General features: G+C 40.2%; 7 protein-coding genes and 1 long non-coding RNA gene across 10 annotated transcripts; 2 read left to right on the forward strand and 6 right to left on the reverse strand.

Annotated features, from left to right (window-relative positions):
- Positions 1–22,489: 22,489 nt before the first annotated feature.
- prox2 (prospero homeobox 2) lies at positions 22,490–35,682 on the reverse strand. Its single transcript, XM_077556879.1, has 5 exons — positions 35,550–35,682; positions 32,835–34,385; positions 29,608–29,715; positions 26,503–26,697; positions 22,490–23,321 (listed from the first exon to the last, which is right to left on the reverse strand). The coding sequence occupies exons 2-5, from the start codon at positions 34,344–34,346 to the stop codon at positions 23,154–23,156; spliced, it is 1,983 nt and encodes a 660-aa protein (XP_077413005.1). The 5' UTR covers positions 34,347–34,385; positions 35,550–35,682; the 3' UTR covers positions 22,490–23,153.
- A 1,464-nt stretch (positions 35,683–37,146) lies between these two features.
- dlst (dihydrolipoamide S-succinyltransferase) lies at positions 37,147–45,715 on the forward strand. Its single transcript, XM_077556865.1, has 15 exons — positions 37,147–37,351; positions 38,604–38,637; positions 38,721–38,760; positions 39,751–39,812; positions 40,302–40,376; positions 40,471–40,526; positions 40,758–40,866; positions 40,962–41,123; positions 41,222–41,295; positions 41,379–41,476; positions 43,841–43,971; positions 44,310–44,383; positions 44,461–44,544; positions 44,625–44,792; positions 45,120–45,715. Exons 1-15 carry the CDS (start codon positions 37,289–37,291, stop codon positions 45,252–45,254), a joined length of 1,365 nt encoding a protein of 454 aa, XP_077412991.1. The 5' UTR covers positions 37,147–37,288; the 3' UTR covers positions 45,255–45,715.
- rps6kl1 (ribosomal protein S6 kinase-like 1) lies at positions 45,653–54,068 on the reverse strand. 3 transcript variants are annotated; one of them, XM_077556833.1, is made up of 12 exons: positions 53,921–54,068; positions 52,805–52,921; positions 51,926–52,100; positions 51,519–51,643; positions 50,777–50,869; positions 50,656–50,703; positions 49,721–49,853; positions 47,907–49,226; positions 47,529–47,618; positions 46,789–46,871; positions 46,611–46,706; positions 45,653–46,528 (listed from the first exon to the last, which is right to left on the reverse strand). In XM_077556833.1, the coding sequence occupies exons 3-12, from the start codon at positions 52,059–52,061 to the stop codon at positions 46,418–46,420; spliced, it is 2,235 nt and encodes a 744-aa protein (XP_077412959.1). In that variant the 5' UTR covers positions 52,062–52,100; positions 52,805–52,921; positions 53,921–54,068; the 3' UTR covers positions 45,653–46,417. The 3 variants fall into 3 exon arrangements, with proteins under 3 accessions (XP_077412959.1, XP_077412969.1, XP_077412977.1); XM_077556843.1 differs by lacking the exon at positions 53,921–54,068 and adding an exon at positions 53,752–53,867; XM_077556851.1 differs by lacking the exon at positions 45,653–46,528 and having other exon boundaries at positions 46,605–46,706; positions 46,789–46,869.
- Positions 54,069–57,106: 3,038 nt separating this feature from the next.
- LOC144043348 (actin, alpha cardiac muscle) lies at positions 57,107–62,398 on the reverse strand. The gene is made up of 9 exons (XM_077556890.1): positions 62,288–62,398; positions 60,522–60,672; positions 60,303–60,431; positions 60,023–60,133; positions 58,970–59,054; positions 58,524–58,685; positions 58,255–58,446; positions 57,440–57,621; positions 57,107–57,341 (listed from the first exon to the last, which is right to left on the reverse strand). Exons 2-9 carry the CDS (start codon positions 60,648–60,650, stop codon positions 57,198–57,200), a joined length of 1,134 nt encoding a protein of 377 aa, XP_077413016.1. The 5' UTR covers positions 60,651–60,672; positions 62,288–62,398; the 3' UTR covers positions 57,107–57,197.
- Positions 62,399–63,362: 964 nt separating this feature from the next.
- On the reverse strand, positions 63,363–80,266 carry tonsl (tonsoku-like, DNA repair protein). The gene is made up of 28 exons (XM_077579003.1): positions 79,991–80,266; positions 79,781–79,876; positions 79,248–79,390; positions 78,974–79,154; positions 78,752–78,881; positions 78,298–78,469; positions 78,085–78,199; positions 76,375–76,526; positions 76,124–76,276; positions 75,924–76,049; positions 73,891–74,089; positions 73,753–73,808; positions 73,586–73,675; positions 72,671–72,743; positions 72,419–72,582; positions 71,256–71,379; positions 70,954–71,174; positions 70,434–70,890; positions 70,162–70,364; positions 69,705–69,811; positions 68,375–68,531; positions 68,231–68,309; positions 67,797–68,104; positions 65,973–66,144; positions 65,724–65,899; positions 65,490–65,563; positions 63,820–63,953; positions 63,363–63,727 (listed from the first exon to the last, which is right to left on the reverse strand). Exons 1-28 carry the CDS (start codon positions 80,013–80,015, stop codon positions 63,528–63,530), a joined length of 4,287 nt encoding a protein of 1,428 aa, XP_077435129.1. The 5' UTR covers positions 80,016–80,266; the 3' UTR covers positions 63,363–63,527.
- A 3,347-nt stretch (positions 80,267–83,613) lies between these two features.
- Positions 83,614–112,447, forward strand: LOC144043356 (gamma-aminobutyric acid receptor subunit rho-1-like). The gene is made up of 10 exons (XM_077556903.1): positions 83,614–84,163; positions 89,241–89,291; positions 89,689–89,795; positions 90,785–90,852; positions 92,071–92,294; positions 93,457–93,539; positions 94,139–94,279; positions 94,733–94,885; positions 105,512–105,708; positions 108,683–112,447. The coding sequence occupies exons 1-10, from the start codon at positions 84,060–84,062 to the stop codon at positions 108,983–108,985; spliced, it is 1,431 nt and encodes a 476-aa protein (XP_077413029.1). The 5' UTR covers positions 83,614–84,059; the 3' UTR covers positions 108,986–112,447.
- On the reverse strand, positions 95,622–103,889 carry LOC144043360 (uncharacterized). Its single transcript, XR_013291097.1, has 2 exons — positions 99,304–103,889; positions 95,622–98,635 (listed from the first exon to the last, which is right to left on the reverse strand). It is a non-coding gene; the product is annotated as an uncharacterized LOC144043360 (long non-coding RNA).
- Positions 112,448–113,755: 1,308 nt separating the features above from the next.
- LOC144034126 (peptidase M20 domain-containing protein 2-like) lies at positions 113,756–121,568 on the reverse strand. The gene is made up of 7 exons (XM_077542681.1): positions 121,170–121,568; positions 117,150–117,298; positions 116,572–116,714; positions 116,115–116,269; positions 115,788–115,914; positions 114,308–114,415; positions 113,756–114,209 (listed from the first exon to the last, which is right to left on the reverse strand). Exons 1-7 carry the CDS (start codon positions 121,566–121,568, stop codon positions 114,055–114,057), a joined length of 1,236 nt encoding a protein of 411 aa, XP_077398807.1. The 3' UTR covers positions 113,756–114,054.
- Between the last annotated feature and the right edge of the window lie 15,736 nt (positions 121,569–137,304).

Consider the following 137,304-nt stretch of genomic DNA (forward strand, 5'->3'; position numbering starts at 1 on the left):
CGTCAACTTTGGAACATTTCGCTACTTTGCCCATTTCGTCTTCGTTGACTGAATTGAACTTTTGTCGCCACCGCGTCAGCGACAGCCAATCGATCACCAAATACGTCACACAGCAGACAAAACACAGGAAGCAGTTGTGTGCAGAACGTGTAGCATAGCAATGGAGGATAGCTTGATCGTTGCGGTTTGTAGACACCCGGAGCTGTACGACACGGCGAGCTATGTGTACCGGGGCAAAAAGGAAATTGCTTCGAGGAAGAAGCGTTGAGGTTGGCTTATCTAGTGAGTTTGTTTGTTTATATGTCGAAGTGTGAAGCAAGCTAGTAATGCTACAATAAAGTTAGCACCATGTACCGAAGCGGAAATCCCTCCGCTTCCTTTGTTGCGACACAAATTCTATTGAAAACCCCGCAAACAAACACGCACAAGACCAGCGTAGCGTCACGCTATTGACGGTTCGGTCTGAATATAGCATTAGCTTAGCTGATAACTAAATTGCAGTTGCTAACATCATTGTTATTGTTGTAAATGGCCAAGGGGACACGTTATACAAACACATCCGGTCACAACGTAAGGATCAGGTCGTAAAGATTTGCTATCATAAGTAAAGAACAATGTTTAACATTTACGATTGTCTGCACGGACGTTTTTTTTTTTTTTTGCACATCCCACACCACAGGATAATTTTTTTTTGTCAAATTTGACACCGGTTTGGTATTATGTAAATCTTTGCGCATGACTAGCAAAGAATGAATTCCACCACACCATGAGATGATGCACTATGACAAGTATATTTGTTGGTCCTGGTCCAAAAGTGCCATCTCAGGTCCTCAAGGATGCGAGGGGTCCCAGGCATGTGAACCCGCATCTGTTGCGGACGGGACTGCGGCACAGCGGCCGCCCTGTCCTCACGGTTGGCCCGACACCATCCTTGCACTCTCCAGTCTGTCACATTGCAGCTCCCTGCAAAGTTAATTGTGAACTGGAGTGGCGCTCCGGGGCCCTCTCGCTAAGCAGCCCCTAATGACAGGCGGAGAGACAGCTACACATGTTCGCCGGCTCTCCCACCGGAGGAAGGCTACAGATAGCGCTCGTGCACAGACACTGACCTGTCACAAAGCTGTCAGCAGCCAGCCTGTCAGCTTGCACAGCCCAGCACGCAGCCCTCCTATCCCAGGTGCTCGGCTGACAATCTCTGCGCTGGCTTTTGTCGGCTGCTCCGCCAAGCCTGCTGCCGCCGTGATTCATTAAGGCTTTATTTAAAGCAGGCCTCGGTCACTTCGTTAAAAAGATGTCGGACACAAGTAAACAGCACTTTGCTGCTTTTAATTGCAGTCCAAAGTTGTTCTGACTTGTCTTGTGCTCGTAAATAAAGAGAGAATTCACTCTCATGCTTGCTCATCTCAAAGGTCAATGTTCATTGGTGAGGTGTGACAAGTACATTTCATTAAAATGAGTGCTTGAACTCCAAATTTTAACACAGTTTGGCCATGGTGGCTAGGCTAATGCGTGCTAGCTAACTTCGCTTGAGTCTTTTAAGTCTTTTACTCAAGTAATATTCTGCAAGGTAACTTCTACCAAAATTATTTTCTGATTCTGTTTCTACTTTTGCTCAAGTATCGCTTTCAGGTATTTCAGGACCCACCCCACCCACAATTTAGGTGAAAATGTAGACATCTAGAGAAGATAGAGATACGATATATACAGTATGTAACTTTTTAACTGTATATACTGTACATGTACCTGCTCACACACTTTAAACACGTGAATTTGTTAAAATGCACATATAGTTATTAAAACACACTTTTAAAAAGAATTCCTTGGCGACTATTCTCACACTCTCACTCGCACAGTTTTCCAAATAAGAAACAAATCCCGATTGCTTCAAGCTGTTTATTTGTCAGACCCAGTCGGAGGTTTATTGTAAAACTGACACATGACGCCATAGAGAATTAAATACAGTATACATAACTAGGGCCCAATGTTAGCTATTTTAAAATTGGTCAAAAATTGGCAGATTTTTTGTAGATTTTTTTAAACACATTAAGATAAAAAATATTTATATTTATTTATAAAAATATTTATTTTAATTCCTTAAAAGGCCTTAATGATAGGTATGAGGAGAAATGCAAAGTTGTTGTTTTTTATTAACCTGGATATAAAAGTATTTACACTTAGGGCTGACATCACTTCTGTTGGTATCTCATTCCATTTGTGTGCAGCATAACAGCTAAATGCTGCTTCACCATGTTTGCTTTGAGTGTTTATGCTTCTTCCCACACCTTTTCAAACATGTATGTATTGTTTTTTGTTCAAATTTTCCCTTCACAATTGTTATTTTTATGCACGTTCGGAATAAACCTCAAATACTCAACCTTGGGCTCCATTAATTCACCCCATCTTACGGACCTCAGACTCATACTGGGTTTATATCCATTAGCATTTCCTTATTGTATTCAGGACCTAAACCATTCAGTGATTTATAGCAAAACTTCCAAATCTATTCTACAGTGGGCCACAGTGCTGCCCGGCATGTTGCAGAACAACAAGATAAGACACTCAAGCTGTACAAATCACTTAAAAATCATCTAACAATGAGCTGCATTATAGCAGGAACATTATATATAGCATACTTGGATAACTTTGCTTTGTACTTATGACAAATAGTGTTTTTGAGTGAAATTAATTGGAAAGCCTCTGAACAGCCTCTTGTAAGAGATTGAGATGACAATTTCCAAGAGGCCAGTGTATTCACTAGTGCGTTCTGTTCACATGACTCCTGAGTTGTTGTTTTTTGTGTTCATGAAGGATTCTTCCGTTGACTTAATGGAGCTCAACACAGACGTAAGGAACACATGTGCTAATATCTCCTCATAGGAGCCCAAATGAGCCATTACAGCAGCTAATCTGACAGGCACACAGCATTCAGTCCCCCATCTGCCAGCCTGGGTGCCGAGAGTCACTGTGTGTTCCTTCTGAGTGGCGAGCGGGGATGGACGGGCCAGATGGACGCCCACTTTCGAATCGAGCCATTGGCCATGGGGGTGTAAAGTGATGCAGGAAAGCAGAGGGCGACTTTAAGCTTGGTCACACAGCCGGAAAGCGTGAGAGAGTTTCTACCTGAGCACTCAAAATAGTTTTAGCCCATGGAGATCTAGGAGCGAAAATGCGGAGGGAACAAAGGGCCAATCTCGGCTGTCGTCTACCACTCTGGGAAGAAGACATATAACATTAATGGTATCCGTTAACATCTCCTTAACCCTGATCCCCCCCCTTGGTCGCTGAGCACCTCCCATCCCCGTCTTCTCCCCCCACTCATGAGCCCACCACGGGTCCCTCTGCCTCAGCCCCCTCTGGCTCTGCTCCCCGGGGGCCTGTTTGTTTCCCTGCCAGGGGCACAGGCGGCGGAACACTGATGAGGTGCTCAGGCCACCGTGAAATGCGCCATAACCTGCCAGCGCAGCGGCCTGGTGAGATTGCTGTATTTACTTTTTAATCTGGCCGCCTTAATACATGCGATAAAAACTTTGTCACATTAGATGGTGACAGATGGGCCCGGAGATGTTATTACTGGTTAGGGGAGGCACGGGGGAGAAGGTGTAGGGAGGAGCGGGACCAGGCTCGGGGACCACGGGGCGGCGAGGGGGAGAGGAGCGATGCCCCCAATCACGATAATTTTTCATCACCCCAATTACATTGTTGAGTGCGTCGCGGCGGCAGCATGTGCACAAGCAGTCCTGCTGCTGGTAAAAAGAGCGAGGCAGAGAGACATAAATAAAGATAAAATGAGGTGCCCTAGGTCCTCTATCCTGCTGACTATTCTGCTGCCATCTCTCCCAACTGATGGAGGCCCCCTTTAAATGAAGGCTAAATCTTATTTAGATAAGAGAACTGAAGTGCTGCCTGGGATGAGAGCATCATTGTTTGTTACTGATGGCCGCAGAGGTGGGGGCGAGGCGTGTTTGTATGTATTTGTGCATTGTGCATCTTATCCTCTGCGAGGCCTATTAAAAGGGCTCTAACCCCAAATTATTCTTTTGAATAATATGCTGTATGCAAGTTTTTATTATTATTATTAACTTTTCTGAGAAAAACCCAAGACAACCATTGACTACTTTACTTGTGTTTGACAACAGCACAAGCTCGAGCAAGCTTCCTGTTTGGCTGTTTTTCTGTTTCACGTCACAATCAGGGAGTCCGTGGGCCAGCACAATTTGGTTTTAATCACACACAAAAGGATTCACAAGTGTAAATATTAAAACGAGTTTGTGCTATAGCTGTTTTCTGACCAGATTGGTGAGGAAAAATCACTCTTACCTCACCCACATAATAATAATCCTTTCCAGCCATCTGATAATCGGGCCTTTGCTAAAGCTCAAATTGTTGATATGTGTGTATTCCATGCGTGTTGTTGTTTGATAGCGCGTCTTGGGGAAATCTGCCATAAATCGAGACGAGTCATTTTACAGGGGTAGTTTTCAAACTGGGGTCCTCTGACCCTTGGGGGTCTGCAAAATAATTTACAATAAATTATGATGTATCATTTTAAAAAGTGTATGGGACCGGCACACCAATAAAGCAAACACACTAAACTCCCTACAATAGCTCCTCCCAACGTACCGTCACATTAATCTGACATCCATACAGGCACACAGCTAGCAATAATGAATAAATGTTTAATTTGATTTAATCTAATATGGTTAAGTTTGTTTCTATTGAACATGTCATGAATATTTAGGTAGAAAATTCCTACACTGAAATTTCATTTGACGTAAATTGGCTGCACATAGTTAAAGTGTGTCTACTAAGATTGTCAGATGATTCAAATTTTTTATTGTAATTAATCGCATGACTTCTATAGTTAACACAATTAATCGCAAATTTTATATCTGTTCTAGATGTGTAACAAAATGTACAATAAAATATTATTTTTATACTCTTGTTAACATAAAAGTAGAAACATGTGAAACTAATAGAAATATGGCTGCATCTTTTAGCCATTGATACAGTAATTTCATAATCATTCATAAAATTGAGTTAAAATTAAAAAGATGTACTGTACTGTAAAAAACGAGGGTGATATTGATTTGTGTTGAGGTCATAATTCTGCCACTAGATGGCAGAATTGCATTTGTAAGACATTGGTGACAGCTCAGTGCATTTCTATTTTCATATTGAAGCTATCTAATCTTTAACATTAAGTAGCTTGTGAAATTCTGCACATTTTTAAAATTGTAAAATACAACTTGACCCCAGTCTCCACAAATATATGCATTATTATTACATTTATTACTGCTCAATTTTGACGTGGACGTGTCTGCTGCGTTGCGATTCCCCCAGTACATGCTTTCTAAGTAAGGGGCGGTCATTAATCACACGTAAAAAATAAAAAAAAAATTGTGGCGTTAAAGGAACTTTAAATTAACCCAAAATTAACACACAAATTTTGACACCCCCCGTCTCTACAATGGGAAAGTTGCACAACCTGCTAAGAAATACAATTTGCCTACTGTGCAGTAGTTTACATAATATTTAAAAACTCCACAAAATTAAGGCACAACAATTGCATCTCTGTGTTTTATTGAAAAAAAATTACACTTTTGATAATAACTTGTTTTCGTCAGAGTACCTGCACATGAGCATAGCACCTGGTTGCCTCAAGGAGCATGAGTTTAGCAACTGTTTTCTTTTTTAATTGTTGTGTAAATTGAATAAGAGTGTTTGTGACTCAAATATTGCAGGTAATGAGAGTGCGCGAGCAGCTGTGAGGCTGCGGGCCTGCACTGCGCATCATTAGGAGCTCAGAGGCTGCCAGGCTCCACGCTAGCGTAAGCCGCTAATGAAAAGAATGTATTCACAGATCTCATTTTTCAGGCAATTCTTGTGTAAACTGGAGATTTTCCAGTGTATGCACAGTGGAACAGGGGCCCCCACATAAATCACACAGCCCGGCTGAAGGCATTGCAGGAAAGAGGGGGTTTCCAGCTCACCCTAGGCACGCAGACATATGCTGCAAGAACCTGCAAAGGCACAACAAGAGGGAGGGGGTTGGGGGACACCACACCTGTCCTCCCCCCTCCATGTTTTCTAGTTCTCTATCCGTCTCAGCGTACAGACCAAACCGCCCTCCCACGCTCCTACCCGCAGGCATGCAAGCCATCGAAATGGGTCATTTTTTAATTAAATACAATATTAATTACTGCGAGCATCATTACCGATATGTGAGATTTGACTAATTAGTGTAATAGTTTTGGAGTCACGCTCATTAAATATGAAAATTACAGCAGTAGAAAGGATTGGTTCTGTGATCAATCTTGTATGGACAGAGAGGAAATGATTTAGAGAATAGCTTTTATTGTACAATTAACTTCATTACAACATGCCAGAGAAGAGGAAAGAGACAAAAAAGAGAGAGCAGAGAATTGAGAGTTTGCGGCATACGTTTTCAAAAGTAGCAAGATTAGACACTTGCCAAAGCACACAAAACCCTCCAGAGGAGTCTTAGGCTTATCACAAATTTCTCTCAATTTGGACAGCTGCTAAATGGAAGACTTGTTGGGCTCCTTTGACACCGTCATTGTGCTCAAGTTTGGCAGGGAGGCACTCAAATTGTAAAACAAGTCATTGTCGCTCTGTACTTTTACTTGCCGTAATATAGAGTGACCAAATATTATATTATAAATATAAAACCCAGCTTGACGGCGCTTCAATCAATTTTTATTTAATTTATTTCTTACATCTTCAAGGATTCTGCTTTTGTATTCTTAGGTTTATTTACGTTTTGACAATTTCAGTCCATACATTTTGTTATTTAAATTACATATGTACGGATTAAAAAAAAAAAAAAAACTTTATTGAACAATTGTAAATGGATAATCTCCAGCCAATCGTGTAGTGTGACGCCATTGGTAGGCGACCCCGATACAATCTGGCAGCCTGATCACGTATGCTACCGACACCGGTATAACGAAAACTTGCCTGCTCGGAGTTAGATGAGGACAAGAATGAGAACGCAAACGTCAATATGAAAGTAAATAGGAATACTGTTAAATTCATTTTTAGTCGGTTTATCGCCTCAATCGCAATGACAGCTGTGTGACACATAGCATAATGCGTGACGCCGGAAGGGGACATGCGTAAAATTGGTACAAAACAACGGGGCTGGTGCAATTCACCAGGACTCGGGGTACTCAAACCCGGGACTGTCGCGTATCTGTTGTCAGTAAGTCTTATTAAGTACAGAAAGCTTCATCTGTAAAGTTTCTAATGAAAGTTTTTGAAAGGAAAAAGCTGGTTCTTTTGCTACAAATAGAGTATGGATTGTCTCCAAAAACTGCTCCACTGTTGTGTATATGCAGCGTGGTCTCCCTCTCCAATGTTTCGGTAAACACAATGCATAGGACCACAGCCAGTGCACAAGAGCCCAATGGAGCTGCTCGACGTCCTCAGCATGTGAAAGGCTAAACATCGAGCAGTCCAAATTGGCCCCCTTTTTAACGCTGGAGAGGCTTTTGTATGTTTAGTATATCAAAGCTGTGAAAATAACCATGTTTGTTTTGCCTCTTCTCTTTCCAGGTGATCTGTCATATCTAGGTCTTCAGAGCGAGTGGCACGCACACTGTGTGTTGGTCACTGTGGCATTTGGGCAGTGGGAACAGCCCAGCTTGGCACTGCCTCCAGTTTACTTTCAGTCGCATGCCGTGCGGGCAGCCACGGCAAAGCAAACAAGACCCGAACGTGACCATATAGCGATAGAGGAATGCCATCAGGTATTGTACAGCAAACATGTCCTTGCCCTTCAATCATTTAGAGAATGGTGTCCAAAATACGGCCCGGGGACCATTTGCGTCCTGCTGACTGGCCTGCTGGTTTTTAGTGGGACGGAGCATATACAAAAATGAAATGTCCCAATGCTATTGCGTAGGAATGTTTCGTTGCCACTTTTTTTCAGACCGATACCAGTGAGTGCTCTCTTACTTTTTGCTGGTGATACAATTCAAGTTTGTTTGTAATTTGTCTAACTCATTCACTGCAATTGACGGCTATAGACGTCAAAAATTAATTTGAACTATTTCTATTAGTTTAACATTTTTTTGTCCATTTTTGTTAACAGGAATATGAAAACCTAGAATTTTTTTTCTACATTTAGAACAGATCAAATTTGGGATTAATTGTGAGTTAACTAGTGATGTCATGCGATTCATTACGATTAAAAATTGTCTGGCGCCCCTAATTTTTAATAATATTTTCTTTAAAAAAAAAAAGGAAAGAAAAGATTATTAAAAATTAAACAAAAAATGTGTTGTTGTTGTTTTTTTTACGAAAAGGTTATTAATAATTAGGGGCATCAGGCGATTAAAATTTGTAATCGTAATTAATTGCATGACTTCACTAGTCAACTCACAATTAATCACAAATTGTATCTGTTCTAATTGTACAAAAAAAAATCTAGGTTTTGATAATCTTAACAAAAATGAAAAAAAAATGTTCAACTAATAGAAATAGTTCAAAAAAATTTTTTTAAAGTCTATAACTGTCAATGGCAGTGAATGAGTAATACGCACCCTCAATTTTAGCTTATTTTTTTGATGAGAAAAAAATGTGGTATGATCATTTTGATATGATCCTCATGTAAAAATTGATTTAAAGATTGTCATCTTAATACAGATTTCTCTTGCTTTGGTCCTCAATATGGAGATTTGCACAGGGCATGGGGCGAATTTATTCTAGTGGGATACAGGGCTTCTCCAAAATCATGACAAAGCCAAAACTATTTTTACCTCATCACTCATCATTAGTTTTAGCATATTTAATAAAGTTAAACGATGTCATAGTGGCTTTTACATAATCCAATTTTCTGTATGCGGTCCTTGTAGGAAAAAAAAAGTTTGGACATCCCTGATTAAGAGATGTGCAATTAATTATAGTGAGAGAGCAGTGGCAAACTTTATTGTTTATTTTAAATTTTCTTTTACAATGCAAATCTAAATCAAAATGACAACATAGTGATGCACAAAAATGTGGGTTTTTTTTTAACTCCTGTATAGTTATTAAAAGTAAAAAAAAAAATTGTCTCTCAAATTTCTTACAAAAATGAAAACAATGGAATAATTGAGTTTTGGTACTGTGAACAGAGCTGGAACATCAGCAAAACTCTTCTCTGCTTATGACCTTGTACCTTGACTGCCTTTGTGAATCTGCTTGTATGCAACATAAATATATGAATATATGCAATAATGCTATCTCCAGCCACATGAATACTGGCCCTCAATAATATTGTAATACTAACCTCCAGACTGCATGCCTGATAGCCAATACTTTATCACAGCTCTGCCTTTTTATGGGGTCTGGTGTCTCTTTAAAATGATTGCCCCTGTTTTGATCTGATTAATTTTGTGTGAGCACAAACAATTACTTTTCATCTTTATCTGCGCAGGGAATCACCCCCTTTTATGGGTATCATTTATTACAAGTGGACAGCTACTTGTTTATTGGAATTTCAAGCAGTCTATCGCAGCCCAGATCTCCCACGGTCTATATTTACATTTCAACTTCAGCTAAACAGGCATGACAAACACACATAGCAAAGGGCCAGCCGCAGCCGCAACTCATTTACATACACTTTCCTCTCTTACAGGCCAGACTGAGCCCGGTCTTCATGCAAAAGTTCTTGACATGTGGGCAGAAGGCGCAGCGCAGGCGGGCAGGGAGAGAAAGTGAATGAGCGAGACACCAAGAGAGAAAGAGGAGACTGTGGCGGGATGCTGAGAGTGACTCCGCTGAGGATGCGTTTCAGCTTTCAGGTGAGTGTCCATCATTCAGGGAAAGAGGATGGGTTCATGGCCTCGGAAATCCATCCATGGCAATAGGGTCTTTGCAGTGAATATAAATATATATCCGCGTGTGTGTGTGTGTGTGTGTGTGTGTGCGCCATGGCCAGGGCCACTCTTGACAAGCCAACAGCTGTTAATTATGAATTGGCCCGCAGAGTGGGAGACAGGCTGGTGAATATGCAGAGCTAAAGGGGCACGCAGAGCCAATACAACACGAGTGTCAGACCCCTACTGCACCTGGAGTGGCAGAGCTTGACCTGGGTGTCAATCATTGGGAAACATTATGAGGATTGCTTGGATTTGACCCAAAAACTGCACTTTGACTACAGTTTGAAATGTCAACGCAAAAATGTAAATTGTTATTGGTTATTTCAAAGGAAAAGGTAAAGGGCACAAACAAAATGTCAGTGGCACTTTGACGCACCTACGCATGACACAAAAAACAAAAAAAGCGGAAGTCTACCCCCCAAAAAAATTCTTGACAACAATATGTTCGATGCAGCCTCACAAGTCTTAACTCTTTTACTGCCAAAGACGTTAAATGACGTTCTGCAAAAACCTACGGAGGAGCGCCAAAGACGTTAAAAGACGTCCACCCATTTTATTTTTATTTTTTTTGAAACGGGTAGAGGGAACCCTTCCGCATCTGTGGTGAAAGTTTCCATCAAGTCTGTTGTGCCTAATGACTATTTTTGGCCCCTAGAGGGCAGCGATGACTCTCTTTTGACAAGATTGGGTGGGTGTCAGTAGAAGACGTGAGGCGGGGCTAGAGTGTTGAAGGGACATTGGCTGAAGAAGCCATAATGGCGGCCGCTTGCAAGCAGCTCACGGTCGAGCCGTTTTTTTCAAAGACATCGACCAACGATAAAGAGCACATTGATGACGACGATGATCATCATCGATGATGATGATGGTGACTCCGAGGTTGACGCCGAAGTTGGAAGCGCTGACGCGGCGGCTATGACGACGTTATAAAGGTTCACGGGCAAGCGATGCTGACACCGGAAAACACAGAGCACAACGCTCAGGCGGACGTTCAATCGGACGACGAAGAGTGCCCCGAGTCCAATGCATATTCATCGGAGGAGTGGGTACAGTCTGCTACTTGCTATTCCCCAGAAAAAAAGGCCGTCAAGAAAGTGTAACGTCTGCACGCGAAACGGACAAAGCGAAAGTGAAACTGATCTGTTGTGCGAATCGTGGTCCCTCTCCTTGCACGCAGGAGAGCGTTATAAAAAGAAAAACTGTATTTGAAACATCCACATAATTGTAAGTAGTACCACAGTTGCACACATTTGTAAATAGTTTGCGAAATTGTTTAGTCAAATTGTTACACTGTTGAATGGAAATAAACGTATTTTGCAAACTAAAAACACTTTTTCATTGTTGGTGAAAGCGTTTTACAGAAGTAAAGCACTATTTAGGTGTTTGTGGCATCATTCATGGACAAAAAGAAGTGTAGAATTCACTAGAGTGCATGAAATAACATCGTTTCACAAAAAGCTAATTTTCTCCGCTTTTTGTTTCAAAACAGCATTTCGGTGAAAGTAACCATTTTCTATTGTTGATTACTGAAGAACGGAATAAGGTAGAAACAAACTTTTTTTCTGATGAAAGATGAGAGTCCAATCTTTCATCTGGTAGTATGTGTGTTTCCATAGTCCAAACACAACATTTTCTGTGGACCTTGAAAGATCAGTCAAAATGCTTAAATCGGCTGGCACTGGCGACAACCCATTTCTGAAAACGTCTGGCAGTCAAAGAGTTAATAAGGTATTCTGGTTAATTTTGCGTGGAATATGAGTTAAGCAGCAAAATCCAGCAGTTTTTATCAATCTCAGAAGGGGGCCATTTTTATTTATTTATTTATTTTTGCATTCACACAAACATGGTCTCCCAGGCGGGGAAGCAAACCCACGCCAACCTGCATCGTAGGCAAGTGACGGTACCACTCCGCCACCTGGAGCCCAAGGAGGCCATTTTGCCGCTTGCTTTCGAGTGAAAATGACATCACAGCTGCTCAGGTAACAACCAATAACAGCTCAGCTTCAGAAAACAGGTGAGCTGTGATTGGTCGTTGGCTAAACCCTGAGCAACTATGATGTCATCTTCAGTCAACAGCAAGTGGCAAAATGGGAGCCGCCTGAGATCTCTAAAAACGTCTGGAATTTGTTGCATAACTTTATATTCCACAAATGTAATATTATTCAGAATGTCATGTTTAGATTAGTGAGGTCACACATAACATAGTATTGTCAAGACATGCTTAACATTGACTTCTCCTTTAATTCCTCACAATTCTAAACACTGCTTATAATTTAGGTATTTTCTTGCTTGTATTCTATGTGACAGTCAAGTTTTTTTTTTGTTCAGAAATCTTTTATAGATTAATTACTGTGCTTCAGTTTTGGCTTGAAAAATCTGTTATGGTCAGACTAAATAACGTTTCAGATCTTTTAGGAGAACAATGCGGACTATGATGTCATTTTCGAGCGCTCCAGTGCTTTCTGCCCGCAGTCCTTAATCACATCATACAATATCCATTTCGACAAATGAACTACTAAAGCTCCATAGAACACACTGGCATGAGGTGCCCTTATATGAACAGTGCAACATAGGTACACCTGGTATGTATATTTCATATTTAAATAGAAAGATGAATGGGTGGTCAAGCTTTCTATGATGTACATTTTTTCTGGATGAATAGGAACCGATCTCACACCAGTTATGAAAAAGTCCACTATGTGAACCACTACACTAACATTAGCAACCTGTCCACATGTAACATGAACCACATGCATATTGTTTTACAATGGCAATGAGGATGAAGACAGAAGCTACATTGATTGTAAAAGTTAGCGTAAAGAGGCTGGGCAAATATAAAATGGTCCCCTTAATAAGGCGGTTGCCTCGGGGGTTGTTAACAATTATTTACCATCCTTTAAAAGCCCACCCTCCACCTCAGAGGGCTCTTGTGTGTACACAGAGTCGGACCAGGGTTAACAGGGCCTGTGCCTCTTGCGCCAGGAACATCAGAAGGAATTTTAATTAATTTCCCACTCTTAGAAGCCAAACCTGCGTTCATTTTCCCCTCAAGGACTTTTATAAATTTCATCATTAATAAAATCAGACATTCAATTAGAACCAAATTCCACATGTTTCATAACAGTCCTGGTCTGATTGTCCCTTTTTTACCAGGCTAAGTGAAAAAAACTAATTTCATTAATCTAATTGTCATAACTTCAAACATCTCTTAATTAGTTGAAATGAATATGATTAATCACAATCATGACAAAAACGCATTCAATTACAAGTTTTCAATGGCAAGTGGATGTGTTGGGGGTGATAGGGGCATAAAGGATGAGGGCGGGAAGCAGAGCCGGCTCCCACAAACGGGATTGGCCACGATTATGCCCATGACTGGCAGGTTATCAATCATAGCACACTTTTAATAAAGACTGCTTGAACTCCAGGGGGGTTGTGGGGGTCTTTCTTGTTTTATTTCTTCCAAATGCTTTGGAACTCCCCTTATTCTAGGATGAAATATGATCCTCCTGTGAATGACTTCAAGTGCACATTATAATGAAGAGAGCTGCGTGCATAAAAACAAAAATGGCCTCATCCATATGTAAATAAAACGATGGCTCATCTCCACTGTCCTATTATTGGTGAAAATTGCATATGTTTATGTGCTCAAATAATATCACTTTATTTTCATTTGTCTGACTGTCTGAGCGTTCCAAAACACCCTCCGCCCCATCTTCATTCCTTTTTTTTTTTTCACCCCAACTCTCAGATTGTTTGCTGTTGTCCTTCAATCGGGCCTTTTGATCAAACAAAGCAAGGCAGCAGGGGCATGTCGCCATTTGTCACACACCACTGTGGCACAAGTTGAGCAGCAGGTCCACCCTCGGGTGTCCTGTGGCAGGAGGGGAGTGCTACAGCTGCCAGTCTCAGACTGGTTTCATCTTGTCCCATGCGCTCCCTTAGGACAGGCCACCCAAATGTCCCCATGTAGTCACTTGGGATTTGGGTCTGGGATTTGATCCATCCATCTGGATCGAGGGCTGCGTTTAGAAGCCTGCTGAGCTTCTATCACCCTGAGGAGGGAGGACAGTTGGAATGTAGTACAAATACTTTATTACTTCATTGTCTGCGCTTTACTTGAGTACTTTTGAATTTCGGACACCTTTTACTTACACTCCCTATATTTGAAAACAGATATTTGTACTTCTTAATTAGTCAAAAATAGGCAGCTTGCAATGACACAATGGGGGGAGGGGGGGGGGGGGGGTTGCGACTGGCGGGTTCTCAGTGTAATCTGGAAAAAAAAAAAATCATAGTTGAAGGTGTATTTTGTCAGTTGTCATTATTAGCTAATTGAGCAGATACAAAGCTGTTTAAATGTAATTCATGTGCTCATGTAAGACCTGTCGTCAGTTTAGTGCTGATTATCCTGTCGGAATGTAGCTTGCAGCAAAGCTGTTTCAATGATATATATTTTTATTATGCCATGTAACCGCACATGGATTGTGCATAATGACAGTAAAATCAATTTTCACTTCCTAATTGTGTACTTGAGGACATTTCAAAATTGAGACTTTTATGCTTTTTACTAAATTGAAGTAGTTGAATTAGTACTTCAACTTTTAAAAGAGTTTTTTTCCCATGTATTTATTTAATTTCTTAAAAGAAATGAAAGTGGGCAAAAAAAACATTAAGTCTGCCGCATAATAAAATGGATGACAGCTACAGCAAAGGCACGCTTCCAAATATAACAATTTTACAAAATTAATTCAATATAATTTCTTGCTATGTAGCAATATCATATATGTTTTTGTTGTTGTTTTTGTTTTTTTTGTAATTTTACACGTATGGACTGAGACATCTTAATTTTACAGTCAAGATTGTCCACAGACTGACATCTTGGATTGAAATGCATCTTTCCTTTTGTTTTGTATATGTTCTGGTTTAGAAAAACAATTAGTTCCTCTTCATTTAAATTGTATACTTCCCCTATTTCTAAATCGGTTTTGCAAGTTGTTTGGTTGAAAAATATATATTGATGAGCTTTATAATAATTTGAAGGTTATATTCCCACCGATTCATTAAATGTTAAAGTTTTTAATAAGTATGGTCCCTGTATCCACATTCATGACTCAAATAGCACATTTCTGTAAAAGGAAGATCGGTTTAGTGTAGGTCTTCACAAGCCACACCCACACTTCAATGCAATAGGTCAGATATGGAACAATCAACCAGTTATTTGACAAAAGCAAAGCACTCGCATCAAGGGATTTTTTGACCTTTTGTATTACATGTTCTATATGACTTTTCTATAGATGTTAAATGTTCAATTAAAATAACACCTAGATAATTAATTTCATTAGTCCTTTCGATCTCTGTTCCCTGCACAGCCAGTGTTGCCTTAACATGTACATTCTTACAACTATGAATCGTAGATTCGGTTTGCTAATATTTAAAAACAGTCTTGAAGTACCCCACAAGCTACATTGCAGTATTTGGAATTGGATAGTTTGTTGTTGATTTCAACAAATTGCCTTCTGTCTCTTAAATAACTCGTGACCAATTCATGTGCAACACCTCTTACACCATATTTAAATAATATAATATTTCATGATCTAGGTTATCAAACGCTTCTTTCTTATCCATGGTCATGGATTGTTTATTTGTTTATTTTTACACTAGCATGTGTGTACTGTAACTGTACTTTTTGCCTCCTTTCACCTAAAAGTCACAAACGTGAATCAACTCCTGTCCCACCATTCAACCCAAGTAGAGTCAACCATAGCATAGCATAGCATAGCATAGCATAGCATAGCGACATAGCCTATGTTACGTCTATGTGACAATGCTTATCATGCAGCTCAAGGACTCCTATCATTTCCCCCCTTTGCTTATATCTCACACTGCATTGGATCCATGTCCGATGCATATCTCGGCTGACAGCGTAGTTGAAAGCCCACAGCACAGCATGACAAACATGTCAAAGTATACATCGTACACCCAAGTGAGCTACGAAGCGTACACTGAGACTTTTCGGTGGCGTTGGCTCTGCAGTGGCATGTTTACAGTTGTTGGCAGACCGCTGTGATTAGAGGTGATTGGACGCCAGGCCGCACCAGACAGCCACTGCTGCCACACTTTTTATTTGGGTTGTTGCGACCACATGGGGCAGCATATGGAGCCATTTCCTCCTCTCTCTCTCTCTCCCCAGGACTTTTTAGACATGTCAGTTAGGCCTTAATCATGCATTTTTCTGCATGAGGGGAGAAGCGGAGAGTCTGTACCAAGCTGGCTTCTTTTGCCCCAAGGTGCTCCACCAAAACAGACAATCAATAGTGCCTGTCATCCACACACATGCAACATACACAGTTGATCAAGGGCACATTTTTTCAGGCCTTTTCTGATTTAATCCGGCACGCACGGGACAATTTCCTTATTGTCCATTTAATTAGAGAGGAGTGGAAGCTGTCGGGGTGGACAACCAAACCTCAGGAAACTCGGGGACAAAAGAGACATTTTTCAAGGTCTAAGCCCACCCTCCCCTCATATTGGCAGCCATCTCCGAGTCCCCAGCCACCCTTGAGCGGGAAGCACAGCCTTCCATGTGCATAAAGTTGAAATAAACTGCAGTCTGTATTTTCATTGGGGAAAGTGAACCCAATTTACACGCTGCTCCATTGGAGATGAGCACTCTAGCGTGCACCTGCAGGTAATCTCGCCCAGATTCCCCCTTTGTGTCCCGCATTATTGTTGAAATAAATAACCTTTCACAGCAATCAGCGTGGGGATCTTCACTTAAATTATCGCCGCGCAGATAGCTCACTCATGATCTGCTTCTATATCCATTAACTATCTGGGAAAGTGATTTATTGGTGAAGGGTAAGAGGGGGAAAGGTATGAGGAAGAAAGTGAGGGAGGCCGTTTGGTAAGACAATAGTGCCCTCTACTGGCTCTAAATTGTCCTGATTCCACATGATCATATATTCAGCCCTGATGCTCTGATCAAGTTTGGGGAATTGGTTCTGTGTCTTATGCGACCTCAGGACCATTTATCTCTGTCTAGCTATCGTCTTTAATTACATAGCTAAAGCAAATGGGAATCAACCTTTTTTTTTTCAAGACGGAGAAACAAAAACAAATGTAGAATTTTTAGAACAAGCAGAGATTCAAATTTGATCACAACTAAAGTTGACTTCTGTTATACACATTGACATGGGCATTGTGCCTTCTATGTGCCAAGGTTCCTGTAGCTGCCCTCCCCGCCCCCTTCCACCTCTCATCACTCCACCCCTCCCTCCTGTGCCATCCCTCCTTCCCCACACTCCTGTGATGTGTCGTTACACGCTCGGCTGGCTCCTCTTCCATGACAGACTGTTACTTCCTGGAGCGGAAACGCATTTGATTGTTAACATCTGGGCCATTACAATTGCAAACTAGGGCTCTGTACATCAATCAGGAAGTGATTTCAAAACAAAGAGACCATCCTCCAATCAATCTATTGGGAAGTAGGGGCATTACATGCTCCTGTAATCCCGGCTAATTAGCGGGATAATGGGAATGAGATTTATGAATGTGCTGAGGAGAGTGGAGGTGCGAGGGCACGCTCAAATTAGCAGGGACGCATGCCAGGCCGGGCTGCAATAGGAGGAAGTGCTCGCTCTCGTTGTTTCTGCGCAACATGGCCACCTTTGGACATGGCGGAACTATGTGAGACGAGCGCCTCCTGAGCTGAACATTATCAGCCCTTCTGTCGTTTAATCAACACCGTTGGACTGTTGATCATTTTAGGATTGGGAAACATTGTGAACACTTAGGTTAGGGTCCCAATGCATTTGAACAATTACGTTTTCATGGTTTTGTCATACGTGAAAATGTAAACACTGGCAGACATTCATTAATATGATTAGTGTTTTTATTGAATGTGTATCATGTTCTTTTAACCCTGGAGAACCCACGGGGTCAAATTTGGCCCCTATAAATTCTGCTACTCAAATAACAAAGACCTTTTTTTTTTTACAAATTTAACTTCAAAAGTCCAGAGTGCCACTTCTGACCCCTGCATGGAGCCATCTAGTGGATGAATATTGCCCTTACATGAGTCAGAGTGGTGGTGACAAGATGGCTGGCAACATGCTGTTTTGTTGAGCTGGAAATCAATCCAAACAAAACCATCTTCTCAGCAAACCATCAGATGGTAAAATTGTGTTTTTTTTTTGTTAATCTATTTCATATCATGTTGCAGAATGCCTAGGAGTATATTTTATATATATATTTTGATAAATTAGCAACTCTGAGCTAGTTCAAAAAACAAGGGTTAAAATTGAAAAAACATATATTTTGGTGTTCAGTGAACTTATAGCAGTCATTTAATGTATAATTCATAATTTTCCAAAGAAGAAAAGGGTTCTTGGGTTCTCCAGAGTTAAAATAACATAAAACAATAACATTATGAAAAATTATTTGAGCAAATTGGTTGTTAGAAGTGCGTTTGCAATGTAAAACTGGCCATCTTTAGCATGAATTAGTTCCCAAAAAGTAGCTTTTCGTTTTCTCTTTGTTTTTCTACCAGCATTCCAAAAACACGCATGTTAGGCTTCGTGAATAAAGTAAATCATTAGGTGCCAGTTCAGATTGTATCCTGCCTCGAGAGATAGGGGCCTACGAGGGAGGTGGGGGCTTCTCAGATGACTTTGGAGAGTCTCGGAAGTCAGCTGGGGTATGATTGCAGCACACCTGTGACTTTGGTGAGAATAAGTGGATGTATGGATATTCGTTAACTGTAAAATCAACAATGTGCCAAATTCATGAACAGAAAAAAAACAAATAACAATTTGCTAGAAAACATATTTTAAAAAGCCTCCAGTGTTCTGGCATCAGATTCTTTTGACAAATTAAACCCAAGTCAACGTCATCATCCAACGCATTCTAGATTTTGTCTGAAGTAAAAGAGCTTGCTAGTCTTTAGTGATGTCTTTGATGAGATCTCGATGCAAGATACATTTTTGAAGTGTCTAGTTCAATATTCTTTTCCCACATATACAAATGTTACAAAACGGATCCATGCAAGCATGACCCTAAACATACTGCAAAAACAACTCTTTTTTGGGGGGAGGGGGGGGGGCAAATTAATTGAATATTTTTTCAGTTGGTCAACCCTGAAATCAACAAGACTCACAAACAAGCAGCAACTGAATTTTGCAGTTGTGAAGGACAAAGGCAGGAATAAAGTTGGAATTTTTCATGTCTATTTACTGCAGTTTTTATACATGTACATTTAGAATTATGTAAATAATTTGTATCGTGTCAAATTGGAGATACTTTGGTTGTAGCCTAATTCCTAAAGAATACTACATATTTGAGAAACCTCTTGAATTAAGATGTGCGCTTTAATCATATTTGATATACTTTAACAAAATAGTATCAACTCTGTCACTGTCCAAATACTTCTGGATCAACTACACAATAATATCCGACTGTAAGGGTGAAATTGATTAAATATCTGCTTTTAGGAATGTCTGGCTGCACTAAATTACCCAACATCCGTTTTAAAACAATTAGTATAATATATGATAGGCTATGTTTTGTACAAATTTTGACCTGAGCGTTTTACCCTTGTCTTAGCCTATTCCTACTTTGAGGTCTCCTCGTAATAGAGCATGACGAACTACATTTGACTAAATGGCATACAGTACATCAACGAGTGCGCGTTTGTGCGCGCGCGCGGCATCCCAGAGTGCGGTGCCACCCTGCAGCATCTTCCTCCCCAGCGGCCCATGGGCCTGACCTTGCCTATACTGACTGGGGACATCTTCTATTAAAGCAGCGCACTGTGATAAGGCCATTTCTTTTCCTTTAGCATCCCTTTAATGTCATCCCTGAAATATGAAGTCATTAAGCGATATTAAAACAGTGCTGACAAACTAATTAACAGAAGACATTATACGGGATGGGCTCGATTAATCCGCTTTAATTGCTCTTTTAAATGGAGGCTCCAATTAAAATTAATAAAGATTTACTGGTGATCGCACCAAACTACACCAAGAAGTGGTTGTCTGAAGGGCAGCTTAAAGTCAGCCTCCCCCATTGTCAAGTTGCTCTCCCGTCACCGGCGATGCCCAAAAAAATCTTGTAAAAGAGCATGAGCGTGGAGATTAAACCGGCAGAATTCACTGATTCCACTCGTCTGCCGCCTCCTGAGCCGCTTGATCCTGTCTTCATCCTCCCCGTTTAAGAGGATCCACACGCTCGTCAGTTGCATTTTAGAGACAGCACAGCAAACGCAATACAATGACAATCATTTCTGTAACTCATGTTGAACTTTTGAAAGGTCTAATGTCGAGGCAGCAATGTGTGCAATACCTTAGATGTTCACTAGATGGTGGTAGTGTTCAGCCGAGCAGCTTTGACGAATGATTCATTCGGCTCATATTTCTCAGAAATGCATTTTGAGTAAATGACTCTGTGATTTTCTATTTCAGTTTCATCTAGCACTGCGCCATTTTTCATCTTCATTACTAACACACTTTGCTTCATCAAATACTTTTTTTTTTATCAGGCCATTTAAGTGGAAGCCTTGTCAGCCAGGGGCAGTTAGGAACAACTGAAAGTATTTTTTCTTTGTTTTCTTTCATTATATCAGAAATTACTAAGACTTGTTCTGAAAATGTCACCCGACAAATTAATTGGAGCAAAGCTCTTTGCTGCAACCGGAGGCATTTTAATTGTATTGAGGATGTAAATCAATTTGCTGAAGAAGGCAACTCTAATTGAAAAGACATGTCTATTAAAAGATTAGTGTCGTTTATTGTTTCCTGTCTTTCTCATCAACAAATCCGACTAATGTTTTAATTTCCTTAATGTTATCATTTCTGATGTAATTGGTGCTTGGCTGTCTAACAGCTTTTCCAATTAAATGTTTGTTATTGTTAGCAACGCACCGACAAAAAAAAAAGTGGCACTTGTGCTCAGTTTTCTCAGTTCACATAACATGCCAGAAACACAACACAAAATCATGAGCAGGTTTATTGGCCTGCTCTGGTCAAAACTAAACAAGATATTTCAACTTTCAACTGTGAGTACAACTAGTGGTATGAGTTTGTATTTGAGAACATTTTGACGCCAATACTTTCCTTTTTTTTTGTGAAAGTGAATATTGCCTCCAAATATAGGTTAGCGCCCACCTTGCCTACTAATTTTCAGTATTGGTATCAGCCAAACACACACACACACACACACACAAACACACACACACACACACACACACATCGGTCTATCTCTACCTTGAGTGTAAAAAAAAAATAAATCCTCAAAATTCTCCAAAAGATCACTGAAAATGCCTTTGGCTACTTTCTTATAAATAAATCACTTTAACTGTATTTTGACAAGGTATGGGTTGGGTTTGGTCTCAACGTTGAGAGAGAGGAATATGTATACAGAATATTAAAAGAAAAAAAATTTGCCATGCCCTAAACACATCGTCGTACTAATTCACTTTGATCCAATGTCATTTTCTGTTTGTTGATATGATGAAGCTAGGGCTGTGGAATTAATCAAATACAGTTTCAATGATTACACTCCACAATTACAAAATCAGCATAATCATAGAAAAAGATGAATTAATATTAATTTGGAGTTGAGTTGTTTAAAAAAATTAATATATTATAAATAAATTTTATTTGTCTTATTTTTTTTCTTCGTTGAAACATTTTCTTGTTTTGTACCAAAAAATAAATAATCGTCCTAATCGTGATTTTAATTATTTCCAAAATAATCGTGATTAATATTTTCTTCATAATCGAGCAGCCCTAGATGAAGCCCTAAATCGGGGGTCATCAGTTTGGTGCTTGGGGGCAGCAAGGACGACAGGAGTTGCCCACGGGCCTGTTCTAATAATAGCTAATCAGTGATGGGATATTGTGATTTCCTAGGAATGTTGTAGAAGTAATCACCTGCATGACACTTGCAGAAATTTATAGAAAGTGTTGTATATTGATAGAAACCAATTCCTACCTTTTTAAATCATTGTTGATAATTGTTATTTCAAAACTGTGTAAGTATCTCTCAGTTATTAAAAGGTTGTTGACCTCTGCCCTAAAGGCACATTTGTGCCGTCATCCGACTTGCGTGCATGCCTTTGCGATCAGTGTGCTTTGAGCGTCCGGCTGCCTGGAAGAAAGAACCAGTGGGTTTGTGGAATTCTGCCTCGGTGGCACAACTGTGTCATGAGGTCACCTCGGGCGTTAGTCATGAGGAGGGAATGCATTGTGGCCGTTTTTTAAGAAAATGGCAGTTGTCGGCATCCGCAGCGGCCGCACAATGAATGCAGGCCTTAGAAAGTTGACTTGAATTGACTGCGGTGAACAATGTGAACAGAATAGTCGGGGTCAACGTGGATTAGAGGCACCTTCAGGGCTCGGGGCCGGGACGCAGTATTTTTTCATATTTCGACATGTACAGCTGAAAGCAAAGCTGTGATTACTGTGAAATAAAACAATCAAGTGGTGTTATGTAATAATTTAGAGCTACTTTAATTCCAGTGTCATCCATTACAATGTATATTACTGACGTATCTGATGATGATTGTACTTTATTTTGTTCACAATTAATCATTTGCATTGTTTTCACATGCGCTTTATGGTAAGCAGCTAGTGTACAGCAAAAATCACAGAACATTATGACACAGACAGCATAAGTGCTTTTTCCCCCCACAGCACACAGCAACGGGAAAAAAAACATACAAGTCTCAATACAACCATCTAAGTTAGGATCAGGCTCAACTAAGAGAAGAATTTTGCCTAAGGGATATGGCACAACCCCTGCAGGCAGCATTATTCAGCTCAATTTAAAAAAAAAAAAAAACATCCTAAAATGAGTCCAGAACAATCAGAGACGAGCTTTTCCCATCCCATTAAAAAAAAAGAAAAGAGGATATTATTAAATAACAATTAATTAACTTCTCCCATAGTTGATCATGAAAATACAGTCTGGTCCACACCGATTTGATGGAACTGAAAAAGATTTTTTGTACACAAATGGCACGACAAACTCAAAAATGCTCTAATTGTACTGAGGCAGATTATAGAAGTAAACACAAGCTGTATAATACACAGAAAGCATTAAAATGACACTTTATCTGATGCAACAAAAATATTAACAACCTAGCTAATCACCCAACAGCTACATTTCACTTCACTAGTAAAAAGCACTACAAGAAATGATCAAAAATACTCAAGTGACTAACTTTCCTCCTTCACAAGTTCCTATAATCGCCATCACACGTTTTTCCACTTTGACCTACAAATAGGAGGACGTCTTGAACTCGTCTGGGACGTCACTGTCCAGTTTACAGATGACCTTGTAGATGGCCTTTTTCCAAGAGGGGTCGGAGTCTTTGGCCACAGAAATAGCTTTGTAAAACTCGTGCAAAGTAATCTCAGCAACCTCGAGGAATTTGTCTGGAACCTGGAAAAGAAGGAGGTGGAGATAATGAGAACAAGGTTCAAATAGAAACGTTGTCATAAAATGTTTCTGCTTCTTTGCTAGCATAGGTACACAAATATATATTCGTAATCAATTTATGATATTTCTGGGACAAATTAAGTGGAAAATGAATAATTTCCTGCAGCACTCTTGACGATCTTTGGCGCCTTGGTTGGGAATCGTTATCGTCACACAATTATGCACTTCACAACAAAAGCTGCTTTAATTAGCGTGACTTGATCTGACGAGAAGGCGAAATATTCATTCAGCTGTTCTTCAGTTGTTCACTTAAGGAGAGTGTGGGTATAGTAATGGATTCATTGATTAAGAATTCTGAGAAATCTGTGAAAGTGATTGATTAATCCTTACTTAAAGGGGAAGTCAACCCAAAAATATTATTTATTATTTTATGTAGCCCCAAGAGTATAAAAAACATATTCCTTTTAATATTATGTTTGTGTAATATGAACGTCACATGACCAAACTCAGAAAACAGACAAGATTTAATTGGTCAACAGCTATGATGTCATTTACAGTTGACAGCAAGTGGCAAAATGGCCGCCCCCTGAGATGGATAAAAACGGGTGAATTTGCTGCTTAATTTATAATTCACAAACACAATATTAATAAAAATTCTCTGTTTAGAGTTGTGGGGGCGCATACAAAATGTTTTTTTTTATTTTTTAAGGGTTGACTTCCCTTTTAAATCAGTTGAAGCATCCTTTTCTACTGTAAAGAAGAACAACATGACCTCTGCTGTAAAGGTTGGTTTTATTCGTGGTTAGTGTTTATTGTCCAATAATTCAACTTTTTTTTTTAAAGTGAATAAACTGAACATGTTTTAGACTCATGCACTCTATGCTCAATTAATTAAATTTACTTATTGTACTTACTGTTAAATTTTTGAAACAATGATACTACTACTAATAATAATAATAATAATAAATAGTAAAATCAATAATTAGAACAAAATGATGACAAACTTTTCTTTTCAAGATTATGAAATACATATTCATGATGCCCTTAGTATTTTCCACATTCTAAAACAATTTTGCAAATTTTTCCCTCACTCGATCAGGGAAGCTTCAAATTTTATTCAAATGCTCATCTCAATTAATTGCTAGGCAGACATTTATTTTTTATTCTTATTTATTTTCTTTTACTTAGAAACACAGTAATCAAAACTGAAACACGATAATTGAAATGCTGATGTGACAACCCGTTGCGATTGTGAATTATTGCTCATTTACTCCCAATTAATTCAGTCAAATTGTTGATGAGGTTAATACAAGATGTATATATTGAAGGTCAAGAGTTCATAAATCTAAGCACGGTGTTTCTGAATGAACAATAACTATCAGCACTCGCCTTGTTTCCCATCAACTGGCCAGGCGGTCAGCACTAGTTGTTGGCATTAGTTATTTTTCTTTCCCCTCATCTCCCGACACAAAGCGTCCCTGGGAAAGGAATGTCTTAGTCCCAAGGTAAAGAAAACGGTCCCATCCCTTTCCCACTGAGTGGCCTTCTGCCTCGCAGTCCACAGCGTCTTTCTCAGCATTCCGCATCAGTAGCAATCTCGGCCTCGCTCAGGCGGACGGGTCCTCTAATCCCGAGTTGTTTTAGCGGGATTTTGCGGCTTCCTCTTCCCACAGTGTGATAAAGCATCGCTGGAGTTTGGATAATGGCGGTGAAGGCTGGCAAGCCACAGGTGCAGTGTGACACACCCGGCCGGGTCAGTAGGAGGACGAAGGTGAGGAGTGAGTCGCATGCAGGAGCTCGGATATGTCTCTGCAAGGTAGCAACTAAGATGCCGATGTGGATATTTTTTATCTAATTGAGAGGATAGCTATCCTTTTTCTATACGTACTTCAATATCTATCTGGATTATTTTGAAAAATAATGTACGGTAACTAGTAACTACGATTCCCCCCCCCCCCCCCCCTAATATTTCAAACATGATTTTAATAAATTATTTTTTTTTTCAGGGTTTTATCAAACACGAGCAAAACATGAATCTGTATTACACTAAAAAACATCACATCAATTCGTGATCGTGTACATCCTGGTTGTCAGCCAATCACAAGGCCCGTCCGTATAAACAATTACCCTGTTTGGCAAAACTACTAGAATGTTTGATAAGTGATCAAATTTGCTCCTTCTCAGAACATGACATCCTATACATTTGCTAGTCTGCTTTTAAACCTGGGCTTAGTTCTGTGTCAGCAAGGGTAAAAGGTCATGAAAGGAAGTGTGAAAGTTACAAACACAATTTCAAATCTGGTCTGATGATATGACAAACCCCTGTCAATGAAATCAGAGCATCCATGGCTGTATCATGATTTGTGTGTGTGTGTGTGTGTTGTAAAATTTGTTTATAGTTCGATTTTAGTTGTCGTGCTTTCCAGTCTCGTTAGGTTTTATTGTGTTCACCTGTGCTCATCAACATGGCCACTCGTGTCATCCAATCAGCTACCTCAGCCACTTGTGTTTTTTTCCAGGTGTCTCTCATCTTGTTAATTTGTCCGTAAATACGTTGCATTGACCAAAGTGGGAAGTTGTACTTGATACAAGGAAGTATGCACTGGAACGTCACTTTGAACTCAGAAATCCGAGTTGCGAAGTTGGTAAACAAAAAAGGCCCCTGACTTCACCACCTGGTTTAAATCTGATGTCGCTTGACAATGTAGAGACAAAGACAGTGAATGGCAAAATACAATTTACACGATTATTAACATATTTATTCATTAACATTAATTTAGCTATTCGAAAAAGTAACTTAACGTAACCCAACGTTATTTCGACTGACTTTGTTAACCAAAACAACAAACAATTTATCGGACTCAGGCAGTCATCTTTGTTGTTTACATTCGCTTTGAACACATTGAGGTCAGAACTTCCAACCTCCCTCGAATGCAGCATTAGTTCCGTGCTTTCTTTCAATCCAAAATTGCTGTTAAACTTTGTTGATTTTGTGTTTATGAGATAACTCAAGTAGCTTGTTTGCCTTTTTGTTCTTGTTTAATTCATTTTATAAGTACACACCTGATCGCCGCCTTATTTCCAAGCATTTGGGTTCTCAACCCTCACGGAAACCTGACAATAGGATGAGGTAACAATATAGCATGCGATATAAAAGACAAATTGACCACCAGGCAGTACTTACATGGAAGTCATTGGCCTTGTTGTAGTGCATGTTGAGTGCACGGAACAGCTCCGAGTCTCTGCTGATGGTGATGTCTTTGACGTCACTGATGCCGTCGACGATAGCTTGGCGGGCAAACTTCTCCATTTGGATGTAGTAGAACTCCCTGAAGTTACTGAACCACTTGATCAGCTGAGAAGTGATGCAGCGATTGAACTGGAGACAGAAAAAAAAAAAATGTTTCAATGTGGCCTATTTCTATTTGAGGCTTCGTTTTAATTAAAATTATGAAGCTGTGTGCTTTTAAATCAAATCAATTTGACGTGTGCTACTGAAGGCTCTCGCAATAATTGACTGCACTAACTTGCGTTCAATACATGTGGGGCCGAATTCCAGCTAACAGTCTGTCAGCTTATTTATACCAGACACAAATTAGGCTGATCTTTTCCCACCAATGTCCCGAGTAAAAGAAAACACCTGCCAGGCCTGTGTATTTCTAAACGCTGTCTTGACATTAGTCGTGTTGTTCTATCTCGTCATCCAGAAAGATGAGCGAAAGAGGGGGGGGGGGGGGGAGCCTAAGGGCTGGGCAGGCATCAAAGACGTTTCTTCCCACTGGTGTGATGGGTGTGAACGTGATGCGGTAAGGACACAAGGAAGCTTCCCTCTCGCTGACTCGGGTTGATAGGATGGAATCAGACACCGGGATTAGTCGCTCTTTTGTTCGGTGCCACTTCCCACCGCCGGATTGTAAGCAAGGAGGAGACGTTCGCAGGCCGTCGCCACAGCATCCCCCCCCCCCCCCCTCAGACCCGGGGGGTCAACGTAGATAGCGAGGCAGGGGCCCAGACTGAGGGAGGATGAGGGGCCAGAAGAAGCATGACGGAGAAATTTGTAATGCAGCGCGGATGCTGTGAAAAGAAACCACGCAAAAACAAAAAGAACGGATGCCGGCAGCAAAGAACAACTAGAGACACAAGACCGAGGCCAACAGGATGTTGTGTTTAGGGCCAGCAAGTCTCTAATACCAACTCTGTTGACACTCAATAGCAATGCCTTGCCTACAGAGTCCTTTGTCACTCCATTTGCTGACTGGAGTGGCTTTTTTTAAACAGAGAATAGCTCTGTATCTCCCTTTGCCCCCAGGACACACTAGCAGCTCAGCGGCTTTGTTTTTTAAACCCTCTGCGTTTTTGTCTCTCTCCTCCGACACACTGCCGCTCTTTTCTGTCCCAGCCACACACTGACAAGTTGATACTGGAAGTTTGACGCAGGAGAAATTGTTCTAGACGTTGTTAATTGTTAGATACCAACGATGCGTGCGTACCAATACCTTGGGCCCATACCAGGGCTTATTTCAAGGTATCGGTACTAGTCATAGACCGATTTAGGACGGATACTGATTATTAATAGTCATGGGGGCCGATAACCGATATTTGGAAAAACATGTGAATTTGGTTGTGCTTGCTCTGTCTTGGCCGGGGTCGACGGCTCCCCTCTTTGGTGGAGGTTTTCATGCATGCCAGATCCACCACACCAGCATCTACCGAAATTCAAACACAATCTGCTTCTTCCTCTGGTCCTTGAATCGGTGGTGGCTGATTTCTGTGGATCTCACTCTGCTTCATCTATCCTTCCTTCCTTTCCTCAGTCTTTCCTTTGGTCTCTTGAGGTCTCCCGAATATGTTGGAATTTAGATGTTTCTGAGGTTGGTGAAAGATTCTGGTTGGTAACCCGGTGGGTAGTAGGTGATGTCTGGTCGGGGCTGGATTTCACTTTCCTTTCTTTTCTTTGATCCTTCCTCGGGTCTCCCGACAACCTCACGACTCTAGCTAGATTCTGAAGTATTCGGTTTAGGTGAACGGTATGGGATTTTTAATAGGTTTTAGGTGAATCAATGAGTACACACTCACACGCACGCACACATGCACATACTCACGCACATATAAAAAAAAAGGAGAAAACAGAAAGAAAAAAGTAAGATTACCGAATGAACAATAAATACTGAGCTCTCTCTAGAAAAAAAAGAGGGGGAAAAAGAACAAAACAAACATGTAAATAGCGCACTAAAGTTTTTTTTACAGTAAATAAAGTTTCCAAAATTTCAACACAACTGAAATGTTCAACTCACTTATTTCATATTTTTTCTTCAAAATAGTGCAGTATCAGCAGCATATCTTATAAAGTTAAGTGAAAATTTAAATAAATGAATACATTAAAGGTTTTGTAACGTTAAAACAGTTATAAATTGATCTCTTGAGTTGGCATCTCACTGAGCGGCAAATGCTTGCGAACGTAGCAAATTTTGGGTTTTCGGCAGGGTTCGTAAAGGGTTGCAAAGACGTTTGTGGAAAGTGAAAGTGAAGTCTGAACATGTTCAGAATTTCTTTGCGACAAGCAAAACTGTTAGCGACAACTTCAAACTGTCCGTGAACATCTTTGCAGTCTTTTATGAACCATGATGAAAACCCCAAATTTGTTACGTTCGCAAGCTTCACCAAATGCAAATATTTGGCATTTTGACAAATATCGGCACTGATAATCAGCCCCGCCGATAATCGATCAATACTCGCGACGGCGGTTGAGTACAAATAGCAGGTAAACAGGAAAGTTTTTATTCAACACCTACAGAGTTAAATTCAACACTTCAAAAGTGTCTATATTGGTCCACACTAAATTAAATACTGTAAATTAAAAAATAAACACTTTTGAAAAATAACACTCTTATGACACCATTTAATACTTTAGGAGTTAAAATCAATTGCCAAAAATGTAATCCTGAAATTTTAACAATTCAATTTTTGCTTTGTATCGGTATCGGGCTGATACCCGGCCTATTATTATTTCATGTTTTGCTCAAGTTATTTCAAGGTCAACTTGGCCGAGAAGAATAGAAAGTTGCCAGTAATTTCTTCCAATTTTAAGGAAAACTGTTACATTAAGATGTACAGGTGTTACTTTAAAAATATCTGTCATTGTTTTTTTTGTGGAGGGAAATTAAGCTCCAGCGTTATCAGTACTTGGTATTGGTATCACTACTCAGGAGTTGAGTACTCATACTTTTATAAAAATAAAAAATAAAATTAAAAAAAAGTTGCACCGAACATCCCTAGTAGAGTATATTACCTTGACATCAGGGAAGAATGTCTTGAGGACATTGGAGCTGGGGTAGCGAGTGTAGAAGAACATCAGCTTGGCCTTCTTCAAGTGACTCGGGGTGAGACCCTCCTGGATGTTCATCATCACGTTAAGGCAGACGCACGGACAAATGGTAACAGTGGCAGTGCAAGGTGATAGTGGAGCAGAGTGTTGTGTTGCATCAATCTTCAGCTAAATTGAATTTGGCTGAAGACTAGCTCGAGTCAATAATGACCCTAACATGTGCTTATTGGCAAAACAGAATTACGAATTAGATTAGGGATTTTTAATTAGCGAACAAAGCACTTCATGGCTGGCTGTTAAAACCAAAGAGGAGCTCATTTAAAGACAGCATATGTCGCACTCTCGTTTTCTTTTAAAAAAAAAAATAAAAAAAATTAAAAAAGGTTTGAGGTGGTTAAGTTTGTTCTTTTCTAAGTTTTAGATTTAAAAAATATATATATTTAGAGGGCTCTACACAACAATTTAATGAGTGCTATTTCTATTGGAGTTTTCCCCCTGTGGCATTGAAGATGTTATGGAGCATTTCCTCTGTAGTCCACCAACATGCCTCGGGTCACAAAATTTCTTCATCAGGCCACAACATGATACATTTATCAGAAAAGTCTACCTTTGAAACAGGGATGTGGGGATGAAAGATTAATGTGCTATTGTTCAAAGAGAAGCACTCAAAAGCTCAAATAAATCACCATCAAAAATTTCGCCCGTATAAGGTAAACAAGATATCTGGACTAAATCATGAGGTCTAATAAATATAATCAAACGAAATCAAAGTCACATGATCTAAGCATCTTGTCTCGCCCTGATTTTCTTTCAGTGTTCACACAAGTCAAAGCTGCTGCTGTCATCTTGTGCAATTTTGCGCATTCTGACAAAGGTACACAATAACACATACTCAAGACAAGAGCTCAAGTGTTATGGTTGGGAGGCACTTGTGGTTTCCACCAGCACTCAGATGTGACCTTTTCTATGCACCCCCATTGCTATGATGATGGAGAAATAGATCCTGCACCTTTTCAAGTATGAAAAAAAAAAAGATGCTTCCTGAAACAGAACACGATGCTTTCTCTGCCTTTGAAAAATCGGCTTTTGTTCCTGGCAATTCTTATCAAAGCCTTGTATTCTTTTTTTATTTGTCTTTTTGCGGACTTAAAGTCATTACTCTGCTCAGATTAAAGAAGAGGCAGTAATTTTCGATGGTGGGGGGGTAGCGAGATCAAAGAAATGAATTCTCCTTGAAGTTACTGGCGCTGCCCATTCTAAAACTGACCAGCGAGTCAAAGCTCAATTATAGTGAGGGGGGCAAAAAAACATAAGACACCACCAAACATTGTGTCAATATAACGCTACTGTAGAATAAGGTTCACTTAACTCATTCACTGCCATTGACGGCTATAAACGTCAAAAATTAATTTAACTATTTCTATTAGTTAAACATTTTGTTAACATTAGTATGAAAACCTAGAATTTTTTAAATTGTACATTTAGAACAGTTTACAATTAAAAAATGTAACCGCCTCTTGCCCCTAATTTTTAATAATCTTTTTTTTTTAAAAAAAATGAATGTATGGCAGTAAATTAGTTAATTGACCTGCCTCTTTTTTTTTTAACAACAATTTTTTTTCAAGCGCCATTGCAATATGTGAATACTGAGATATGCATACAAATTGTATTCATTTTTATCATATTTAGTACGACCTCAGAGCTCAGAATCTCTGCGCTTCGATCAAATCCACCAAACCAAAATCACGGAGCGCACGTGTGCCTCTCTACAAAAAAAAAGGGGCCCTCATTGTTGGATTAGGAATGGATTAAATAATGAGTCAAATCTGAGCCATAAAGAAATCCCAAGTGTTAGAAATGTGCTGAAAACGAATGACGCATGATTCAAAACTGATCCTGCAACAAAATGTAAGGTTTGTTGAGGACAGGTTATCTTTGACTTTTGAGTTTATTGGGAATATAAAGCATGACAGCTAGAACTGTATTATTTCTAGCTATTTCATCTAAATTCTCAACCAAAGCCATTTTCTACCTTTTTTAAGTGATTTTTTGTTGATTTTGGCATTTATTTACTTTAAACAAATGAGAAATGAGTTTCTGTTGTCTCAAAAATGATTTCCTTTGAAAAGAGAGGCGTAATCGTTTGACACCTATGGTTTAGGTCAAACAACATATGTTTTTTCATAGCCTATTTTATAGTTCACTAACTAGCCACGATGATAATCTTAGATTAGCGGGTCTCCAGGTGCCATTTGTGGCTTGTAGGATATAGTTTGCAGCCACGTTCTTGACATAAATGTTTAATCACTTATGGGCTACCAGCGCAGGCTCATGACAGCATTTGAATTGTAATTCTGAAGTGACACCAAGTAACCAAGAGATTTTCAAAGCAACGAGAACAACCAATTACAAGAAAAATAGAATAATGTTTTGTTTTGCCACCCGGGGCCCCTTTTTTTTTTTTTATACAGAAAAACAAATCTTGTCCATGTTGTGAAGAATGTTAATGGTCTGAACTGTCATTAATAAAGGTGGAGAAGATTGGATTAGATTGTTTGTGTGTGTGTGCATGTGGCGATTAATTGATGCAGGCCTAGACACACCCTGACTACCTCCAGCGGCCCTAACATAAAGACCCCTGTTGGTAGCTAGCCAAATAGCTAGTTAGCTAGCCAGATAGATAGATAGATAGATAGATAGATAGATAGATAGATAGATAGATAGATAGATAGATAGATTTTCAACATTGTCAAGCTAAGCTATGGTGCTAGCGCATGTCAGACTTTGTTCTCTACGGCTTTAGTCTCAACTAGTTTGCGGTCTAAAAGAACAACAACAGCTAAGAGAGGCTGATCTACATCCATTCAAAACTCAACAATGCCATAATTCTTTCCGGCAGCATTATTCTATTCACTCCAATCAAAACAGGATTCCAGAATATTTACAGATAATAATTTTTTACCCATAAATATCCATCCATCTATCCATTCTCTGAACCACTTAATAAAATTTTAATTAATGGATTGTTTTTTAAAAATGTTCTCAAGTTGATCAAGGATTCTTAATCAAATGTCTGTCTGTTAAATATTAGTATTTCTGAACTACTTTTTTCATTTTCTTTATTTTAACCACTTCTCCTACCATGTGTAAGCAGGGATTCTATCTCAATGGCTACTTTGGTGAAAGGATATGTTGAGAGACATGTAGGGGTTTCTCTCGGCCATACTTTGCAGCTCGCCACACTCTAGTTTGACGTGAGGGAGGCAGAGAGCGTCGACCGTCACGGGCCCCAGGGCAGAGGTACGAGGGTGGTGGCCGAGGTGACTCGGTGTCACTTTGGATCGCAATGCGATGGTGTCCCAAGGTAGGTCAACTGGGTCTGGAGAGGTCCTGTCCATTGAATGGGGCATGCAGTGGAAAGCCCCAAAGTTGGAATGTGGCCCGTACTTGAGAAGGTGCTCCAGGATCTGACTGTCATGCAGAGGGGCGCTGTAGTTGAACTGGAATGGCGTCTGGTGCACGGGGTAGGGCCGCTTCACTGTGGAGCTGACTGAACTCAAAGGTGTCGTCACTGGTTTGCGAACCACCAGTGAGAGCGCTTCGGTCTGGTCCTGGTGCGCCTCAGAGTTGTCGTAATATTCCAAAGAGTGGGTCTTGGTGGGGCTCTCTTCAGCCTGCAGGTGCTCCTGCATCGAACCATCTTGTTGGTTCTTTCTGCCAGCGCTCAAGCTGATCTTCCCCTCTGGAGATTGGCACATTCGCTGTTGAGAGGACACATCAAGTCCTGATGAGGACGTCTTGGTCAACACACGGTCCACACAGTCATTCAAAGCTCTGGAGAGCTCCTGCTTCAAGATTTCCCGCAGGTTTTGATTCTCTCTTTGGTGACCGACTACTTTTATTCTGTCGTCACATTCTGAAATCAGCCTGCTCTTCCGCTGGAGACCGTCTTCAGTGCCCGCATAGATGCTTTCCGCTGGCGTGTGACAATCAGCGGCTGCCTTGTCATCATGATCTGCGCCTTCCTGCTTATAAACATGAAGGAATTTTTCCTGGAGTTGACGTAGAAGCTTTTGCATGCTATGAAGCTGCTCTTTCAGTTTGTGACACTCCTCATCCTTGTTGTTAACGTCATCATGATCAGCTCGAGCTTTTCGATTGGCCGGCCCTGCAATGCTGTGCTCCTGATGTTGAGGTAACCGTTGTTTGCGCTTGTTCTCCCGGTATGCCTCTCGAGACTCTCTGGCGTCTCGGGAATCAACGTCGGGCCGCTCACCGTCCCCGTGCGACCTGTTGTTGGGAGAGCCTGCCATCACCCTGATGATGTTCTCCACCCGGGCTCGCTTAGCTTGGAGGTGGTCCGGCGTGGGCGGCTCTCCCTCCGCGTTGCAGCGTGTAGAAACGTGGCAACCGGGGGAGGACGCCTCCGTCGCGCTGTCCTTCGACGACACGCTGCTGCGGTCCTCCTGTCCGGAGTCAGTGGCAGTAGAGTTGGAGATGTAGAAATGGCTTTCATCAAGTGCCCTTTTGCTGTGCATGGTCTTCCGGAGAAGTTGCGATATGATGGAGCCGTTGGCGTATGAGGAAAGTGGCTCATCGTAGACGTTTCTGCGTAAGCAAGGCAGCAGGACGCCGTGTTTGTCATCCTCCAGGCAGCCTTCGTTGGAGTTATGCACATTCTGGTCTGAAGGGCTGAGGTTCATGTTCGCTAAGCTCGACACTCTTTCTTTTCAAATCACAATCTGAAAAGATGTGGAACAGTGAACACAATTAAGTAATTTCTAAGTCATAAATGCATCACAAGTTGCAAAAACAATCCTTACACATTCAAGAATATCTTGTCATTTTTCTGTGAACAGAAATGCAAAATTCCTGAATGATTGCTCTTTGTTATGTTATCTCATCTTTTTTTTTAATAGGTTTAATTAAGAATCTTGAACAATCTTCACCCTTAATCTGATATTTTTTATACACAAAATTGTAGCTACAATTAGTTTGAATCCTGCTTGAACATGCAAAAATCAGCAAAGGCTGTCATATTTGCAAAATAGTAAGGAAGCAAAACCTTGTATAAATGATTTACAAGGGAAATGATCATGAATACTCAACAATAACAAACATGCATTCACGCTCCCTTTTTCCTTTTCATTGACTCCTCTCGCTGGCTTTCATTTCATTTCAAGTGCTGTATATTTCACCAAATTAATCATGGACCATAAGTGCATTCTAAAACAAAATAATCATAAGGCAACTGGAATAGATGGTATTTTAAAATTGCAGTTTCAATTTGTTATTGTACATTGCATGTGATAATGTTTAAATAAAATGTACAACTTCCAGTGTGCTTTATTTTTTTATTTTTAGTTCAGCTTCTTTTAATATCATTTTATTTGGATGTGTAGACAAATAAAGCCTTTAAAATACTGGCATTGTCATTTTCTTAAATTCATCAAAAAAGTTACAGTGAAGCACAATTTTTGGAAAGCAAAAATGCTGGACTTCTTTATAGGATAGTTTCTAAAATTCAGTAATTCAAATTAAAATTAAAATGTTAAATGAGAGTTGATGATTTTGATTATTTTATCTTAATTCTCTATGCAGCGATTGCATGAGAGGAAAAATAAGTATACATGAAAGTATTTGAAGTTTAAAAGGCACAAAACTCCAAAACAAGTGTCTTAAATCTTCACCAGTCGTATTTTAAGAAATAACTTATTGGGGGGAAACTGTTTAAACCTATTTTTACAAAGCAGAAATGCGTACTGTGATAGAATTTTATAACTTTGCACTATCATGTGACCATTAACTTCTGAAATAGAACAACAAAACATTGGAATGCACGGTTTGGACACCACCTGGTTGTTCAAGAGCAAAAATTAGTGAGTGAAGTGACAGAGCCCCCTTACCTGTTGCCGGGCTGGTGGCCTCACGCTCTCTGTGATGTGAGCAGTGCAAGAGAACAGATGCATTGTAGTGCCCGAGGAGGCGTGACCATGAACGCATCACTCACGAGGAACGTTGAGTGACAGCCCGCGCTCGCGCAGGCTCCTCGAACCTGCCAACAAGCATCAATGCACGCGATGCTAGAGGAAACGGGTGGATACCCAAATGTTCAATACTGTAAAGTTATTTATTTACAAGTGGTAAAAATAAATAGACCAAAGACTGGAGCCTAGAAGTAGGAAAACTGCTGTGCATAAGGACCACGTTGGATTTGTCAACATAAATAAATAAATAATCACGTTGGACCAGATCAGAAAAAAACGGTTGAAATGTCTTTGTAACATAAACTATGTAAATTAGTTTTAATAGTAAAATGATAATTCATGCTCATTTTTGTACAGTACTGTATTTTGACTATAATTTATTTAATTAACGATTCAAATTCATTACTTGTACTGTATTTTGGGATTTTATGTAAAATGGTAGCGTAAAATAAATAATTCCTGCACCATTTTTAATGTTATTATTTAAAAATTATTTTATACATATTGTGCATAATTAATTAACAAATTACTTAATGAATAAAAAAATTACAATAACATTGTTTATTTATTATTTACAATTGATCAATTAACAAACTATTACTTTGTATTAATGACTGTTTGTTGGCTGGAATAGAGTATATAGTGGGCTTTATATGACCCGGTTGCCATGCTTTGCCCCTCCATAGAAGCCTTTCACCTTGGGAATTAAAAAAACACTCACAGAATAAACTGAAATTTTGTTATTTGACAGATAGGCATCAGGCAAAAAAAGAAAAAAACTCCCCTCCTTTTCTCATCCACTGGCCACTTAAAAGGGGATTTAAATTATGGCCCAGGAGGCACATGACATACGGCATGCTGTCCTTTAACTGGCCCACTGAGAAATTATGTTATCAAGTATCCTGTAATATATGTTGAATTATTTTAGACACTGTATCTAAAATGTGTGGGGTTTATTAATTAATGTATTAGGTTGAATAAACAATATTAGTAAAATAGTAAATCTGCATTGTTTTAATTAAATAATTGATGTATTATAATTATATTGTTTATACTTTTTTTTTTTTAACAGCCTACAACAAGTACGATAATATGTCTATTTTAAAAATCAAACGTGAGTTCCCTTTCCGTGTTATTATGAAACTCACTGATGTTCTAGGCAGGACACGCCACAGTGTACATTGATTGACTGCTGCAAGCCACGTGGGCAGGCTCCGCAGGTGAAATGAGACAACCAATGTATCACATTTGTCTAAAATTACAAACAGCCAATTTGTTTGGGTTATGGTTTTGTTTGGGTTAGGGTTACAGGGTAGGCTGTGGTTAGTAAGATTCATATTAACGCCGCCCCTCTGGAATCAGATAGTGCCGTTCTCGCAGTAGGGCGCGTTGTACGTAGATGTAGCATCCAATTATATTGCAGCAACCCTGTGGCTATAGCCAATCATGTTGCATCGAGGCGTTTCCCGTTTAGAACATCAGTGGGATTTATAATGACGCTCGCTGCCCAGATGGTGACAGTGGAAGAGACCATTCGGCAACTCACAGTACACCCCTCTTATTTTAGTTCACTTGGTTTACCCCGCAGCGCTTCCTCCATTCCAGTCGACAGCTTGACCCGCTCCCCTCCGCTGACAGGCAGCTGTCACACGACCAACATGTTGTCCCGTTCCCGGTGTCTCTCCAGGAATATTGGTCGCTCCCTGTCTGCGATCCGCCAGGTAGGCCAAAAAGAATAAGTTCGACAGGAGGAGGCTTCTCTCGGTTGGAATCGCTATGGGCGGGCGTTGGATTCGCCTCTGTCATCTCTAGCATTAGCATTAGCATTAGCTCCGCAACTGTAGGCCACGGAACAGGCCGTAACATTGTAAGCCAAGGACAGTATGACACCTTGCCTTTTAACTATGTTGTGCTGTCCGTCATACACTTGTAAACATTTTTATGCACGAATGTTGTATGTATCGCCCTAAATGGTTTGCATTCTTGAAACTTCGCGTTATTATTGAAGTTAAACTTTGCATTAGTCGCTAGCTAAACAGTTGCATGCTATTGTCAGCTCACCTAACTTAAGTGTTATTTTGTTAGTGAAGTTAAACCTGCTTACTAACTTGATATGCGTGTTATATAATATTTCATTAGCACCCTCAATGTTCTGAAAGTAGAAGTGAATGTAATCAAAAAAGCCGGGTAGAACCGTATTGAGTACGTGTAATGAATTTAATTTTTTTTTAGCTGCTTAATTCTTATTTAGAAGTTTGCAGATCACACGGGTAAACCATATAGTGCTTCATTTTAGCATGCAAGGTTGATTGTGTCAGCGGGGGCATCGTGTAACGTTTAACCTTTGACCCAGGATGCTATTCCTGACGTTTGCTCCCATTGCCTTGCATGTAGTCTTCCAACTGTCAACACCAATCATTGCTGGAGCTTGTCACTTTCAATGATATAACAATATTGCATTTTTTACTTTGTCTTAATCCCTGTGCTCATCTTTGCATTTTCAGTAGGGGTGCACCGATCACAATTTTCCGGCCGATCCCCGACTTTTTAAAAAGTGACCTGCTGATCACGAGTAATTTTATAACAAGCAGCATACACCTTCAGTATTCCAATCTTGTTTTATTGTAATTAACACTGATCATATCTGTGAAATAATACTAACTGGTTGTCGTAACTGCACATGAAGTAGTTTTATCAAATCAAAAATAAAAAGCCTATTGGTCAGCTCAGCAGAAAAGGACAGTGGTTGACTTTTTCAGACCCCTGAGGAGGGAGATGAGATCTGTGGAAAAGGGATCGGCCGATCACCCAAAATTAAAACAATTCTGGGCCGATAAATTGGCTGGCCGATCTATCGGTGCACCCCTAATTTACAGTAAAGTTTAACGTAAAAAATTGCAACTTATTGACATACTGGCGAAAGGACTTGTGTTCACTATATGCTGTTGTTTTACCGTGTTTTTCTTTGCACAGGGAAATAATGTGCTGACTCGCAGAGGTGCTGCAGGTATGTGTCAAATTCACATTTTTGCTTCTTGGTAGTATTGCCCCTGTCAAGTTTTTAATGTGTTGCTGTTGTTTTCTCTGCAGCTATATCAACTAGCTACCCGTTCACTGCCAAGAACACTGTGTAAGAGCACACACACTGACTTTGAAAACCACACTGTTTAGAAAGGTGAAATGTGTCCTTAAAGCCCCTCTAATGAACTTTTCAGCCTTCAATTCATATCTTCACAATTCTGATGATGAAACGTTGATTTACAGCTAGAATAATGAAACCTTTGGATGGCGTGAAATCTGCCGCACACACAAAAAAAAAACTACAAACGTGCAGACTGCTTTACGGCATATATCCTTTCCTCAATCGTTCCAGACGGAAGTTGAGTCAAACATCTACGCGCGATTACTGTTATCATGCAGAAGCTACAAAACACCCAAAGAAATGAAGATTTTTGTCTGAGCTGACAATAATAATGATAAAAAGCCTACCTAAATGGGGATAGCACAGTATAGAATTTCACTCGCTGCCGTGAGGTGAAAGACAAGGGGGATTTCCAACCGACGCTGCCTTTGTGGGTAGCTTTCCATGCTCAAATCAAAAATAATTATGCTAATGTTAGCAATCGGAAAATTGCGTGGTAGCAATAAATAGCCATCAGCTTAATAGTTCGCCCTTCCACACTGACCCGACCAGCCACGCAACACTCAAAACATTGTGTGCTTTCTTGTTTACGAATGCTTGTGAATCCATCGTGGCAACAATACCGCTTTTGTCCAAAGGTGTCGCCATAATCAACAAAACAAATGCTCATTTGTGTTACTTTATAGCGTAGGTGTCGAACTCCGGTCCTCAAGGGCCGCGGTCCTGCAGGTTTTGGAGGTTTCCCTCTTCCAACACAATTTGATTCCAATCAGCAGAATCGTTATCAGGCTTATGCAGAGCTTGCTGATGAGCTGATCATATATTCCAAAACCTGCATGAGTTTGACACCTACGCTTTAAAGCATTTGAGCAAATGTTTGTATCCTGGTATTAGAATTGTAGTCATTTTATGCATGAATAACATGTGAATTTATAACTATTTAAAACATGTTTTAATATATATTTTTTCCTTCTAAAGAAAATCTGATCCACGCTCCAATGTCTTCCAAATCCAATACTTCAGGACCTCTGTTGCTTACAGTATGTCTCATTATATTATATTGTCACTGTGTATACATGTTGTGAGCGCATTTCTGTAGTCAATTGAAAAAGTGAAAAGCGTATAGATTAAATACATCTGGTGAAATAGATTCTAATTTTAGTTTTTTATAATTTAGATGATTGTATTTTACAAACGGATTTGCAGTTGGCACATATGACTCACAGTTCTGAGGTTATGGGTTCGAATTTAGGCTTCAGCCTTCCTGTGTAGAGTTTGTATGTTTCCCCTGTTGTTGAAAAGGGATGGAGGGATCGTACAAATCAGGGAAGTATTTTGTCTCTATTGAGTTGAAGTACTTTTTAATTGAACTACTGAAATTTTTAGTAGAAATTTTAAATGTAACAAAATTTTTAAAAAGTTGACTTTTTTTTTTTTTTTTTTTAGATGCACCTGCATACTCGTGTGTGTGTGTATATATACATACATACACATACATGACTGTAGTTTTAATCTTGTCTTTGGCTCAGGAGAGGAAGTCATCACCATTAAGACCCCCGCCTTTGCGGAGTCTGTTTCAGAGGGGGACGTGAGGTGGGAAAAAGGTAACTCCTTTTGTTCTTAGCCTCATTAGGTGCGTTTAATGTGGGCCGTGTAATGTCACCATTTTGATCGCGAAACCAACTTTTCTTCCTACAGCTGTGGGGGACACCGTTTCAGAGGATGAGGTGGTGTGTGAAATTGAGACTGATAAGGTAAAGACAGCTGGAAGCAAAGAAAATCATCCCCACAAATCCAGACCGTTGATTATCTTTATGACTGCTTAGTCAAACTTGCATCTTTGTCATCTTTTCTTGTAAATTGGCTTAAAATTGTGTTGATGACTTGGTAGTATGGGAATAGTTGCATGTTTTATAAATAAAGGTTTGAAACTACCTTCAAATTTGTTTGTTTTTCTTTTCCCCGTCCGCTTTTTTTCCCACTAGACATCCGTGCAGGTTCCTTCTCCTTCTTCCGGGGTGATCTTGGAGCTTTTGGTTCCTGATGGGGGCAAAGTCGAGGGAGGAACGCCTCTGTTCAAGCTTCAAAAAGGCCGTGTGTATTTCATACTTACAATACAATAGCGTTAATGTCATTTCTTAGGTGTTCGGCTTGATCGTTTTTTTTCCATGGCCTCTCGCACCTTTTAGCTGGAGCTCCAAAAGCCGAAGCCCCAAAAGCCGAGGCCCCGGCTGCAGCGGCCCCTTCACCGCCATCTGATCCTGCACCTCCCCCCTCAGCTGTTGGCCCCATCCCCACCACGATGCCCCCCGTGCCACCTGTGCCAGCACACGCTATGGACGCCAAACCAGGTTAGCCGGCCGAGTTCTGTGACAACCGCCTCACAACACCTCACGTCATCGATGAATCATTTTTGGGCTCTGTGGCCAATTTTTGTGTCTTTCCGTAGTGTCGGCCATCAAGCCCACCGTAACGGCAGCCCCCGTGGATGGAGGAGCGAAAGCAGCCCGCACAGAAAGCAGGGTAAACCGCTAAATGAAACGGACAGGGTGAGAATTTTGATGGTTATTGTTTGCAAAAACATCAAATTCTGTCTCTGGATTTAGGTTAAGATAAATCGCATGAGACTGCGAATTGCCCAAAGGCTGAAGGAAGCCCAAAACACCTGCGCAATGTTGACTACCTTTAATGAGATTGACATGAGGTAAGAAGCTTCAATTGTTCAAGTCACATTTATCCTTTACGTCAGGATGGAGGGGGGGGGGTGTTTGCAATAATTTTACTCTTCTCGTTCCCCCAAAACTGATTAAGATATTATCAGTATTATCATTATTATTATTAATAATATTGTTTAAGAAAATGTATGAATGAATAAAAAGGTTAAATAAAAGAAGATGAACTATTTTAGATATTTTACGTTCTGCAAATTTTTACGGCAGTGTGTTTTTACTTCAATGTCTGACCTGGCCCGTCTGACAGTTTTCATTGTGGATGGGCGAGTACCAAAACCAGGTATCGATTGGTTATCGGCCTTATTTCAAGGTATTCGGGCTGCCATCTTGTGGCTATTTTACAATCAGGAACTAGAAATGAGAAGAATAGAAAATTGCCATTGTTTTAATACAATATTCAAGAAAAATTCTTCTTTTTTTCCTGGAGAAAAATTCTATATTCAGAATCGTATGTCTTTTTTTTTAAATTATCCTACTGTTTTTTAATTGGGAATTTCATGTATCAAAAGTACTTGTGGTATCAGTAATTGGTATCGGTGACAAGTCAAGAGTTAAGTACTTGTACTGGTATCGGTTTAAAAAAAAAAACAAAAAAAATGAATGTGGCCCTTCATTATTATTCATCAGCACTTCAACTAGCAAGTTTCATCCGTCTTTCTAGGTGTTGGACTCCTGTGCGTTTGCAAGTGCAATTGATACTAACACAAATGGTTATAGATTGGAATCTGCCCAATAGAAAAAGCTTTTTGAAACCGGATCTCCGTCTGAAACACCGGAATGTAAATATTTGGCCATAAATCCATCCAAAACAAAGATAAGAAATGTTAAAACGGGCTTTATTAATTTAAAAGGAAATGTTATTGTCTGCACTCGCCCCCGTGCTCAAGAGGACACTTTGAGGATTTCTTTCCTCGGCAAATGCGCGGTGTCAGCTTTCGGCCGTTGGAGCTTTTCCGTGTCTCCTAATTGGATTGACATTGACGGTCTGGAGGAAGACTTCCCAGGCTCGGCCTCATCTGGAGCCGAAGGAGGCGGTCGGGGGCGCGTGGCGGCAGCGTCTACGGGGGCCCGCAGAGACCCGCGCCCTGAGTGCAAGGGCAGCCTCCACTGATAGGGGCTTTTATGTCAGCCCAATAAGATTTACACACTCTGGAAAGTGAAGATTTTTATCGCTTCTTCTCTCCTTTCTCACAGAGTCAGTGTCTTGGGAGGGGCTAATTGTGTTAGCAGAGAAACCCTAGAGCTTCGTAGACAGGAAAACAAACAATTAAAAAGAAAGATAAAAGTGGAAAATGAGCAAAGGTAAAATGATTAGCAGGTCAGTCGCAATAGCGTTCCGAAGGGCCATTATCTTGTTTTAAAGCTGATAAAAAAAATATATATATATATATATATAAATGTTTTTAACTTTTTGCACCTTGTAACAAATGGTAACTGGCAATAAATAGTCCGTCATTTCCAAATCTATTCAACATTAGGTGTCTCTACAGTCACTTGTCTGTGCTTTATAAGATATATGAAATGACACATAACATTGACAAATGACATATCATTTGAAGGAAAGACCTATACATCCCAATATACATAAAAATTATTGGCGATTTTTCTATTCTTGTTTCTAGTTTTGGTCAATTCCGTCACGAGTACCAATACCTTAAAATAAAGCCTGGTATCGGTCCTCTGCAAGATGGGTAACACAACTCGTTCACTAATATACTTTGAAATGAAATGTCATTGGTATACAGGTGCATCTCAGTATATTTGAATTACTTGCAAAGTTTTTTAAATTTATTTATTAATTTCAATGGTTCATTTTATAAAGTCAAATTCATATTAAGCAGATTCATAAAAAAAAAAAATAATTTTCACAAGATGAGTTTGTACATTTGTAAATTAAACATAATATTTAGGTTTTTTTTTTTTCTTGTGAAGCTCAATTATAATTTCTTGAAATTATATCGTGAATTTTGGATTGTTTTCGTTAACTAAGCAATAATCATCCCCCCAAAATTTTTAATGTATATAATCCAGTGTGCTGTGAATCTGAGTTTCACTTTGAATTGAACACGTATTGCTGCTGTGAAACCTCATATGTCAGAATTTGGTGAATTTGGTGAATTTGGGGGGGGGGGGGGTGGGTTGTCTCAAATCTTCTTTTGGCCAATCCACATATGTGGATGTAATTTTTACAAATTATTGACCAATCTAAAGTGTTGAAAATGACTGAAAATAAAAGCACTCAGGTGCTTGAACGTGTCCCAGTGAAAGATGTATGAACCGTGTAAATACGACAGTTTTGCTTCATTCGCGACTTTTCCTTGCATTCCCCCTCGTAGCAACATCTCTGAGATGAGAAAGACGTACAAAGACGCCTTCCTGAAGAAGCACAACATCAAGCTGGGCTTCATGTCCGCGTTTGTGAAGGCGTCCGCCTACGCGCTGACTGACCAACCCGCTGTCAATGCAGGTATCGGCTTCACCACACAAGATGCCTGGCATCACGCTTGGGTTTGATTTGACTCCGTGCAAGCTGCACGGTGGCCTCAAGTTAGTTTTTCAGCGTCGACCTCAAAAACCACCACTGACTTCCAGCAAATGCATTTGCTGCACTTTTCCATTTGCTGACCTACTTAGAGCGACCACAGTTGGAACAGTGGTGGTCTGCATTGGGGTTTAAAAAAAAAAAAATATATATATATATATATAAAATTGTAATAATCTAAGACAGTCTTGTCCTTTATGCATACATGTAAAATTGCACTGTGCCTGACCATATTTTTTTCCATGTTCCATTTGTTTTCTCAGTCATTGATGACACAACCAAAGAGATCGTGTACAGGGATTACGTAGACATCAGCGTGGCTGTGGCCACCCCAAAGGTAAGCCGAGTGCGTCTTTCATACTTATTGGAAAGTGTTCAACTTGACCAAAATGTTGCTTGTGACTTTGCCGTCAGGGTCTGGTTGTCCCCGTAATCAGGAATGTTGAGGGAATGAATTTCACCGACATTGAGAAAACCATCAATATGTTGGGCGAAAAGGTTTGTGTTGTTCTAAAAATGTCTTACCTGACAGACAAGAATGTGCGGCTCATTTGAAGTGACGGAATATTTGTCTATAGGCCCGCAATAACGAGCTGGCCGTGGAAGACATGGACGGAGGAACCTTCACCATCAGCAACGGCGGCGTGTTCGGCTCTTTGTTCGGCACGCCCATCATCAACCCGCCTCAGTCTGCCATCTTGGGCATGCATGGCATATTTGACAGGCCTGTGGCAGTGGCTGGCAAGGTTTGTGTTTTTCATTTGGGATTTCAGCATCTCGTTGTACAAAAAAAGAATGTTTGTCTTCATTCGCGCTGTCTAATTAAACAAAGGGACTTTTATTTTGAATAGTGAGTTCTGCAGTACCATAAAGCACCACAGGGTGGCGCCCTATTCCACCTTAATATGAAATTTCACACTCATTGCTTTTGTATTTATAAAAGGGTTAACAAACAAATAGACTTAGGGTTGAGTGGATTTTTTTTTTAAATTGAATCAGTTCAACACACAATCTGCAAATGAACCTGGTCATGCATATTTAATGTATTCTTTTTGACTGCTGTGACTGCACAGGTGGAGATCCGTCCCATGATGTACGTGGCCCTGACGTACGATCATCGCCTCGTCGACGGAAGAGAGGCCGTCACCTTCCTGCGCAAGATCAAGTCTGTGGTGGAGGACCCCAGGGTGCTGCTCCTCGACATGTGAGCCCCCCCCCCCTCCCACCGTTATCTCCAGGCCCGACCGACTGAACCGCCCCACGCGACCAGTGGCTATACCCACCCTATGGACATTACCCACAATACGGATTTATTTTGTAAACAGTTGGGTTGTGCAATATAAGGCTGGCAAGTGATATAAGGGTTTGGTACCGTCTGAGGATTTCCCGGGTTCTGGTCTTTAGATCAAATAGTATATTCAATCTTGTATGTCCGCCATATGTCGTTTTCTACATGAAATTATGCTCAAGTAATTATGGGATGGCAAAGTTAGCTTGCACGTGCTGGGTGGGAGAATAATAGTGCATTCAGACCAAGGAACACAATGTTATGTCCAAAGTAATGAACTCTAATTGAAAAATTGATGCCATTTCACAATAATGTGGAACATTCTGATGCTCTGATAGAATATTTAAGAAAAATGTTTTAATAAAAATCGACAGTACAGGATTTGGTGTTTGTTTGTTTTTTTACTCGTCTCAAGTGGGCAATAGTGAGGGGGAGAAAAACATTCAATGGAAAGTTGTTTAATTCATGACAAAAGTAAATGAATCTGTTGGATATTGATGCGGTGAACATTTCGGAATATTTAGTGCTGCATTGCGGTCTGCTTTGATATGTTCAGCTTTGGTATCAGGACAAATATATGAAGTGTTAAATTGATAACTCTACCAAAAGTTTATTTCATACAGTTTTTTCGATTTCAGAAGACCTTAGATTGTGAGTTGTTAGATTCTCAATATCAGGAATCCTTTAGGTATTTGGTTTATGTAACTTTTCTGTCTGCTGAGAAATCCAGAGACTCCCATAACGTGTGACAGAATTCTGTTGAATATCAAATGCCTTTTCATTTTCTCCACAGCATAAGTAAGTATATGACAGTTGGTCTAAAAGATTGTCAGACGTTAACCAATTTCATGCATGATAATAGTTAAAAAAAAGGTAATGATATAAAGTCTAATGTTCTAGTGCTGTATGTTGAAGTGAAATTATAAGTACACGCTTTGATGGGACTTTATATGGTCATCACTTCTCTTATCAGTCACGTTTTCTTTGGGAAGCACACAACGCCGGATAGCACACGGTTTCGGGCGCTCTTTCGTCACTTCCAGTGCATCACAGAGGCCAATTAGCATTTGTATTTGCACCCAACTAGCAGCTCAGCGCCTTCCAGGAGACGCTACTGAAGAAGGGGTGACACTTGATGTCGCTCACACCTCCACCGCCGCAACCCAGACGATAGCCAGCGTCAAACTGAAGTAACTGCGGAAGCAGAAAAAAAATACGTCGATTCGTCCAGTAATTCACAAAGTAGTGTGACAAGGGAAATACTGGAAGTACATACCTCAGTGAGCAGAGATGCAGCTGCGGTGCTCAGGTGGTCGGGGATGAGCAGTTGAGTGTGCGAGTTGATTCCTGTCGGGTGGAGCTGCCATAGCGGCTGGAGGCACAGAGAGCAATAATATGCATATTACCAAAGATGATGACTCATCAAATCTTTTTTTGTATTGTATGTCACTTACCATTCCTGTGAGAAGTTCAAATAGAAGAGCCCCCAAACTCCACCAATCACAAGCTTCCGTGACTCTGGACACGCCACCAATCTCTGGTGACAAAAAATAATGAGTACATCTATTTTACACACGTGGGCAAAATTGTTCAAACCCCTCTGTTCATGAAAGGAAAATAAATAAATAAATAAATACAAAAAAAAATAATAAAATATAAAAACAAAAATAAACAGATGAAAATCAGACATTGCTTTTGAATAGTGGTTCAAAATAATTATTTTTAAAAAACGAACTCATGACCTGGACAAAAATGAAGGTAATCTTGGCCCATGAAGTCCACTTTGAGCTTAAACGGCGACGGATGGTGCGATCTAACGCTGATGCACCTTGACCTTGATGGAGGTCATTCTGGGCTCTTCTGTTACCATTTTTGTTATCCGGGTCTTCAATTTAGTGACTACTTCATCTTTTAAATTTGGGTGACTGATTACAAGTTTGAAGACACCTGTGATGCTGATTAGAGGACACGCCTCGCTTGAACATGTCAATATGGTCAAACTATTTTCAGTCTTTACCATCACTTTTGTCCATGCGGGTCTGTTTGAATAGTTTATTTTAAAACAATAATAATAATTCTGTTGACCCACAACTCAAAAGCAACCTGTCTTATTAATTTTGTTAAATTTATTTTTTATTGTTAGTACAAATTATTTTGTCCACATTTGTCTATAAGACCAGAGGTTGAGCGCTACCTGGTGCACAGTACATCTGTTCCATGGCATCACAATTAATTTCCGACTGAACCTCACTCCATTGTCCAAAAAATGTCAAGCACACCTTTCCTGTAACAAAATACAATAAATAAGCAATATATTTTTAATCAAATGCAATATATTATTTTAATCAAATGATATGTCCTGCATGCATTCCTTGAATTGCTTCGTTAAGCTGCATTAGATAAGCAAAGTGAGACGAATGAAGAAGATCTGTCGGCAAAGGTGGGCAAGTTACAAAATTTGTCAGAAAACCTTCATTAGTGATGGACTAACAAACTGACGATTACAGTTTGGAAAAATAACGGCTCAATGACAACATTTTGCAAAATGTCCCCCTCTGCTGATGACACTCACCATTGCTGGTTAGCAGAACATTCCTGGGGTTGAGGTCACGACATAAGATGCCCTGCTGATGAAGACTCTCCAGGGCCAGCAGGATCTGGGCCCCCCACACACGCGCCTCCGTTTCAGGGAGCCCCCAGCAGGTCTGACGGCTTGACCTCTCTGAGGATTTTGGCGGTAAACGAGGTATGTGGCACCATCCGTCCACCTCAATGATCTGGTCATCTCCGTGGCCCTCCATCTTCGCCGGTGAGCCCTCAGTCCTCTTTTGGGGTCCGAGCAGGCGAGGGGAGTACCAGCTGGCAAAGGATCCTTCCGTGGGCGAGGCGGCATTTCCTGGACTGAGCAACTCACAGGCTTCTTCCACGCCGTCTCTCACATCCACTGAACTTGTTTCCCTGGCAGAGAAAGGCCAGGTGCTCCCCGGGGTGGTCCGCGCATCCCTGTGGTCCGAGAACACGGCTCGGTCCGTGCTCCTGAGGACCACCACTCCGTTTCGTTCCTCCGAGCTGCCGGCCTGCTTCACGTCCAAGTTTGCAATCTCGTCACTTAAAATGGATCCCTGGTGAAAGCCGGGCCCGTCCCAAGACGCTCTTCCGTGGATTTGCGTTTGGCAATGGAGAGGAAGATGTAAAATGGCCGGAGAGGAACTTAAAATATGACTTTGAGTGTTTGGAGAATCCGCTTTTAGACACAAGTTCTGCTTTGAATGAGGCGTCAAGTTCAAGTCGGTGTCAGTGACTGCATAGGGGTTTCTTTGGTCTCCTCTCAGTGCTGGATCTGCAGCCTTCCAAGCTACTTCAAAGTCAGAACTGCACTCTATGAGTCCAGTTCCAGCTTTGCTGTCACTGAGTTCCGACATGACGTCCAGAGCTTGACTGACACGAGCGCAAGACAGAGGAAGGGCGGGCTTGTCCTGAGTTTGAGAGGAGTGCAAGCACAAAGTGGCAGCTGGCGGATGGATGCGAGCGCTGACCTTCGACCTGGCCGCTCCGGAAAGCAAAGTCGCACGGTCCAGTTTGCTGTAGAACGATGCGGCCGAACGGGAGTTCTGCAGGCAACCCGTCTCCTCGATGTAGGAGTGGGTCCCGCAGCTGTCCAGGCGCCGCTGGGTCTCGTCCCAAGACCTGGGCTCGTCGCCATCCGGGCTCTCGTCACTCAGCTTGTGAGGACCGCTTTCCATGCTGACGCTGTGCTGGTAGTCTGTGCTGATTGTGGGTGAGGTGTAGCTGCTCTTCATCTTGATGTTGTGCTGGCCAGGTGTGATGCATTCTGGGTGTTCCTTGGCTCTCTCTTTCCTCAGCTTGTTAAGTTTGGAGAAGAGCCTCCCACCTTGGGGGAAAAAAAGACACAGGACTTGAAGTTTCTTTGTTAATCAATTTCATCTATTCACAGATTTAAAAAATAATAATTCTAACCAAACACTGTGTCCTAAAAAACTTGGTAACAATAAGTAAACTTACAAGTACGTTGCCATTGTTGTTTATGTAGCAATGCATTCTGGGTAGTGACATAACATAGTTGCATGCTGTTATTTTTAGCCCCCACAAAAAAAAAAGCAGTCGCAGGCTCGCATAATTTTTTTCTCCCACATGTGATGATTGCTTTGCTCGCCAGGGGGCGGCAAACATCTCACGTCATCATCCTACAATGCATTGCGCAAGTGAAAACATGGCGGCCCCCGAGTATGAAATTATGTTGTAAACTAAACAAGATTTTTTTATTATTATTACAAGAAAATAAACATATTTCTAACTAATTACAAGAAAATATATATTTCTAATTATGTGTTTTAATTGTACACATCAGTGGTTCTATTTACTCACCTTTGACGTGTTCAAGATGGAGGTAAACTGTGTCCTCGCTGACGTAATACCTCAGCAGCTTCACCATGTACGGAACTCCTTGAGGGATGATGGTCGGCTGCTCCCTGCTTTCCCAGCTGGACTTCATCAGACTCTGCAAAAAGCAAATGCAAGATGTCAGCTTCTCTGGACTTACTGTTGTTGGCTTAAAAAACAGTGTTGGGAAGTCCTTGGTTAACTGCCATTGACTTTAAAAAAATTCATTTGAACTATATCTATTAATTAACATTTTTTCCCCCCATTTTTGTTAACAAGAGTATGAAAACCTAGAATTGTTTTTGTACATTTAGAACAGATATAAAATTTGTGATTAATCGTGAGTTAACTCATGTGATTAATTACGATTACAATTTTTTATTTTAATAATCTTTTCTTTTGAACCAAAATTTTTTTTTTTTAAAAATTAGGGGCGCCAGGTGATTACAATTTTGAATCGTAATTAATCGCATGACTTCACTATGACTCACAAATTTTATATCTGTTCTAATACAGTAAAAAAAAAAAACTAGGTTTTCATACACTTGTTAACAAAAGTAGGAAAAAATGTTAAACTAATAGAAATAGTTCAAATTAATTTTTGACGTCTATAGCCGTCAATGGCAGTGAATGAGTTAATATCCTTGAGTATTTATTTTTCTGGAGAAAAAAAAATATTTTACTGCCAGTTTTACTTCCTGTTGCCTCCATTCAACTTTTACAGATTACAATGACTTGAATGAATAAAGAATCGACATCTCAAGAATGGAAATAAGGAAAGGTTTAAACATCCCTGGTAACCGAAGAAGTAAAGGAACTGCTAATGATCTAAAGCATACCGCATTATGTGACAAACATGAGCCCCACAAATAAGCAGCAAATGCGAGTGGATGCAACCTGGCTCAGAAATAAACACCCACCTTAACAACGAACGTCTCTTTATTAACCATGCTTTGGACAACTAGAACCTGCGCAAAGAAACAAACACGTATAAATAGCAATAATAGAGGAATTTAAAAGTTAAGCGTCCTTTTCATTTACCTTATCACTAACTCCCACCACCTTACACATCTCCAGATCCTCCACAGGAGAACTCAAGTGTCTTACCGGACGAAATCTCAGACTGCTGTAGCCCTGGTGGTACAAAGAAATACTGCAGTTAACCTCTGCCCATCACAGGGCTGTGTCAATACTGACATTATTTGCCACATTTAAGATCAATAATGCTAAATTATAAACTATTATCATTCATAAGACTTAAGCTGAGTATGGAGGAGACACTACTACTCTACTTTTGAAACAACCATCTTATTGCCATGGTTATTTTTTAGATTAGGCCTCTTTTGCACATAATTAAATCGGTTAGTATCCTATCAAGTGATGTGTACCAAAGAGGCCGAATCCAATATGACCATGACAGTATGCTTTCAAAGTAGTTTCCCTTTACTCGCTGACTTCTCGAGCTCATAGGTGTGACCTTCTCTCTTGCTCTAGTTTTCCTTATCTATCGCTATCTACCGGTAGTTGAATCCGGTTAATATTGTGAAGTCACACATCGTTACATGAGCTAGGCTAAGTCGACCACACTATGTGGATGTGGCTATGATAGTATAAAAACAGGAATCATTCTGGATAGAGTAGACCTTCTTCCGCATGTGGCAGAAAAGGCTCCACTCAATCTTTTTGCCATCCATTGAAGAGTTCAAATGACAATATCCAATCTTTTGCTAGTCATAACGATAAACAGGCCAGTGGAAGTTACCTCCGAATTTTTCAGTCATACCCCTAAATGAGAGTTCCCTTTGGTGAGGTTGTCTTGCAGGTGCGTGATGAAGATTTCCTCGGCTCTCTTCAAATACTGGGTTGTCTTCCTCTTCACAGCCTCCCGACGCTCCTTGTTCGGGTCCACTGAAAGACAAACTTTCTCAGACTTAAATCTATCATAGGTGAATGGAAGAAAACAACAAGGCGTGTCCTAAATGTGGGTGGTTGCGCAGTGGAAATTTGGATTTCTAACTTCCTGTTTTTATTCTGGTCTATATGTTCCTGTCACATTTTCCTCTGCGCAAATACCAATTTTTAGGTATCACCATATTTTTGTATGCCTTTGATCTCCCAACCAATTAGCTGATAAAATATGAACATGATCATGGAATATTAACACTGCAGAATATTACATGATAAACTTACATTGGACCCCATTCAGTAGTAAGTCCACCCCATTCTTATAATAACTGAAAGCTGCCTCATAGTCCTCGTTAACCTCGCTGTCCAAAGCCATTCGAATCTGCTTAGCTGCCTCCACCAAGTAATCACGCTTTGCCATCCTGGTCTTGTTTTGGTGCCTGTCAAGGTCCAGTCGGGCCTGAACACAGTTTAAGAAGTATTTGAGTTATTTTAGTGCCATAAATATAGAACAGGAAGTAAATGTTGAGTCTTTTAACTCATTCACTGCCATTGACGGCTATAGACGTCAAAAAATAAATAAATCCCCTTTTGTCAACAAGAGTATGAAAACCTAGGGTTTTTTTTATTATTGCACATTTACAACAGATATAAAATTTGTGATTAATCATGAGTTAACTATTGAAATCATGCAGTTAATTACCAACAAAAACTTAAAGAAAAGAAAAAAGAAACGATTATTAAAAATTAGGGACGTCAGGCGATTACATTTTTTAATCGTAATTAATCACATGACTTTACTAGTTAACTCACTATTAATCACAAATTTTATCCATCCATCCATCCATTTTCTTAACCGCTTGTCCTCACAAGGGTCGCGGGGGGTGCTGGAGCCTATCCCAGCTGGCTTCGGGCAGTAGGCGGGGTACACCCTGAACTGGTTGCCAGCCAATCGCAGCACAGATTTTATATCTGTTCTAAATGTACAATAAAAAGAATTCTAGGTTTTCATGCTCTTGTTAACAAAAGTGGAAAAAATGTTAAACTAGTAGAAATAGTCCTAATAAATGTTTGACGTCTGTAGCCGTCAATGGCAGTGAATGAGTTAAAAGTGAGCATAATCATATTTCAAACTGAAATGTTATTGTTTTCGTGGAGGCCCACCTTTGCTTCCTGGTCTCATGAAAAGCAGGACACATCTCTGCTAGGTGTCACTGGGCTCGGTGTGATTCTCCCCCCAGTGATCTCCAGGTTTTGGCCTCTGTGACAGAGCATGATGGGCTGCAAAAGTGGAAAGAAAGAGTTAACCGCCATTTGTGGCAGACAGGAAGTGAATCAAAAAAGTTGGGCCTGCTATTTTATACATATACATATATATATGTACAGTATATATAGAGAGAGAGAGAGAACCACAATGTCAGTATTTTGCACTTTACAGCATATTGATACATTCAACCCTGCTTTTTATCTTAACTCATTCACTGCCATTGACAGCTATAGACGTCAAAAATTAATTTGAACTATTTCTATTAGTTAATTTTTTCCATTTTTGTTAACAAGAGTACGAAAACCTAGATTTTTTTGGTACATTTAGAACAGATATAAAATTTGTGATTAATCGTGAGTTAACTCGTGAAGTCATGCGAATAATTACGATTACAAATTGTAATCGCCTGATTTCTTTGTTCTTTCTTTTTTTTTAATAATCTTTTCTTTTTTTTTTAAAGAAAAGATTATTAAAAATTAGGGGCGTCAGGCGAGTACTATTTTTAATCGTAATTAATCGCATGACTTCACGAGTTAACTCCTGATTAATCACTAATTTGTATATCTGTTCTAATACAATATAAAAAAACTGTAGGTTTTCATACTCTTGTTAACAAAAGTGGGAACAAATGTTAAATTAATAGTAATAGTTAAAATATTTTTGGGACGTCTATAGCCGTCAATGGCAGTGAATGAGTTAAGAAAAACAAATAGTTCCTATAAAATCATAAATATATAAATAAAATCATGAATATATTAGCGCAATATCAAAACTGGCAATCAACTGCATAATCGTGCTAACATACAATCATTTTTCTCTTAAATCTGCCAAGCACAAGCCTCACATCCTCATAGCAGGAAGCGACATCATCATCATCATCATCAAGAGGAGATTTCTCATCCATCAGCACTCAACGTTCGTAGCCAGCATTCCTTAACATTCCACCCTGACAATAAATACAACAAACATCACATAAAAAAAGCCATGCGAATGCACAGATAAACACAGCGTACCTTAAGTGATGAGGCCGACCGTGTGCCTTAGCAGCATCAGCATCAGCCAGCACACAACACACTCTTCCGAGCAGCAGCGGAGGAGGAGAAACCGCAAGCCTGGCCTCCGATTGGCTGAACGTGATGTCACGTTTGGTACCATTTCCCACACGTCGCTCTCTTCCCCCACTCGCATCACGCCAGATGCAGTCTGATTTAAAGAGACAGTGTCGTTTCCTTGCGTGCATTAAATGAGGGCTTTGCTATTTTGCACTTCCAATCTAAATTGCATAATCCAGAGTGTGAATCGCAAAACGGTTAATCTCCTTTATATATGCACCACTCACGATGAATGGAAGGCTCGTATTCGGATTCCATAGTGACGGGTGCTTAGTACCAGATGGAACTAGACTGCCCAGGGGAGGGCAGGATTACAGAGGGGCAGGCATAACCTTGTACGACTCACACAGAGGCGAGGAGGGGAACACAAGGAGGATGCAGCAGCCTGTTCCCAAAAGAAAAAAGGAGGGGTCGGCTCTGTGGACCTAAAAGCTCAGTATTGATTCGATTTCGATGACCTCATCATTTTTCAAGTATTGTTTTTGTCTATGTGGGCATCGTAGTGGCTTGCAGATTGGGAGTTTGAATCTGGGCTTTCCTGTGGATAGTTTGCATTTTTCCTCCAACATTCCAACATGCATGCGTTGTTAAAAAAAAAAAAAAAGATCTTCACAATAATATGTTCAATCCACCTCCACTAGACTAAACACTGCATTCTGATTAATATTGCATATGTGGAATATGAATTAAGCAGCAAAATGCACCTGTTTTTATCCATCTCGTGTGTGTGTGTGTGGGGGGGGGGGGGGGGGCATTTTGCCACTTGCTGTCGACTGAAAATGACATCACACGTCAGCTCTGCTTGTGATCGTCACATGACCAATGGCAAATGGAAAGATGAGGTTACAGTACATTTGTCGTAAACAAATACGTTTCAGAATGGTGTGCTACGGCACCCTGGTTGAGAAAGTATTGGTTACTAATAGAACAAAAAAACACTCACTTTTTTCATACCAGTTTTTTAATTATTTTATTTTACTACCCAGGAGTTTCCATGTTTAAGGAGTTTGTTCAAATTCTGATAACAGATATTGTCTAGGTATGAATATAATACTACTGTAGTTTTCATTTATTTTCTGTCATATTGTGACCTTTTTGTGATCATATAATGTGAATATATCAAATGAATTTTACGTGTTGTCAACATAACATTCTTTATTGATAATTCATTTGTATCATGTTTTGTGTATTGAAATGGTCTTAAATGTAAATGAGTTGGTACAATAAAAGTACAACAAAAGAAACAAAATTAAGTGAGATTGAGATCCGTTTGCTATTAATGTTAGTGATACATGAACATGATGTTTTTGATAATTATTTGAAATCAATTAAGTATTTTTTTTTTTTTACAATGATGAGAAATATTATCTGGTATAAAGAAATTCATAGAAAAACAATAATTTTAATTAATGTTGTGGCCATTGAGTGCAGACAAAGGTGAAATTTCAACAATGATGTTAACATTGTAAAAATGTTATGCAAACAACAATCCCAACTACCTTAGCGCTATGATGACAATTTAGCAAGTGGCTAACTTGAAATGCAGTCACGTGGCTAATGTTAGCTGGTATTTATAGAAAAAAACAACAACAACAACAGTAATACAAAATATTTTCCGGTTCCACGTAAATAAAAGTCACACTCACACGTCGCAGGTAACATAAAATTGTGTCGATTATTATAAATTTGCTTACTAACAGAGTCCGTATTTGTAAAGTTTAGTCAACTTGGTTCCACTCCTTGAGCTCTTTGACTAGTGATTGATTGGGTCACCTTTCAATAAGAAGCATAAGCAATGTGGTATAAAAAAAAATCTGAACTGCCAGATGATGACATCAAGTGGGAATTCTCTAGGATAAAACAAAGTACAGCTGAAGCAGGATACGTGAGGTTACAGTTGTTTTATTACTCCCGTGGCTGCAGTAAATACAAAGCACCACTAGAGGTCAATACATCCCTTTGTACACAGTTTGTATACCGTAAGGGTATTTGACGTAGATTTTGCATTTAATTCATTTATTTAGTCTTCGGATGTAGTTTTAATGTAGTTTTAATGTGTCTTAATGTACAGTTGCTGCTTAACTCATATTCCACATACGCAATATTAATCGGAATACTTTGTTTAGACTAATATGTGGCTGCACAAAACATATTAATGTCAAGAAAATTGTTTGGGTTGGCTCCCCCTAGAATTCTCCACTTTTCTAAATGTTGCTTTTTACTTATATTTATTCCCCAGCTCTGGAATACTCTCCCCGCTGACCTCCGTAACATAGACTCATGAACATATATCAAATTCCTTCTCAAGACTCATCTGTTTAGACAAGTCTACTCACACTGCATTGTCTTTTCTTATTTTCATATTTTATTTTATTTTTTGTTGTTCTTAACATTGTATTTGTATGTTTTTAACTTTGAGTGTCCAGAAAGGTGCCTATAAATAAAATGTATAATAAAAATAATAATAATAATAATAATACATTTAAATAAAAATAATAATAATAAAAATAAATTAATAATAATAATAATTATAATACTTATTTATTTATTTGTTTATTTATTTATTTTCTTGGAGGGCTAGGTATTGTTCGTTCGGTAATTTTACCGATTTGACATGTCATCATCATTGCTCACTTATAAGTTAACTTATCAATAATAAAAATAATAATAATAATAATAATAAATAAATAAAAAATAATAATTATTATAATACTTATTATTATCCCTGGATTGGCTGACAGACTCATAAGCAAAATCACAAGCAGAAATAATAATAATTATTATTATTATTATTATTATTTCTGCTTGAATTATGAGTCTGTTGGCCAAGGTTGGAAAATGTGTGAATTTTATATCATGAAACCTCTGACTGTGGATCGTATGATAAACAATGACTTCTTGGATAATACGCTGTAGCTCCGCCCATGGGTTATGACATGTTTTAAAATGCTGATCCTTAATTATTTGAGCTTAGTCTGAGGAGGTTCATTGATTGATTGACTTGGCAATACCTTTTTATAACTCATTCATTTTCACCGCAATCAACCTTTCCCAAGTTAGTGAAAGCAAGACGCCAAACAGGGAAGCTACTCTCACAAGGGCTTCGTTTTATTACAACAGAACATATATATACAGGAGACAACGGACAAATCCAAGAAGAATGAGGTTGGTTGTGTATTTAGAAACATTTCCTGTGGACAATGGAGGGGCCTGCCTCATCATATTCCTGCTTGCTGATCCACATCTGCTGGAAGGTGGACAGGGAAGCCAGGATGGAGCCACCGATCCAGACGGAGTATTTCCTCTCAGGTGGGGCGATGATCTATGATAGGGAAAAACATGACGTTTAGTGTTAGCGTTGCAGAATAAAGTGAAAATAAAGCCATTATATTACATAACTTTTTTTTCTTTTTTTTTTACCTTAATCTTCATGGTGCTTGGGGCCAGAGCTGTAATCTCCTTCTGCATACGGTCAGCAATACCAGGGTACATGGTGGTACCACCGGACAGCACATTGTTGGCATACAGGTCCTTACGGATGTCAATGTCACATTTCATGATGCTGTTGTAGGCGGTCTCATGGATACCAGCGGACTCCATACCTGAGAGATGACAAGCACAACATATTAGTTACTCTATTAACTCATTCACTGCCATTGACGGTTATAGGCGTCAAATATTCATTTTAACTATTTCTATGAGTTTAATTTTTTTTCTATTTTTTTGTTAACAAGAGTATGAAAACCTAGATTTTTTTTATTGTACATTTAGAACCGATATAAAATTTGTGTTTAATCGTGAGTTAACTCGTGAAGTCATGCAATTAATTACGATCACGAGCATCAGGCGATTACGGAAATCCCCCATAGGAATGAATGGGTCGAAATCCCCCCATAGGAATGAATGGCGGGCGACCAGGGGTCAAAATTCCCCATAGGAATGAATGGCGGGCAACCAGGGGCCTGACACTCTTAATTTTTAATAATATTTTCTTTTCTTTTTTTTAATCGCATTAGGCGATTAAAATTTCTTATTGTAATTAATCGTATGACTTCAATAGTTAACTCACGATTAATCATACATTTTATATCTGTTCTAAATTTACAAAAAAAAAATTCTTCTAGGTTTTCATACTCTTGTTAACAAAACTGGAAAAAAAATGTTAAATTAATAGAAATAGTTCAAATAAGAACGGACAAAAAAAGAGAATAAAAAACAAAATGACAGGAACTCACCAATGAAAGAGGGCTGGAACAGGGTCTCGGGGCAACGGAAACGCTCGTTACCGATGGTGATGACTTGACCGTCGGGCAGCTCGTAGCTCTTTTCCAAGGAGGAGGACGAGGCGGCGGTGGCCATCTCATTCTCAAAGTCGAGAGCCACGTAGCACAACTTCTCCTTGATGTCACGCACGATCTCACGCTCAGCTACGCCACGCAGTGTTCAAGTTAGGGAACTGCACCTATGCGTCGTTAAACCAATCAACGCGCGATTTGTGACTTACCAGTTGTGACGAAGGAGTAACCGCGCTCAGTCAGGATCTTCATCAGGTAGTCAGTGAGGTCACGACCGGCCAGATCCAAACGCATGATAGCATGCGGCAGAGCATATCCCTCGTAGATGGGGACGTTGTGGGTCACGCCATCGCCGGAGTCCAGCACAATACCTTTGACAAGCAAAAAAAAGATGTCACATTTGATTAACTGCCAAATAAAAGTCTGCTTTGCATCAGAAATGATTTAATAGTGCTGATATCAAGACGCACACAGCTTGTTGGAGTCGGACTAACACCTCTTATTTACAGTCAAGGAGGAATGCCGACACACATTTGACACCCGAAGTGTTTACGTTTCTGGCGTGTGGCACCATTTTTAGTACTGGACTTGTCTCATTTGACTGCACCGAATAAAAGGATAACGTAAAGTACTGGAACTTTCTCATTGTACTAACCGGTGGTACGGCCGGAGGCGTACAGGGACAGAACCGCCTGGATGGCCACATACATGGCGGGGACATTGAAGGTCTCAAACATGATCTGCAAAACAAAGGCGGCAGAATTTTAAAGGGTCCCTCACTACTTCGCGGTTTACTTATTGCGGATCCACTCTTAACGCAAATTTTTATTTGGGTCTATTTATGCTGCTCTTTCTTGCATTCAACAATGTATTACATTTTTAAACAAAATATAGAATATTTGGTTTATTAAGAAACGTGAATGGTACACGTTTAAGTCATTCACTGCCATTGACAGCTATAAACGTCAAAAATTCATTTGAGCTATTTCTGTTAGTTTAACATTTTCCCCCCACTTTTGTTAACAAGAGTATGAAAACCTAGAATCTTTTTTATTGTACATTTAGAACAGATATAAAATTTGTGATTAATTGTGACTTAACTAGTGAAGTAATGCGATAAATTGCAACAAAAAAATTATAATCACCTGACACACCTAATTTTTAATAATCTTTTCTTTAAAAAAAAAAAAGATTTACAAAATAAAAGATTATCTTTTAAGATAATCTTTTATTTATTTATTTTTTAAATATATTTTTACTGTACATTTAGAACAGATATAAAATTTGTCAGTCATGCGATTAATTACAATTTGAATTTTTAATCTTGTGACGAGATGATTATTAAAAATTAGGGGCGTCAGGCGATCACATTTTTTTAATCGTAATTAATTGCATGACTTCACTAGTTAACTCACAATTAATCACATTTTTTAAAATCTGTTCTAAATATACAATAAAAAAAATCTAGATTTTCATACCCTTGTTAACAAAGGTAGAAAAAAATATGTTAAACTAATAGAAATAGTTCAAATGATTTTTTGACGTTTATTGCCGTCAATGGCAGTGAATGAGTTAAAAAAATTGTGATATTTTTCTTCTTATAATTCTTAGCAAATCAGTGTCCAATCACTGGTAAGTTTTTTTTTTTTTTAAATAAACCGCCAATGCATGTGTCTGGTGAGTTTCAATCACCGAATGGCTTTACTACCTGTGTCATCTTTTCCCTGTTGGCCTTGGGGTTCAGAGGGGCCTCAGTGAGCAGGGTGGGGTGCTCCTCAGGGGCCACACGCAGCTCATTGTAGAAGGTGTGGTGCCAGATCTGATTGACAAAAAGACAACAGCTGCTCTCAGGACTGAAACAACAACAACCTTGTCCTCCGAGTTTTGTTAAAAATAGCTTTGCAAATTGTGGTCAGCTGTGAACTGTCCGGAATCTGGAAGGTCAGCTGCCATGAATGCTGTTAATGAGCATCAATGTCAATACACACCTTCTCCATATCATCCCAGTTGGTGATGATGCCGTGCTCGATGGGGTACTTGAGGGTAAGGATACCTCTCTTGCTCTGAGCCTCATCACCTACGTAGCTGTCCTTCTGACCCATACCCACCATCACACCCTGCGGACGAAAACAATGTCCATCTTATTTTGATACACAATTAAAAAAAAAAAAAAAAAAGGGTAGTCAAGCTGGTAACGTCAAGCAAACCTGGTGGCGGGGCCTTCCAACAATGGAAGGGAAGACAGCACGGGGAGCGTCATCTCCGGCAAATCCAGCCTTGACCAAGCCAGAGCCGTTGTCGCACACAAGGGCGGTAGTCTCGTCGTCGTCACACATGATTAGGCTTCACTGGGGTGGTCTGACGTGTTTGGAGAAGAAACAGACACTCAATGGACGTATGGCATGAAAGGACTTTATAATAGCCTCCCAGCGATATCCAAAACTTTGAGTGTGACTGACACTCTTTTTTATATTTAGGGTACTAATTAGACATGTCCTTGTATTTTCCAGTCTTTTGATCTGGACCTTGTTGTAAAGCAGGTGTGGGTAAAGTATGACCCTCTCCGTTCTTCGGTCTAACCTGCCAAGAGTCCTGTAATAATATTGCATAATGCATTTATTTAGCTAATTTTTCCTTTATCTGGTTGACTTATGAACCCTTCAGTTTTGTTGTGGCTCATTAAAAAAAAAATACAGTTTTTTCTTTTCTACTTCCACGATAGGTGTTTTGTATATTAAATATGTTGGCATACATTACAAAAGCATACCATTTTATTTTTTTTGCCTGTTCTGATTTTCTTGGGATTTTAAAGAAAGTCAACTGTCAAACTTGTTTTAATTCAGGGGCCTTTATCACCCAAATTTGATCTCAAGTGGGCCGGACCAGTATGTCCATGGCCTAAAAAGTAAAAACAGGTCAAATTATTATTATTATTATTATTATTATTAATGTATTTTATTTTGCAAATAATTACATGTACATTCTGAAAATATTCACATTTATTATTATTTAATTGTAAAGTAATCTAAAATTTCTCAACAAAAATTAGTGATTTTTTGGGGGGTGGGGGGCATCAAACAGCCTACTGAAAAACAGCCATATTTCCAAATGTTATTTAAATGGTTGTAAGTGTGCCCTCCAGTGGACTAAATTAGCAACAACAGTTAATTTTATTGAAAAAAAAAATACAGTTTGTGTTCTGTCCTCAAGGGTCACATTGGACCTCCTGACAGGCCAGTTGTGGCCCACGGGCCATATGTTTGACACCACTGATATAGACTTAATCAAGACAGCAACTTAAGAATGGTTAATTAAAGTTTAAATACAAATACAATAAAAATGACAATTAAATGTTTTTACTACTAAACATTTTCTAGTATCAGTACAATTCTTCAATCTCATGCCTGCATGGCCTCGCCCTTCATCTTGTCAGTTTTGAATTCCAAATGTGACCCATGAGCCCACCACTGTTGCAGAATGACTGATACCATATCTCCACAATTGTTCCTAGAAGCTGCTGAGGTAGCACCAAAATGGGTCATAATAGAGAGAGCGAGAGCGAGAGAGAGAGAGAGAGAACGTGTGGTCTATTTTAGGCCCGCCCCCCCTCACAGTAGCTAACAGGGAAACACAAGTGACACTTATCCTCTCTTGCTATTTCAGATCTGCCGCCATCCAGCTGTTGCCATAACTTTGACACTTTTGTTTTCATGCATCACCCCAGCTGCCAATTAACACTGTTTATAGGTTGGCAAACTCTTTAACAGGGCACCTTGTAATTAAGACATACAAAATATGATCTCAACTCCAGAGTGCATCATGAGGAAATTTTTGTTAATTTTACTATAGCAATCAATTGTTTTTCCGATATCTAAAAACCAAGCATTCTCTTTAGTGATAAAAATGTTCAATGAGTGAACTTCAACACAATAGCCAGACTTCTGTATTGAAAATCTCGATGAGGCATACTCACCAAAGGTGTACTTGTAAACGCCGGATGCTTCCACTGGGACAAGGACCGGTGCAGGGACGAGCCCCTTAAATAAGACGCCGGCTCACTCTGGGGCCGGGAGGGGGGGCGTGTCTAAAAGTTCACACAAGTCCAAATAAGTGCCGCTAGAAAAGAAATCTACAAGCCAGACTGAAGAGAGTGTTTGGCAAATAGGGATATGACTGCTTCACAACAAAATGAAGATCACGGATAGAGCTTGTGCGACAGTTATGAGAAATGCGAGGAGAAAAGATAAGATAAGATACAACTCGATCTCTATCTGATATTTAAATGTACGAATAAAAGAGTTTGAAAACAGATTTATTTATGAAAATTACATCCCATGAAATGAAGAGAGAAGATCCGTGCTTGATGTTATTTTGCCCCACACTTCACAGTTGCGACTCCCTCTGATGACGCAGTCAAGGCAGCGTCGACGCCGGTGTCTCGTTAAGGAGATGAAAACATTGCACATGTGTGTGAACCACGCGGGCTGGTATGCGCGGCTGAGCCTCAGCCATGTGCGCAACAGCTGATGGTAAAGCCGAGTGTGCTCAGACTGCGTGAGTGGCTGTCAAGGGTTTGGCTGCTGCGCCCTGATTGGCCCAGCCTTCTCCTTCTAGGGTTATGCTCGGCAGCAGAGTCATTAGTGAGCAGCCACTGACGTGACGGACTCGCCGGCTGCCAAAGATGAGCTCCATATTTGTGCCGCCCACGGAACTGATTATTTTCTTTGATGTATAGTGAACCTTATGAGGTAAACTTCTTGCCTCGGGGAGTGACACTAAACATTCCTCGAGCGCAGAAATATAGCATCAAGGATGGAATTTATCAAGTTAGCCGTTACTGTGCTACTAAAGCATGCATATGGAATAGTGTGAGATATGTGGTAGCATTGTTTGGTTGTGACGCCACCGCAATTCTTTTCTAAACACATACAGAAGCTTATTGTAGCAGTAAGTGAGCATCTCCTATATTTATAAGGACAGATTTAGAAAACAAAATGTACTAGTGGTATTGGTACATCGGTGGTATCAGTCAGAAAAAGACAGTGGTATCTAATACTTTTAACTTTAATACTTTTTCTTTTTTTAAACAAATACAAACACTTATACATAAAAACACAACAAAAATAATTTAAAGAACATGTAAATGGGAATTAAAATGTCACTGCATATTTCAATTGCCACTGGCTTTAGTCTGCAAGCACATTTCACTGACATCACGAGGAGGCCGCAGTAGAGAGGAAGCACGCTGCTTTTCGGTCTACAAAATAGCCGCGAGGCTGACGACTGGTCCAGCTCTGCTTTAAAGCCTGCCGGTCCAGCTTGTTGAGGCCCTGAGAGCAAAGACGCAGGTCTCGGACCAGCTCGGACAAAGCGTCCAGATCCTCGCTGGCCAACGGCCCCGACACCTGGCAACCTGAAGGTGATGCAAGAAATGGAATTCAAATGTAAATACTGGACATCTTCTGGTGTATTTTTTTCAAATTTGGGAAAATCACAAGAATGTACCTTGAAGGTTTAGAAGAGCGAGCGGGCGATGCGCTTCTCGGAGGGCGTCAAGGATGCTGTGGAATCCTACTGAGGTGATGGACGGGTTTCCTGACAGGTCCAGATTCACCAGGTTGGGACATATAGGGAGACACCTAAAAATAGAAGGATGACAACAAGATCATTTAGAAAAAAAATACATTTTGTAGGTGTGCATAATTTAGTGATTCTCACACTGCCACAATATCTTCAGACTGAAGGAAATTTTAGAGGGGACATAAGATATTTTTTATTATGGCATTTTTTCTTCATTATTTGTGTTTATTTTTATATATCATTATTCAATTTAATATATATATTTTAATATAGATTTTTTTAAATATCCTAACCGGTCCCGATTGACTTGGTTGGGACACCTAAAAACAGAAGGATGACGACAAGACGATTTACAGGAAAAATACATACTGTAAAAGTGCGTACATCTTAAGTTACTCTCACACGATATCTTCATGCTGAAGGAAATCAAATTTTAGACTAACTCATTCACTGCCATTGACGGCTATAGACGTCAAAAATCCATTTGAACAATTTCTATTAGTTTGTTTCCACTATTGTTAACAAGAGTATGAAAACCTAGATTTTTTTCATTGTCCATTTAGAACAGATATCAAATTTGTGATTAATTGTGCGTTAACTAGTGAAGTCATTCAATTAAAAACTTTTAATCGCCAGACGCGCCTAATTTTTTAATAATCTTTTCTTTTCGTAAATGAAGGACTACAGAAATCAGTCGCAGTTGATATGCTGAAATCAGAGGATTTGGACAGTTTTACATAAAAAAAATTGGCTCCAAATGATTACTTGATTATTATATATATATATATATATATATATAGCAAATGTTATGTGTTCTAAATGTACTCTTTTAAAAGTGGAAAAAAATGTTAAACTAATAGAAATAGTTAAAATAGATTTTTGACGTCTATAGCCGTCAATGGCAGTGAATGAGTTAAAGGGGAAGCATTATGAAAAATTTACTTATATAAAAATACAGTGAGTGCTACATTGACTTACGAATTTAATTGATTCCATGACAAAGATTGTAACTCAGTTTACTTGTATATCAAAACATTTTCCCCATTGAAATAAACTGAAATGCCATTAATCCATTCCAGCCTACAAAAACACAACAATTGTTTTATTTTAGCCCGCCATTTTGTGACCCTAGGTGAGGATAAGCACCACAGTAATTTCTGGACTATAAGCCGCTACTTTTTCCCCCTTGCATTCGACCCCGCGGCTAATACAAAGGTGCGGCTTATCCATCGGATCACAAGGGGGCGCACTATAAAGGAAGCGCAAGGGCAAAACAAACCAAGTGAGCCCAAATACAGTAGGAGGAAACAGGACGAGAGAGAAACAATTTGCACCCTCATTATGGAAAAGAAAGGTAACATTAAAACACAGAGTGCGGCTTATATGTGTAACAAACTTGAGTATTCCCCAAATTTAGCTAGCGCGGCTTATAGTCAGGTGCACCTTATAGTCCAGAAATTACTGTATGGTAAAAATGGATGGCTGTTTTTGATAGGATAGCTAGTAACACAATTTACAAATATTGCAGTATTCCATCTATCCATCCATTTTCTATGCCGTGTATGCTCATTAGAGTCGCTGTGTGATCACCAAACCTGGCCACGGTCGTTGCACTGCTGTCGGTTAGACCATTAGCTGCCAGATTGAGGTGGGTGAGTGAACAGTTGTCCTAAGAAGACAAATATATATATATATTTTTTTACCTCACATCATTAATACGTACGTACATCTAATCATAACATGTAGATTTTCCGCGAACAGCTTAAACAGAAAATTGAAGTGAACCAGCAACTGCATTGATCAATTGACTTCATTTTAAGTGCATGTACCTGCGACAGGAAGCTGGTAAGGTGCTCCAACGCCGGGTAATCAGTGGCCCCCCGGCGCACGGCCGACAGGTCCAAGTGCGTGAGCGTGTGTAGAGGCAGCGTCTTCAGCAGTAGCTCGAATCCAGTGGAGCCCAATGCATTGTGGGAAAGACACACTGACTTCAGGTGGCCCGTGCCTGGCGGACAAACCATGTAGTCAATTAGTGTGGAGGCGGGCTTGCATCAGTTTCAAAGGGAAAACGTCGCCACCTGTCAGGGCGCCGGCGAGCAGCAAGCGATGCTGCTGCAGGAAGCGAGATGTCAGGCCGCAGCCGCGTAGAGACAGCTCAGCCAGGAGCGGGCAGGAGGACAGGAGCGCGGACAGAGACTCGGATATACCGTCACCCAGCGGGTTCAGGCTCAGGTTCAACTCCTTCAGACACTAGCAGGGTAAATAAAGGACAATGATTTAACACATATGGGGGAAGAAGAGTCAAAAGTTTCCAACGTCGCTTTTGTAATCTATATATTATGTTTGGCAAGCCATATGAAAAACACTTTCAGTATGATTCCCTTCATAGCCTGAATTAAAGTCGCTAGTCGAGGTTATTATAGTTAGCAAAAATTAACGAAATACATAAAACAAAAATTGAAGAAACATTTCTGTTAACGAAATGAAATAAAAACGAACATGCGGTTAAAAAAAGAAAAACTATTTGAAAGTACCTCCGTTTATAAAATCCCACTTTTTTCCAGGCACTGATACTAAGCACCGATACCACTAGCGCTTTTGATACATAACATTTGAATTTCCCCCAAAATATTTTTTAAAAAATCTTAAAATTGCACATTTTTTTTCTCTATACTTACAGAAATTGCAACATAACGCGCATTTGTCAGACATGTAGCGCAGATACTGATACCTGGTATCGGTACTCGTTCATCCCTAACACGAACAATAATTACAGCGAAAATGTCCTTTGTTTCTGTCCTTGTCAATTAATATCATACATGAGCTATTGGGTTTCATTTCAAATGCATTTATTTCGGTAATCTGCACATCCGCAAGAAGGGAAATATTTAGCGAAAACACTTTTTTTTTTTATCTTGCAACTGACAAATACTCCATATATCTGTAAAAATTAAAAAAAAAAAAACTGCAACTAATACTAAAACTAAGCCTTTCCGAAAAAATAAAACTTTGCGTTAAAAAATAATTTACTGAAATTTAACATTAAAAGGCAAAGTGACATAAATACTAACCATAATGGAAAATCTAAAACTATTAAAACCTTGGTAGGGATACATATTAACTCATTCACTGCCATTGACGGCTATAGACGTCAAAAACTCATTTGAACTATTTCTATTAGTTTAACATTTTTTCCCACTTTTGTTAATAAAACCTAGACATTTTTTATTGTACATTTAGAACAGATATAAAATTTGTGATTAATCGTGAGTTAACTAGTGAAGTCATGCGATTAATTATGATTCCAAAAAAATTATCGCCTGACGCCCCTAATTTTTAACAATCGTTTCTAAAAAAAAAAAAAAAAGAAGAAAAAAAGATTATTAAAAATTAGGAGGGTAATTTTTTTCAGAATTAATCGCATGATTTCACTAGTTAACTCACAATTAATCACAAATATGATATATCTGTTCTAAATGTACAAAAAAAAAATCTAGGTTTTCATACTCATAAAAAATGCTAAACTAATTGAAATTTAAATGAATTTTTGACATCTATAGCCGTCAATGGCAGTGAATGAGTTAAGCTATGCAAGTGGTCAAAAATAATAATAATTTGTCCTAACAAACTCAATTTACGTGATTTAGGTCAGCCAATTTCATCCTAAATCCGGCAAGTATCGTAGGAGTTCTAATAGTCCTGTATCAGTACTACAGTTGACAGCTCAGAATGTTATGGACTCCTGGTGGATGTCGCTCAGCGTCCCGTAGCTGATGTCGTGTTAGTCTTCAAACAGCAAAAATCCTAGCGATAGACTGATATGTTTTTTGTTTTTTTTCACAAGGCCAATACAGATTACTGATATTAATTTTATGGGAAAATATTACAAAAACGCAGCTTACTGGAAACACCGGATGTCTAAGCCCCTCTAAAGTTTTCGCCGCCTTGTCAAGCCCCTCTCCTGTGACCCGATTGGCCGAAATGTCCAGCACACAGAGTCGAGGCATGGTGGCGGCGGCGGCGACCAGCTCGGCGAGGAGGCTGTCATCGAGGCGGTTGCCCGACATGCGCAGCTCGGTGAGGCTGGCCTGCAGTTTGAGGGCGCGGAGGAGGGCGGCGAGGGAGGACGCGGCCAAGCCGAGCCCGCACACCAGCACCGAGGAGCTCCCGTCCTGAACCTCGCACAGCCGGCTGACGCGGCGGTTTTCCTCTGCATGGACACACACAGCATTGTGTTAAAGTATTTTTTCCGTCAGACTATTTTGACCCAACTTTTTGTATATAAGGAATTTAAAAGTCAATTTTGCGTGAATTAGGATATTTGCATGTTTCTCACCAACTGCCAGGCTGCTGCACGCCTTCTTGTAGCGCTCCTGCAGAGGTGGGAGGTCCCAAGACGACACCTCAGCCAACACCTGCGACATCAGTCTTGGTCAGTCATCACGGTGTTAGGACTAAAAGACGTTAATGCGGTTCACACCTCCTCGTTGGTGTGCAGGACGGTCAACAGAAGGTCGTGCGGCGACAGCAGAGCGCCCTCTTTCTGCAGCGACAGGCGTGGCAGCAAGCCACACTTCTGGTAGTAACGCTGCGCCGCCTGCTCGCAGAGCCACGAGACCGTGCAAGATTCCGCCTCGCTGCAGTAGACGACAGGTTAACATCGGGCAAACTCAACTGATTTTCTTCCCCAGGTTTATTTTTATACTTAGAGTCCACTACTAGTGAGCATTTACAATCATTATTCGTTTATATGCTAATTGAACTTGGGTGGTAGGGGTGGGAATCTTTGAATGTCTCACGATTCGATTCAGATTTTTGGGCCTGCGATTGGATTCAGAATCGATTTACGATTAAGAACGATTTTTGATTCAAAATGATTTGATCGACAATGATTTTTGCTTCAATCTATAGATGTGCAAGGAATTGTAATGATCTACTCAAGTCTGACTCGCTAATGCTAATTAGCGCGCTACTTATATCACTCAAAAGAACGGCTCCACGAAAAAAAAAAAACTTTTATTGGACTAACTTGATCGAGACTTTTTCCTTCCACTCTCTAATGTGGCTACAACTTAACAGTGTATTAGACCGCGTGGAGCCACACTGCCCCTCAGTGGCCAAACCGGGTACAACATGAACAGCGCTCCAAATAAAGGCACACACAAAGGCAAGACAGTATAAAATAGTTCAAATAAAATCGATTTTGGGACATTTAAAATTGATTGTGAATGTTACTAAATGAGAATCGATTTTTTGGCACACCCCTATTGGGTGGTACGATGACTTTCTCCTTTACAGTATTTCATGCCTCTATTTTAAATCTTTACCTGCTTTCATCAACTGAGAAAAATAAAATGTTATCATTCAGTGTATTGATATGTTCGATTTTTCCTGCTGAACGCACTACAGGCAACATCGAGCTTTTACATCCTTGCGTATTTTATACAGCGTTATACTCACTCATTGCTAACTTTTTAGTGTTATGCAACAGTTGAAGCTGTACCAATTTGCACTATATACATTTTTGAACAGACACTAAACCTCAAGAATAATTTGCACTTTTATTTGAATACTAAATTCAGTAAAACAAATAAAACACAAAAAAATTCAATACAAATAAATACACACATAATTTTCTTTAAAATTATCTGTCATTGGTTTAATCGAAATGTTATGGATCAAAATCTACGTGTATCAATATCAGTGATACTCGTACTGGTATCGGTCTGAAAAAAGTGGTATCGGACATCCCTAATATTTATATTAGGGATGTCCGATACCACTTATACAATAAAAATATGTTATCAAACCTTTGCGGAACTGGAATGAGGAAGATGTCGTCCTGAACTCTGACCCTCATTCTTATTGGCAGAGGCAGTGATAAAGGATTGGAGGCAACCAGCCTCTGAGTGGCGGGCTGAAAAGACACAAAAGTAAAATTCTATTTAAAATGTCTTATTAGGTTAGATTTGTACAATCTAATGCGATGTATGTAATTGAATAATAATGTATTCATTAATTGGGGTTCACAGAATCTTTGATTAATCATATTTTAGTTTCCTTACACGGATGGATAATTGGTACAACTAAAATGTATGGGAAACCACATTTCCTATTTAAACAAGTACCCATTGCCAACACCCAGAAAAATTCACCAAATGTGCAAGTGTACTTTTATTCTATTTAATTATCAATTTTAAAGGCAAATAAAGAACATTTGTTTCAGTATGTAGCCTACAATATAACAATGCATTATTGTTCCCTGACCTGCACGTGTCCCGGATGAGGTGACGGAGGCGTGTCTGGCCTCACGTCGTCATCTGTGAGGGTGGGGCTATGTGACCTGTTAACTTCTCGTCTGCCCAAACGAACCATGCCAGGCATCTGAGTCATTTTCACTTGATGAGGCTTCGCTGAGCCGTTCCTTTTCACAGAGGGCCCCCTGGTGTTCAAAGGCGGAAGTGTAGAACCTGAAAGTATACAAATATTGCAGAAACTGTGGACACGACAACGAGATGAAATCTTTGCTCAGTTCTCACTCATGTAGGACGTCTGAAGGTTCGGCGCTCTGGCAGTTGTATTGTCCTCTCTTCCTCCGTTCTGCTCAACTCGAAACCTTTTCTTTTTGGGCCGACTTTCCAACAAATCCTCCTCCAGCCAGTCGTCAACCAGATATTCCTCCTCGGGAATCAGAGCCGGTTTGTTGCTGGATGAAAAGCCGGCCATGACGGGGAAGTGAGGTTGTGCCGAGCGGCCTTGCAGGAGGGTCGTAGCGCTGCCCAACCCTCGGATGGCGGTTTGGTACTCGTCCTGTGCGAAGACGAAGGGAGCAGGTTGATCCTGCCCGCTTTCCCTGTTGGTAACTGAACCCGCCTCTTTGTTCGGAGGTGGATCTTTTTGACAGGGAGCTGCTGGGACTGAGCGTCTTTGGCGGACCGGCCGTAGGGGACTAACCGGGCTGTCGGAGTCACTATCGTCGGAATCGCTGGTCTTAGTCTGAAAACAAATATTTATTTAAAGAATTGCCAACATTTGGCTTTAGACAATAAAAGGACTAACCCCATAAAGAAGAGAGGCCTCTGACCCCCTGACTCGGAGCCGCTTTGAGGAATTGCCGAGCTGCCGCTTCTTGGGGCGAGGGTAAGCGTTCACCTCTGGCCAATCGCGGCTGGAGGCACAGCGCCCTCCAGAGGGCGAAAGCGGTTCAGAGTTTTCAGCGTCGAAGAGCTGGCTGTCCTGCAGGGCGGCAAAAGGTTTGGGAGGGGGAGTTGCGGGGGGCACTGTGGAGGGCAGGGATATTCGATCTGAGTTGAGAGAATGTTTTGGGTGCGGATCCGAGTGAACAATTTTAAATAAATGACCTCCTCCGGCGAGCGCCTTCTTCAGCAGTCGCTCTGTAGCTGCACACTCCTGTAAGGTCTCTTGGTCCAGCTCATTTTTGTGCCTCCTCTGCCACTGATGGAGTTCTCCCAATGCAGTCTCACCCTGACAAAAAAGAAAAAAGAAAAGACAAAATGAGATTGAAACACAAAAATGATAAATAAATGAATGCAAACATTTTCAAGATGTGGCTTATTTACTCAACTCGAGCTTCACACATTCGTTATTAACTCATTCACTGCCATTGACGCCTATACAAGTAAAAAATTCATTTGAACAATTTTTTATTAGTTTAACATTTTTTTCCACTTTTGTTAACAAGAGTATGAAAACCTAGATTTTTTAAAATTGTATATTTAGAACAGATATAAAATCGTGAGTTAACTAGTGAAGTCATGCGATTAATTACAATGACAAATTTTAATCGCCTGATGCCCCTAATTTTTAATAATCTTTTTTTTTTTTTTAAATCTTTTTTTTTTTTTTAAAGAAAAGATTATCTTAAAACATAATCTTTTCTTTTTTAAATAAAAGATTATTAAAAATTAGGTGCGTCAGGTGATAATTTTTTTTGATTGAGTAATTAGTCCTTCACTTAAGAAAAGAAAATATTATTAAAAAATTAGGCGCGTCAGGCGATTAAAAGTTTTTAATCGAATGACTTCACTAGTTAACTCACAATTAATCACAAATTGTATATCTGTTCTAAATGTGCAATAAAAAAGATTCTAGGTTTTCATACTCTTGTTAACAAAAGTGGGAAAAAATGTTAAACTAATAGAAATAGTTCAAATGAATTTTTGACGTATATAGGCGTCAATGGCAGTGAATGAGTTAAAGTGCTACGTCTTATCATTAACAGCGAATGACACTCAAGAATAAGGATGTCTGATACCACCTTTTATTAGACCGATACCAGTATCATCAATACTGATACCAAGTACCAATACCACTAGTAATTTTGGTACACAAATTAAAAAGAAAAAACAAACAATGATAGATCATTTTAAAGAAAAAAATATACATACTAACTTAGCAATTTCTTTAAAATTGCATGAAATAAATGGCAATTTTCTAGATTCTATTAAATTGATTTTCGATGTATCGTTACATCCCTGACTACCACACGAGAACACACGCATACCTTGGCATCGCGGATGTTGACGGAGGCCCCTCGTTCCACCAAGAGTCTGGCCACCGGAAAGTTGCCGCAGGTGAGGGCGTCGTGGAGAGGAGTCACGCCTTTACACAAGTCGCCACCCGGGTCGTTTATGTTGGCGCCTCGGTCCAGCAGCATGGCCACAATGTCTGGATGAAAATAAAAGGACCGGGTGAGATGGAATTCTTTCAAAGAAACATATAGAGTGCAGCAGTTGAATGAGTGTAAATCGGTTACCGTAGTGACCGTAGTTGCTGGCCTCGTGCAGGGGAGTCCAGCCACAGTAGTCTTTGGGATTCACTGGATGGCCCTGAAGCATAGAAGCTTTTGTAATTAGTGACCTCCAATATAGCAAAGAAAAACATAAACCAATGCCACAAATGATCGTGCACCCCAAACATATTTTTAAACATTTTAGTTATGATTTAGTAATATGTGGTTATGGAAAAACTGCAATGAATAAACTAATTGGGCCAATATAGGAAAGAGAGACTTTCTTTTTCCCCATCCACAAGTAAAAAGATTTGATTTTATATTATCTCAAATGTATTGTAAACTCACTTGGCCAATTTATAAGGACATAAAAAAACATAATTTTTTTTTAATTCGTAATTTTTGTATCATCAACATGCCTGCCCCTTATAAACGCCTGTACAAGGAAATTCTTTTTTTTTTCTTTGCTACTGTAACTAAGACAATGCTATTAACTGCATTAACTCGTTCACTGCCATTGACGGCTACAGACGTCAAAAAATCATTTGAACTATTTCTATTAGTTTTACATTTTTTTCCACATTTGTTAACAAGAGTATGAAAACCTAGAAAAAAATATATTGTACATTTAGAACAGATATCAAATTCTTGATTAATCTTGAGTTAACTAGTGAAGTCATGTGATTAATTACAATTTAAAAAAAATAATAATCGCCAGATGCCCCTAATTAAAAAAGAAAGAAAAGATTACTAAAAATGGATTAAATTAAAGTTATTATTACAAATTCTAGGTTTTCATACTCTTGTTAGCAAAAGTGGAAAAAAAAATGCGAACTAGAAATAGTTCAAATGAATTTTTGACGTCTAAAGTCGTCAATGGCAGTGAATGAGTTGATGGAAATGACATGTTTTACGTGCTTACATCTATCTTTAACCCACCTGTTCTAACAGACACTGGACTTGCTTCAAGTTGCCTTCTATGCAAGCCCTGTGGAGGGACGTCTCACCCTTTTCATTCCTCTTGTTCCACTGCAGAAAGAAGCAGTGCAGCAGAAAATTAACACTGAACTTGCGCCAGAGAAATAATCTTTCTCCCTCCCCCTCACCCGTCCTGCTTTCCTCCTCCCGGACACTATCTTGTCATATCCCTCCAGGTCATCCTCTAGAAACGATACAAGGCATTGAGAGACCAACTTGAGAGCAGAACCGTAGCGTGAGTGAGAAACAAAACTGAACAGGCCAACCTGAGTCCGAGAGGACGACATCACTGTCATCCAGCGGTTCACTGTTGTCCATCTCTTCCTCTATTTCCTCCTCTCCATCACTGCCATCTGGACTCCAGCCATTGGCGGCACACAGCTCCAGCAGTTTAGCTTCAGTGTCGTTGGCATCTGATGAGTCCTTTCGCTTCTGGGTTGCCAACCATAGCTTCAAAACGTTCTTCTGTAGGGGAGGAAAACCTGAGCTGATGACTGAAAATGCACACTCACTGACCACAACATTAGGGCCACGTGCACAATGCGGGAGTGGTAGAAAACAGTTAACTGATTCATTGATGCATTTAAAAATATGTTTATAAAGTCCTTTTCACACTGCATTTAGCAGGGCGCAGACTGCCATTGTCAAACCCATTCATTGTCTATGTGGTGAAGGAATGGAGCATTGCTGGGCGGCAAGCACACCAAGAGGGCTTCTGGTGTGATGGCAAGGCGTCTCGAACTTAGGGCTGTCACTATTGAGATTTTTTTTTTTAAATTGATTATCCTATTGATAATTCCATCAAACAATAAAACTATATATATTTTTTTTCCCCCACTAAAGGTTCAAAGTGAGTGGATATAACTACCCATTATTTATTATCTTCTGTACATGTTTATTATATTCACTAAAGGTTCAAAGTGAGTGGATATAACTACCCATTATTTATTATCTTCTGTACATATTTATGATATTTATTAAACACAAAATTAGCCTGTGCTAAATGGTTAGCAATCGCGATTAGCATTAGCACACTAGCTATTACCATTTAAAGTAAACCATCACTAACCTCCCGCTTAGTTCACACATACATCATTATATCTACACGATTTGAAATGAGTGGCTATAAATACTAATTACTTATTATCTTCAGTGCATGAGCATTATCAAACACCAACAAAATTAGCCTATGCTTAACAGTTAGCAATCGTGATTAGCATTAGCATGCAAGCAATTATATTTAGGGTAAACAAACACTAATCACCATTTAGTTTTCACATATTCAAATACAAAAACACTTTATTTGTCCCCGAGGGGAAATTCAATGGCATACAAGCAGTATTAAAAGACAGGCATTACACCGACAAACATAAAAACATTCAAAAATTGCTGCAGTTAAAATTATTCCAACTACTTTCCAGTAAAAGTGAAAGTGCTCTGTGCTTCACGCTGAAGTGCTACTTGCATCCCGTCAGTCATCATTATATCTAAATTACACATGTAATAATAGTGAGCTCAATAATTTCCTCTCCATTGCTATGTCAGTGTAGAAAGAGGGACGGTGACGGGACTTGGTTTTCAGATGACATTTTTAGTCAACCTACTTTTGAAGTAGACTTATCGGACTTTGTCGACTTTTTCCCCCCAACCCTACTCAAATTGGAAAATGTCTATTCGAGGGCAGCGGCGGTGCGTCAGATAAACGCCTCCAATTGGAGATGAGCTCTAACAAACTATCCAAGTGTAACTTCTAACCAGCGGCAAAATCTCAGTTTTCACTTCCTGGTAGGCTGCCAGGTCAGCACTTCCAAAAACGAGCACGGTGGCAACCGATGATTTCACACAACTATGGATAATTTAGAGTCTTCTGCTAACTTAACCTGCATGTTTTAGGGATGCGGGAGGGAGGCCAGAATACCTGCAGAAATCCACACAAGCATGGGGAGAACATCCAAACTCCACGCAGGGGATTTGAACCCGGAACCTGTCGACTGTGAGGCATGCTAACCACCAAAATATTAGAAGCATCTGTTAGTACGATGGGTGTTAAGAAATACAATAAATGTTGCCAAAGAAAATCCGCAAAGGCGTATGATCCTGATTTAACAGCTGTCTGCTACCATGGCAACACAGATCCTAAACTGCAGTTAGCCTGTGGGTGGGTGAGATGTCTTTTCCTGTGACTGGACTCATTTTGGTTCTAAGGCGTGATAACTGATTGTGAAAAACCGATTGAGAGAGTGGAATGATGAGCAAATAAAAGAGTTACGAACATTCCGAGATCCAGCGGCGTCCTCACCTGTAGCCTGGCCTGCCCACACATCTGTGCGCGGTGAAGTGCCGCACTGTAGCTAATGTCCAGATCCTCGGGGGCACCGCCGCTCTCCTCCTGGGCCGCTGCGATGTTCAGCCAAGTGCTACATTCCTGACACACACACAGATCCGAGTTGACGTGCGAACGACACGTTTCACCCCCCCATCAATCGCAAATCGGATTACCTCGGCCGGGCTGCCCTGCCGTAACGCCAGCTCCTGCTTGTAGTGCTGCACGGCCTCGCTGTGCCGCCGCAGGTCACTGAAGGTGGCGGCCAGAGACACGTGGATGACCGCCAGCTCGCGTGCGGGCTTCCCCAACGCCTCGGCCCCTGTAAGCTAATCCGGATGGATAAGCGGCATTCGTTTAAAAAGTGCATTCGCAGAATACATTTCAAATGTAAGTAACTGAAACCCGCATAAAAAATAAAGGTCACCTGAGCTTGATATGCATCCAAGGCTTTGTGGAAGCAGCCGACCTTGGCCGAGAGATCTCCGAGTTGTTCTGCCAGCCCAATGGCCTCGCGGGAGTTCAGCTTTCTGGCCTGATACTCCCCCAACTCCTCTTCAAGTTTACAGCCCCGGTCGGCTGTGGAATAGATTTTTGGGAAAAACACATTTGACATTGTAGAGCAATAGATGGAAAAGCAAATACAGTTCAATAGATGGGGGTAGGAAAGATGCTTTTGACAGCATTCTAACAAGAGAGAGTAGAAATAGTAGTTGACATCTTCAGTCAATTGAGGCAATAAAGTGATCAATATTTGACTGTAACCGGTTGATTCAGTCTCAACTGTTTTGTCCTACACTACATCATTAAATTAGGAGAGAGTAAAAATATTGATTCGTCATTGTATCGCAATATTCCCAACCCCAATTCACTTATTCAGAAATTCCTCTGAATCAATTCCCTTACTGGCCAGTTGGGGGCGCTTTGCGTGCAATTTTTTAAAATATTGCCTGGAAATGGCTGCGCTGTGCCAATCAAAAACAAATTGGTAACCAAAGCAAATGGTAGCATGAAGCCAGCGCATTCAACTTTTAAATTTTACATTTTGGATTCCTGTGCAACTCCGCAACACAAGAAATGGACAATGTAAGGCCTTTTGCAAGCTGTGCCAAGTAGAATTAAAAGTACTGAAGTAATACGACAAACTTGCGCAAACACACCAACATGTAGTTTGCAACACATGGCTAAACCTGTTAGCTCAAAGTAGACACAAATCAACAAATCCATTGCCAGCACACTGTTGCCAAGATCTGCCCACGCACAGAAAGTCACAGAATTTCCGGCCGTGTTCATGTGACAGTACCTTCGACTGTACAGTGTTGTGGAAAACCAAGGATTTAAGGAAACTGTATTATAACATGAGTCCCAAAGGTGTACAACTAAGGAAGTGAAGGCAGTTGATTTGGAGTGGCTGAAATCGGTAGAGAGTGGGACTTGCAATGTGATGGTTGTTGGACTCAACTTTAAAAATAAGTTAAAGAAAAAACAAAAAATGACTTGGTAACGAGTAAAAAAAAAAAAAAAGTTAAATAATAATCTTTTAGACAATAAAATAAAATAAATTAATTATTTTTTTAAATAAAAAACAAACAAAAAACTAATAACTGCTGTTGGCACCTTGGCCTCTTAGGGGCAGTGTGGTGCAGTGCATGCATGAAGATACACACTTGTACAGATTAAAAGAGTAGACGAAAGTCACTATAGGACTATAATTCGGTTTTCACAGATGAGGGAGAATATTTGCCCATGCCTTGAATATTGTCATATTACCTGTGTGGATGTGTTCATACAGTGTTTGTGTGTGAGTATTTGTTGTCAAATCTCCCTCGGGACTTCTAATGCTAATTCTCACTAGCTTTTCAAGAGGTGTTTCCATTGAAAGCTAGCAATAAGATGGTAAAATCTCTAAAATGTAGTAACGGGTGCATGTATTTAAATATGCAATTTGTCTAATTATTTTTGTTGTGTGTTTAGTTTTACCGTAAACTAAAACTTGGGTGTCATTCAACATCTTCAAGGGGAAGTCACCATAAACATTATTTACAATAAAATGTTCTATGTAGCCCCACTAGTCTACACGTGGTCTAAATAAATTGAATTTAGAGTAGCCTGAAAAAAAGCAAGTAAACTCTTTTACCATATTTAAACATTTTCGTCACTGCCTGCTTGTCCTGTTGCTGCTGGGAACCCAACAGCAGAGCTTTTTTTAGGGATCGTCTTGCGGCTGCAAAATCACCCAAAGAAAGCTGGACCTGAACGTGTCAAAAAAAATAAAAAAATCAATTGTTTCATTTAGCCTCCATCTTTTTTTAAATAAATAAATAATCCCTTTTCAAGAGCAAGTTGTCACCTTGCCGATCAAGTGGAAGCACTCGCTTTCGCTGAACTTGTCCTTCATCTTTCGAGCGCATTCTTTGGCCTGCTCCAAGAAGCGCAAGGAGTTGGAGTGCTGACAGTTGCGGAAGAAGATGTTGCCCAGGTGGTACTTGGCCCGGTAGAGATCCTCCTGCAGCGCACGCTTCCTTTTTTTTAAGAGCGAAGGTGAAAGCAAAGAGGACACAAGGTCATAGTTGAAAGGACAAAAAAAATCCGGTCAAGACGAGATGGAGTGGTTCCACGTCAGCTCCTCCCAGTGCATATTTGTTTGCGTAGTGAATTCAGTTCCTATGGAAGTGTCATCATAACCCTCGTTTAATTTGAATAATAATTGTATTGATAGGCACCTTTCAGGACAGTCAGCATAATAAAAGAAAAGAAGCAGTACAAGAAAATTAAGAGAAGAAGCGCATTGAGGCAGCTCTTACTCTGCAATGAAGACACTGCGTCGGATGAACTCGCTGCAACGCTCGGGCTCTCCCAGGTGGTCACAAACCAAACCGAGATTGAGGAAAACTCCAGCCTTCATTTCGTGAATTTCTCGCTCTGGTATCGTCCCTTAAAAAGACACACATGGGCAGATACAGATTAATTGAAGTCATTATTATATTCATACATAAAAGGGGCAGAGAGCAGTAGCAGGTTGACACCTTGAAGGTCATCTACAATAGTAAGGCTCTTCCTGAAAGCATCTTCCGCTTGTAAGAGACTTTTCCTCGATTGGTCGGATTCGAAGCAGAAGAGGTAAGTCCGACCTATCGTGGCGAGCGCCCGCTGCTCCTCAATGCGATTTCTGACAGAGCGAGCCAAGTCCAGGTGACAGTGCTGATGCTAGACAAGATAAAGAAGCACACAACACATTTATATACAGTAAAGAGCTTCTGTTTGCAAATAAATATTTGCATGTACTGAAGATGAACTCACTTTGAGTGCCGTCTCAATGTTCCCAAGCTCTGCGTAGCACTCTCCTATCTTACGATTTGCCACGGCTCGTTCAATTACGTCATTTAACACCTCAGATAGCGACAACGCCTGCTGGTGCTCCTCAATGGCAGCTTGATGGTCACCTGGACGAAAGAATCAAATCGACAAAAATGTATACTGTATTATTTTTTTAACATTTGTGCATGTGCCAGTGTGTGACATGGCTCTATCAGTGTTATGACACATATAGTATAATGGGAATTGTCAGACATGAAAATGTATACTGTACACAGGTCATTATTATTTACATGCCAACTGAAATAATTAGTAAATGATATGTAAGTTTAAAAAAAAAATGTTTTATTCAAAATAAATAATTGAGTAATTAAAGGGAATATATATATATATATATATACACACACACATTAGACAATTCAACTGAGAAACGATTTTTCAGCAGTTATTGTCTCTTGTATCCTTGAAGTAAAAATAAAGAATAAAGCAGAAATCGAAAGAAAAAAAAAAGCGCTTGCCGTTTCTTGATAGCAGCTCTCCAAGCTGATTGCAGATGTTGACCTCTTCTCTTATGTTGTTGCTGTTTTGGGCTTTGCTTTTCGCTTTCAGCAGCACTGCAAAACAACAATCGGCGCCAACGACAACATCAAGGACGGAGCAATCACGGGCGTAAATAACCGCGGCGAGGTGAGACTGCAAACCAGCAGATCAATCAAGAGAATACTTACGCTTTTTGTCCCGTGAAAAGCTCATCGTGAAGTTGAAACGATGCTAGCCAGTTGCTAACTTGCTAGTAAATGACTGAGAGCGGTCTTGGTGGAGCGCGCTCAGCTCAGCTCAGCTCAGCTGAATCTTTTGCGAAAAACACTGACTGCCTTGGCAAACACTTTTACGCGTATTTTTCAATAAAACACATCGTTACAGGGAATTTACGTGGCTGATCGTGAAGTATTATTGATGATAAGAAACAGAAACACCATTTTATACGAGTACGAGTTGCCTTTCTGCTAAGGAAATTTACAAAGCCCCGCCAGCGCGCTGCCAACCAATCACAAACCTTTAGCTTCATTTCCCCCAGATCTAGACTGTCAGGTCGAACTTCTATAAGCACGCTCGTACGAAGTGTTCAAACAATATTGAAATGCCTACTTAATTTTGATTATTAAAGCTTTGGGATTAGAAGCATTCAGCGTGTTGACTTTATTAGAGTTGAACCCTAGTTGTAGAACATGCCTGTAAGTCAAAATTGTGAGAACATATGTAATATGCCGTTTTGCAAGCTTTGATTGGCTACCTGGGGAACACATGACAACTTACGCTTTACTATGGAAATAAGAAAACTATTTTTTTTTATCTGTTGTTTTGTTATGTTTCATGACCCTCAAATAGGGATAAGAGTCATCTCCCACGTCAATTTCCACTAAGTGACGTGCTTACTGATAATATTGTAACGTTTTGTAAGAACGCCAGCAGCAAATGTTGATTGGGATGTCACCCCTCAACAAAACGCCACTGTTAGCCGTAGCCGACGCCTGTTGTTAATATTTTAAAACGAACAGTTGTATTTATTTCGAGTGAAAGTACAGAGAAAATGTGTCTTAATGGTTGGCTTAGGTTGTCTAGCTAAACGGCGAAGGACACAATTAGCGCCCTCGTTTGACCAATTAGTTAAAGAACACTAAATCTGTAATGTGAAAGGGTCACAATTGTTTGTTTGTTTTTAATGGACAGATGGCTCATTTTTACATAAAGTAAAAGACAATATTAAAACATGCAGTTAAAATATGTTTATTGTAATAACAGAATTAACTCTCTCTCTCTCTCTCTCTAAAAAAAGTGACTTTTAGCGTGTCCCATAAGGTGTTGTCACATTGAGTGGCTCAAATATTTGTATCATTCATAGTTATTTTATTTACATGAAGCAATAACTAAACGATAATTTCAGGAAATAAATATGTTAAATTTTAGTATTTATAAATATTCATGTAAATATGTAAAATATTTTAATGGATATAGTAATTCATTTATATTTTGAATTTGTATTATTTATAAATAGACTACTGTATATTATAATAATTACTAAGCAATTACTTATTAAAAATAAATTAAACCTTTTTGAATGTTTATGTATTTTTTAACATTCACCTTACGAACCAATTACTTAACAACATGAATTTATAAAAAATGAATAGAAATATTTAAATAACCAATTTAGGTTAAAAAAAAAAAGCTAAATTATTGCAATAGACATTACAGGACTCTGTAGCGTCTTGCCTTCATTGTCCCGTTTCTTTTACCTATATTTACCTTTACCTACATACCTACCTCTCTCTGTTATAAATCTAAAACATAAGAGGAGAATCACAAACAATAACCCAACACTTAGTGGTAGGGAACAATATTTGAATCGTATTTGAATTGTGATTAGCCCGAGGGCAATACTGTCACATTAATGCTGTTGCAAAGAGTCAGCTGCACAAACAAAACTTAACACTGTGTTACTTTCACCAATTGTCAGGTCAGCCATGGAGCTAACCCAAATCCGCGATCTTCTAATCTAGTCTGTGTGTTAAGAATAAATAAATAAATAAAAGCTGGGGTGGCAACATGGGACCCCTTGCAATTAATTGGTCTTTCCGGATGTATACCTGTGTGGTTAAATGGCACAAATAATGAATCTAAAAAGGATGCTGTTTTGGAAATAGCTCAAGTTGATTAGATGTTAAAAAGTCAAGTTAGTTTAGTAACCTAAAGGTAATTTGATCTTGTAACCATTAATTTATTTTAAGAACATAAGTCAACATTTTCTATAGTTGACCATTTTGACTGCTTTAATAATTCAAAGAGGAAGTTGACCCCAAAAAGTTTTTTACAAGAATATGTTGTATGCAACCCCACTAGTATAAACACAGGATTGTGATTAACCCCTGGGCGTTATTTTATTTTGAAATGGCTTGGTCAGAACCAACAAAAAGCCAAAAAGTCAAATAATGCCCAGGGGTTAATTAATATTGCATTTGTGGAATATGAATTAAGCAGCAAATTGCACCCATTTTGCCACTTACTTTTGACTGAAAATAACATCAAAGTTGTTCAAGGCTCAGGTAATGACCAATCATGGCAGATGCTGGTTTTTGATTTTCTTTTTTTCTTTTTTAACTTTTCACCCCGGAAAGTCATTTTCCTTTTTTGGCCCAGAGCAGACAATTTCCCCAAAACAATTTAAAATGTGGACAGCACACTTTTCCACACTGCGCCAGTCCATTTCCGATGAGCACAGGCCCAGAGAAGCCAGTGACATGTTGTTGATATGGCTTTTTTTTTTTTAACTTTTGCATTTGTAGATGCATATTTTTTTATGTTTAACAAAAAAATCCTAACCTCACATGACTTGAGATGTGTAAATATGTGACACACGACTAAATCACTAATTACTTTAAATAAAATAAAACTTTATTAATCAGTTTTTATGAGACGTTTGGGCGCAATTGCTTGTTTTGCCTAATGTTGTTTTGAGCAAAAACAATAATGCTTTTTTTTTTAAACACTTCAGTCTTGCAACACAATTTTCCCCACAACAGTATATTGTAACATTAGGTGTTTTCCTTAAAAAAAAAAAAAAAAAGAAGTTCCTTGAAATTTCACAATTTCTAAAAAAAATAAATAAAAAATACAATTTACCGGTAATCCTAATATTATAACTTTACCTCACAATATAACTACTTTATTCACATAATATTAAGACCTTTTCTTTTTCATTGAAACGTGTATCTTTACGGCCTTTTTCCCTAATTTTATTTTTAATGGGGCCTGAATACTGTTTGCTTTGACTTGCACCTTTGAAATTATGACATAAATGTAACATGGCAACCAGCTGCAGTTATTTTTTTGACCCAACATTTCTGTCTTGGGGCAGCATAGTTAGCCTATTCGCCTCATTTTTTAAATCTTTTTTTTCTTTTTCTGAAGAGCTCAGTATTGTTCATTCGGTAATTTTACCGATTTGACATCGGTAAAATTACAATTCGCCTGGCTGGGGGTTCGAACCGGCAGGCTCCGGTCTTCTTGTGTCAAGTTTGTATGTTTTCTCCATGGTTGCAGGTTCTTAACCTTGTTGAAGGTACTAAACCCCACCAGTTTGTTATGTAAGTAAAGTAAATATGTTTTGTTTTGTTTTTCAGGTCCAGCTCCCCTAAAATCTAGTGGAGATATACTTAAAATGGTGTCGAAAATGGATGTATAGATTTTTGTCATGACAGGCTCACAAGGAGTTAAACCGCCTTTCACATCCAACTCAGACCAACCCTCCACCACGCCTTCATCCACCTCCACCGTGCCAACCTTTGTGAGTCTGCTTCTCCAAAGCATTGACCTTACACATGAGCACACCGCATCATTGTGGGAATTGGTCTTTCTGGGCGGTGCAAAGTAGAGTAGAGAGCACACATCAGTGAGTGCAGCAGAGAGTCAGGCACATCCGCCGCTCGCTGCAGGGATCAAATCTGCACCATCTGACGCTCAAGGATTTATGGGTTTAGTCAAAATTGCTTTTCCCACTGTGGAGATTAAGCACCGGAGGACGTAGGATGTTTTCCACCCTGGCCGTAGAATAAACCAGTACAGCTTTGCTTAGCTTTGCTTGCTGCTTTTTTTTTTTTTTTTTTTTTTTAAACGTAGGAGCTCAAGACGCTGACTGAGGGAATGCCTGAGGAAGTAGTTGGAGCCCAAGAGAGGAGCGCGTTCTGACTGACGTGAGAGAGAGAGAGCGAGAGGTCCATCCTCCGGGGAGTGTGAGCCATGCGGGTGGATACTGTGCTCGTGTTCTTTATCTGCCTGGCGGGAGCCGCCGGGAAGACGGCTCGGTGGCAGGGTCACAAGCTGGAGACCTTTCAACAAAGCAGGTACAAAAAAAAAAAAAAAAGCAATGAAGGTGAACGCTTGTTGCTTCGGTCGCTTTTGCTGCATGTACTTGGAAAGGAGTTCATCAGGTTAGATTGACAGGATGTGGGCCGGCGTTTCCTGTGTCACCTGTGTGCTACCTCGCCCCTCCCGTTTGGGATTTTTTTGCCCTTTCCATACAGCAGATTGGAGCGCAAGGGAGACCTAAATCCCTACATCTATTTATGAACCACTGACGAATTGTTTTGCCCCACAATCGCCGCAGGCATGCAAGACAACCTTTCCTCACCCGGTGTCGACCATTTATGCTATTAGAACTTTGCAAGCATTTCGACTATTAAATGATGGGGAAAGCCAGTCGCAAATATTTTGTTGTGATGTATATTTCGACAAAAGTGATCCCAAAATCAATCAACCAGCCCATCCATCCATCCGTTGTTTTCAGTATGTGTGTCCTCATTAGGGTCGCAGGGGGAGCTGGAGCCTTTCCAAATGACGTTGGGCAAAAGGCGGGTTACATCCCGGACTGGTCGGCAGCCAATAGCAGAGCGTACACTGAGAATACGTCGTGATTAATTAATTAGAGTAGCTGCGAAAGGAAACAGAGGTGGGGAAACTGTGCTCTTTGACCACATAAGTCCACCTGCAAAATAATATTAATAATCCTCAGAGGAAGTGTTAAAAGAAAAAAAAATGGCATCACTTTTTTTTGATGATTTTAGTATGGCTTTCAGAAGACTAAGCTAGAATGCCCCCCCAACTGGAAAAACGTTCCTGACCCCTGAACCAGACTAACACATGGACTGAATTGTTGCCAACATTTAATTATGCATCCATCAGGCTGATGAAGACATTTGTTTTTGAGCGGGGATAAAGATAAAGGATTCTTTTTTTTTTTCTATCAATAATTTATGACCTCATTAAAAAATAATTGGCAGTCTCATCAGAAATTAAAATAGTTGCTATAAATGTAGCACTGGACTGTTTTCATGGTTGAATCAAAAACAAATAATCTAAATTTTGCAAACCCAAGTTCTCATGTTTTCACTTTTACCATCACTTGCTCATTATAATTGAAGTCAAAAAAAAAAAAATGCAGACCCACTAGTCTAAAAACAGCATTCTGATTAATATTTTGTTTTTGGAATATGAACTAGGCAGCAAAATCTACAGTTCCCCCCATCTTAGGGGGCAGCCATTTTGCCATGTGCTGTTGACTGAAAATGGCATCACAGTTGCTCGGGTATAAACCAATCACGGCTCATCTGTTTTCTGAAGCTGAGCCATGATTGGTTGTTACCTGAGCAACTGTGATTTTATTGTCAAGTGACAAAATGGCCGCCCCCTGAGCTGGATAAAAACAGGTGGATTTTGCTGCTTAACTCATATTCCACAAACAATATATGAATCAATATGCATGTTTACACTAGTAGGGACGCATACAACCTATTGTAAAGAACATTTTAGGGCTGACTTCCACTTTAAGTACATTTTTGTTTCGCTCGTAGCCTGTGGCCACAATGAACTTCTGATTGGTTTCGGTTGAGGACGATAAGACCCTCGCAAAAGTCACAAGTCTATCGACAGCAAAGCCCATCATATCATATAATCCTGCTGCCTTTAGATACACTATCATTTGTCCAGATGTTGTTTCAGAGATCAGTGGAGACATTAAACGGCTAGGCATCATCAGCCGGAATGAACGCGCCTCAGGTCATTCGGGCTGCCAGCGTGCACCATTTTGTCGCTAATCATCTCACGGCTGATTGGTGGTTGTCGAGTAGGAAAGAGGAGCGCGGTCATGGACGCAAACGTGATTGAAAGTGGTAATCCCTGCAGGCGCCTGCGTCGTTTTCTTCTCAAATTTGGAGTCATACGTTTTCTCCTGTTTCTTTTTCGGTCAGCTGGTCAACCCTTGTTTGCTTTTTTTTTGTATTGAAAATTAAATAGGAAATAATGGAATTGGAATTAATTTCTTCCTGGGTCATGATAGAGTCTTTATTAAGAGCATCAGCAATGTTTTAAGTAATGTTTGAACCCACTCGGGCCGTAACTATGATGGCGTGCTGAACTATCAGATTACTGCATGTGCCTGGGAGGGGGAGCTCTCTTTACGTAAAGGCTAAAAAAAGATGACTTTGCTGGGGAGATTCCGTGTTTCTTTTGTTATTATGGATGTGGAATTATTCTTGCTTTAGCTATTATGGACGATGGATTGATGAATGACGCGCAAATAAATGGTATACTTGGTTACAAGCAGGTTCAGGCTAGTCAAAAATCAAAAATCTAAATAAAGATCCATGTGGAAAAGCAGGATTTTCCAAATCTAAAATTATTGCAGAAATGTCACTTTTTTAATTAACAAAAAATATACTTATGATGCCTTAAGAGAAATTCAAGACATTTACCAAGCAAAGCAATCCATACTAGTCAACTTACATGTCTTATAATAATAATAAAAACACAAAAACAAACTGTTAATAGAAGTACACTTGTGAGGGCCCACAAAAAAGACAAGACAATCATACAAACAGAAACAAGGTGACAGTGAAAGTAACTAAAAAGTAGTCAACACTATCATTAGCAATGAATTACGCAGTTACACATGTTCAAAAAGGAGTAGGAAGAGGTATAGTATATACTTAACCGTTCCTATACACCTTTAATCTCCGTCTCATGTGTCAAATATTCTTTGTCAATTTCATGTACTATTTCTATAATGTGCAATATAATTTTATATACAATGCACAATATATTAAAAGCAGTAGTACACTAACCATACGTATAGTATACCATTAAGTCACATAGTATACTGTTAGATTTGACAGTTAATAGAGTAATCTACAACTAATGTACTAACTAGAGGTAAATACACAAATTGTTAATAATAAACAATGTACCTTAAACATGTATACTATTACTTATACTTTTGCATACATTATTGACATATTTTCTTTTCCATGATGATGATGATAATAATCATAATAATAATAAGTGTTACAACTTGTTATCCTTATTGATTAGGAATCATGGCGAAGTCTATCACTATGCTGCTGACTGCTTCCTTATGCCGCGTGACCATGTCCGGTAGTACTTTGACTTATGAGTGCCCCGACTTATGAGTTGTTCAAGTTACGTTTGTTTTGTGTTTTTTTGGCTTTTGATTTGAGTGAAATAGTGGACTCTGCTTCTTTTCTGTTTCTGACCAAGAAAACATACTTTTGTGAAAAGAAACATGTCACACAGAACCGTGACTTTGACACTATATGCAGTGTATTATTATTATTGTTATTATTATTATTATTATTATTATTATCCATCCATCCATCCATTTTCTTAACCGCTTGTCCTCACAAGGGTCGCGGGGGTGCTGGAGCCTAGCCCCAGCTGGCTTCGGGCAGTGGGCTGGGTTCGCCCTAAACTGGTTGCCAGCCATATTATTATTATTATTATTATTATTATTATTATTATTATTATTATTATTATTATTATCCATCCATCCATCCATTTTCTTAACCGCTTGTCCTCACAAGGGTCGCGGGGGTGCTGGAGCCTATCCCCAGCTGGCTTCGGGCAGTGGGCTGGGTTCGCCCTAAACTGGTTGCCAGCCATATTATTATTATTATTCTTCTTCTTATTATTATTCTTCTTATTATTATTATTATTATTATCCATCCATCCATCCATCCATTTTCTTAACCACTTGTCCTCACAAGGGTCGTGGGGGCACTGGAGCCTATACCAGCTGGCTTCGGGCAGTGGAACTGGTTGCTAGCCATATTATTTTTATTATTATTATTATTATTATTGTTATTATTATTATTATTAGCTGTAGTAGTAGTAGTATCCTATTTTATTTTGTGATTTCTGGACTCCTCAAACTATAAAACATAAAAAGCAAGAAGGGTTTTTGCTGGTAAAGATTTACAAGAAAAACGCACATGGCATGAGTGTAGCTTTTTTACATAGCGTTAGCCATTGCCTCTATAAATTGCATCATCCTTTCTCACAAATGTGACACACTTTCTACTAAGTCGCACAATATTTACAACTATTTTCAACTATTTTTCCTAAAAAAAACAAAGAGTCACTTATGGACATTTCCACTTTTGATGTTCCATTTTGTGCAGAGTACACAATCCTCCCTGTGGTGGGAATCATCTCTCATTTCTCGTCGCTGAATGCTCCTCTCAAGTGGGAAGTTACACAAACACGCTGCTACTGCTGCGTGTCCCTGACGTTCACTTGCGTGATTAAATTTGACAACATGGGGGCTCTTGTAGATTGATCGAGTATGCTTACAATTGGGGCTCTCCCGTGGTTGCCCGGCACAGGAGAAAGTGCCGCGAGGTAAAGCGGAGTGCAGACAGCCAGTCAGCTGTGTTCTGATGACAGTCCGAGAGGGGATTGGAGCGTCATTTCTGCCAAGAGGATTAGGAACCAGCTGCTGGATGCAAGCAGACGAGTAGCACCCATCGGCCATGGGTGCAGCCAGCACCCATGATTTGCCCTTATGTGCTTTTCCCCCCTCCCTCCCTTCTCGTTTTCTTTCTTTGCTTCTGCTTCTGTGCCGTCGTCTTTATGTTCGTCTGTGCTTGTCAGAAGGATTTGTCCCTGTCCGTCACAACATGCTCTACTCCATTAATCCATTTTAGAGGGTTTGGAATTCATGGTTTCGCTCTCGCTCTCGTGCCGCTTGCGGTCTGACGAGAGCCGGCTAAGCCGTGAACGTAATGAAGGCACGCCTCTGGAAGAGTGACATCAGAGAAGAGACGGCTTGGAAGCCAAGAGGAGATGATGTCCTTTTGGCCTATGTGTGATTGATGCTGGGATTGGAGTGTGTGTGATGTAATCAACACATACTAGAGCCTCTTACAAGAAGATAGAGGCAGAAGAATGGTAGAAAATGTGTGCTCTTAAGACCCTATGCGTTGTTTAAAGTACAAGTATATGGTGGATATAAGAAGTCTAGACACCCTGTTGTGTAACACAAAAAGTGAGACCAAGGCAAATAGTTTCAAAACTTTTTTCACCCCAAAAATCAAGATACACCTGTTTTTTATGTTTGTCAATAATCAGGTCCCGAAGGGAAACAAGAATGGATGGGGGTTCAGGTCATAAAACAGGAAGGTGAGTTAATTGCTGTACTTTGTTGTTTTGCTTTTGTAATGAAGCATTTTATTTTTCTTTAATTCTTCTTTTTATGGTGCTAATTGCAAACACTGAAATTCGATTACATTCCACAGCAATAGGAATAATTATTCGATCATCTGACTGCTGCTAGTTGGCTCGTTTGCGCTTTAAATAAGAACACAACATCCATGCGGTCTTCAACTGTGGCATAAGATTATTCTGCTCATTTCACTGGGATGGGAACAGAAATTCAGAGCATTTAAAGATGATCTCATCACATTAAAAGTAATAGCACGCACATCACAAGCAATCCATTAATTGATTTCCTTCACAGCGAATCGAGGAAATGTAGTCAAATGGCCCATATCGACTTAAATTGTGTTTATTTCCGCAGCCCAATCTACAAGAGAAGCCCTGACATGACAAAATCTCTGATGACTAAGTCGGAGCAGCTTCTCAGAATAGACGACCACGATTTCACTATGAGGCCAGCGTTTGGAGGTCAGCCGAGAGTTGTGTATAAATGCCTTTTATGTTTGGGTTGTGCACAAAAAGACCTTGCTTGCAGCCATACGGGTGCTGCGCTGTCACTTAGTCGGGCCAAATTGAGCTCCCGTGGTCTTGGGTTTTCAAAGCGAGTTGCGCTCTGGCAGTCACTGTTGAGCTTTTTTATATTGCGCCTGCCAATCATTCTGTACCGTTTAAGAGGAAATCGAAGAATTGTTGACTCATATATTGTTGTGTAATAAACACACACAAGCTTGTGTGAATACACACTCACCACTCATCTCATAATGAGATTCAACAGAAGAAAATTCTTCATTAATTTTTTTTTTTTTTTTTTTTTTTTTTTATTGACACCAGAATATATAAGTTATATACGGTATTTTTCAGACTAAAAGTCGCTCCAGTCAAAAAATGTATTATGAAGAAGAAAGTCAATTCAGAGTAGTCACATTTTGGGGGGAAATTTATTTGACAAAAACCAAGACCAAAAACAGTAGAGCTCGGGCTTGAACCCGTAATCCTCGTTCTCCGTTGTTAAAAGTATACCTCTTTGATTTTCAATCCAAACACAGCATCTCTGAATAAACGTTTTTGATGCAGCTCTCTGTAAATAAACCCTATTTTGAACTCTATGTATTAAACATAAACTGCCACTTTTTATTGATGCCGATGAGAGCAATTGTAGGTCATATCACAGGAGCTCGAACAAAGAAATATTTGCAAGCTGGATTTCATCCTGCTGCTGCATCAACTTTGATCCATTATTGCGACCTAATTGTGTTCGCGCACTTATCGCAGGATGATGCGTTGGAGTCGCAAAGCAGAAGTAGGTCACATGGACTCCAGAATCCCAGCCAGACTGTTTTGCGGGGTTGAACATTTACACTAAATGTGTTTTTATGAGTGGCGTTTGCAGATGCATGACAGTGAATGCGTTCTGTAAACTTGGCATCACTGTGTCACTATCATGTTTTTTTTTTTAGGTCCTCCCATTCCAGTTGGAGTAGATGTTCAGGTGGAAAGTTTGGATACCATCTCTGAAGTGGATATGGTGAGCAAATAAAGCACAATATTCATCCATACATTTTCTTCCGCCTATCTGAGATCGGGTTGTGACAGCTTTACCGGAGAAGCCCAGACCTACTTTCCCCCAGCCACTTCGACCAGCTCTTCCGTTCCCAGACCAGTTGGGATACATAAGTCTGTCTATTGTGTCCCGGGTCGTCCCCAGGGTCTCCTCCCGGTGGAACGTGCATTAGCACCTCACCAGGGAGGCGTCCAAGAGGTATCATAACCGGATGCCTGAGCCACCTCATCTTGCTCCTATTGACACGGAGGAGCAGAGGTGGGATGGGGGTGTTGATTTTCATCTCAATGGCTTCACATTTGGATGCAAACAGCTCCAGTGAGGGTTGAAGATTGTGGCTTGATAAGGCCAACAGTTCCACATCATCTGCAAAAAGCAGTGATAGAATACTGAGCCCACCAAAACCGGACCACCTCGAACACCTTGGTTGAACGTAACATGGTGACAAATGGCAGCCTTGGTGGAGTCCTTCATTGGAAACAAATCTGATCTACTGCTGGATATGCGGAATCAAACTGTGACATTGGTTATACAAGGTCCGAACAGCCCATATCAGAGGGTTCGGTACGCCTTACTACCAAAGTAGTTCCCACAGGACTTCCTTCCAAGTCCACAAAATACATATAGACTGCTTGGGCAAAACTGTAGAGTTGTTCGATTGTTCCATAGCTAAGACGAAAACCACACTGATCCTCCTGAATCAAAGATTTGACTTCGGACCCTCCTCTCCAGCACCCCGAAAAAGACCTTTTCAGGGAGACTAAGGAGTGTGATCTCTCCAGTTCCCTGTCTTAAAAGAGGGACCACCTCCCTGGTCTTCAAATCCAGAGGCATCTCAATCAGGACAGCCTAGCAATATCCAGAGCTTTTAAACTCTAGGTGGTTTTTATCCAGTTCTGGGGACTTGCCACCGGGTAAACCAAGGGAAAACTAAGTCCAGGGTTTGTATCCATCATAAGGGGTCTTTGAACCGTGCTTTGTCTGGTCCCTTAGGATCTGTTGCTATGGGTGACCGCACCAGGGGTATAAAGTCCCAGACAACTTAGTTCGTACATCACTAAATCTCTGACAGTATCTGTAAAAACTGAACTTGGTTAGCTTATTCTGTTAAAGCTCTCATATTGGGACTCATTATAGATACAGAATGCAGAGATACCTAAAAAGTGTGTTCTTTCCCCATAGGACTTCACCATGACACTGTATCTGCGTCACTACTGGAAGGATGAGAGACTGTCATTCCCCAGCACCAACAACCAGAGCATGACCTTTGACAGTCGCCTGGTGAAGAAGATTTGGGTCCCGGACATGTTCTTTGTGCACTCTAAGCGCTCTTTCATCCATGACACCACCACCGACAATGTCATGCTGAGGGTTTATCCTGATGGCAACGTCCTGTACAGCCTCAGGTAAACACAGCAGTAGCGATGTAACGATAACGGCAATAACGTGATATTAAAACTGCCACAATACATATCGTCGTTGTCAGGTCACGATATTAAAAGCATCACATCTGTTAAAAAAAAAGTCAGGTTGATTTCCATTTGTGCAGTTCTAGCACCCTCTGGTGGTTAGTTTTTTAGTACAGTTTAATTTTCACAAGGCATGTTTTGGCCTTGCTATGTTTAAAATCCACATTAATGGTCAGATGAAGGGCAACGTAATATGCTTGTGAACCGAGTCAATATGTGGAGGAACTCAATATGCCTCTTTTTAAATGTTTTCAGGTATTTTCTAGTGTCAGTATTCCATATTATTTTATGAAGTGCCTCAATATTAAGTGTTATTAGAGATTGTAGGTTGTTCATATGCAATGTTGTAATGTACAAAAGCACAATATTCAGTTTTTTTGTATTATCTCTTTTTCTTTTTTTTTTTACACAATATTGTGACCTTTTTTTATCGCTAACCTCCCCACAATATCGTGATAATTATCGTATCATGACCTTCATATCGTGATAATATCGTATTGTGTTTGAATATCGTTACATTCCTACACAGCAAATGGGAATCATTTTATTGTAGCTTTTTTTTGTCTGAGTCCAGAAGTTTCTAGGCATTTATTGTTTTTGGTTTTAATTTGCGTGGCATCATATTGAGGCATTTTAGCAACATTCGATGTATTAAAAACCCGTCAGGATGAGGCAGTGTCGTTCTAGGTGGTCTAAAGGGAGCCGATTTTCCTCAGGAAACTGTTTGTAATTTCCGAGACAAACAAATTGAATTATTCATGGGGCGTTTTTCTGTGAAAGTGAAAGAATAGGGAAAATACAGCAGGGATAACATTTAACCATTAATACAAACTCCAGCATGTAAACAAAACTTGAAGGTTGCCACTGTAAGAGAAGGGCATCTAGGATGTGTCATTTTATAACATATAATAACTGTAATCACAGTAGAAGACATTAAAGAGATATTGTTCATTTCATCAAAGGACAATATAACATCATTCATAAGAAATTCAATGAAGGAATCCTAACAGTTTTTCTCCATACAAAAAAAGACCACAGCGAGACTGTTGCTCCAAAGGGGTTTATGTTTTTTGTTTTTTGTATTTGTCTCATAAATTAGGGTCACGGTCACCGCCATGTGCAACATGGACCTCAGCCGCTTCCCTCTGGATACCCAGACGTGTTCTCTGGAGATCGAAAGCTGTGAGTGGATTCATCATCGCACCTTTCACATCTTGGCAACAGCCTCCCGAGAGCTATGTGCACATGAGAAGAAATGAGAAGGAAAAAAAAAAACTCCTTTTCATCTTCTGTGGCATATAGTATAATAATATAATCATAATACCTTAGTAATGTGGAGGCGGTCCTTACTGTACGACAGGCTCGGCAGCGCGTGCAATTAACTAATTTGCACAGCAGCTTGTGAATGCATCGGATGTGGCACAATAAGGCACACTCAGCGCTTTATTGACTCTTTTTCATTAGTTCATAGTTATGGTCTTTATGGTTTTTAATAAAAATATGTTCTGTAATTATGACTTTACTACTGTTGCTGATGGCTGATGGCTTTATAATACATTTGGAAAACTGTGTACAAATATAGGACTTCAAACACCTCAAATAAAAAAGCCTAGCCATTTCCTCTGCTGAGATTAGTAATCATTGCAGTTCCGAGGCTTTTGAAAAGCGACCTTTGAACCACTTTGCTGAAGTTTTGATGGCTTTGTCAATTTCTTCGACGTAATGTCTTTCGAGGCGGAGGCAGCTTTTGTCACGGTTTGGCGTGTTCCTGCTTCCCACAGATGCGTACACCGACGACGACCTGATGCTTTACTGGAAGAAAGGCAACGAATCCCTGAACACGGACGACAGAATATCCCTTTCCCAGTTCCTCATCCAGAAATTTCACACCACCACCAAGCTGGCTTTCTACAGCAGCACAGGTAATCTCCGCCTTCCGGTGTGTTTTGAGCCAAAATGCGAGCGTCCACGTGAGAATTCCAATTCAAGTCGTTTAGCTTTCGGAGGTTCTCTCGAGCTTCTCCCACACTGATCCCCGGTGTGGGAGAAGCTCGGAAGCAAACGCAAGCTGGATCAAAACCGTGCTTCTTGCACAGCCCACCGCGCCAACTACGCTACTGTTTAAATTTCACGCCGACATCCAGTGAATCAAATGACTTCGAACAACTTGTGCGGCGCTTTGAAGGCCCCGCAGCAGTTTTTCCCGGCGCCCATCACTTCCCTTCTCACAAGAGCCTCTGAAGTGCTAAAAGGATTTTGCGCGCTATCTTCCCTTGCCAGAAATAGCATGAACCTTTCCTTCAAGTGGTTTCATGTCCTATCAACTGCTTGTACACATCAATGTGTGTGTGTTTGTGCGTGTTTGTCCTTCCTAGGCTGGTACAACCGCTTGTACATCCACTTTACCCTGCGGCGCCACATCTTCTTCTTCTTGCTGCAGACCTACTTCCCCGCGACGCTCATGGTCATGTTGTCTTGGGTGTCCTTCTGGATTGACCGCAGGGCCGTACCCGCCAGAGTCCCCTTAGGTAGGCCCCCCACTTCCAGATTTTTCAGTAATGCAGCTTAATGCTCACAAAGGAAGACTTTCAAAGAAACCAGCGCCTACGGGGCGAGTCGGCGGCCTAGATCCGCACAAAAGGACTTCTTCCCTGAAAATTGGTGCCGCTCATTCAGATTTAATTAACACATTAACGGTGTAATAGGAACTGATTGCAATTCCCTTACAAATTGGCACGAGATGCTCTTACCGCGGGGAAACGCAGAAGAAAGAAAGGAATGCATGACTTTCGCGGTGGTAGATACAGAACATCAATCTGCATCATAGCAAACTGCAGATGCCAAACCAAATATGCCAACGTAATCTGATTATCCAAGTGCTATGAGATTCTTTCAAAAAAAATGCAACGCTATTAGACTACTTACATTACTCTCAATTCCTGAAATATAGCCAATTCTGTCATAAAGCAAAAGAGTTTACCCATATATGTTAAAGTCATATTTTTAGGGTAGCCTATTGTGAAAATTATTGCTTTTTAATGTTGCTTTTTACAAGGTTTGAAAACTGCTGGATGCTTGGAATAAGTGTCAAAGATCCAAGATTCCAATTTGTTCAGGTTTTAGCTAACCCCTAAATAATCTGGGCTAGCTACTTAGCTAACACATACACATCTGAATAGTAGCTGAAGGTATCACTTAATTACTATATTAAGTGTAATCTTTGCGTGTTCAAAATAATTGAAAAATGAGATCTGATGAAGAAGCTTCTTTTGCAAAAGATTTATTTTTAGGAGCTCCTAAAAGACACAAGACATGCTTACATTCAAAGGTGATGTTAAGCCTCGAGTGTGTCCATATGAAAAACACACAGTCGCTTTATAGAGGAAAAAAGCATACTCCTCCTCTGAGGCTGGACAAAGGGTTAGCAATTATAATAAACAGACAAGTGATTCATTGACATGTTTACTCCAGTTTCGTCCAGAGCCGGAAATATATGACTAGACAGGTACGACCCTGCGACCTAGACTCCCTAAGACCCACAGTGTTATCAACTTGAGAACATGCATGCCTCCCATGTGCATTCCTATCTCACCAGCTCGAAGGGAGTGAAAAGTGTTATTCCTTACACTACAGTTATATGTCCAATATATTTCACACAAACATTATCAGTTAAATGGCATCTATATACTATAAGTAAATTCATAAACAGTAAAAATATGCTTAGAAAATGTTAAATGTCTTCAGTCCCTCAATGAACAAACTATATTTGTTCAAAATAAGACATTAAATCCCTTAGAAATAGTCTAGAGAAAAATTCCAGCCGGATCTTCATCTGATGTCGCCACCGCGGTCATAGCTTTAGAAGTTACAGATTCAACCATCATATAAGACGACTTGTTTTGTACATCTTGCTTTTCAATGGCTGTGGCAATAAGCCGCGTGCACAACGATCTTAAACAAGGAATACAGCAACAACCGCAAGTTGTCAAAAAAGCTGAAACCAAATTTTTATATCTTCCAAAAGCATCCATCCAGTTATCCAAATTGACGTATCGATACCGGACTGCTCTTTCATTTTTTTTTTAAGTGTTCGGAGTCCCTCAATGGCATCGGTTAAACTTCCATCCGGTGCAGTGTTATTAGGAATAAAAGTACAACATTGTTCTGCGAACATTGAACAAACACCACCCCTTTCTGCAAGCAACATATCAAGGGCTATACGATTCTGAAAAGCCATTAAAGATGTAGCTGACAACTGGCCGTGTACTGCTTCGAAACCTGATTGAGTCCAATTTCCTAGTCTTTGAACATTGTAATGTACATAATTAATCCTATCTACATTTTTGTTAATGGTACACCACCAGCAAATCAAAGATTCAAAACCTGAAGCCACCTGGTCCGCAATCTTATACTCATCTGGGACCCCGCGTGGCACTCCAATCGCATCTATGTATGTGGGAACATTTTGATCCTGCCAAGTGGATCTTTTGGCCCTCTGAAAAGAATGAGAAAAATTTGGTTGCCAAGTATTAACAATTTGCAGAAGGTTATCAACCGATGTAGGGAAAATATCTACTGGCAGAAGGAGGGTGATGAGAGCACAATATCCCTTCATATTCAGAGGTAACTTATCAAATATTCGGCTGTCCCCACACCACCACCAAATGTCAGCTCTGGACTGAGGCTGGAATTTACGACCCACATCTGTTGCTGAAATGCAGTGAGTGGTGTGGTTCAGTCTTCCCAATTGTTTCCCAGTACCTGATATTTTAATACATGAAAAACCACCATCCGCCACTCGATTTGAAAAAATAGGTTTAGTATCTTGCCAATCAACCAGTGGATAAACTTTATCCCATTTAGAGCATTTATCATTGGGGACAGTTTTATTCATTAGTTCCATTACACATTTATCCTCTATTTTAGCAGGAATCACCCTCAATAAAGGTCTTGGGCCCACACATACGACGCAATCTTCTCCAGAAGCCTGTGCTGCTGCATTTGCTAACAGCAGCCAATTATTACTGCCACCAGACAGGCCCGTTGTTACCTGAAACCATTCACTTACTTCATCAATTTGGACACTAAAAGCTTCTACCCCAGACTCCATTGTATATTTAGTCATTTTAGGTTGTTCTGTCTTACTCATAGTTTTATCAATGCAAATTTAAATTGGAAAATAGGGATCAGTTCCAGAGAACCATGCCCACAGCATTAGGCCATAACAAAAAGTGTTATTTATGGTTACATTAGGTGGCCGGATATTACCTTCAGGAAAAACAAAAGTTAATTCAAAATGATGTCCCATTCTCCTCAATGTTACTCTCTTGGCAAAATAAACTGCCTCCCTACTGGAACCTGGCGGCCAGTATTGGCCATTTTGGGTGGTAAGGAATGTACTCCAGTCCAGTCGTAAAACACTACCTGTCAAATACCACCAGTACTTGAGCCAAAGGCCCCCCTTCGTCGGCCCCCCACTACTAAATCCCTTCAAAGATTTAATGGGGAGTTTGACAGATGTGTTTGTGTTAAGAGCAACGGTCAGGACAATTGAGTTATTATACGCCCAGTTCATTATCCATTGGAATTTGGGTAGAAATAACATTTCTTTTACCGGTGTGTTGTATTCAAACTCACGTCAAGGGGTTTCATGAAAAACCAAAATGGCACAACAATTAACAAGAGAAAAACCGTCACAATGCAGCAATTAGTAGCAGAGTTCTTCATCGAAGCCATCTTGAGAAGAAGTTCTTTTGTCGAAGGAGAAGGATGTTCGTCAGTCGTTGGTTGATGATTTCGTTTTTTTTATTTTATTTTTTTTTATTAGAGGCGTTGTCAGCCTTTTTCCGAACCCTGGCTCACTGCCAGAGATCGCAGGAAAGGTCACGGGACTTCATTCCCAGTGTGACTCTATCCTTGTGAATTGATGAAAAGGGGCATGTGACTCAAATCACCATTGAGTGATTTCTCCTTCAAACAGCAGATTGACACTTGGTCAGCTTTGCCCATGGAAAAGGCACTACAATGAACCTCCTTCCAGGACCTCCCCCGCTGCAGCTTCCCTCCTTGGACAGCTTGTCAGGTAGACACTGGAAACGGCGTGGTGGGGCTCGGTGAGATGGCTCCAACTGGTGTGGGCGTAGATCATCAGACGGTTGCCCTTGGTGGCAGCGTTGAACCAGAACCAGCCGACCTTGTAGATGAGAGATGATACCAAGTATCCCCTTTTCGATACAAGCGCACCGCACAGGATGTACGCTCCTTGACCTTAAATGGACCTAGCCAATGAGGACAAGACCATTTCGGTTGAGTTACTTTCAACCACACATATTCACAATCATTTATTTTTGAAGGAACTTCTGGTTAGTTATCTGTTAGCTTAGAGAATGTAGACACTATCTCTTTAATTACCGGGGGCCTCTCAACGTGTGACTCCCCAGCGGAACATTAGGGGCGGGAAACAGCCTGTTTTTATGACCCTCAAAAGGAGTCCAACCTTTTTATATCTTATGAAGTTTTTGTTTTTTCAAATGGGTTCGTCTAATCCAATATTCCTAAGAAGCCCTTATAATAGTAGATAATGATTAATCAAATATTTTACCATGATATTTACTGTTGTAGATTTAGCATAAATGTACTTTTATCATACATCAAATTTCTGTATTTTTTACGCTGTTTTTTATTATAGCAGTGTAAATCATTTAAAAACAACATCATCTTAACCCAAAACTGCTCATGTCCGGCCGGGCCATAAACAGTCTGAGAAGAGATTTATATATATTTATACCTTTTAATAAACACTGCAGTCCTACAGTTCATTTTTACAACTTGTCTCATAAAATAATGTCCACCAGGTGTCCCAATGTTCCTTCCACACCTAAATGGCAAATTCCATGGGCTCTAGAAATTATACTTTTCAATTGTTTCTGAAATTGAATATACTTACCTTATTTTCTGCTATTCTGGTTGTCTTTTGTCATCTTTGTAGAACTTACTTCCCTCCAAGTCAAATCCTCCAATTCTCCGCTCCATTCTTTGCCTGTAAATTCCTCACACCAAACTTCATTCTCACATCAGACTTCCTTTTGATACACCGACAGACCAGTCATTCTCACATCAGACAGACCAATCATTCTCACATCAGACTTCCTTTTCAACAAACTCAGACAGACCAATCATTCCCCCATCTGATAAAGATCAATTTTGATCATTTCAGACCTGAATGTGAAAACTGCAGCCGCTTCCAAATTGCTGCTTCAAAGAGGAAAAACAGACACCTTGTGTCCTGTAGATTAAAAACAACCAAATTGTGACAATTTGGCCAACACCAGAACTATAAAAAGATCTCCAGCTGAGCTAGCCATGAGCCATAAAAAAAACCTTTGAGGCAAGAGTTTGTAATATAAATTTGAATCCTGTTCAGGTAACTTAAAGTGGAAAAAACAACTCAAGCAGATGTAAATTAAGATACTGCAGCGGAGGACTTTTAGGGTCAGGAAGAGAAGAATTATTATTATTATTATTATTTTTTTAAACAACCCCATTAATCTATTGCAGGTCACAAATCTTCCAAATATCTGCCATCTCAACTAGTAAAAGAAACGAGTTATAATCAGAAAAACAAAACCCCTACTTTAAACCAACCAAAAAGTATTCTTAAAATGCCAACTAACCTCACCTCTTCTACAGAGTAGTGGGGGCTTGTAAAAACACAGCAGGGAACTTTGCCTTTGTGCATTCCCCGTGGAATCCAAAGATCAGTGCTGTTGAGCTTAATCAAAATTAAAAATTTAACCAGCAAATTCGCCGTAAGTGTTCCATATCTGAGTCCAATCCAGAAGCTAAAATTTAAAAGGAAAATGGGCAAAAAATTAGAAGACCAAATTCAACAAGCATCAAACAACGGAAAATATAGTATTAAAGATTAGAATAAATTTTATACTACCCTAATTCACATAAGCCGTTCTCAACTTCCGAAACTGCGTTGCTATAGATCACATCTCCTTTACCGACACAGTACAGAGTGCAAACTGTACTCAAAACAGACCAAAATATGACTCAAAGGCCGATCTCAGATGACTCGAACTTTGAGTCCACACTGGAGTTCATATTCCTTCCTGTCCTTGTTGATAGCAGTTTATGCAGGGCAAAGTTCAAAGCAGGCCTTAGCTGTCACTGGAGACCGCTGACAGTTTCATCAGGACGGCTGTGATGAGAGTTTGAGATGTCTGCTCAAAGAGTTGATGGACATTTTGCTCAGATAATTCATAAGAGTCATTGAACAGTCTCATGGCGAGCGGATTTGCAGTATACCATCCTTTTCGCAGTCCATGTGATCACTTCCCCCCCCGAAAGTGACCATTGTTCAGTTCGCCGTCCACTCTGTGCCCAACAGCCAGGTTATTCCAGCACGTTGGAGACACCCAAGAACAACACCTCTCGTCAAAGATTGAACCTGCCTGAAACACTTATACACTCGGAACAGACAGAGGGAGATGAGATCATAGCAAGAGATTTATATGCTTGTTATAATTAAAAAAAAATAATAATTTTCTCAAAAAATATGTATTTTGTAGTTTCATCTAAATATGTTCTACATTATAGCAAGTAGTATTACTATATTTACGCATATGTCTACCATAGACTCCTTCTTCATTACATGTTACCTTAAATTATGTCTCCACATGGAGGGAAGTCTCAAATTCCAGGATTTCTCAGACTTCTAGAATGGGACTCAGATAAGGACAAAGGTTAAATCATTTTCACACCTACGAATGAGTTATCAGAGATGCAGGGGAAATATAAAATCAAAAATGAAAAGTCTATTTCAATTAAAATTTGGTTTTATTACTTATTCAACTATATTAAAAGTTGGTTTTATTACTCATTCAACTATAAAAACACAGACCAGATTTAAAAAATAATAATAATAATAATATGGATAGTGGCCTGTAGACCTCTTTATCTTTCCGCTTTCTTCTCTTACCTAGAAAAAAGAAAAGCTCCCATTACAGGACACATTGCCCTCTGACTCCTATTTTCCACACAAATCCCCCTCCTCTCTTCCAAGACACAGGGAAGGAGCAGAAAAAAGGGGAAGGGAAAATCACATTCAAAACCTATTTTTTTTCTACATTCCTATACGAAAAACAAACGCCATTATCACACCAGTCTTTTCTACTCAAAAACAACACCAAACATACAGTTAAAGATTTTAAAGAAAAACAAATGAAATATCCATCCACACATTTCTTATTCCCAATTACAGATTCAGTTAACTTCCAAACCACCCGGATAGCCCCCCACTTTCCTTATCTAGGTCTCATTCGATTACTCAACAATTCTCTCAACTATTTCAAACTTTTGGGGCACATACGCACACACATACCAACTAGAAAAATTCCCATTATAATCACACAATTGATCCTAGTCATTTTATAACAAAAAAAAAAACATTCTCTCCTAATCACACAAGTCACACATGCTCCAGATTAGTACGCCATCTAGAACCAATAGACTGTGCAATCTCCGCATGCCGAGCCAATTCCAATCCAAAAATGTTTGCCTTATTTAATCTATTTTCCGGGTCATGTCTCATTTCCAACAATTTTAAGCTGGCGGAGATTTTAGCCAAGCATTCGCCACGCGTTCATCAAACACGTTGTCGTTAGCCGAGCCATGGCTAGCGGACTCGCTCAACACAGCTTTACGAGCAACTTTCACAGAGCTACCCAACGCAAGCATTCTAGCGTTAACCAACATTTGGTCCACGACCTGACATTGTCGTCTCACTTTTTTCCATTTAAAGAAAATATAGATGTGTCTTTCACGGAGTCAATCAGCATTTGGCGCTGTTTTACACAAGCAACTTCTACAGACTTCATTAATGCAATCAGACATGTCTCAGATTTTAACGGTGGGAACCAACCTTTATCACAATTAGTCCGCATCCATTCATTTAAAAGATTTTTCATCTTTCGCCGTCGCCGTGGTGGCAGCGCTTCAGCCATGACGAGTGTTGCGGCCGTGACTTGTTCGCTTAGCGACAAGCTTTGAGTATGGACCGGAAGTTTACGCAAATCAAACCACCCTGAGTCTCGGTCAAAAATGTCGTCCATTATATGTAGTAATTTAGTCGTTTATAATATTTATAAAGTCAGTGACGTCTCACTTATGATACTACAATACAACAGATCAAAACTATTCTCATTAATCCCCCCAAAAAATTATTATATATATATATATTTTTTTTTAGAAAAATAAAAGAAAAAGGAAAAACGAAACAGAAATCAAATATCTTTTTGCGCGACTTAATAAATACTTATCCGGATCTTCGCGGGCGGCTTCTTCACAGCTCTCGCTTCCAATGTGAATGACATCACACGAGCGGCTTAATTCATAGCTCTCGCTTCCAATGTGAATATCACACGAGCGGCTTAATTTGACACAACACACACACCCCGCGGAATTATGTCCCACGGTTTTTAATAACCCACAGCACACACACCGTGTAATAATACCACACGGGCGGCTTATCCTCTCCGCTCACTCCGAAAAATTATTCGGAGGGCTTATTCATACCAAAATAAAAATAAAAACAAGACAGCCTATTCCACCGCGGAACCAATCTCATATGCCGTTTCCGAACGGCGGAGCGCTCCCACTTGACGTCACTTCCGTATTCAACGGGCCAACCCATGCATGGTTCAATGTCGTAGTAATTGTCATAATCGAGGACTTTCGCGTCCCTCCGTAACAAATACGACTCTAAAACCCCCCTAACTTGTTCACAGATCTCAAATACAATTTGGTACGGACGTAATGCAGCTCTGAGTAATCCCAAACAAACAGAATTTCTCTACGTGGATAATTTGTCCACTCACCTTGTTAATATTTGCGCATTTAGAAATTCAGTTGTCCAAGATCATCACAGCTGTTGCAAAAACGTCCCAATTTGTCGCCGTCGAGGGTCACCAATTGAAGGTATCACTTAATTACTATATTAAGTGTAATCTTTGCGTGTTCAAAATAATTGAAAAATGAGATCTGATGAAGAAGCTTCTTTTGCAAAAGATTTATTTTTAGGAGCTCCTAAAAGACACAAGACATGCTTACATTCAAAGGTGATGTTAAGCCTCGAGTGTGTCCATATGAAAAACACACAGTCGCTTTATAGAGGAAAAAAGCATACTCCTCCTCTGAGGCTGGACAAAGGGTTAGCAATTATAATAAACAGACAAGTGATTCATTGACATGTTTACTCCAGTTTCGTCCAGAGCCGGAAATATATGACTAGACAGGTACGACCCTGCGACCTAGACTCCCTAAGACCCACAGTGTTATCAACTTGAGAACATGCATGCCTCCCATGTGCATTCCTATCTCACCAGCTCGAAGGGAGTGAAAAGTGTTATTCCTTACACTACAGTTATATGTCCAATATATTTCACACAAACATTATCAGTTAAATGGCATCTATATACTATAAGTAAATTCATAAACAGTAAAAATATGCTTAGAAAATGTTAAATGTCTTCATAGCCTACGTGGTGTAAAAACTTTTTACACCACCATCGGGGTTAGGGGTTAGGGTGAGCTAACCCCTAACCCCGATGGTGGTGTAAAAAGTTTGAGAACCACAGTCCTAGAGGAACATAGGGGATAATGTTACTATTGTTAGCTAACATAAAGGTAAGGGTTAGCTAACAGCCTAATAGGGTTAGCTAAACCTAACCCTTCATGGTGGCCGGTGTAAAAAGACAGTTTGAGGAGGTTTAGGGTTATGTTTAGTTAGGGGGACCATATTCCCATTTCCAAAAAAAGATGTCACTTGCCTCGGCCTTGAAATTGTGGTACCAATCGCAAGTTACACAGTTTACTTCACCTCCTATTAGTTACACAATGCCAAACGGACATTTTCATGAATTTATAAAATCCCCGGACGCCCCGAAAAGGACGTAAGAAAATGATCTAACCTTTTAAAAGAGCACAAATTTTGTCACCATATGTTTAGTTAACATACAGGTTTTGGTTATTTCATCCCAAATAAGGTTAGCTATAGGTTAGAAAATAACCCATAGCTAACCTTAACCCCTATGTTTCCACTAGGACAGACACTCGAACTTTTTACACCAAACAAACTACCACTTCTAAAAAAGAAAATACTTAGCTCTCCACCATAATGACTAACATCAAATACAGTAGCGTAAAAAGCCCAAATTTTCCTCAAAAACAGGCAGAGGTTTTATTCCTAAAAAGTATATTTCATGTTTTTGTTAGCCACTGCACAATTTTAATTAAATTGCAAGCTGATGTCATTTACAACTGACTCGACAACTGCAATCTATCAGTCAATTATTGTGCCCATTCTTAACTATATGTATGCTTTACTTGAGGTGCTTCATGAAGTTGTGCATAAACAGAAAATTTAACATTCAGGTACGGTGTGAATATCATTTGCTGCTTCTTATGCTTGTTTTTTTTTTTTTTTTGGCAGTGTTATCGCGGATTAAATCCTTTTTTCTTTTTTACACAAAATTTAGGTCAAATTTGACCTTTGGGTTATTTGACTATACACTATTATTTTTAATGAGATAGAAAAATCTAAATTATCTGGACTCCTGTTGCTATGGCACCCTCCTATTAAGCAGGATAATGCTGGCCAAAGGAGGAATGGAGGAAGTTGCCATAGGTCTTCTCATGTCGGTTTTCTTTAGACATAAAACTAACCAAATAGTACACTATATGTTGAATCTCACTTTCTTCAAGACATGATCATCCAACAATCAAATTATTCACAATCAATTAATCGACTATTAGGCCTGTTTGTAATTTTAATAACACTTCTTATTCATGCCTCAAATGAAAACTTGCTTCCTGATATGAAATGCATGTTTTTTTCCTTCAGCCTCACAAATAAAAAGCTGTTTATTTCCTAATGTGACAATCTAAAGCTGGAGGCCCACCACGGAGGACAGCTGCGGGCAGGCCGTGTCCTACATCCTCACTTCCTGTCTGACCTTGTTGTGGAGCATAACGCAAATAATTGCGTTTCACGCCGTTCAGTATTGTTTTCTATTTCTGTGCTTGATTTAATAACAGGGGCTTGTAACCAGCTGAGGTATTTTTGTGTGTGTGTTTTTTTCTCATGGCAGGCATCACCACTGTGCTCACAATGTCCACCATCATCACCGGGGTCAACGCGTCCATGCCGCGGGTGTCCTACATCAAGGCGGTGGACATTTACCTGTGGGTCAGCTTCGTCTTTGTCTTCCTGTCGGTGATCGAGTACGCCGCCGTCAACTACCTTTCCACGGTGCAGGAGAGGAAAGAGAGGAAGCTCAGGGAGAGGGTTAGTGCTGCTGTTTTCATCGCTTAAATTGTTAATGGATCAGAGTTAACCTGCGAGATGTTGAAAAATGCACTTTCAAGTCGTTTGTCTCATGCGGTGATTATCTGCTACGCTGCACTTGAGCAAACAAATTGCCCGAGGAAGATTAAAACATTCGTATTGTCATCGACTCATCGGGTTTGAAGGGTTCGAGTAACAACGGTGTTCCCGAAGAGTGATTAATTAAAGCCAATAAGAGCAAAATAGTTTTACTTTGAAATCAATGTAGTATTTTTGCTACGTAGAACACATAAACAAATGTGCTTGTTGCCTGGAGGACATTTTGCTATTATAGCTTGTGCAAAAGGCCGAGACAAGGAAAGAAAATGTAAATATGAAACAGATGGTAGGATGTAGCAGATTAATATCTCAACAACTATTTTCCATTTTAAATAACTTCATTGACTGGTGAAAATAAAATCAAAACACTTATCACAAGTAAAATAGTTCGGAACTGACACTGGCAAGAAAGATTAACATAATGCTTACATTTTTCCCAATGTGAACTAATTGAAATGATCATTTCTAGACTGGAACAGTTAGTAACTTCTGCCTGCCATACATGTGTATAAGGAAGTTAACCACGGTGTTAAAAGTAACTAAAATGAAGTGAAATAGAAAAAAGCTACCATAAAAGCCACAGGCCACAAGAATAAGACACATTTCCCCCCCCAAAAAATATAATCCTAAATCAAGACTGAGTATTATACAGTGGGTTAATAGAAAAAAAGTACCAAAAAAAGGCGCACTTTCATAAAAAAAAAAAAAATAATAATAATAATAAATAAATAAATAAATAAAAAAATATATATATATATATATATATATACTGTATATATTAGTGCTGTCGAAATTAAAGCATTAACTGATTAATTAATCACAAAAAAAATATCGCATTAATCATGAATTAACGCAGATTTATCGCACTATTAATTTTGACCATATATTAGCCTTTAGCGTGACAGCGGATGGCTACGTTTTAGGTGGCACAGGTTGTGTTTGAGCAATAAGCATAATATCATGCATTCAATTAAAGCATTTAATGAATGTTTGCGTATCACATTTAGAATATTTGTTCAAAATATCGGGGGCATTTTTTTTTCTCCATTTTAAATTATGCAAGTAATTACCTGATTAGAAAAAGAGCAGGATGAGCGTGTGCAGTGGATAATTTTTTTTTGAAGAGGTCCTCATAACATTAAATGTCAAAAGAATGAACACATAACCGGCGCTCTTCAAATTTGGCGGGAAATAATGTTGACTAAAAAAAGCCTTTTTTTTGGGGTGATTATTGGTGATTAATCAGAATTCTAAGATGTGATTAATTTGATTAAAAATGTAATTGTTTGACTGCTCTAATATATATATATATATATTTGTAGTGTATAGTGAGACTCTGTTAAAGAGCATTAAAAAATAAATAAATATAAATATACACTTGGATATACAAATGCAACAAAATGATGCAAATCGGGGTACCATATTATACAAAAGGGCTTTTTTTAAGGTTGATTTTGGGGTGCGTTTTATACGCCGGATTTTACAGTACTCACTCTTTGATGGCGTGATGGAAGTGAAGAGAGGATCGCTTCAATACATTGTGCTAATCAATGACAAAAAACTAAATTGGCTCCAGCAAACCCGTGACCCGAATAAAGACAGGCGCCATAAAAATGGATTGGATGGATATGTCGTAATATAAAGCGGCTCTAAATTGGTACGGGCAATATACAGTATAAATATAAAAAGAATATAATCTGGTATGTTCATTTGCAATACATGTTTTAAAAATTGCATCAGTTTAAGCTTCTCCCAAGGCTACGGCCAATTATTGGTGAGAGTTCATCGCATGGTTGTTAATATAAAAAAAAAATCTGCCAAATGCAGAAGATAGATGCAAAGAGGTTTACCTCGCAATAAAAAAATAAAAAAATCAAATTTTATATATATATATACATATATATATATATATATATATATACAGTATATATATATATATATATATATATACAGTATATATATATATATATATATATATGCGTGTTCCATTTTTCAATATATACACTAGTGGAAACTTTTTCTTAAGATGTAACTTCAAACATTTAAAATTATTACAGTTTCACCCTGTAATTCCATACCTACATCACCATTACCAATACCAAGTACTGATACCACTAGTATTTATGATACATACAATTCCTATTAACCGAATGACAGATCTGTCTTTCTGACACACATTAGGAATCACTGATGTGTTGTCCATAGTGTAGCACCAATTTTCAATGTCAGATTGTTTTCGCCCTAAGTATCGGTGGCTGGTATCGGCGTCCTTCACGAGTACCCGATACCTTGAAATAAGGCTGAAATCGGCGTACTCATCCATCCCTAATAATTACAGTATAAATTTGTATCAGAACCTCTAGGGCATAATTATAAAGCAACCGAGTGAAGAACATTAAGCACTGCAGTAAATGATTTTGCCTTCTCGTGACACCGAACATCGCATTCTTATACCGCTGCAATAAATGTTTCATGATGGCAACACTTTATATTACTGCCTATAGTTTTTAAAACGAATTACAGTCAAGAGTGCCAGTTAAATAAATCAGCCAATAAGCAATGTGAAGGGAATTCAAAACTGGCACACGCGAGAATGAATAATATATGATGTTAATTTGCGGCGACTATTTTCTAAATTGCATCAGTGTAAGCCTCTCTCAGGGCCATGGCCAATCAATGCAGGCCTGGAGCTCACCCATATTATCATATTTCGTCTGGCAAATGCCAAGGCATATGGAGCCAAACTCACCCACGTACCCCTGAGAAAGATTTACAGCACTCCATAAATACCACCAGTTGTTTACGGTCTTGGGAGAAGATTAACAAATTAATAGTCATTTCTTTTTTTTCTTCTTTTTTACGTATTCTTGCCCAGCTGCCCTGCACGTGCGGCATCGGCAACCCGGACGACATGATGATCGACCCCCAGATCACCGGCTACGGCGCCATGGACGTCAACACCACGGGGAACTACTGCATGCCGGAGAACGGCGGACGCCAGGATCGGATTCTGGCTCAGGTGGCCCTGAACGATCCGCAGCTCACGGGCCAGGTCAAGCCCTCCAGGGGCTACGTGAACATATGGATCGACACGCACGCCATAGACAAATACTCACGGGTGGTCTTCCCCGGAGCTTACATCCTCTTCAACATCGTCTATTGGTCCATCTACTCGTAAGAGAGATCTGACACTTGGAGGATTTGGTGGAAATGCCACCGGGACCGAGGACCGCCGCCTTCTCAACAGCAGCCTCTTACAACTGGTGACCTGCACCGGTTCCGCTCCAAAACTGTGCGCACGCGTGTGTATGTATGTGTGTGCTGTCGTGTTGCGGCATTCACGGAAAGACATTTGCTGTCGCTTGTTGTGACAGGTCAAAGCAGCACTTTTTCATAAAGTCCTCCAGGGAGGAACAAATGCAACCGCCGCACAAATAGGTTTCTTATTATATATTATAAGCGTTAAATGTTTGGGGTCTTTCTATTTTTATCACAGTTGCTCCAATGTTTTATTAGGACCCAAGCACCAGATGACGTGAAGGACCTCTTGGAAATGCTCTTGGCTATTCTACAGATAAATGAATCGCCATTCGGAGGGGCCTCAACATGCCGGCACATTTTTCGCAAATGCGTGTATGCTGGTGAAAAATGTATTTTCGGGATCCCCGGCATGACGGCCTGAAACTCACTCAGTCACGTTTGGAGTGTGAGGCACAAGAATGACGTCATAGAAGCGCGACTGTTGTTGTGTCTCTGGTGCTAAATTACTGTAGCAACAGAGCTAACACAAGCTACGGAGTGGGCGGAGCATGGCATCAAGGTTGGATTGTTATTGAGAATTTCAGATTCAGATTGCTTTACTGCTCGGGAAGCCTGGCGGAGTTAGCTAGATGAAAATGAAACATAAGGAAGCGGTGTGTGTGGGGGGGGAGGGGTGTAGGCTCAAACGCTGTTTCTTGAAGTGGGCACAGAATCAACCTGGAATTTGCCATGGAAACGGTCACAAGGGCCTCTTCATCACAAATGACACATTGTGTATTCTGGTGAAAATGTAGTATTTCGGGTAGGTTGACCAGATTTTCAATATTAACTCATTCACTGCCATTGACGGTTATAGACGTCAAATATTAATTTTAACTATTTCTATTAGTTTAACATTTTTTCCCCCACTTTTGTTATCAAGAGTATGAAAACCTAGAATTTTCTTTATTGTACATTTAGAACAATAACAATTAATTCCAATTAAAAATTTCAATCGCCTCACGCTCCTAATTTTTAAATAATCTTTTCTTTTCTTTTTTTATCGCGTCAGGCGATTACATTTTTTTATTGTTATTAATCGCATGACTTCAATAGTTAACTCACGATTAATCATAAATTTTGTATCCGTTCTAACTGTACAATCATTTTTTTTCTAGGTTTTCATACTCTAAAGTGGGAAAAAAATGTTAAACTAATAGAAATAGTTCAAATTAATTTTTGACGTCAATAGCCGTTAATGGCAGTGAATGAGTTAAAAATGAAAGATACAATAGATTCACCCAGTTTTATCACTAGTCAATCTTTGTCATTATTATCGTGCTATCTTGGTTGGCAGTTGAACAGCGCTAAACAAGTTGATATCCTCAACAGTATCCAACCTTTTTTGGCTGTGCCGTTTACGTCAGGCATTGTAACATTGAAAAAAATGTTAAGAAAGCAGACTGGATAGTAGGACTACATTTCCCATGATTCTTAGATGCGAACACACGCCTGCTATGTAAGTCCGTCCTGCTAGCGATTAGATGCGGATGCGAGTGCAAATGTAAATTTGAAAGTAAATAGGTAGGAATCTATGAAAATGAATAAATGTGTCAAATAAATCGCTATGACAATTATGTGATTGACATACACATGGCACAAAAAACAGGATGCCGGGACGGGCCCTACGTAATATTAGAACAAATCAATGAGGTGGACAAAATCCACCAGGACGTGGAACCCGGGGCTCAAAACGGGATGTCTGGTCACCCTAATTTTTGGGAGTCCTGAGCACTGTAAAAAATTAAGAAAAAAAACTGACACCAGCATCACCAATCAGTATAAATTTGTGAAATTTGGTGGACATGCAAGTAAAAAAACACAAAAACAAATTCTGAATGACCCATGGCGAAATGCATCTCTTTTAGTTTGAAGCAGCCACGTTGAACAAATTCCAGGGCAAAGTCCTACTAGGAGGTTCACCCAAAGGATCCCAAATCACAAGCAAGTATCCTACATATTATCTGGGCACGCTAAATTGCAACGCTTTTCTAATTGTACGCTGTGTAATGTGAGCAGAGTATGGCATCAAAGCTTAATCACCAGTAAAAAAAAAAAAGAAAAAAAAGTTCATTACTGTGTTGCAGCTTTAATTATTCTCATTTTTCTGGCGACATTGACCCCTTTTGGGGGGGGGGGGGGGGTTTGACCCGCATGTATCCCGGTGAAAATGTATTATAAAGAGACCGGAACGCAACTCCCAAAGTCATTACTGATACCAATTTTGCTGATCAAACTTTAAATAGTAAGTCAGCCATTTTGTGCATGTCCTCATTCGGGTGAGCCGAAGTCAATCTGAGCTGATTTTGGACAAGTACACCCTGGGTTGGTTGTCAAGTCAATTGTGTGACACATAGACACTCATTCAAACTAGCATTCAATTTCACACCTATGGACAATGTAGATTCTACATGCATGTTTTTGGGATGTTGAAGGGAGCATACGATGGACGCACAAACTCCACACAGGAAGGCCTGAATCGAGATTCAGATGCTAAGCTAACCATCAAAGCTTAACTCATTCCTTGCCATTGACGGCCATAGACGTCAAAAATGAATTTGAACTATTACTATTAGTTTAATATTTTTTCCACTTTTGTTAGCAAGAGTATAAAAACCTAGATTTTTTTAATTGTAGATTTAGAGCCGATATAAAATTTGTGATTAATCGTGAGTTAACTCATGAATTTATGCAATTAATTACGATTAGAAATTTTAATTGCCTGTCGCCCCTAATTTTTAATAATCTTTTTTTTAAGCAATAATTTTTTTTAATTGTAATTAATCGCATGACTTCAATTGTTAACTCACGATTAATTATACATTTTATATGTGTTCTAAATTCTAGTTTTTCATACTCTTGTTACCAAAAGTGTAAAAAAAAAAGTTAAATTACTAGAAACATTTGAAATGAATTTTTTGACGTCTATAGCCGTCAATGGCAGTGAATGAGTTAATGATCATTTTGAAAATTTGCAACGGAAAATAGTGTTTAGACCTCGCTTATCACTTGCTCTGTTTTCCTTTTAGAATTGCATGGCAGCTGCGATCAAATGGTCTTGCGGCTCATATTTAGGTCCACGCGCCGCAGGTTGCCCAACACTTGAACAAGATCATTGAGAGGCACCGCATCACCTCTTTCTGCACACTTGCCAATCTGTCACACAACACTAAAACCCCTCAAGACAATCAGCACGTGAAATTTGACTCGATGTATGTTTCCTTGTGTGACTTTCGTATCAGTGCTGTGAAGCTACCGCGTTGCATCTTTGTGATTGGAAAATGTTTTGTTAAAAATCAATTACAAATGTAAAAAAAAAAAAAAAAAGCATTGGCTGATGTACCTAATCATTAAAATAACTATTTCTTCTTTATTATCACCTTGTTTTCTTTAACGTGCCTAAACTTTACGCCTGTTGGGACCATGTCTAAGTATTAGCGCAGGTAGTCTAACCTGATTTTGGCGAATTCGATCGAGGGCACACAGACAGATTATGGGACACGTAGTGGATTTGATATAGCATGCATCGAACCCTCTGAATCATTCACAAAGATACGAACACAAAATGCAGATCTGTGGTCAGTCTGGCCAACTTTACATCAACTTGCAGTCCCTTATAAGCGTATAGTATCTCTTATTAAAGCAAAATAAAGTTCAGCAGTTTTAGTAGGCTTTTCCTGACATTTTTTGTTATCACATCAAAAGCCGTGGTCTGTAGAGAGCGTTCACGGCATCAGAGGGATTTTGTTGATCAAACGTATGAGTCAGAAGGGTGCAAAAGAATTTCCAAGGTATTATTCATACCATGGAAGACAGTCATCTTTATTTTATTTTTTTCTGAGAGAGCTCAGTATTGTTCATTCGGTAATTTTACCAATTCGACATGTCATCATCATTGCTCTCTCTTTTTTAATTTTTTTATATATGTTTTTATTTTGTATGTGCGTGAGTATGTGTGTGCGTGTGTGTGCGTGCATGTGAGTATGTACTCATTAATTCACCTAAAACCTATTAAAAATCCCATACCGTTCACCTAAACCAAATACTTCAGAATCTAGCTAGAGTCGTGAGGTTGTCGGGAGACCCGAGGAAGGATCAAAGAAAAGAAAGGAAAGTGAAATCCAGCACCGACCAGACATCACCTACTACCCACCGGGTTACCAACCGGAATCTTTCACCAACCCCAGAAACATTTTAAATTCCAACAAATTAGGGAGACATCAAGAGACCAAAGTCGTGAAGACAGTCATCATTAAATGGACAAAATATGGCACAACAGAACTGGACATCCCTCCAAAGTTGACAAAAAATGAGAATAAAACTAGTCGGGGGGGCTGCCAATAGACAGAAAGCAATTGAAGGTTTAGCAGTAATTTCTAGTGGCTATTACGTACTTGTGACAACAATCTACCATCTTCTTCAAAGTTTATCAGGCCTGTATAACAACAATTTTCAATACTTGGATGAAAACGCTTTTCAATGAAGGACCTTCAATTTTCAATTCATATGCTCTATTGACTTGGCCGCCGAAGAATATTCAATGTGACTGCCTTTTACTAAAGAACAGCAATAAGAGACAGCATTCCTGAATGAAATTATTTTTAATGGCGACGCTTGCTGATACTCAGCTCAAGATTTTACGAAGAAAAGAAACAAGAAGCAAGAAAGATGATGTCTGTGAGCTCCACACTACTGATGTTAATCCAAATATTAAAATTGAGGGTTTTACTTACAACTGTCAATTAGCAATTTACTGAGACCTTGAAAATGATTGAGTCCTCTGCATAAAATAGCTTTCATACCTGAACGCTAAATGTCATATTTTTGTGAAAGCTTTTAAATTAAAGCCAGAAGCTCCTTTAGCTTCATTTGGATTCATTGCAGTTGGCATACAAATGTAAAATCCTTCCCAGACAGGCTTTTTTTCTTCCTTTCCATATTACTGCTTTAAATGTTGTTTATTGAGTTCTCTTGCTTCATCTTGGCCACAGCAAAGTCTTTTTTCACTTGGCTCAGCAGATGTGGGCTGCACACCACATCTACAGCTGTCATGGCCAGAGCTTTGGCCACCCTCAGGGTGTACATCTGGGCTTCTTCAGCGCCTGGCAAAGACGCAGCCGACGAGGAGGAGGAGGAGGGGATGGAATCACACGTGGTAAACAGGCAAACAACATGGTTCAAACTAATATTATTATGTTACCTGCTGCTGTGGCATATTCCTCGGTGTGAATAAACGCGTCCGTGCCAATGTAGAAGAAGGGATGGATGCCTGGGACCACGAACGACACGTTGCCGAAGTCGGTGGAAGCTGCCAGATTGGACGAATACGAACACATGCGTTCGCGTGTGTGGAAATGAATGTTGATTAATCATATCTTCAAGCGGTCGAGGCAAAGTGCACTACTTGGCTCGAAGGGCTACTTGCTAGTAGCTATCTGAAGTTGTCATTTTCAAAGTGCGGTTCATGTACTACAAGCCATGCAGGCGCCCTCTAGTGGTACACAAAATAATCACTGAATAAAATGTCCAAAAGGCACGTAATGTATCTTTAGTTGTTATTTTAATCCAGTATATTACAGTTTTTAAATTCATTTCAGTTGTATTTTTCAAACATATAGGTACATTTTTATTCATTTTTAAGTGAATCATTATTACATATACATGTCTATAAACAATTTTAATATTTGATCATGTACACAATATTTGTTTTATCGGAAATATAATGACAATGAATCGTTTATTAAATAAATGCTAATCCTCCCAATAATCAAATCCATTGACTGTGTGCTATTGACAGTGTTGAGCAGTAACTTGTTACTAGTAACGCATTACTGTAACTTAGTTACTTTTTTACAATAACTAATTCTCGACCACATCACTTAAATACAGTAACTCGGTTACAGTTACAATATGCTGCGTTAGTCAGTTACTTGAGAAATTATTCTTTATTTATTATTTTATTTTTTCGACGTGGAAATACGCTCATTACTTTACTTTAGTTGAGCATAAAGGAACAGTGTATTTTCTTTACAAAAAGTAACTAAAGAGTTACTTTTAATAATAACGTATTACTTTTTTTGTTTAAGTAATCATCATGGTAATTGAGTTACTTTTATAAATGAAGTAACTAGTAAATGTAACTAGCTACTATTTTTTAGTAACGAGCACAACACTGGCTATGGATCATTTCATAGATGACCATATTGCTCAGTTTGCTAACATAACGTGACCAAACCCAGAAAACAGGTGAGCCGTAATTGGTCGTTACCTGAGCTCTGAGCACCTGTGATTTTGAATCAACAGCAAAGGGGCAAAATGTGTTTTTAAAGGCTAAAATATATATATGATCTTCGAATAGCTGAAAATGCCTAAATGAGTCAAAGTACCCTTTTAATTATTTTTTTTTGATTTCCTAAAAAAAAAAAAACATTCATTTGTTGCAATTGTATTTCAAAAAAAATAATGTTTATCTCACATGGTTAAAAATTAAACAGACCTCGGCAATAAAACATGACTTAATAATTTGAAGTGTTTCTTAGAGGAATGAAATTATTTGGTAACATAAAACATGACATTATGAAGCTTTATTCAAATTCTTACCAAAATGAATTGTGTTGGCCATTCATTCTAGTCCACAACAACGTCTAATAATGATGTTGAGGATGATGATGATGACGTACCATTGAAGTTCAAAGGCTTTTCCGCAAACTGGATGCCTAAAGCTTTTCCGTTGATTTCATAGAGCTTTGCCAGCGTGTCGTTGGGCAGAATGTTGGAATAGACATGGCCCGGGTGACTTATATCCACCTAAATAAAAGACAAGTATGGAGGGTAAGAAAATAAAGGTGAGACTAATTATAGCTAACGTGGCTGGCATTCTACCACACCATTGCACTGTTTGTGATTCTTCTCAACTTAAAGCTAAAGGTCTACATTTCGATCGCATGTTGATTGGTTAGACAACACTGCGTGTACCAAATGTGGCTTATGACGTGACATACGCTTACTTGGCAACCGGTTGCCATGGCAGCAGCCATAAAGCAAGCCTCAATCTTAGCCTTCAGTTCAAAATGCTCCTTTAGCCCCGGCGCGCGTAGAAAGAATTCCAACTCTGAATAGGCGGGCGTAACGTTGGGCGTCACCCCACCGTGCTTGATGATGCCTGCGTGAAGAAGAAGAAGGACTACAGTGCCATTTTTATTGCAGGGATGTCGATGTATTTTACCATAACAAAAACAACAAGAAGTTTGAAACCATAGTATAATTAGCAGATAAACTACTAGCTAATTACTGCTAGCGAGCTTATTTTTTTCCTTTGGAGGCACTGTGGCATCTTCCACACTGTTCCACACAACTCATTACTGACGCTGGAGATAACATTAAAGATATCGTAGATGTAAAAAAAATCGGTAGCCTATGGGTGTACCCCACTTTTTTTGGGGGGGGGGGGTCTCTGAAGCGCACCTTGAAAGCCATTGCCGGGCTTCAGCTGCTTTCTCAGTGCCATGAGGTTGTTGTAAGCCAGCACGGCAGCATCCAAGGCGTTTATGCTCATCCAGGGACAGAATGATGCGTGACTCGCTCTCCCGTAATATTTCACCACCATGCTGAGAGAGGTAAAGATCATTTATAGGGCTCGAAAGAGATGACAATGCAAACAGTGAACCACTGTTTATCGCTGGGGATACATTCCTGACCCACCTGCAATAGATGAAAATCTGCCATATAGTAGGAGAGACCATTTAAAAATAAATGTATTTTTTATAGTTGAAACTCTCACACACACTTTTAACAACAGGCGCGTCAATTTTAATTGGGACTTGCCTGTTTACTGCCCAAAAAATCAATAGCTAAAAAAATCTCTGATTGGCAAACAATGGGCTCTTTGCACAAATCCACTACTTCCTGAACTCAATACCACTTCTTCATTTCCTGTCTTTCGTGACTGGACTAACTGATTAATCCAGGTGTGTCTGGTCACTGTGTTTGTGCAAAGAGCCCATCAGTAGCAAGGTGACATTGTAGAGTGAAAAGCAACTTACGCAGCTGCTGTAACGCCAGGCATGAAAGGTGCATCTTCCACTGACGGGTGGGCCATGAAAATGAGGTCGATGTCAGCAAATGCTCCCACGTTGAGCAGCTCGATCTTTCCTCCAATGTCCTCCTCAGCTGGTGTTCCAAGAATAGTCACCTGACCAAAGACTTGTCAGTGTCACTTCAATTTGCTACAGTCTTTACCTAAGTGCTAAACTACCCAAACGCCTCGTACCTGCGCCTGTCTGGAAAACTCCACCCATGCACACAGTTAGATAGCACTTTGCGCTAGACTTGCCGCAGAGCACAAAAATATACCACAAAGTCTCCAATGACCATAACGTGCACGTTTTTAGATACTTTCATGGGAAAACCGAGTACCAAGAGAAAACCGAGCTAACCCGAGCTAAAACAAAAATTGAAGCAAGAAGCTCAGAATTGTGAGACAGACATGTTAACCACAAAACTTTAATGTCTGTCAGGGGATTGATAAAATACACTATCTATCTATCTATCTATCTATCTATCTATCTATCTATCTATCTATCTATCTATCTATCTATCTATCTATCTATTTAGTGTTGAAGGAAATTATCTTTTCCTCAGCGTGTTCGTTTTCTTTCGGGTAGTGAGAATGTTGGTACAGACGCTCCCTTACTTACGAACATTCGAGTTACGAACAACGGTACATACGAACATGTCTGCGCGCATGCGCGCATGTCAAAAAATGTTCGGAAAGAGATGCTGTAAGTTAGATTTTTTTATTGCGCACCTTTTTCCGAGTACTGTAGTGCTACTTTCCGCCGCTAATAACGACGCTTGGCGCTGTGAGAGCTCACCCAGCATTGGAGGCTCAGCAACGTGTCGAGGAGGAGGAAGAAGAAGAAACGCCTGTCGCTCATAGATAAAGCCATCGCACTCTTCGAGCAGCAAGACCCAAATATTGAACGTTGCACAAAGGTTGCAAATCAATTGAATGATGCCATACAGTGCTACCGCATCATTTATGATGAAAAAAGAAGAAAACTGTGCAATCGTCGTTAGATCGCTTCTTTCGGCCAGTTTCTAGTAAATCCTCCAAGGAAGATACTCATCAACCCTCATCTTCTTCTCCTCGACCCTCAACTTCTTCCTACATTGAAGTTACGGAGGAGGAAGTAACTTTTGAAGCCCATTCCAGCGACGACGAAGAACCTCTCATGATATAAAATCCTCCTCTTCCTCCTCCTCCTCCTCCATCAAATCCTTAAGCATCGAGTACATCTTCCAAAAGTAAGTTAAACTTCATTTTATTTATCTTATTACGTACATGTACATACTGTGTGTGTCTCTCGCTCTCTCTCTCTAACATACGTAGTACAGTACTGTACGTATTCTCTTTAAACATAAATTATAATACAAAATATAGCACTGAAGCAACTTACGAACAAATTCACCTTACGAACGATCGCTCGGAACGTAACTTGTTCGTAAATTGGGGAGCGTCTGTAATCCGAATGCAGGCTGGAGATCAATGAACAGTTACTTTGAAGCTTTTATTTCTACAGAATATTCCGGGCACAAGTGAGTTCCAGACAATGGCTGCAGCCTCTCAAAAGTGTGAAGATTTCAGAGGACTTACAACATTCTTATACTATCTTGAAGGGCGGTACCACAAGCCCCCAGCAAACAGCATACCCGGAGTTCACCGGACATGAGATACTTTAAAGACATCATACTAACACATTGACTTCAACCACAGACAAATGGTCTATTGTTGTGGAAATAGAGGAGGCCTCCCAGACATGCCGGCAGCTAGCAGAAATCGCGACAACACTCACAAAGACACATCCACAGATAAAAGTTCTATTGAGGAAATAAGGAAATTAAAACAGTTATGACTAAATCTGGGCAGAAGACCCTCTTCATTAGCTAGATAGCTAGATAGCGAGATAGCTAGCTACAGATCACTAGCTAGTTGCATATCTCTCTCACTGCGCTGGCCTGTCCTGAAATTTGGGCAAACAGTAGAATACACCCTGGATTGGTTGCCAGTCAATTCCAGAACATATTAAAATTCTATTTATATTCAATGTTCAACAAATGTCTATATCACTGCTTGCTTTGGAGACCACCCAGTATTATGAAGTGCTTTCATGCAGGTACATTTTCGTGACGATCCACGCACATAGCTAACGCACGTTAACACTGAGAATGAGAGTCGCCTCCAGTTCCTTATTGATGTGAAAACGACAATTTTATTTCGAGAAAAGGCTAAGGCACGCAACATCGAAGTGTAGTAGTAAAAACACTTTATCCCACACTATGGCACAGCAACGTGTAACCCTAAAATTCGAGTGTGCTTATTTTTTATATATCCTTGAGGGGTTTTACTATTGCCGCGTGTGGCCTCTTCACTCCAGCAATTCTCTCAAAATGTTGAATTGTGCGTGTGGGGAACGTGAAACACAGCAGGAGTGTAAAGGAATTTGCTTCCTTTGGGAGGCAAACGAAAGGATGCTCTTGTTCTTTAAAGTTCAATCACGCCATGACAGCTGAGGTCTCCATAGCAACAATTGAGGAACATTCTTGGATGGTGATGGAAGGCCTTCTCTTTGAACATATTAATATGTTGACTGCAGTCTGCTCTATTCAGCTGGGTTTACTTTGTATGGACTTACTTTCTGTAAGTAGTTTCATGTTAATATAACTATGACAACAGTCATGGCCGGTCAAGAAAATTGGTTGTATGGTTTGTGCGTGTGCGTATGTATGTGTGTGAAAAAGGGACTTGGGGATTCAGCTGTTTCAATTCAATGATCCATTCATCCATTTTCTTGTTGTCATTACGGTTACAAATGAGCTGGAGTCTAGCCAGATGACTTTGGGCGACAGGTGGGGTACACCCAGGACTGGTCCCCAGCCTGTCGCAAAACAACACGCAATAAATAAACATCAAGTTGAATTCAAAAAAAAGGAAAAAATAGACCCTGGTTTGGTTTCTTAAATAATGAAATAAAAAATCCAACATCTAAACTTTGTTCATTGCTGTTCCTGCATCTTCAGCCAGTAGATTTGACTGGCGGCGTTTTTCATCGTTGTTCTTGTTCTGTAAACTGGTTTGCCATCGAAACATCCTAATGGAACTGGCATGTCGTCATTATTTCATCAATGTTTAAGGCACCTTCGATGATAGGGTTGAACAATTAATCAAATCCAAATTGATATCACGAATTTAGCAGAATGCAATAGCTGCAATTTGGAACAAAAAGAATGCTTCATTTTTGTGAGCATACTGCCTAAATTGTATTTATTTATTGATATAATCTTGATAAGTTCAGTGCTTTAAGAGTGTAGTACACATGTTTATATATAAAAAGATTATGAAACATGAAATGTTGAAGTGATAGAGGTGCATTTTTTTTAGTTTTTTTGTTTTTGCATTAGCACTGTAATCTGATTTATGACTTATTTTTAAACCACACTCATTTGTAGACTTTTGTGTCGTGTAGTTGTCCTAGTGTACGGAAGCATGAAACTACATTCGAACGCATCAGTCAAATGTAGACCAATTGCTAAAAATATAGCAATTTTTCCCATAATGCCACGGGGTAATGCCACAATTGCGCCAGTCAATATCCGCGGCATAATGGGAGCAAAATGCTAATTATACATTTAGAACAGATATAAAATAGATATAAAATTTGTGATTAATCGTGAGTTAACTAATGAAGTCATGCGATTAATTACAATTTAAAAAAAAAAAGGAATCGCCTGACACCCCTAATTTTCAATAATCTTTTCTTTTACTTTTTGAAAAACATTTTTTTATTGTAATTAATTGCATGACTTCAATAGTTAGCTCACGATTAATCACTAATTTTATATTTGTTCTTAATGTACAATTATTTTTTTCTAGATTTTTATACTCTTGTTAACAAAAGTAGAAAAAAATGTTAAACTAATAGAAATAGTTCAAATGAATTTTGGACGTCTTTAGCCGTCAATGGCAGTGAATGAGTTAAACTCCTCACATCCACTGAGGTTACCTTGACTCGCACTGAAAGTTGCGTCTGTCCCTCAAGGGCAGCTTTCAGACCCAAAGCTGCCGCCACTCCCACCTCAGCGACCAGGTTGTGGCCGCAGGCATGGCCAATCTCGGGCAGGGCGTCGTACTCGCACAGGAAGGCCACATTCAGAAACGGGTCTCCTTCCCCGCCTCCCACCGGACCCCAACTGGCCCGGAAGGCGGTGGGAATCTTGTAGGGACTTTGAACGCTCCAAGCGGGGTCCAAGGACAGGAAGCGCAGGAATCGATCCAGGGCGTAGTTTTCTTTACCGGCGAGTTCGGGATGGGCCCAAATATCCCGACTCAAACCGTGCAGCTCGTTCCTGTGACTGTCTATGGACGACTGAAGCAATTTCTTCATCTGTTCCGCTTGCTCCATGTTGTAAGGCATGTGAAACACAAAGCTATACATTAACCGGTCTTGCCTGTCTGTCAATTTCTGTATCCAGCCTGAGATCTCTTAAAGAGGAGGCAGAACCACACAAAAAACATTTCCTCAGGGTTGTAAAGAGTGTCATTCTATCAGAATGGCAACCTTGCACCATACAGTTTATATTTCACACCAAGAAGCGGTTTACTTGGAAAAAAACCCAAATATGCCTCATAATCTTTTGGGTTATTTCCCTGCTGTTTTATTTCCTTCTTGATGCCAATATATACAGCACATTCCAGACCCAAAAGATCAAACAACAAAACAAGCACAGGAAGATCTTAGCAGACATGATAACTGACAACTCCACCCTAGCCAGTGGCGCATAAACAGACGGGTTTTGTTTAACACTTCGGTGACAGGGAAAAAGTTTTAGCGTATAGACTTTGCCGTTAAAGTGTGGATGCAGATTGTTTTTATGTTTTAATATAATGCAGATGTTACAAATGCTCGAACGATGCATAGAAAATTGTCAGTGTAGTTAATGAAGGTTTTATAATAGCAGCACACTAACTTTATTAACTCATTCACTGACGGTTATAGACGTCAAATATTCATTTGAACTATTTCTATCAGTTTAACATTTTCTTACCCTTTTGTTAACAAGAGTATGAAAACCTAAAAAAATGTAATTGTACTTTTAGAACAGATATAAAATTTGTGATTAATCGGGAGTTAACTCATGAAGTCATGCAATTAATTACGATTAAAAATTGTAATCGCCTGACGCTCCTAATTTTTAATATATATATTTTTTAACTGTAATTAATCGCATGACTTCAATAATTAACTCCCGATTAATCATACATTTTATATGTGTCACGGCTTGAGAAAGGAGGACCCAGATGCAGAGAGGAAGGCGAGCCAGGGCAGGGATGCGGATAACTTAGATTTAATAATAGTAATAAATGAAAACACAAAATCACGCACACAGGCGGACAAAAGGAAACACAAACTCACGCACACAGGCGGATAGCAAACAAACACAAAAGCATGCACAGTGGCAGCAAAAAGGTAAGTCATGGAGATCAGCAGCTGGTTCTCAGATAAGCGTTTACCAGTCGGGTCAAGTGGGTAGTGTCACAGAGGAATATCCCGACACTCCTTGCTGTTTCTCTCAGGCTTTTAACTTGGCCTGATGAGCTAACGGGTTACAGGTGAGTGTGGTGGGCTCCGCCCACCAGCTGTCTCCCCAGCAACTGCAACAGCACAGCTGATACTAATCATGACAGTACCCCCCCATCAACGAACGCCCCTAGGCGGACCACCTGGCAGAGAAGGATGTGACGAATGGAAGTCGCGAACCAGTGACTGGTCCAGAATCCAGGAGCAGGGGATCCACTGGCGGTCCTCGGGGCCGTACCCCTCCCAGTCGACCAGATACTGCATCCCCCTGCCGCGCTTACGAGAGTCCAGTATGGCCCTAACCGTGTAGATAGGCTGCCCGCTGACGACCCGGGGAGGTGGTGGGGGCGCGGCCGGCGGGCACAATGGGCTGGCCGAGACCGGCTTGAGCAAGGACGTGTGAAAAACTGGGTGTACCTTGAGCGTGGGTGGCAGGTTGAGCCGAACTGCCACCGGGTTGATCACGGAGTCGACCTCAAACGGGCCGACAAACCGAGGCCCCAGTTTCTTGGAGCTCCCTGCCAACTGCAGGTCCCGGGTGGAGAGCCAAACTCTCTGACCCGGTCGGTAGGATGGTGCCGGAAGCCGGTGCCTGTCCGCGAGCAGCTTGTTGCGGTCCGAGGTGCGGCACAGGGCCTTCCTGGTGTCCTGCGAGCCCGGCGGAGGTGAGTATGGACCGAGGGGATGGCCACCACGCCCTCCTGGCAAGGAAACAAGGGGGGCTGATAACCACAGGCCGCGTGGAACGGGGACAACCCTGTGGCAGAACATACGAGAGTGTTGTGGGCGTATTCGACCCACGGGAGGTGGGACGCCCACGAGGAAGGGTGCTGATGGCATACGCATCGGAGCGCCGACTCCAAGTCCTGGTTGGCCCGCTCCGTCTGCCCATTAGATTGGGGATGGTGGCCTGAAGACAGGCTAGCCGTAGCCCCCAAGGACTTGCAGAAGGCCTTCCACACCCGGGACACGAATTGAGGCCCCCTGTCGGAGACGAGGTCCACTGGTATCCCGTGGATCCTAAAAACGTCCTTTATCAGGACATCAGCTGTTTGCAGCGAGGTGGGCAATTTAGGCAGGGCGATAAAGTGGGCCATTTTTGAAAACCGGTCCACCACTGTCAAGATTACCGACTGCCCGTTGGAAGGAGGTAGCCCGGTGACGAAATCCAACGCCACATGCGACCAAGGACGGTGGGGAATGGGCAGGGGACGGAGCTGGCCGGATGGTTTCAGGCGAGAGGACTTATTACGGGCACACGCCGCGCAAGACGCGACATAGTCCTCAACGTCCTTGCGCAGCCCGGGCCACCAAAATCTCTGCGCCACCAGGGACAGCGTGCGACCCACCCCTGGGTGACATGCCACCCTCGATGCGTGCCCCCACTGCAGCACCTCTGGCCGGAGGTGAGTGGGCACGAACAACTTATCGCCAGGGCACGCTACCGGGGTCTGCCTGCCGTCAGCTGCCTCCACCACCCTCCGCTCAACCTCCCACTGGAGAGCTCCCAATACTCTGGACTCCGGCACAATCGGTCCGGGTAGAGACCCCTCAGCGGCCGGACCGTGCAAGCGGGACAGGGCATCCGGCTTGGTATTCCGGGATCCAGGTCGGTAGGTAATGAAGTAATTGAAACGCGTCAAGAACAGGGCCCAGCGTGCTTGGCGGGGATTCAGTCTCCGAGCGGACCGTAAGTATGACAAGTTTTTATGGTCCGTGAAAATTTGGAAGGGTTCCGCCGCGCCCTCCAGCCAGTGCCGCCACTCCTGCAAGGCAAAAATTATGGCCAGCAGCTCACGGTTGCCCACATCGTAATTGCGTTCTGCCTGGTTGAGCCGACGAGAGAAGAAAGCGCAGGGATGCAGCCTCTGGTCAACCGGGGATCGTTGGGACAACACCGCCCCCACTCCTGTCTCTGAAGCGTCAACCTCGACGACAAATGGAAGAGTTTCGTTAGGGTGTGTCAAGACCGGTGAACGTGAAAACAATGACTTCAATTTAACAAAGGCGGCCTCAGCCTGCTGAGTCCAAATAAACGGAGTTTTTGTAGATGTAAGCCTTGTCAGAGGTTCCGCTTTCAAGCTATAATCGCGGATGAACCGACGATAGAAGTTAGCGAACCCCAGGAATCTCTGCAAGTGTTTTCTAGACGTGGGTGTTGGCCACTCGACCACGGCCTGGATCTTGGCCGGGTCAGCCCTCAATTGACCTCTTTCCACAATATACCCGAGGAACTGGACCGAACGGGTGTGAAATGCACACTTCTCTGCTTTCACGTACAGCCGGTTTTCCAGCAGCCGCTCCAGAACCAGCCGAACGTGTTGCTGATGTTCTGCTAGGTCTCTGGAGAAAATCAAAATGTCGTCCAGATAAACAAAACAAAAATGATTAAGCATGTCGCGCAAGACGTCATTGATAAAACACTGAAATACTGCGGGGGCGTTTGAGAGGCCAAAAGGCATAACTAAATACTCAAAGTGCCCAATGGGTGTTTTAAAAGCTGTTTTCCATTCGTCACCCTCCCTTATCCTAACCAGGTAGTAGGCACTACGAAGGTCCAATTTAGTAAACACCGTAGCAGAGTGTAAGGGAGCGAAGGCTGAATCCATCAGTGGCAATGGGTATTTGTTTTTAATTGTAATATCGTTCAAACCACGGAAATCGATGCAGGGGCGAAGGGTCTTGTCTTTTTTTTCCACAAAGAAAAATCCTGCCCCTAGCGGTGACTTGGAAGGCCGAATAAGACCGGCAGCCAGCGATGTTGTGACATACTCCTTAAGGGCTTGGAGTTCCGGCTTAGCTATTTGGTATAGGCGTGTACTAGGCAGCGGCGCGCCGGTAAGCAATTCTATCGCGCAATCATAAGGCCGATGTGGAGGGAGAGATAAGGCCCGGTCTTTACTAAATACCTCCCGTAAATCGTGATATTCCGCTGGCACATTTTCCAGGTTAATTGATTCCCCAGTTGCCTTCGCTGGGCCACAGTGGTAGTCCACCGCTGACCGCAGGCAATGGGAGTGACAAAACAAGCTCCACCTCTCTAACCTAGGCCTGCCCCAGTTTATGTCTGGGTTGTGCCTGGCCAGCCAAGTCAGACCCAGGACCACTGGGGCTGACCGGGAGGGCATAATAAAAAACTGTCTAGTCTCCACGTGATTTCCTGATAAGCGCAGGTGTAGACCCTCTGTTCTATGGGTAATCACCCCCAAGAGGCGCCCATTAAGGTCATACATCTCCTTTGTTTTCTCGAGTCTAATCATCGGACATTTTAGGATGTTGACAATTTTCGGGTCGATAATACAATCATCCGCCCCCGAGTCCACCAACGCCGTCATCTTTACATTCACCCCACCCCAAGTCATTTCTCCCGACAGTTGTAGTCTTTTAGTGTCCAATGGACTGTTAGGGTCACATGCTCCTGGAGACTGAGAGTACTCACACTGGTTGTTGCGTTGGGGTTGAGTGGTTGCAGCTGGAACGGGTGCGATGTCCCGACGTCTATCCGGCCGCCTCCAACACGTGGCCGATTGGTGTCCGAACCGACCACAATATTGGCACGCCTGATTTCTCCATCGGTTCCTGTGTTCCGCCGCAGGGAGCCGTCCTCCCCCCAGCTGCATTGGCTCGATACCATCTCCCGTCGGAGGGCGTCGCCACGAGGCGTCGGGAGGCGAGGCGCCGAAGAAGCGCCCCGCGGACGTGGTCGAAAACGGTGAAGCAGCCGTGTCTGCCTCCTTTGGTCGTCGGTCCTCCTCCCGCTCCCGCCGTCGCTCCCGCAATCTATTGTCCAAGCGGATGGCCAGGTTGAGGAGTTCTTCCAGACCGGACGTCTCATCCCGTGCTGCCAGCTCATCCTTGATTCGCGGGCTGAGTCCCCGCCGGAAGATACCACACAGCGCCGCCTCGTTGAAATGGCTCTCGGCGGCCAAAACCCGGAAGGAGATGGAGTACTCTGCCACGGGGCGGTCAGCGTCGACAGTGCCTCCTTCAGCTCGCGGAAATATAGTTCGTGCTGTCCGAGTAAGCGCCCATGGCTGGCCATGGCCTGGCACAGGCTGTTGGGATCTGCGGGGTCCATAACTGGTCGGGATATTCTGTCACGGCTTGAGAAAGGAGGACCCAGATGCAGAGAGGAAGGCGAGCCAGGGCAGGGATGCGGATAACTTAGATTTAATAATAGTAATAAATGAAAACACAAAATCACGCACACAGGCGGACAAAAGGAAACACAAACTCACGCACACAGGCGGATAGCAAACAAACACAAAAGCATGCACAGTGGCAGCAAAAAGGTAAGTCATGGAGATCAGCAGCTGGTTCTCAGATAAGCGTTTACCAGTCGGGTCAAGTGGGTAGTGTCACAGAGGAATATCCCGACACTCCTTGCTGTTTCTCTCAGGCTTTTAACTTGGCCTGATGAGCTAACGGGTTACAGGTGAGTGTGGTGGGCTCCGCCCACCAGCTGTCTCCCCAGCAACTGCAACTGAAACAGCACAGCTGATACTAATCATGACAATATGTGTTCTAGATGCACAATTTTTTTTCTTTCTAGGTTTTCATACTCTTGTTAACAAAAGTGGAAAAAAATTTAAACTAATAGAAATAGTTCAAATGAATTTTTGACGTCAATAGCCATCAATGGCAGTGAATGAGTTAAAAATAAAAACACACACACACACACACACACAAATTCTCAACATATTTTAGGGCTAAGAAAAATGCAGCCTCAATGTTGTTAGATAGATTTTTATTCTTTCTACATTTGTGTTTGGATGTTTTACTTATGTGGATTCTTTTTTTTTTTTTAATAGTTTATGCCTCCATTGTGCCTTGCTTCTTCTTTTTTTCAGAAAATGAAAAAAACCTTACAGAATAGAACAACAATTGAAATAAAATACATAAATGTCTTTATCATATACATAGTAATATAATAAAAATGTTACAATTTAAAAGCTTCTTTGAAATAACACACTACAAAGTAAACAAAAAATATGGGGAAAAAACAAGTTTGAATAAAATATACCAAATATAAATGTTAACTAGTATCTGAAAACACATGAAAAAAAATTATTGACCTACAAAAAATATTATAATGATAAAAATAGACGCAATAAAAATAAGAATACGATTAACATGTCATGAATGCAAAATAAAGTTAATCAGAAAACATAAAATAAAACATGAATCCAAATTTTTATTTTTTTTATTTCATAGTTTCTGGTTATACTTTCCTTTGTACATTAGCAGAACATTTAATCAAAATTTTCATATGTATAATTTTGGGAGAGGGGGATTTCCTCTACTTTAGATCTTTTGTATGTGCAATAAGCCTGAACTATGTCAATATAATGTGACGTACATTAGTTCACACACAAAAAAAACAGACATATGAAAGTATTTTGTCCATATTTAAAATGTCATTTTTGTCATACATCCAGTAAGCAAGTGCGCGGTCCTATGTGGCCATCAAGTAGCGCTGATGAAAAATTGCAGCACCCTCCATCTTTTTAGTTGCCCATCCCTAAAATAGAAAAAAGGTTGGATGGTTTTCTGAAGCATGTGGCCCCATCTGCTGGCCTACTATATACCGTAAGATTTCTTATTAAATGCCATTTTAAAACAATTTGACAACCGGACACATTTCAGAAACAACCCAATTTAGTATTGATAGTCATCGATGACAAAAGTCCTTCTAACAGGCCGACTCGCTATGTTTGCATGCTAATATCAGGGAAGCGATGAGCCGCCATTGTTTGGAAAAAGGTCAGAGGGAGGCCGTGCATGTGATGAGACATGATGAGAGTGCATGCAAGCCAGGTGGGAGTCAGTGCAACCCACAGGCCGTCACACTGGACGCACGCTAGAGGGACCCAGACCTCCTCTGTGAGAAAAAAAAAAATGGCAGTCGACGTGTATGTGGATGCATACGGAACAGATATGCAAAATGTATGTATGCTGTTAGGAGAACATGCAAATGAGATGCTCCTGTGGAACAAGGTCAGTGGAATGAATAAAGACACAACTCAGTGCGTGGGAGTGAGCAGGTGTAAGTGTGTGCATGTGTGTGTGTGCGTGCTGGGGGTTAATTGGGGGCAGCTGTCACTCACAAGGGGGAGACATGTTGAACAGCACTCAGCTAGTCGGCCGCCTGACCTGACCCGTCCGTCAGCGAGGTTTTACGCACCAACGACCATGTCCGTCATTCTCTATTGTGAATCAATTAAATGACATGGAAGGGAAGGAGAATGAGGGGGTGGGTAGGACCGGGGGTAATAATATGTCACCCCATTGTTTTAGCCAAGGATTTGCCCAGTGGGAACATTTTGTTTGATTACAGATGATTCATTTGGATAGCCGCGAGTCAGGATTGAAAAGGATGTACAAAAATACAAAGTAACTATAGAGAGCAGGGCTGGATGTGATGCATGCAAGCAACCTTGAACATATGGAAGAAAAGCTCGCATAGAAAAATAAGGGCTTGGAATCCTCGGCAGACAGAAAAAGGCATATAAGACAAAAAAAGACGAGACAAACTAAGAGTGGCTAAGACAGTGCCTTAGCAACTGACAGCATCATAACAACACAATGATCCCATGACCCAACACAAAACACACATTGTTATGATTTAAAAAAAAAAATACAGAATCATGTTTAAATTAACAAAAATAAACATTAATTCATACAATTATTTTTTTATTATGTAAAATATAAAATAAAATGTAATGAATGAAAATGTAGAAACACTCAAAAACAAATAATAGGAATAATGAATTTAGAATATGAATACACTGTATTGAATTTTTTTTCAATTTATGAAATACATTAAAAGTAAATCAAAACTGAAAATACATCATATAATGTGAATACAAGTTAAAAACAAGATAATTTGAAAATATTTCATGAAATAACATGCAAAAAAAGATTTTTTGGGGGGACACTCCTGGTCAAGATAAAATTTATGTGCAAGGTAAAACATAAAACACACTAGATAATAAATATAAATCAACCAAATTTGAACACATTCATTAGCAAAGTTAATGTGCAAACAAAAACAGCCAACTTCCAGTCCGTTCCAAAATTCGGATGTCTGACAAGGTGTTGATGAGTGTGATTTTAAACACGAGGGTTCCGCCCTGTTGAAGGGAGCTGACATGTTGTCAGTTTGAGTCTCCTGCCTCCTGTCAGTATCTCACGCTTGGAAGGGGTACCCTGCAAAAAAACGCGCGTCTCCAATCGCACCCCGAGGTCTCTGAGATATGCGTACGCGCTCGTGTGCATGTGCTGTCATTGGCGTCACGTCAGCGCACTCTTGTATTTTCCCAGCTCGAATATATTAACACCTTGTCCTACATCTTCAGGGGATGTATTTTGTGGGTGGGGATGGGGAGACGGGGGTCACATTCTACGAGTGTTTTTCTATTTAAGCATTACAGCGTAAATTGAATGAAATGATTTGATGTGCCTTCAACCGATTCCGAAAAGCTTTTTTTGTTCCACTCAGGCAGTCTCGTAGACTGTTGGTAATTTGCAGAAGAAAATCATGATGGCCTGCGTGGTTAAAGCCATTCCTATGCAGAGAATGAGCGGGAGAGCAAGTGGCATCATGCGGACTTTGTGGATTCGGTTAAAGACAAATCAGGGCCGCTCAAACTCGCAATGTTGAAAAGTGGCAATTGTCTCTAAAATAAGAGAAGCGAGAGTTGGAGAGCAGCCCTGCAGGAGATGAGCCCTTCCTTTGTTTGACAGTCGTGGCAAGGATGCTGTCTGCTCCAATAACGTCAACCTTATAGTGCAAGCGTGAGAAGGAGGAGAAGAGCCGAGTGTGTTAAGCAGAGCTGACGTTTACCTTCGAAAGAAAAAGCACCGTTCGAAATACATTGAGTTAAATGTGTGTATACTTTGCAGTCATGTACAAATTCACTGAGAAACATTTTTCACAATTTGTCCTTCACACATGGCTAAAGCTAACACCATCTACACTCGTAATAATTAAAAAGGGGAAGTCAACCCCAAAATATTATTTTGACAATAATATGTTCTATGCAGTCCCACTAATCTAAATACGGTATTCTGTTTAACTCGTTCACTGCCATTGACGGCTATAGACGTCAAAAATTCATTTGAACTATTTCTATTCATTTAATTTTTTTCTCCACTTTTGTTAACGAGAGTATGAAAACCTAGAAAAAAATTATTGTACATTTAGAACAGATATCAAATTTGTGATTAATGGTGAGTTAACTACTGAAGTCATGCAATTAATTACAATTTTAAAAAAATTAATCGGTGGATGCGATAAAAAAAAAAGAGAGAAAAGACTATTAAAAATTAGGGCCGTCAGGCGATTAAATTTTTTTATCGTGATTAATCTCATGACTTCATTAAGTAACTCACGATTAATCACAAATTTTATATCTGTTCTAAATGTATAATAAAAACAATTCTAGGTTTTCATATGTTGTTAACAAAAGTGGAAAAAAATGTTAAACTAACAGAAATAATTCAAATTAATTTTTGACGTCTATAGCCGTCAATGGCAGTGAATGAGTTAATATTACGTTAGTGGAATATGAGTTAAGCAGCAAAATCCAAAAGGTTTGTTTCTACCTTATTCCGTTCTTCAGTAATCAACAATAGAAAATGGTTAGTTTCACCGAAATGCTCTGTTTTGAAACAAAAAGCGGAGAAAAAGAGCTTTTTGTGAAACGATGTTATTTCATGCACTCTAGTGAATTCTACACTTCTTTTTGTCCATGAATGATGCCACAAACACCTAAATAGTGCTTTACTTCTGTAATACACCACCACCAACAATGAAAAAGTGTTTTTAGATTGCAAAATACGTTTATTTCCATTAAACAGTGTAACAATTTGACAAAACAATTTCGCAAACTATTTACAAATGTGTGCAACTGTGGTACTATTTACAATTATGTGGATGTTTCAAATACAGTTTTTCTTTTTGTAACACTGCCCTGCGTGCAAGGAGACGGAGCAGGGTTTGCACAACAGATACGTTTCACTTTGATTGTCCGTTTCGCGTGCAGACGTTACACTTTCTTGATGGCCTTTTTTTCCGGGGAATAGCAAGTAGCAGACTGTACCCACTCCTCCGATGAATATGCATTGGACTCGGGGCACTCTTCGTCGTCCGATTGGACGTCCGCCTGTGCGTGCTCGGTTGTGCTCCGCGTTTTCCGGTGTTAGCATCGCTAACCTGTGAACCTTTATGACGTCGTCATTGCCGCCGCGTCAGCGCTTCCAACTTCGGCGTCAACCTCGGAGTCACCATCATCATCATCGATGATGATCATCGTCGTCATCAATGTGCTCTTTAGCGTTGGTCGATGCCTTTCGTCTTTGAAAAAAAATCCCAAGTGTGAGCTGCTTGCAACCGGTCGCCATTGTTCGCTTCTTCAGCCACCTAGCTCCGCCTCACGTCTTCTACTGCCGCGTCAACGCTTCCAACCTCGGAGTCACCATCATCATCATCGATGATGATCATCGTCGTCATCAATGTGCTCTTTAGCGTTGGTCGATGCTTTTCGTCTTTGAAAAAAAATGCTCGCGCGTGAGTTGCTTGCAACCGGTCGCCATGTTCTCTTCCCTTCCCCAGCCATTGTCCCCTCTAGCTCCGCCTCACGTCTTCTACTGACGCCTACCCAATCTTGTCAAAAGAGAGTCATTGCTGCCATCTAGGGGCCAAAAATAGTCATTAGGCAAACTAGATATGCTTGAAACTTTCACCACAGCTGGCCAAGGCTTTCCTCCACCCGTTTCCCCCCAAAAAATAAAATAAAAATTGGAGAACGTCTTTTAACGTCCTTGGCGGCCCTCCGTAGGTTTTTACTAAACGTCATTTAACGTTTTTGGCAGTCAAAGAGTTTTAATATATACACACTTTACATACAATATGAAAAAATTGACCTCAAAAAAAAAAAAAAAAAAAGGTAAAGAATTCCAAAGGGACCCTCACATCCTTTCATTTTTCTGTATGCGGCCCTCGGAGGAAAAAGTTTGGACACGCATGCTCCAGAGAAAGTAGAAGCCATTCAACAACTGGTAATTGCCACAAGCTCATGTTAAATAAAACATGGAGGATGTTGGCGCTGGAAGGCCTGCAGGGAGATAGTGAGAAAGCAGAGCAACAAGAAAATCACTCCAATCAAATGACAATGACGTTATCGTCAGAAAGGACGTGGAGTGAATCTTGTAAACAATAACACTCATCGAAGCGTCAACGCAAATTAAATTGCATGTTGACTGTGTTTCTTTAAAAAAAAAAAAAAAACATGACACAAGGATGAATAAGTGTTGCTGTGCCTCGCGCCCTTCCACAGTAAGGGAGAAAGCTGGAGTGTTAATTGGGAGCGCTCCCGGGGGAACTCATAGGTGTGTTCCTTGGCCCTCGCTGTTTATCTGCTAATGTGATTGCCACGGATTCGCAGCTCCTCCTGAATAATGAACACCTTCGATATTCTTTCCATGTGCCTTTTCGGTTGTTGTGCATCAACAACACTAAATGATTGTGACTGACTGGAACGATTTCAAGAACCACTCGGTGTGATGTTGTGGCGCTTATTGTCTCGTAACGGGTCATCTTTTTTTAAACAATAGTTGAACCATTTGTTTATCATGTCAGATTTCAAAATAAGTTATTCATCTTTTTTTTTTTTTGGTATATTCAATAATAAGATGAGGCATTAATGTATTTGAACAATTTAAAAATTGTAACGGCCCTCAAAATTATACCTGACCTCAGATCAGGATCATTACCAGGGTCATTTGAATCAGCTGTGTTGGATATTGGCCCTAGAGGACCAGATTTGGACACCCATGAGTTAAGGTATACCTTTGAGGGCCATTATGATGACTGAAATTCAGTCCTTGAGGACCACTATCCTGCATGTTTTGGATGTTTCCCTCCTCCATCACACCTGACTCAAATGACCGGGATTGTTATCAGGGTCATTTGAATTGGGTCCTTGCGGGCCACTATCCTGCATGTTTTCGATGTTTCCCTGCTCCAACAAACCTGATTCAAATGATCAGGATCTTTATTAGGATAGTGATCCTCGACGACAGGATTTATATGACCCTGATAAAAATCCTGACAACGATACTCATCATTTGATCAGGACATTATCAGGGTGATTTGGATCAGGTGTGTTGGAGGAGGGAAACATCTAAAACATGCAGGATAGTGGTCCTTGAGGGCCAGATTTGGACACCTCTGAGTTAAACAATGCTTTTGAGGGCTGTTATGACTGAAATCCGCTCCTTGCGGGCCACTATCCTGCATGTTTTAGAATCTAAAACATGATGGATCACACCTCCATCACACCTAAGTCAAATGATCGGGATCGTTTTCAGGGTCATTTGAATTGGGTCCTTGCGGGCCACTATCCTCTATGTTTTAGATGTTTCCCTCCTCCAACATACCTGATTCAAATGATCAGGATCTTTATCAGGGTGAATTGAATCAGGTGTGTTGGAGGAGGGAAGCATAAAACATACAGGATAGTGATCCTCGACGACTGGATTCATATGACCTTGATAAAAGTCCTGATAACGATCCTCATCATTTGATCAGGAGCGTTATCAGGGGGATTTGAATCAGGTGTGTTGGAGGAGGAAAACATATAAAACATGAAGGATATTGGCCATGGAGGACCAGATTTGGACACCCCCTGGGCTAACCTTTTTTACATTTGGGGGCCATTATGATAACTGAAATCTGGTCCTTGAGGGCCACTATAGTGCATGTTGTAGATGTTTCCCTCCTCCATCACACCTGATTCAAATGATCAGGATCTTTATCAGGGTGATTTGAATCTGGTGTGCTGGAGAAGGGAAACATCTAAAACATGCAGGGTAGTGGGCCTCGAGGACCGGACTCAAATGACTAGGATAACAATCCTAATTATTTGAATCAGATGCGTTGCAGAACGGAAAAATCTAAAACATGCAGGATTGTGGCCCTCTAGGCTGTATTCGAAGTTGCTTACGTGCTTCCAGCCCTGATCTGTGAGTTTCTCAGTCAAGGTTTTGCCGCCAAGTATTTCCTTCAAGGCCATCTGAATCCAGCCCTACTCTCTGTTGTTACTTTGTATTTTTTAACATAAAGACTGTTTTGCAACTCTTGTCTGGGTTTGGGTCCTATTCCATACCTCTCGTGACATGCTAATCCACTGTGCTACCTAAATGAAATATTCTAAATAAAACTCATCAAAATGGAGAAATTTGGTTTTGGAATCCGATCAAAACAGATGTCAACAAGCATCAGAGAACAGATTGAGTTCAACTTGGAGGTTCCACTGCATTTTAATGAGTTCACCCGAAATCCCAACCCAGACTCCCAAAGCTCATATACGTCAAGAAAATAACTGAAACCGCCTCACTTCCACACTCTTCCCCCTTCCTCACATTAAAGCAAAGCCAGATTTCCACCACGTCGCTTGCGGGGAGTCAGACGGAAAGAATAATCCGAGAACAAATACATACTGCGCTGCGATTTCTATGTGGGAACAGGTGCCGCCGCGTGACATGCCATTAATCAATCAGGATTTAACAATGCGCTTCCAACTCTGGTGGTCACGGCCCTTTGACCTGATGACAATCTGACAACTGTGATGGGGGTTCGAAACCTGTGCAAAGGCAAAGCTGGAGCGCGCTAATGAGCTGACATCCAACCTGTAAACAATGACGTCGGCATCGCACACAGCAGCTAATGCTAATATCACTTGTAGTGCAACAGCAAAGCTTTAGATTTTTATTTTTATTTTTATTTAATTATTATTATTATTATTATTTTTTTATAAAACTACTTCTGTCCACCTAAAGCAGGTGTGAAATCACTTATGGTTTGGGCTATGGCTTCTAAATGGGCACAAACAAACACATAGTCTATGTACACATACTGACTAAAGCAGAAAAATATTCTTAGCAGCATGTGTCACGCTGGATGGTGAGGAGCAAAGATAAGAACCCGTTTCCTCACTTTGTATAATGATGAGCTGCCATGCAGGGCTGGGGCCACAGGAGCTCATATCTACGGATTGAAGTTTGGGGCACGTACACGGCAGCCTGTAGTCAATTACGCCCCAAGCTGAGAAGTGATAATAAGTGTGTGGATGTGTTTAATGGGGAGGGGGTTGTAGGTGTAAAGTACAGAGATCCTCATACTTTGCCAATTTCAAATCTCTCCATTGCTGGCAGCCCATAGAGATGTTTATGCAGCGCAGCCGTCGATGTATTTTTCAGCACAGATGGCTGTGATTGCTTTTTGGAGGGCCGCGTTTGAATCCTACCTGACAAGCATTACAATGAAATATGTCTGCGTGTTAGATTGACGCGTACAGACATGTCCGTTTTTAATGGCGTGCGTACAACACAGAAAATACACGTTACAGAGGAACATTTTGTTTTTTATTGAGATTTCGAATCGAGCACAAAAGACTACAAATTTATGTTTACAAACAGGCATGCTCAGTTACTGCCAAACCTCTTGTTTTTCATTTTTTTTTATATTTAAGGCCTTCATATTTCATATATTTACTGGAAATAGGACTTTACTACTTCGTGGGCGAGCACGTCAGTGACAGACTATCGTGTGTTCAGCTTAATGTCGGTGCCATAGGAACAGAAGTCCATTATAAAACGAGGACCTGGAAGTGAAAATGGACACCGCAATTATCGTAATGAGACAGTCCAAGACTGTGATTTTTCTTCAACCAATCATCAAAGAGAAGAGGTGAGAATACAGTGGACTGAATTTGGAGCAGGAAAAATCCACATTTACCGGTAATTAAAACCCATTAAAATGCATTTGGGGGGAAAAAATATGAAAAATAAAATAAAAAAATGCTGATAAAACTTTAATATGCATTTTCCATTAAAAACGAGAGTTGGCTTCCCAAGGGGGGAAAAAGAAAATAAAAAATATTGGGGGTGAAAACAGCGAATATGTGTGGGCCACATTTAATTAAAAACAACTCCGTTGCTAACCAAAACAGCAGTATCTAATGAGGAATGTTTACATTTTTTCAGATGAATTCAATTTTTGACACCTGCTTTCAACGAGCTCACTGTGCCAGTGTTTAAGACGATCTTACATACTGTGCAAATGACAATTGGCGCTCTAGTAGAGTGCCGTGATTGCCTCACAATGTGTGTCCACGTTTACTGTATGTTATAATAATAGCTACGCTGTTACAATATTTGTTTTACTCAGGTGGCCTTGGTTTGCTTATTGAATAGAGATTATAATTGTAATTCCAAGGTTTTATCACTAAAAACTGTGTCCTGCCACTTTTCTACTAACCATAATTTATCATGTATGATTTAATGAGGTGGGGGGGGGGGTGCTCATTATGTAGTTCCGGATAATAACAACCATCCAAAATTCATTTCCTACAATACATATATTGTGCCGCTTTGTTTTGCCCTCAGCTGTGTCTCAACTGTGTAATGAGTCTGCCTCAATTAAGTTCCCTGCTTTCAACTTCTGTTCTTATCTAAAGAAGGCCACTCACATACCGATTTTCAACTTAACCCATTT

The sequence above is a fragment of the Vanacampus margaritifer genome, chromosome 1 (genome assembly GCF_051991255.1).
Source record: "Vanacampus margaritifer isolate UIUO_Vmar chromosome 1, RoL_Vmar_1.0, whole genome shotgun sequence".
Classification (NCBI taxonomy): domain Eukaryota; kingdom Metazoa; phylum Chordata; class Actinopteri; order Syngnathiformes; family Syngnathidae; genus Vanacampus; species Vanacampus margaritifer.

Bases quoted from the DNA above. Each gene is read 5' to 3' on its own strand.
- LOC144034126 (XM_077542681.1), bottom strand. From the start codon at position 121,568: ATGGAGCAAGCGGAACAGATGAAGAAATTGCTTCAGTCGTCCATAGAC. The intron at 117,299-121,169 runs GTAACCTCAGTG...GTCTTTGGTCAG, and splicing joins AACTTTCAGTGCGAGTCAAG to GTGACTATTCTTGGAACACC. The intron at 115,915-116,114 runs GTAAGCGTATGT...TCTTTTATTTAG, and splicing joins CCATGGCAACCGGTTGCCAA to GTGGATATAAGTCACCCGGG.
- LOC144043348 (XM_077556890.1), bottom strand. From the start codon at position 60,650: ATGTGTGACGACGACGAGACTACCGCCCTTGTGTGCGACAACGGCTCT. The intron at 60,432-60,521 runs GTTTGCTTGACG...TTTCGTCCGCAG, and splicing joins TTGGAAGGCCCCGCCACCAG to GGTGTGATGGTGGGTATGGG. The intron at 57,342-57,439 runs GTAAAAAAAAAA...TCCCTATCATAG, and splicing joins CAAGCACCATGAAGATTAAG to ATCATCGCCCCACCTGAGAG.
- prox2 (XM_077556879.1), bottom strand. From the start codon at position 34,346: ATGAACCTCAGCCCTTCAGACCAGAATGTGCATAACTCCAACGAAGGC. The intron at 26,698-29,607 runs GTAATATACTCT...TTCTGTCTCCAG, and splicing joins CATTCTTCCCTGATGTCAAG to TTCAATCGCTGCATCACTTC. The intron at 23,322-26,502 runs GTAAGTACTGCC...CTTCTTTTCCAG, and splicing joins ACAAGGCCAATGACTTCCAT to GTTCCAGACAAATTCCTCGA.
- rps6kl1 (XM_077556833.1), bottom strand. From the start codon at position 52,061: ATGGCAAAGCGTGATTACTTGGTGGAGGCAGCTAAGCAGATTCGAATG. The intron at 51,644-51,925 runs GTAAGTTTATCA...TTTGTCTTTCAG, and splicing joins ACTACTGAATGGGGTCCAAT to TGGACCCGAACAAGGAGCGT. The intron at 50,870-51,518 runs GTATGACTGAAA...TTGTACCACCAG, and splicing joins AAGGGAACTCTCATTTAGGG to GGCTACAGCAGTCTGAGATT.
- dlst (XM_077556865.1), top strand. From the start codon at position 37,289: ATGTTGTCCCGTTCCCGGTGTCTCTCCAGGAATATTGGTCGCTCCCTG. The intron at 39,813-40,301 runs GTATGTCTCATT...TCTTTGGCTCAG, and splicing joins CAGGACCTCTGTTGCTTACA to GAGAGGAAGTCATCACCATT. The intron at 44,384-44,460 runs GTAAGCCGAGTG...CTTTGCCGTCAG, and splicing joins TGGCTGTGGCCACCCCAAAG to GGTCTGGTTGTCCCCGTAAT.
- tonsl (XM_077579003.1), bottom strand. From the start codon at position 80,015: ATGAGCTTTTCACGGGACAAAAAGC. The intron at 76,050-76,123 runs GTAATCCGATTT...TGTGTGTGTCAG, and splicing joins GGCAGGGCAGCCCGGCCGAG to GAATGTAGCACTTGGCTGAA. The intron at 70,891-70,953 runs GTTAGTCCTTTT...ATTTGTTTTCAG, and splicing joins AGGCCTCTCTTCTTTATGGG to ACTAAGACCAGCGATTCCGA.
- LOC144043356 (XM_077556903.1), top strand. From the start codon at position 84,060: ATGCGGGTGGATACTGTGCTCGTGTTCTTTATCTGCCTGGCGGGAGCC. The intron at 92,295-93,456 runs GTAAACACAGCA...CTCATAAATTAG, and splicing joins AACGTCCTGTACAGCCTCAG to GGTCACGGTCACCGCCATGT. The intron at 105,709-108,682 runs GTTAGTGCTGCT...ATTCTTGCCCAG, and splicing joins AGAGGAAGCTCAGGGAGAGG to CTGCCCTGCACGTGCGGCAT.